This window comes from Carassius carassius, chromosome 49 (genome assembly GCF_963082965.1).
Source record: "Carassius carassius chromosome 49, fCarCar2.1, whole genome shotgun sequence".
Taxonomy (NCBI): domain Eukaryota; kingdom Metazoa; phylum Chordata; class Actinopteri; order Cypriniformes; family Cyprinidae; genus Carassius; species Carassius carassius.
Window position 1 is genome coordinate 15,676,437 of NC_081803.1, and position 127,805 is coordinate 15,804,241.

General features: G+C 37.3%; 11 protein-coding genes and 3 pseudogenes across 12 annotated transcripts; 9 read left to right on the forward strand and 5 right to left on the reverse strand.

Annotated features, from left to right (window-relative positions):
• Positions 1 to 2,612: 2,612 nt before the first annotated feature.
• Positions 2,613 to 3,761, reverse strand: LOC132132377 (olfactory receptor 1C1-like). The gene has a single exon (XM_059544747.1). It carries the CDS (start codon positions 3,759 to 3,761, stop codon positions 2,772 to 2,774), a length of 990 nt encoding a protein of 329 aa, XP_059400730.1. The 3' UTR covers positions 2,613 to 2,771.
• Positions 3,762 to 19,922: 16,161 nt separating this feature from the next.
• On the reverse strand, positions 19,923 to 20,864 carry LOC132132378 (olfactory receptor 13C2-like; annotated as a pseudogene).
• Positions 20,865 to 22,592: 1,728 nt separating this feature from the next.
• On the reverse strand, positions 22,593 to 23,589 carry LOC132132605 (olfactory receptor 13C2-like). The gene has a single exon (XM_059545045.1). The coding sequence runs from the start codon at positions 23,578 to 23,580 to the stop codon at positions 22,621 to 22,623; it is 960 nt and encodes a 319-aa protein (XP_059401028.1). The 5' UTR covers positions 23,581 to 23,589; the 3' UTR covers positions 22,593 to 22,620.
• Positions 23,590 to 32,210: 8,621 nt separating this feature from the next.
• On the reverse strand, positions 32,211 to 33,170 carry or42b2 (odorant receptor, family 42, subfamily B, member 2). Its single transcript, XM_059545380.1, has one exon. The coding sequence runs from the start codon at positions 33,168 to 33,170 to the stop codon at positions 32,211 to 32,213; it is 960 nt and encodes a 319-aa protein (XP_059401363.1).
• An 8,068-nt stretch (positions 33,171 to 41,238) lies between these two features.
• Positions 41,239 to 43,892, forward strand: LOC132132811 (olfactory receptor 10G4-like; annotated as a pseudogene).
• A 2,177-nt stretch (positions 43,893 to 46,069) lies between these two features.
• On the forward strand, positions 46,070 to 47,035 carry LOC132132856 (olfactory receptor 6N1-like). Its single transcript, XM_059545382.1, has one exon. The coding sequence runs from the start codon at positions 46,070 to 46,072 to the stop codon at positions 47,033 to 47,035; it is 966 nt and encodes a 321-aa protein (XP_059401365.1).
• An 8,427-nt stretch (positions 47,036 to 55,462) lies between these two features.
• Positions 55,463 to 57,514, forward strand: LOC132132379 (olfactory receptor 6N1-like; annotated as a pseudogene).
• Positions 57,515 to 62,110: 4,596 nt separating this feature from the next.
• or30bv1 (odorant receptor, family 30, subfamily BV, member 1) lies at positions 62,111 to 63,088 on the forward strand. Its single transcript, XM_059545281.1, has one exon. The coding sequence runs from the start codon at positions 62,111 to 62,113 to the stop codon at positions 63,086 to 63,088; it is 978 nt and encodes a 325-aa protein (XP_059401264.1).
• A 3,509-nt stretch (positions 63,089 to 66,597) lies between these two features.
• LOC132132872 (olfactory receptor 2AT4-like) lies at positions 66,598 to 67,581 on the forward strand. Its single transcript, XM_059545413.1, has one exon. It carries the CDS (start codon positions 66,598 to 66,600, stop codon positions 67,579 to 67,581), a length of 984 nt encoding a protein of 327 aa, XP_059401396.1.
• A 630-nt stretch (positions 67,582 to 68,211) lies between these two features.
• Positions 68,212 to 69,370, forward strand: LOC132132380 (olfactory receptor 2AT4-like). Its single transcript, XM_059544748.1, has 2 exons — positions 68,212 to 68,256; positions 68,606 to 69,370. Exons 1-2 carry the CDS (start codon positions 68,212 to 68,214, stop codon positions 69,368 to 69,370), a joined length of 810 nt encoding a protein of 269 aa, XP_059400731.1.
• A 3,361-nt stretch (positions 69,371 to 72,731) lies between these two features.
• Positions 72,732 to 73,715, forward strand: LOC132132991 (olfactory receptor 2AT4-like). The gene has a single exon (XM_059545648.1). The coding sequence runs from the start codon at positions 72,732 to 72,734 to the stop codon at positions 73,713 to 73,715; it is 984 nt and encodes a 327-aa protein (XP_059401631.1).
• Positions 73,716 to 74,345: 630 nt separating this feature from the next.
• LOC132132382 (olfactory receptor 2AT4-like) lies at positions 74,346 to 75,504 on the forward strand. Its single transcript, XM_059544749.1, has 2 exons — positions 74,346 to 74,390; positions 74,740 to 75,504. The coding sequence occupies exons 1-2, from the start codon at positions 74,346 to 74,348 to the stop codon at positions 75,502 to 75,504; spliced, it is 810 nt and encodes a 269-aa protein (XP_059400732.1).
• Positions 75,505 to 79,054: 3,550 nt separating this feature from the next.
• LOC132132960 (olfactory receptor 2AT4-like) lies at positions 79,055 to 80,084 on the forward strand. Its single transcript, XM_059545588.1, has one exon. It carries the CDS (start codon positions 79,055 to 79,057, stop codon positions 80,036 to 80,038), a length of 984 nt encoding a protein of 327 aa, XP_059401571.1. The 3' UTR covers positions 80,039 to 80,084.
• Positions 80,085 to 83,000: 2,916 nt separating this feature from the next.
• On the reverse strand, positions 83,001 to 110,587 carry LOC132132593 (ubiquitin-like protein 3). Of its 2 annotated transcripts, none has more exons than XM_059545027.1 (6): positions 110,317 to 110,587; positions 109,934 to 110,100; positions 90,179 to 90,287; positions 86,854 to 86,940; positions 84,533 to 84,610; positions 83,001 to 83,112 (listed from the first exon to the last, which is right to left on the reverse strand). In XM_059545027.1, exons 2-6 carry the CDS (start codon positions 109,958 to 109,960, stop codon positions 83,060 to 83,062), a joined length of 354 nt encoding a protein of 117 aa, XP_059401010.1. In that variant the 5' UTR covers positions 109,961 to 110,100; positions 110,317 to 110,587; the 3' UTR covers positions 83,001 to 83,059. The 2 variants fall into 2 exon arrangements, with proteins under 2 accessions (XP_059401010.1, XP_059401009.1); XM_059545026.1 differs by having other exon boundaries at positions 109,934 to 110,188.
• Between the last annotated feature and the right edge of the window lie 17,218 nt (positions 110,588 to 127,805).

Consider the following 127,805-nt stretch of genomic DNA (forward strand, 5'->3'; position numbering starts at 1 on the left):
AACTACTGATCACCATAATGGTGATGTCAAACCAAACTATTATTTTCAATGAACCTTCAACATCTAAACCTCTGTTAATCTCAATAAGGACATTTGTAAATGTATGAGAGAAATAAAGTCAATCTGGTTTATATGAAGTGAAGCTGGTACTGCTGTTTTTTTTTTTTTTGAGTTATTTATAATGGTGCTTGACATCAAACAAAGTTTGGGTTTTCACTTTCACTAACTTCTGAGCATGTTCTGAGCAGTAATGTAAGTCCATATCTATTGTGGTGGAAGTTTTATTAGAATGTTTTAACAATGTTATCAATACACATTTTTCAGAATAGGGAACTTCTCTCATTTTGCTGACCACTTAGACCACGTATATGAAACATCTATTTGAAGTAACGTACGATTACAATGACATCTGACATCCCTTTACTTTACTATGGTTTTCTTATAAAACTTACTACCCTCCAAAATAAAAAAAAGCATGCTAACTGTTACCCATAGTTTTCTAAGCATGTTAAATTCTCATAAAGGCAATCTTAGTTACATTAGGTACATACTTGATATGATACTGACCTGCGAAGAACCACCCTGTTCTGTAAATGTTAAGCAGAAGAGAATATAAGGAATACATCGTTTATTATGAGGGTATCAACTAATATGACATGGTTAGCAAAGTTAACAGTGCAGGACTGGACATCTAGCTTAACAGTTACCTTTCATGAAACAAGAAAGCCTAACCGAACTCAGAAACACTGATTACCAACGTAGCCGATCAGCACGTATATTTAAACTATAAACAATAGAAATGTATAAAGGTGAGTGATTTCAGAGAAGAAGAAAAATATAATAAGATGGAACTTACGTTCATTGCTGTTTGACACTGGCAGATCACAAAGATTGCAGTTAGTTTTTCCCCCTTCTAGTTACTTCGGGCGCCAAGCAACGACCCAAAGTAGCTCTTCTGATTGGCTGAAATTCTCTAATCTCTACACAGTCCCGCACACAACCTCTACAGATGCACAACTCACTTTTGAACCAAATATCTTGGTGCAAAAGGGAGAACACGATAAACTTGTCACTTGAAAGTGAAAAACAGTGTTTGAGATTCGTCACAGCAGATTCAAGCAGCTGTAGTTATATAAAAAAATATACAAGACATTTAAATATTCTACAAGTGTGCAACTCTCATTGGATGAATTCAGGTACTGATTTGCGGATGGGCAAAATTTCTCCACTACTTCAAATTTCTTGATGCAGGTGTGTAAATGCGTTTTGCACCATATTCACTGCAGCAATTGTATCAAAATGTGAGCATACAAGTTTCTTAATTTGTGATTTGTAGAATAGGATTTGTGCACCTGCAATGAAGAATTTGAGAAGGTGTAACTGTTGTGTTGTGTTTGTGGGAGAGAAAAAAAAGTCACAGGTTTCAACTCAACTTAAAACATTTCTCTCTGTGACTTCAAATTTACAGATAAACATGTGTGGCTTTTCCCTAAAACTACAAATCGCACTGTCACATGCGTTCAGTCGTTTTGACTCAAAAATACCTTCATACATGTACTTCTTGAGCAGTGCTATCACTAGCAGACTTTCTCCAGGCACATCGCATAGACCTGAGTAACTGATAATAACATTTATTGTATTAACATGACCATTTTTAAAGGTGTCATATCATATTATTTTAAAGTTCATTGTTTTGTGTATTTGGTGTAACAGAATATGTTGACATACTTATATAATATTCAAAAAAAAATTATTTTTCAAATACTGTACATGATTGTAGGTCCTCTATGCCCAGCCTCTCTCAAATGCTTCATTTTCCACAAAGCTCCCACACATGACATAGAAATGTGGGCATGTTTGAACGAGGCGTTTTAGCCGGTCTGGATCAGCCTTCTCTTTTAGATAGAATGAATGCTTTTGTGGGAGACTTTGAGCTTACACATGCACAAATAGTTACATAACACACTGAAGAAAAGGAAAAATTTTAAATCTAAAAAACTTTAGATCAGTTATGTGAATTAGTTGTTGCAGTACTAAAATACTGTCAACCCATCATGTGTTGTTTACTGTGTGAGTTCATAGATGCAGAATGCTATTATATGGACTTACACTGTCTGTGTGTGATGGGGTTGTGTAACTGCTTGTAGGTATTGATTGTTTTACTTCAGTTAAACACAGATTAATATAATGATTTAGTTCCCTGAAGCACATGCCTACATTACATGATCTGAGGTCTCAAGAAATGAAAAGCTGATTTAATTCACAAACTGTCTGAGGGCCACAATCAGCAGAACAAATGCCAGCTAATGATTCATTCAAGGTATCTATTCATAAGGATAAAAAACATGATACAGAATTTAAAACATTTGTTATATTGAAAGAATTGTAGGGCAAATGTACTTTCATTTGACTTGTTAAAATTAAATCACTGAATAAAATTGTAAATATTTTTAAAGCTTTAATTTTTTATAGACTCTTGACTTAAATTATTTGTACACTATTTTGAAAAAAAATTTACTTCATTTTTCAATATTTTATCAATTTATATCATCAGTACTGTTACAACATCTACTTACAATATTCAATGAATCAACTCTGTTAAATAAGATATTTGTTGAATGATCACAGCTGATGAAACAAATAACCAAATATCTGTAGTCAAAGAGTTTCTTTCAGAAATGTAATGAAAGTCAACACCAATATTGTGCAAGGAAAAATCCACCTCCTGCTGTTTCACACACTGATCAGAAGATATGAGATTAAACCTGTAATTATTTTAACTTTATCCTACTGCATTTAGTTTTTCTTTCTTTAGTTGTATTCACTTTGCTGCATTTATACAGTTCTTTTATGGACTGCATGACCTCTTCTGTCTTTAGAGTGTATATGATGGGATTCAGCATTGGTGGTATTGTCTGAGTCAGGGAATTGTTAATTATCTGGAGGTTTGGATGCAAAGGTGTTGTTACAGATGCAAGGACATTGCACAGAACTGGGAGATAAAAAATTGCCACCAATATGAGATGTGAGGTGCAGGTTTTTATGGCCTTTATTCGGTCAGCACAGTGAGCAATCTTAAGCAGAGCCACAGAAATGCAGAAATATGAAATAATGATCAGTATGAGTGGTGTGCAAATCAGGAGCCCATAGGAAATTTTACCCATCAAAATATTTATGGAAATATCATTACAAGCTAGTGCACAGATAGGGGCATAATCACAAAAATAACTATTAAGTACATTAGACCTACAAAAAGATATTCTATTCAGCAAACCTACAAGTACAGAAAAAAATATCACAGACACAATCCACATCACCCCTATGATCAGAAACATTGCTGGTTTGGTTACAATGGCATGATACCGTAGAGGAAAACAAATAGCAACCAGTTTATCATAAGCCAAAGCGAGTAGTGTCAAAGACTGCAGATTCATGAAATGATATACAAAAAACATATTTTTTAGACACGCTTCATACAAAATGTCTTGGTTATCAAATAAAAACATGTCTATGATTTTTGGAATCAAAGCTGAGCTTTCACACAGATCAGAAAGTGCCAGATGAAAAACAGCAATGTATTTGGCTGTGTGAAGTCTGCGGGCCAAATATATGATACACATGATAAATGAATTCCCCAAAACAGTTACAACATACACTAAAGACAAGAACACATAGTAATATTTTGCATGTGGAATATTAGAAAAATCTAGACTTGACTTGAACAGGCCCTGTGTCAAGGGGGGGCTGGCAGAATAGAACATAAAAACGTAATAAAATATTTATCGTGTGACCATCTTTATTGATTATTTTAACAAAAGCCTGAAAAGCCCAGAGGCTCACAAATGACCTTGGTCTGTCATCAACCATCCTCTGCCTCGAGACTCCACTCCTCTGGCTGCACCTCATCCCTTTGGCTCTGTCAGGCTCCTCCATCCCTTTGGTTCGTCCTCAGTCCTCTGTCTCTCTGGCTCCACCGCAGCCATCTGGAACCCGTCTCCACCTCGGTTGCTCCACCTTGGTCCACCGGATCCTCCCATCGCCCTGGCTCATCGGCTCTCTGTCTCCGCCTTGGGCTCCTCCACCACCCATCGGTCGGCCCCCTGGAGTCGGCAGCTATCCCTCCTCCATGGCTCCTTCCTCAGTCTGCACCACTCTGGGCCATCACTATGGTTCTCCTGTTCCAGCTCCAAATCCTTCCTGTTTCCTCACTGGCTCCACCCTCTGTCTGATCCGCCCTGGCTCCTTCTGTTTCCTCCCTGGCTTTTCTCTCTGTCTGAAACGCCCTGGCTCCTTTTGTTTCCTCCCTGTCTCCTCCACCTGAGCCTCCTCCCAAGTTCCCGAACCCTGCCCCCCCCCCTGCTGTTCTATGGTGCAAGGACATGCCTTCCCAGGTGGGGGGCAATATGTCAGGGTTTTGGACCTGGGGCCGGTTTTATGAAAATCTTCTTTAGAAATAAATTAAGAAATTTCTTAAGATAAATTCCATGAAGTTCGTAAGAATGTTCTTAAGTTAAATTCTTAATAAGTTCTCAAATATATTCTTAAGAACATCTTATTTTTCTTAAGAAAGAAAATAACTGCTGTTATCTGAATTAATACATGATGCACTGATAAACTCACACTATTGTCTTTTTGTGCTTCCTGCAGATTACCCTAATAATCATAATAGGCATGCACACTATTTTCGTCACAACTATGACTGGTGCTCAGATTCAAGTTTTTAATGTGGTGTGTTTTTGAACAGTTTATTTTAAAATAGCCTCTCTCAACCTGCAGCAATGTTTCATTAATTTTTGTGATGTTTTGTGCTTTCATCTGAGTGAACACTTCCGGTATGTGTGTCCATGCTTCTACAGCAAATGCGTCCTGTGCATTCATATGTGCTGAATACTGCCGTATTTATGCCATATTTATAAGCTTAAATTAAAAGCGTTCAATTAAAGCTCGCTATCTGACGCATTTTAAAGTTGCTACTGAGTTTTGAAGTCAGCAAAAAAGTAGCGTCACACACAGGCTAATCATGACCGATCGTGTTTACAATAACAGTCATCGCTGTCACTTCAAAAAACTCGTGCACATCCATAGTCCTACTATGTGTTATATGTAGGTGTTGTTGTTGTTGTAACGCTTTAATATAGCAATTAATTTGAAATAACCCAATAAATTAATTAAATAATTAATTAAATAAGTCTGGAGCTGTCCTAAATTTAAAAAGTAATTTACAATGATTTTTAAGAAGATTCTTTTCAAGAATTTGAATTCTTCTTAGGATTTGTCTTAAGAACAATCTTAAGAAAAAAGATAAGAATATTCTTAAAATGGATTTTTGGGAATACAAAATATTCTTAACTTTTTTCTAAAGTTAAAGGAGTAAATCTATACATATGAAAATGTAACAAAATCTTTGGACTCTGCAATTATAAAGTAGAAAAATTGTAAAGTGCATAAAGTTATTATTGCATAGGCTATTCATTGATCTAGACAAATAATTGCAGAATCTTATTTTGATGAGTGGGACTATGCGTATTCTTCAAGGTAATAATAGCATTAGTTCCCCTATACACAAAGCGCCAGTTTTACCAAGCGAGAATTGCATAATACTCCATTCATTCATTACACTCAATTCCATTCATAGGTGAAACCCATTCTCACTCCTGCAAGTCCAAGGAAAAAGGGTCACGCCAAAAGCACCCTTTAGCGTCTTTATTGCAATGTGGATTACTTATTGCTATTAAAGAGAAACCTTTGGCATCAACACACAGTAAAGGCTGTTGATCCAGGGCAAACAAGTGTGTGATGGTGGTGTATATAAACCTTCAGGGTGGTAGTTGAAATCATGTTCCTGTGTCTCTTTCGGTTAAACTCGTGATCCGGGGCGGGGGAAGCAGTATTCTGGCAGGGGCCCCATAGCTTGTCTGCTCCCTTCTGTCTCAGGGGCAGGGCACAATTTGACATTTGCTTGATGTCATGTTGGGTCAGTGCTCTGAAAAGACCCATCTCTTTAACCTGGCATACACATATTACACAATCAATTTTCTATAATTCAAATCCATGAAATGATTGTTAGTTCACATTAATTAGGTCAACCGGAACTGGGAACACTTCCCATAACACCCGATGTACTAGTTACATTGTGAGAAGAATGGCAACTATACTAATATTAGTCGGTTTTATTCTTATACCAATGTCACTGTAGCCACCCAGATTCAGTCTGTATCCAGTTAAGGTGGTCACTGAAATCCCTTGTATCCAGTCCGTATACAGTCCAGATAGTGGACCAGCACTTAGAGATGACCTCTACAGCCCTAAATGTCAGCAGAGACCATGTCAACTAGATGAACCCTGGAGACAGAGATTATGTGAAGACCTTGTCAACTACATGGCCATCGGGACAAGACCACAAGCACCAGATGAGTTCTCTGCTCAATCTGACCTGTGCTGCAGCCTGAATTTAAACCACACCATGTGGCTTTCATCTGGCCAAGGTTTTTTTCTCCATTTCTGTCACAAATGGAGTTTTGGTTCCTTGCCAATGTTGCCTTTGGCTTGCATAGTTGGGGACACAACAACAAACTGATATTAACTGATAAACCGACTGTTTTTTACTGTCCTCTTGCATTATTGTCACGGGCCGAGCCGGGGGTGTGGCGGCACTCCCTGTCCACCGACACCCCCACCACCACCCTCCTTGAGGTGCTACCCTGCAACAGAGAAAAAGCGGACCACAGGAATTCAGAGTTAACACGTTTATTTACTTAAAAGAAATGGCTCTAAAAGCGGTACGAGCTTCCTCCCTTGAGATCGAGTGACGGTGTGTGTGGCTCTAGTTCCCCTCCTCCACTCCCGACACAGTAAGGTGAATACAGCCCGAATGGCTATGGCACCAGATGGCGATGGCTTGGTGGTAACTCCGTTCAGTGGCTCAGTGGGGTTTCAACACCAGTTCAGTGTCTCTGCAGGACTTCAGCACAGATTAAATATGAATGGTTGAGTCAGTGGATACTCAATTCCATATGTCCCAGGCTCCTACAATGGTAGCAGATCGACAACGGCAGATAACTCACTTCAGTAACTCTGCAGACTTTTCACTAAACTCAGACAGAGAGAAAGGAGGTGCATATAGGTCACGGCTTTAACAAGCTCTTTACTGGGTTAAGACAGAAAGATGGTAATTATACTTCACCGCTTCAGCAGGTCCTTTACTGGATTCAGACAGAATGGACGGTACGTATACTTTACTGCTTCAGCAGGTTCTTCGCTGGATTCCGACAGAGAATAGAGAGCGATATGTACACTTCACAGCTTTAACAGGCTCGTCACTGGATTCAGACAGAGGATAGAGAGAGGCAAGTACACTTCACACCTTTCACAGTTTTAACAAGCTCTTCAACTTCACAGCTTTAACAGGCTCTTCACTGGATTCAGACAGAGAGAACAGAGGTAAATACACTTCACCGCTTTAGCGGATTCTTCATTCACAGCTTTAGCTGATGCTTCATTCAGGGCTAAGACAGAGAGTGGAGGGTACATACACTTCACCGCTTTAGCGGATACTTCATTCATAGCTTTAGTCAGGGATTATAGGTTGGTCGCCCGTACACTCTGCAACATCCCACACTCATGTATACACTACAACACACTCAATTCACACGTGATAATTGAAACTCAGCACAGCATGCACGAACCTCAAATCCTTAAGGTAGAGTGCGGGCCCATACGACAGTCTCAACCAATGAACTCTCCGTATGCTGATACTCTCACTACTGTGTCATTTCCAAACATCCATCTCCAGTTCCTTCCTCATTGTGTCACTACTGCATCTTCACCGTTTCTTCCTCTCTCCTTCCTCCATCTTCTCCAATCCTTCCTCCCCTCCTCCTGCGTCTTCCCCAATCCTTCCTCTCTTCCCCTTCTCTCAAACGCTAACTCTTTTTATTTCCCTCCCAATCCAATTACCTGCTTAAGCATTGTCCCCCGCACAGCTGTCAGCGCTTATCCTCGTTATCTTCTATTCCAGCGTATTTTTTTCTGCTTCCGTGTATCCCGGAACCGGCCTTGTGTTACTCTGGAAGTGCTCCCCGCCACAACAACAACCTCGGCCTATAGTTCCGGCCTTCGTCACCCCGTGACATTATCAGCACACAATTTTCCAATTTAAAACTGTAAAGCTGCTTTAAAACAATCTGTATTGTTTAAAGTACTATATAAATAAAGGGAACTTGAGTTGAACTGATTTTTCTTCCTTTAGGGATCAAGTGGTGAATTTGCAAGTGATGCCTCATGACAAGGGAAAACCAGCCCTGCACATACACTTGAACAGTACACAGAACTTTAGAAGATCTGGCCAGCTTTTTGTCTGCTTGGGAGGACAGCAGAAGGGGAAGGCTATCTCCAAACAGAGAATGACCTACTGAATTGTGGATGCCATTCTGTTGGCTTATCAAGCCCAAGGTATGCCATGTATCCTGGAAATAAGGGGTCACTCCACCGTGATTGTTGCAACCTCCTTGGATTTAGCAAATAATGTCTTGTTGGCAGTGAAAGATATGGCAGCTCGCAGTGGATGTCGAGCTGCCTTATCCTTCAGCAGACATCTGTGGAGCTGCTGGCTGGGCTACACCCAACAACTTTGTTAGATTCTACAATCTCAGGGTAGAGCTGATTTTGTCCCGAGTCTTGGTTAATAACAGGTAAAAATTGGGTAGCTAGCTGGTGATAGCACTTGCATTTAGCACCTTTCCTTCACTGAGACGCTCATCTAGGTGAGTTTCCCATATTGGCAAACCCTAGGACACACTTGTGACCTCAAAAATTCCCCTTTACAGGTGAGCCCATGTGTTTGGGTTATATGTGCTGTTTCCCTACTGTTAATACCATATGATGTGTTTGCCACTCTTCACCTTCCCTTTGGTGAAAACTGTGTCTTCAACAGTTATTTTTGCATAGGCTCTACACTGATATAGACAAATAATTGCAGAATCTTATTTTATTCCAGGTAATAATAGCAATAGTTCCCCTTTACACAAAGCACCAGTTTTACCAAGCGTAAATTGCATAATTATCCATTCATTCATTTCCATTCATAGGTGAAACCTGTTCTCACTCCTGCAAGTCCAAGGAAAATCTGTCATGCCAAAAGCACCCTTTAGCGTCTTTATTGCAATGTGGATTACTTATTGCTATTAAAGAGAAACCTTTGGCCTCAACACACAGAAACCCGTTCTCACTCCTACAAGTTCAAGGAAAATCTGTGTCATGCCAAAAGCACCCTTTAGCGTTTTTATTGCAATGTGGATTACTTATTGCTATTAAAGATAAACCTTTGGCATCAACACACAGTGGCTGTTGATCCAGGGTAAACAAGTGAGTAATGGTGGTGTACATAAACACTCAGGGTGGTAGTTGAAATCACATTCCTGTGTCTCTCTCTTTTATATGATGCGTTTCCCACTCTTCACTTTCCCTTTGGTGAAAACTTTGTCTTCCCCTGGACAGAGCCTCCACTTACAGATTGTAAGTGTATTTATTTCTTGTCTTATTAGTGTTTAGCGCAGTTGTCATTGCTAGGAAACACTTATTTGTTTACTGTGTTGAGACGTGGTGCATTTGGTCTCGTACTCTATCGCATACATTGTCAGTGTCGTGCACTTGCTTAGACCTTTGTTGTGATAAACAGTAAAGTGTGTTCAAGCGCTAGCAAAAGACAGTGTAAAGAAATACCCTTTGTGAGAAGCAGTTAAATCAGCAGGAGTTAAAAGCAGATAGTAAGTGTATTTATTTCTTGTCTCATTAGTATTTAGCGCAGTTGTCGTTGCCAGGAAACACTTATTTGTTTACTGTGTTGAGATGTGCTGCATTTGATCTTGTACTCTATCGCATATGTTGTCAGTGTCGTGCGCTTGCTTAGACCTTTGTTGTGATAAACAGCAAAGTATGTTCAGCTGAGTTAAATTTCCGTTTTGTCGGGTATACAAAATGTTAGTATACCGCGGCAGCCCTCCTCGTGTGAAGACCAAAAAGTGTAAAGACCATCGACTCTACCGTGCGACTCCACCGGGCAGGGACACCGGCAAGGGATATAAGTATTGTTTTGATTAATAATTTTTTCCTTCTACTTGTTTCGTTTCTGTTTCAGACACTGCTACACCTGCAGCACTCTCCAATAATTTCTCATTTTCCCACTCCCCCTGTTTGACTGGAAGAGGTGGAGGTACTGGTCTGCTCATCTCGAACGATTGGAAATTTTATCCTTGACCATCTTTGAGTATCAACAGCTCCTTTGAATCCCATTCAGTTACTGTTAAAATACATTTTGTAGTTGTCTATCGACCCCCAGGACCAGTAGGTAACTTTTTGGATGAATTAGATGTGCTGCTTTCAACCTTTCCTGAGGATGGTACTCCCCTAGTTATGCTTGAAGATTTCAACATCCACCTATATAAATCTCTGTATGCTGATTTCCACACTCTGCTTGCCTCTTTTGATCTCAACCGAGTGTCAACTATTGCTACTCACAAATCAGGCAACCAACTGGACCTTATTTATACACGACACTGCTCTGCTGATCATGTACTGGTTACTCCACTGCACACGTCGGATCACTTCCTCCTCACTCTTAACCTCAACATGGTCCCTGACACATCACTTACCCCTCCACATGTCATCTTTTGATGTAACCTACGCTCACTCTCACCCTCCCGGTTATCTGCAATGGTTTCATCTTCACTTCCTTCCCCTAAACTGTTAGCATCTTTTGATGCTAACAGTGCCACTGATACTTTCTGCTCCACTCTTACATCTTGTTTAGACACTGTTTGCCCCTTGTCTTGTCTACCAGCCCGTACCATCCCTTCAGCTCCTTGGTTATCTGAGGTTCTACACAAACACCGTTCTAAGCTTAGAGCTGCTGAAAGGGTGTGACGCAAATCCAAAAATACTACTGACCTTAATGTGTATCAGTCACTCCTATCTTCCTTCTCTGCTAATGTCTCCACTGCTAAATTGACATACTAAAATAACAGAATTAACAATTCATTTAACTCTCGCAAGCTTTTTAAAACATTTTCCTCACTTCTTTGTCCTCCTCCTCCCCCTCCTGCTTCATCTCTAATAGCTGATGACTTTGCCATGTTTTTCATTAATAAATTTAAAAACATCAGTGCACAATTTTCCACACCACAATCAGTCAAGCTCATATCACCAGCAAACACACACTCATTTACATCCTTCTCTTCACTGTCTGAGGCAGAAGTCTCCAAACTCATCCTTTATAATCATCCTACTACTTGTCCGCTTGATCCTATTCCATCTCATCTCCTTCAAGCCATTTCTCCTGCAGTTGTACCTGCACTCTCTCACATTATTAATACATCCCTCCACACTATTTTCCCTCATCATTTAGACAGGCTCGTACAACTCCACTACTTAAGAAACCCACCCTCAACCCATCTCTTTTAGAGAACTACAGACCAGTTTCCCTTCTTCCTTTCATTGCAAAAACACTTGAACGAGCTGTGTTCAACCAAGTCTCTGCATTTCTCACACAGAATAACCTCCTTGACAGCAACCAATCTGGCTTCAGAAGTGGACATTCAACTGAAACTGCCGTACTCTCTGTTGTTGAAGCCCTAAGACTAGCAAGAGAGGAATCCAAATCTTCAGTACTTATCCTGCTTGATCGGTCCGCTGCTTTTGACACAGTTAACCACCAGATCCTCCTATCAACCCTACTGGCAAAGGGCATCTCAGGAACCACACTTCAGTGGTTTGAGTCTTACCTATCAGATAGGTCCTTCAAAGTGTCATGGAGAGGTGAGGTGTCCAAGTCACAACATCTAACTACTGGGGTGCCTCAGGGCTCAGTTCTTGGACCACTTCTCTTCTCTGTCTACATGGCATCATTAGGTTCTCTCATTCAGAAACATGGCTTTTCATACCACTGCTATGCTGATGACACTCAACTTGGCGGTAACTACTCGCATCTCAGATTGTCTAACAGACATTTCTTGCTGGATGATGGACCATCACCTTCAACTCAACCTTACCAAGACAGAACTGCTTGTGGTCCCAGCAAACCCATCGTTTCATCACAATTTCACCATCATGTTAGGCACATCAACCATAACTCCTTCAATAACAGCCAGAACCCTTGGAGTTATGATTGATGATCAGCTGACTTTCTCAGACCACATTGCTAAAGCTGCCTGATCCTGCAGATTTGCTTTATTCAACATCAAGAAGATCAGGCCATTTCTTTCGGAACATGCTGCACAACTCCTTGTTCAAGCTCTTGTTCTGTCCAGGTTGGACTATTGCAATGCTCTCTTGGCAGGTCTTCCAGCCAGTTCCTGCTCGCATAAGATTCAAGGCATTGATGTTTGTTGCATTGAAGAAGCACAAAGTCACTATATATATATAACTATATAGATCTAACTATATCCAACACTAGCTTGCTCTATTCTTTTTCTATTCTATCTGTTTTCTTTTTATTTATTATATTATTTAAAAGCCCTAGCTACTTGTTGATTTTTACAAGGCTCGTCAGGTGTGCTCTGATTGAGGCCATTTTGAGTGAGCAGAGGCGGGCGAGCTTGAGAACGGTGCGGCCGGCGGATTCTACAATCGAGCCTCCATTGGGCTTGTGGCAACCACATGTGAAGACCCTGGGCTGGACTCAGCTTCATCCATGGTGAAAGCCAATCCGGCAATCTACAGTTCAAAGTTGATGTATTTCTTCAGCAACCAGCACAGATCAGCACCAGGCATGACGAAGCAGATATCGTCCTCTTTTGGAAGGCAAAACAAAGTAGTTTCATTCATAGTTTTATTTTACTTTTTTCGAACATCTTAATTGGCAACACTGACACCGTGGAACATTTTTGCTTGAGTTAACTGCTTATTTAAATTTTACTTTATTTTCTTTAAAATAAATTTAAGCTTCTGTAATGTTTATTTAATTTCAGTTACATTACTGCTTGCTTTTAATTCACCAAAAAGTGTCTAAATGTCTTCTGAAAAAGACCATGACTATAATCTAGCATTCATAAAATGAAATAATTAGGTTTAAGTATGTCATTTCCATGGTATGCACAAAATTGAAATGAAAGGTATGGGTATGCTAATTAGACTAAATAGCAAGATAGCTGGCTAAAATCTACAAATAAATTATAAACCGTTGCCTTTATTTTGTTGCCTTTGATTTCTTTTAGTCTATTTTAGGTATTTCATATTGTTCATATTTCTATTTGTTGTAATAAGTACTTGTCACTGTAGGCATAGTTGTAGGAGTAGCTCATGTCTGGTCTCTTCAATAGGCAGTTTTAACAGATTCACTCATAAAGACAGATTCACTCATAGTTGTAGGAGTAGCTCATGTCTGGTCTCTTCAATAGGCAATTTTAACAGATTCACTCATAAATTCTGTAATTCTGTTGAATTACCTACAAGACAATTCAACATCTCCATTTATTTATTATTTTAATTTATTTACTACTTATTTATGTTAATACTTATCAGTATTTATGTTATGTTATGTTATGTTATGTTATGTTATGTTATGTTATGTTATGTTATGTTATGTTATGTTATGTTATGTTATGTTATATGGCGGGGGCAGAAATCTAAAATCTTTCAAATAGTGTAACTAAAATTATCCTGAAAAACACTGCCCATCCTAGCTTTATGTGTCTGGAATACAGTGTTGGGAAGGTTACTTTGGAAATGTAATAGGTTACAGATTACAAGTTACCCTATTTAAAATGTAATAGTAGTGTAACTTTTTTAATTACTTTAATAAAGTAATGTAACTAATTACTTTTGAGTACATTTTGATTACTTTTATAAATTTCTAATGAATGTTAATTTGCAACTGTTAATCATCTTCAACCATTTTACACCATGCAGGTTTAACCTTAAAGTAGTGCTCAATACTGTCAGACTTTCACCATCCTTCATCACCTGAATTAAGATGATCACATTTGAACACATCCACCACACAATCAGACTTTAGTACTGCCTTTTACTTAGAGATTGATCTGAAGTTCAAAGCAGATTTAAAATCAAAAGAAATAGTTTATAGATACTGTTTTTGAAACCAAATCTTTGCATAACTACAGGCAACTAACTGCATCTAACAATGGTTTGGGGAAAAATAGTTAATAAAAAAATAAAAGCATATACATCAACTCAAATACGGTTATCTAATAAGCATGTGTCCTATTTTGTGTACTAAACTCCTGAAACATTGGTGTCTTTTTGAAACACTGCTGTCTCTTTGTATATGATATGATGATAGTTTCTCAAAATAAGTAAAAAATGCTCATGAAGTGACTGTTCTAGACATTAATTTCCATGAGGGGCGGACTGGGAAAAAAATAGGCTGGGAAATCTCACACTCATACACCCACAACCCATTCTGAAACATGGACAACCCTATTTTTTTTTGGACCTGACATGAAAAAGATTTGAATCCTTAGGTTGGGGGACTTGCAACGTAATTAAGAGTTCTCTCCTGAACTGCACCTTCACTTCCATTATCCACCCATCTCTCTCATGACTTTAATACTGAAGATTTTTATTTGACTTTTACCATGTTTTGTAAGTGCAATTTTGTTTTTTTTGGCAAATTAATTACCACTTGTATTTATTTTTACTACAAATTCCATAGTTAAACCACGGTTAGTGCCATACCATAGGCTACATTAATTTTCCTAAGGGTTGTGTTTTTGTATCCACTAGCTCCCCTAAACCTATGATAAAATATGATGATTTGTCTGCTAACTTACTACTGTAACATTACAATAGATAATAATGACGTCGTTTATACAGTATTTTGAGTGATTGTGAGCAATGTGCTGCTGCTGCTTGACTAAGTAAACAAAGACAAAACTACATTAGCATATTTACAGATGAAACTGACCTGCACCTGAAACCCTGAACAGAAGTGTCGCTTCTCTGCTCCAGCTGTGCGCTTACACAGTTCACTCCGGTCTCTCTCTCTCGCATTGATTACTCGGAGTCTGATCCAAACCATTCGGCCATTTCCACAGATACGCAGAACGTGTATGATTCATATTCAGTCTTTTTGCGGCTTAATATTCACAGACATCAGTCCATATCGGGTTTTGATTCAAGTGTACTGACCTACTTTTGATTTATTCGTCCAAAATGTGGCATATTGCGTCCGCGTTATAGGCTGAATTCCACTTTTATGACTGGATTCTACGAATGTGTTTTCCGCGTCTCTGAGATTATGGGCCATATGTCTTAGTGCAATTTGGGAAAGAAATAAGCTGTATGTGGATGTGTGTAAATATTCAAATGTAATCCTCTTTGTAATCGTTACAATTTTCATAAGTAACTGTAATTTAATTACTCATTTTTTCTTAGTAACTGTAACTGATTACTGTTACATATATTTTGTAATTAAATTACGTAACGCCGTTACATGTAACTAGTTACTCCCCAACACTGCTGGAATATAAAATCATTCAGCTGTGAAAAAGGAGTTCTGGGGGGCAAAAAAATTTACATAGACTATACAGTTTTAGAAAACAAAAGCCACATCTCCACTGTTTTTATGGGACCCATTAAATAATAATAATAACTCTAGCATTTTAAATCTTGTCCAGAGTCTTTATACAAATATGTTCTGCAACAAGAACCACACAAAATGTCAAACATCCACATTTTTTTAAAACTCACATGAAAAAGATATAAGATGTACTTTACTAACAAAATAACACACTTAAATATGGGATGTTGATGTTATAAAGCATAATAAAAGACTGACTTTAACCACACTTATTATGTTATGCATTTATATGACTTTTAACTTCTGTGTAGCAGAAATGACTCAGACAAATTAAAGAGTTGATCAGGGCTGTGGCTGAAACACGAGCTGAATTCCTCAGTAAGGCAACAGGAAGTCACAAAACATTATGTGCCACAAGTCCCAAGCAAGATAACCAACCAACCAACGCTTTCACAGAACAGCTTTCAACATTAACACTACTAGAACAATTATTGACAATTTCAATTCGGAGAAGAGATTTTTTCAAATTTGTTGTTCGTAATTGATAAGCAACGCCGGACATCATGTGTAAACCCATAAGAGTACTACACAAGATCTTTTGACTTCCCCCACCCAGCAGAACCAGACTGAAATTCCTAAGGGGGAAGGGGCTTTGAACCTCTGGTCTCCACCGAAATCTTTGTCAAGAGGATGACAAAGAAACTGTCTTTTGTACATATATATGGACCAAAATGAACTCCAAAATGACTTCTAAATGAATATCAGTCCATCGCTTAACTCCATATTCATTTGTATGTAACCCATACATTTGACTATCATGTTATAATCACTTATTGTGTATGTCTTTTAATAACTATGGGATAGCTTAAGGATACATATTCATGTCTAGTATCTATTTAATCGAATCTGCTTGCTTGAAATAGTCCTGACAATCAATTATTTGTCAAATATATCATATTCTTGTTTTAGGAATCATGTCCAAAATTAGACCCTGCAAGAGCGGGAAAATTCGGACCACATGCTTGGTAAGATAAACATATGATTTATGATACCCCCGAGCCAAGACAATATCTGATTGGTCAAGACAATATTTGAGGTGTGGCCAACAGGCCAGTTTAAATACTCAGGACACCATAAAATCCTGCTTTTAGTCTCTAGCTTTGCTTCTGCTATTAGTCATGTCGGCTTTTAGTTGTTAGCTTTGCTTCTGCTACTAGTCATGCCAGCCTTTAGTTTGCTTTTAGCTTTGCTTCTTAGCTTTAGCTTTTAGCCATGCTGTTTGTCATCACTGTTCTTTGAGCGCGGTTCCAGCGTGCTTCAGCCTGCACGCCTGCTGCTACTTAGCCATGATGAGAAGGAACACCACCTAGTCTCGTCAAACTTTATTTCTTTTCTTTTCCGTTTGAGAGTTTCGTGTTCTGAGTTAAGTTTTGTAACGTCGAGTTTCAACTTCAACCCGCACACAACTCCGTCTTCAGCCAACGCCCAACCAGGGCTTCCCAAGACGTCACTTCAGCGACTACTGAACTTCCAGCCAATCAGCAACATCGAAAATCCCCTTTCAACGACAACATAGGGGATTCCCTTTTCACAGGAGACGCAAGTAACCTCCAGACTGTGACCTTTACTGGTGTACCTAATATAATTTTAACCTCATTGAGGAACTCAATGCGAGGGCTAATTACGTGATTGATGGTTGTTCATGTCTATGCAATTTAACGTATTGCTGTAAACTTGGGATTCCACATTTCCATTCTCTTAAACTCATCTTTCCCTAACTTTCGATCTTCCTGCAACTTGTGTGAATGTGTGCGTGCGTGCGTTTGTGTGTTAGATTAGTTTATATGTCTTAGATTTATCTAATAAAGCCTTATTCATATTGAAAAGAGAAGTATCTTGTGTTTTGTGCTTACAAGTTAATGTCTTAAAATGCCGATCTTGTTACTGTGCTAATTGATAGTGTTTTCACTATACTTTGGATATTAATATCCAGCGCAGATTTGATGTTAAGCGGCTCGTTCAGTGAATCGCAGGGCATCTCAGTGATCAGCCGTGAAACAGTGATTCTGTTCAAATTCCCTTTAAAATCTTAAATGATTCCCTTTGAGCTAAATTGACCTGTTTCCCTTACATCTGTTTGCACTTTGCAAACATCTAACATAAAAAAAACTATTATTCTAAACATCATGAAGATATATGAACAAAACAACACTGAAACATCTCGGTTACGTATGTAACCATGGTTCCCTGAATAGGGGACGAGATGCTGCTGTGACGTCACCATATGGGAACACCTCTCGGTGTGACGAATGTCTGAAGCCCTATACCATCCCGCCAATCCTATTGGCCAAATAGCGCTTGGCACCCCCCACGCATGCATACGCATTGTATACCTGGATGCCGCGCGCTATTTCGCTCAGATTTCATGAACTGAAGAAAAATGCTATCAAGGTATGGAACGGCCGGGACCGCAGCATCTCGTTCCCTATTCAGGAAACCGTGGTTACATACGTAACCGAGATGTTCCCTTTCATAGGTCACTTCGATGCTTCAGTGACGTCACCGTATGGGAACCCTATACCATAACGCCTGACGTACCTGATAGCTGGGATCCAAGGAAGCATCTGCTCAAGCGGAGAGAACCCGGGAGCCAGGAGCCGTCCTCACATCCAGACTGTAAAACTTGATAAAAGTGCTCGTTGAGGACCATCCTGCCGCAGCACAGATATCATCCATAGAAGATCCACTGAGAAAAGCTTGTGAAGAAGCCACTGCTCTCGTGGAATGAGCTCTAACTCCTATGGGCGAAACGAGTCTGCACGCTTCATAGGCTAAAGATATTGCCTCCACCAGCCAATGGGACATGCGTTGTTTTGTGACAGCATGGCCTTTATTCTTGTGTCCGAGCAGGCAAACAGCTGGTCAGACTCACACCATGGGGCTGTTCAATCAACATAAGTCTTTAGCGCTCTGACAGGGCAAAGACTCATGATCTCCTGGCCCCGCCTTTGCAGGGGGTAAAGCCTCCAAGACCACTTGTTGAAAGCGAAAAGGGTTAGAAGCGACCTTAGGGACATATTTAGGCCTCGGTCGCAGCATACCTTCACAGAGCCTGGTGCAAATTCCATGCACGAGGGTGAAACAGAAAGAGCCTGTAAATCCCCAACTATCTTGAGGGAGATAAAGCCACAAGAAGAACTGTCTTTAGAGTCAGGATTTTATCTGGTATAGTTTCCAAGGGCTCGAACGGATGCCCTGATAAACCTTGCAACACAATGGATAAATCCCATGAAGGAACTCGCACAGGGCGGAAAGGCCTCAGCCGTATAAAACGAGAAACCAGCAGATGACGGCCCACAGAAGCACCATATATATACGTGGTTAGCTGAAATGGCTGCCACGTAAACTTTCAGAGTGGCTGGCGTTACTCCATCAGAGAAACGGTCCTGAAGGAACTCCATTACTGAAGCCACTGGGCAGTAAACTGGATCCATATTACGAATTCCACACCAGATCGTAAACAGTTTCCATTTGAAAGCATATAAGTGTCTCGTAGAAGCTGCTCTAGAATTCATTATAGTCTCAGTGGTTTCAACAGAAAGACCGGGACATACTAACTCACTCCACTCAGAGGCCACGCCCACAGCTTCCATAGATCTGGCCTTGGGTGCCAAATCATTCCCTGTGCTTGCGATAATAAATGACGTTTTTATTAACAAGATTCAGATATGACACAACTTCTATGTTGTCTGACCTGAGCAGTACATGGCGGCCGATCAGCAGATTGGAGCGACGTGGAGAAAACTCCAGCGCAGCGCTGTCCTCGTAATCCATGTCGCCCATGTCTCCCCAAGCCATCACCTCGTGCGGTGCCTCGGCAGCCGCAGAAGTGACATGGCAGGGGTTAAACGTGGAGGCAACCTTAGAAAACACTTCTACCCTTGAGCGCAGTACTCTAAGCCTCAGGCCATCACAGTGAGGGCAAGAAGAAAGGCCGCTAAGTGCTGCCTGTGCGTGATGTAAGCACACTACGCACCTTTCATGAGAGTCTCCCTTCATGATGAACCTGGTACACGGTTCCTTACACTTCCGAAAATTCATCGCGTCCGCGAAGAGGAGTTAACACTGCTCGGAGAAAACCGCTGAGAACGCGAGATGATTCCTGAAGGAAATGAAATCTGAGCAAAATAGCGCGTGGCACCCAGGTATACAACGCGAACGCATGCGTGGGGCGGTGCCCAGCGCTATTTGGCCAATAGGATTGGCGGGATGGTATAGGGCTTCAGACATTCGTCACACCGAGAGTTGTTCCCATACGGTGACGTCACCGCAGCATCGCAGTAACCTATGAAAGGGAAATAAAGTTATTTAACTTGGGGGTGGGGAGTTATTATTTAAATATGATTTGTCTTTTAAGAAGTCTTTTCACAGACACCATGAACTCCTCTGTCATGAATGTGTAGATTAAAGGGTTAAGCATTGGAGGAAGCACAGCGGTCAGAGAGAGATTAAAAATACTTGTGTTAGCATTTATAAATGATGATAGAGCATATGTAAAGGTGATGGGCACATAAAATATTGCCACTAATATTAAATGAGCAGTACATGTCTTTGTGGCTCTTTGATGGTCTTGTGGGGTTGTGATTTTGAACAATGTCACAGCTATGCATGTATATGAAAAGATAATAAAAAATACTGGAAACCCAAGGATGATCGCTGGGAACAAACTGGCTATCACAGAACTTGGGAAATTATTGTTACAAGCAGAACGATATATAGGCCCATGATCACAGTAGAAACTGTTAACGGTGACAATAACTTTGCAGAAAGAAAGTCTGCTCATAAAAATTGCTCCAATCATTGTTAGTAACAGTGCTAGTGTCCATGAAGCACCAATTATAACAAGCATTGATCCATGGGTCACAATCATATCCTCAGTGGTAATGAAATAGCAACTAATCTGCCAAAAGAAAGAACAGTGAGAGTAAGTGACTGCTCTGTAAAAAATAACATATTGGAGAACATATTGGACATGCACAATGCATATGGTATCAACTGATTCCCAAACAAAAATGTATCCAGTAGCTGAGGGATCAGAGCAGTACTCTCACAAATGTCTGTCAGTGATAAAATAAAGAAAGAGATATATTTAGGAGTGTGAAAATTTCGATCCATAATGATGGAGGAGGCAGGAGTTTCCAAGCAAAGAGATGAAATAGACAAAAAACTGAAAAATGTAATAGTATCTCATGTGCGGTATACCAGAAAAACCAGTGATGTAGAAGTTAGATGGAATAGAAATATTCCTGTTTTCAGTGAAATCAAGATTCATGGTTAGTTCATTCACTGATCCTCCATTCATCCTGTCTAGGCAGAAAATAAGTGTATTTATTTAATGTGGGAAGAAATCCCTTGAAATTACAACCAATTTGACAAGACAAGAAATATTTGTTGACATAGATAAAGAAAATGTTCTAATGAGTTTTATATAAAGCAATTATAATATATTTAAGTAATCATTAAGGTTATTGTGCATCTTTAAATACTTGTACTCACAGAAAAGTGAAGAGTAGATCTGATTTATAAAACAGACAGCACTGTAAAAAGACTTTCCCTGACCTGTTATATACTGAACTATATATCCCTCAGTTGATCAATTACTACAAACTCCAGGCCTCAATGGACTTGTCAGCTGACCAATCACAGAAAGGAGCAGGCACTGGTACTAATCCAAAGAGGGTAAAAACTGAAGCCTATTTGTTGCTACATAACGACTATGCTAAATCATCTAAAACTTCTTAAAAAAAAAACAACAGAAATATTATCCTTTACAGCTGATTTTTTTTAAAATAGCAGAGTTTTGAAACACTGCTAATACTAGCACTTGAAGAGTTTCCTTGATCTCTGCGTTCTTAACATCCCAAAAGCTTGTTTTGGCAATCAGAGCCAGCAGAAGAAATCACAGTGTCCTGGTTTGTTTGTGACCCCCTCTTCATATTATTTTATTGTTCCTAGAGATTTTATCTTTCATTGTTGTTTAATAGCTAACGCCATGAATCCAACACTAATAATCATTCACTTCATTATCCGATGGCTCTTGTAAATGAACAGTGATGTGAACAGACAAATGCACCAATAGTGAGGATGGAGGCCAAGGCCATGTGAAAGAACATACAAAAGAAAGCCCTTTTTGCGCACACAAAAACAAATCAGCTAAAGGACTTGCCTTTGCCATGTTTCCCGGAACAAGGATCGTAGATCTTAAGAACATGCTCTACAGGAAAAGTTACAAACATTTGTTAGGCCTACATTACATCACTATGTGTTTCCCAAAAACGTGAGTTGCAAAACAAGGTGTATAATTTTTTGTGTACTGTTAAAAATTTGGTATGCACCTGAGAATGAAAGGATTTCTTGAATATTCAATGTAATATATATATATTTAGGTCATTAATAGATATATATTTATTATTATTTTGTGTAGAGCTATTACTTTTAGACAGTCTTTGTTTTTATTGTTTTATATTCACAAATTTATTTCACAAATCAAAGTAGGCCACTACTTATTTGTTTACTTATCAATTCATTTTCATATATACTATGCATTTATTTTAAATTATTTGCAATTACTGCTTAAAGGTAAATAAGTAAATCAATTTAATAACTATGACTAGTTAAACAAAAGTAAACTGTAATTCGCTCTGGTTTTGGTCCTTTTTGATGGATGGCCCATCAGCGCCCCTTTTAATACTTCCCTATAGAGATCCGATGGAAAGGAGCAGTGATACATTTTAAGTAAGGAACAAAAGAATTACACACTAACACTATTACACACTATTATTTTAATAACAATGAAAATTATATTTTTAATTATTATTTAATAGATTACAGTAGTTTGTTAGTGTTAGAATTTTTTGTGGGTTTATGGAGTCATGGTACCTGTTGTCTGGCTTTTACAGAACTTGTAATGTTAAATCATGTTTAGAAATGCGTAACATTGAAGCATATATTATTTAACAAAAATAATAAATCAATACAGATAACAACAGTGTATGTCTAACCATGTTTTTAAAATTTGGAAAAAGTGTTCATTTTGGAGATGGGAATATGATTCTCCGTTTAAGAAGCCTTTTCAAAGAGACCATGAACTCCTCTGTCTTTAATGTGTAGATTATAGGGTTAAGCATTGGAGGAAGTGCAGAGGTCAAAGAGAGATTAATGATCCTTGTATTAGTGTTTATAACTGTGTTAAGAACATATGTAAAAGTGATGGGCACATAAAATGTGGTCACTACTATTAAATGAGCAATACATGTCTTTATGGCTTTTTGACGGTCTTGTGGGGTAGTGATTCTGAACAATGTCACAGCTATGCATGTATATGAAAAGATGATAAAAATTACTGGAAAGCCAAGAATTAGTACAGGGTACAAACCAGCTATCACATAGCTTGGGAAATTATTGCTACATGCAGAACGATATATAGGCCCATGATCACAGTAGAAACTATTTATGATGACAATCACTCTACAGAAAGAAAGTCTGCTGATGAAAATTGTAGAAGCAATTACCATAAGCAGTGCCACTGCCCAAGTAACTCCAAGTATAACAAGCATTGATCTGTGAGTTACAATCATATGATACCTCAGTGGCAAACAAATAGCCACTAATCTGTCAAAAGACAGAACAGCAAGAGTAAAGGACTGTGTTGAAGTAGACACAAAGACAGAGAACATGTTAATCAAGCACAAAACATACGGGATCAACTGATTCCCAAACAAAAACATATCCAGTAGTTGAGGGATCACAGCCGTACTCTCACAAATGTCGGTCAGTGATAAATTAAAGACAGCAATATATTTAGGAGTGTGAAGAGTTCGGTCTAAAATAATGACAAACATGAGGCAGGAGTTTCCAACCAAAGAAATAATGTAGACAAAAAACAAGAATACATAATAGTATCTCATGTGAGGTATACCAGAAAAACCACTGATGTAGAAATAAGATGGAATGGAAATATTGCTGTTTTTAGTGAAAGCAAGATTCATGGTGAGTTCACTCACTGATCCTGTGTTCATCCTCTCTGGGTAGAAAAGCAGTATATTATTAAACATGGTAAACATGGTTTCATTATATTTTCTTCTAAAACAAATATTACAACTACAGAGTTTCAGATAGATATTAAGACTACATTATAATGTCAAATAATTAAGCTCTGTTTTATACACACACACACACACACACACAAACATACACATAAATAAACACATTTCAAGCTCTAAAATCACTTTTATAGTTCAGCATGCACCTTAAAAACTTCCATTGTCATATTAAACAAAAAAAATATATATAATATGCAAGATTTTGTATAATAAATGCTACAAAAATTCAGTGGCTAAGGTTTACTCACTGAATGAAAGATACAACAATAGAAAGTTTTGCTCTAGCTAGTACAGAAACTGCACTGTAATAAGACTTCCCCAGACCTGAACTATATATCCTTCAGGTAAAGATGGCAGGCCTCTTCAGAGTCGTCGGTTGACCAATCATAGCACAGATCTAGCATAACTGCATGGGTACATCAGAATCAGACACTGACTAATCCACAAGGATGTGCAAAACTGCAGTTGTGGAGGGAGCCCTTAACCTACAAAAAGTATGGAGGCATCTGTTGTTTTAGTGGTGAGAGATCACATTTAAAAACAACAGCAGATTTGGCAACACTGGTTGGTCTTTACTACACAGAGCCATAGTTCACTGAAAATCCACACAAAATCGATTTCAGAATCGCAGGCGATTCTTTGTCGATTTTGAAAGCGATTTTGTGTAGCTTGTCGATGGACTATGGCTCTGTGTAGTAAATGCCGCTCCACCTGAATCAGTGTTGCCAAGTCCGCGGTTGTTTTTCATGTCCGCGGGTTGAAGTGACCCCAATACCAATAATGTGATGTTTAGCCCCTAAAATGCGAATTTTATCAAGGCAACCCTGCCAAAAAAAGTGTATTTTAACCTCGGGACGCAATTTTTATCGGGGAACCTCCTAGAAACGCGATTGGGCTAGTTTTGGACTAGTTTTGATAAGAAACTGGGCAGGATTTGTTTTGAAAACTTGGCAACCCTGATCTGAATGCAAGTGCTGGAAATATATTTATAATCACAGGAGCGCCTTTACTGACGAGATGTGCATGAAAATCGCATTCGATGGATCTGTCAAAGCACAATCTCCCTGCTGAACCAGCTGAACGCCACCACCATGCTACCACCATCATTCCAGTCCTGCTGTCTCCATCGTGCTACAATGAGTACCGTCCAGTTGCACTTACTCCTATTCTCATGAAGTGCTTTGAACGGCTAGTCATGCACCATATCATATCTACCCTCCCCCCCTCCCTGAACCCCTTCCAGTTTGCATATCAGTCCAATCGCTCGACCGATGATGGCATTGCAACTGCCATCCACTCAGAACTCACACATCTAGAGAAAAAAGACTCATACTCATATGCTGTTCATAGACTACTGTTCAGCATTCAACACAATCATCCATCAGCAGCTCATTCACAAGCTGCTCCAACTGGGAGAAGATGAAGGAGATTGTTGTTGACTTCAGGAGAGTGCACACTTAACATGTTCCTCTGACCATCAACGGTGCAACTGTGGAGAGAGTGAGCAGCACCAAGTTCCTGGGTGTGCACATCACAGAGGACCTCTCCTGGACCGACAACACCGCAGCACTGGCCAAGAAAACATAACAGCATCTCTACTTCCTCTGCAAACTGAGAAGGGCCAGAGCCCCGGCCCCCATCATATGCACCTTCTACAGAGGCACTATCGAGAGCATCCTGACTAGCTTCATCACTGTGTGGTATGGTGCCTGCAACGCATCCTGCTGCAAGTCATTTCAAAACTTAGTGAGAGCAGCTGAGAAGATCGTTGGTGTCTCTCTCCCCTCCCACCAGGACTTTTATGGAACCCGGCATTGGCCTGCTCAATACCTCATTCATTGACTTGATATCCAGTAATCCAGTAAAAAGCTGTCACTCATCTTAGTTCATCATGATCTCACAAAGTTACATTATAATCAGTGAAGCTCTCTATACTGCACAATTAATCTCTTTTTAATATTGCATCTACATTTTGTTATATGATCTGAAAGCATGCAGAAGTCAGCACTGGACAAAACTTCAGCTTTGTGAGCGATGAGTGGATTCTAACATAAATTTCATTTGAGCTCCCCCATAGGACAGGGCCTGTCTCCACAATTAACCAAATGATCTGCACACTCATCATTTAATTCTCTTTCTTTTACTATCCAAAGCTATTGCAGTAATATTGAAAAGCACCATGTCTCCATGTTTAGCATGAAAGCTCATTCGATCGCCACCAGATTGCAGTAAAGTACAGTCATTCTGTGTACCAACTACACTTGGCTTTAAGCCAAATAGCCCAACTGTTAACCAAGTCAGACTCTGGTTTTTGGAAACTGAGTGTATAATCCCGGGTTATTTTGCTCAGGCAGACTGGTAGGTAGGGTTGTGCCGATAGACGATAGTATCGTGTATCGACGATCGTCAGGGATATCGACATAAGCAGAATTCTCTGTCGATAATCAAGACGATATTAGGCTCATTTTCCTATTAATGTATTAGATTATAGTAATAATAACTATTATTTTCATTTTTATTAGGCTGCTTATTATAATTCGGCTTTTAAACTGCCCAGCTATTTCACTTAATTTCACTCCCCGCATTTCACACACACACCTCGCACGTGCAGGAGGATTAGAGCATGTAGTCGTGAAGTTGTAACGCTTTGACTCAGATAATTCGTTAAATCCATGAAATGAAAGAGATAGAAAACGTCGAGTTGGTGTCCCACACATTTAATGGCTGGTAAACGGCAACGCGCTCTTCTCATACATGAGAGATTAAATCTTTCTTGGTGTCACAAATAAAGTAAAGACAAAATAATTAACAAGGCGGCAAATACATAGTTTCGGCCGTTACAAAGTCTCCATCCACAAACAGACGTACATCGTCTGCAGATATAAGGTATTTCATTCCACTTTAACAAGTAATCTAAACTGCCTATATACTGTTTGTGCAATATATTAAACGAACCCTCACTAACTGAGTTTAATGCCACAGTTATGTTAGACTGCATCTCATTCTTGTTTCTGTGACGGTGCGTCGGACTTGTCATGAGGCGCGCGGTCCGGAGCGCTGTATGACTGATGCATCAGTTCAATTCAACTTTACTCCAAATATATGAACTTACCTGTTTTGAATACTTTATATTTAAATGTTCGTTTATGCCCAATATTAGTGTTAAACTGTTGGACTTTAAATTAAATCTACTATTGATTTTCACCATTGACTGATTTTACAGAACATTTAGACTGATAACTTCCCTGCACAGATGCGGAGGTGCGATATGACAGCTGCATCCGACTATGTATGAACTAGCTGTTTTAAATACAGTATTTTTATATTTATGTTAGTTAAATCAGTCAGTATGTTTGAAAGTATATATATTTTTTTATTATTGGTGACTCCATAGGCTCTTTCTCGCGCACCTGCGCGGTTTAAAACACCCAATAGTTATGCTATGACAAGAACAAAGAGTCTCTCTCTTGCTCCACCCATGCTCGATAATATTGTGTATCGTCGATCTCACGGGCTGACGATATGACGATTTGAAAAATGACCACTACTGGTAGGTGTATAAAGCTGGGTACATCAGTACTTGCACTGACAACATTGTGCCCACCATACAAGTCAGAAAGATTTCAAGCCAAAAGCACATTTAGATCATCTAGTAAAGAGAATATACAGCAGCAAAATACGAACTGAGGAAGGTCATAAAAGGCAGTGCAGGGAGAAGATTGAAAGCTTTTATTCTACAGCTGATGCAAGAACTGAAGGGAACAGGCCAACATATTATCCCAGTGTGGGCGCTCAGGGCATGTGCTTCAGAGCTGGATGGTGTTCTTACCTCTATTTTTAACCTGTCCCTTTAACCCTTTAATGCGTATGATCACAACGGTGTGATCAGTTATGGCTGGTCCCCGAAGCGTATGATCACACCGGTGTAATTAGAACTTTCAGTGCGTCACGACATCAACTTCTAAATTTAAATCTGCTTTTGCGCTTTGACTGGCGTAGAGCCAGATTGGACATGCTGAGCACTTGTCATATTATCACACATATTCAGTTTTTTCAACCATTTAATGCTCATTTACAGTCTCAGACATTTAAATACACATGAATACTAGCAAAAACATACATTTACAGTTTGTAAAATATATGCTGATGTCTGTGGAAACTGCAATAATGTTCCTTAAAAATATAATCTGACTACGGTACATGTTTTTATTGATATCATATACAGAATGTGTAGGTAACTAAAGTTTACTTTGCTCTTCTCCCAGTTTTCTGCAGACTTACTTTTAGGAGGAGAGGATGAATTTGCGTGTTGTAAGTCCCACAGCTCGGATTCAGCACGAACTAACATGGCGGCGCCCAGGTATAGATCAACTAACACGGTCGACATAAACATGTTTAAGCTACCAAATATATTTACTTGCACATATTTCAGAATCAGAATATCAGATATTTCATAATATAGTGAGCATGTTTTGTGAACATTTTTTAATAAAACAGGAAAAACTAAATAAAAGTGATCCACGTGTCATAGAGATCTATTGTAGCTGTGTTGTGTCAAATGACAAGCATGACGCGTCACCATGGAAACAATAAGGCGATACATTCTAAAATAATGGTCGCCTGAAAAAACCCAGGCTAGGGTCTCATTTAGAATATTTTAAACTCACATGCGAAAGGGTTAACAGGCCACTGTCCCTACTTGTTTCAAAATCCCAGTTTCCAAAAAGAACACAGTTACCTGTCTGAATGAGTACAGAACAATTGCACTCAATCCGATCATCCTAAAATGTATTGAGAGAGTTGTCTTGGAGCACATTAGGAGCAGAATGCTGGAAATGCTGAATCCCTCTGCAGCTCTTCACATAATCTTTTACATCTGTGAAACAAGGACACCTATACACCTATGGTCCATAAACTGGTCCATGTATTTTGTATTTCAGTAAAATTAACTGTTTCTTTTTTATTTAAAGGGGTCATATGATGCTTTTTTAAATATAATTTTTTTGTGTATTTGGAGTAACAGAATATGTGTACGTGCTTTAATGTTCGAAAAGACAGCTGACTCCACTGTGTGACCACCTCTCTCTCTCTCTCTCTCTCTCTCTCACCAGGGCCAAGGGAGTAACGAAATACATGTAACGGCATTATGTATTTAAAAGACAAAATATGAGTAACTGTATTTCATTATAATTAAATTTTAAATAAGAGGTGAACAGATTACATTTACATCTGAAAAGTGTTTTAGATTACCAAAGTGATTACTTTTAATGTAATTTCTTAATTTAATACTTAATTAAACTGTCTGGGGATTTTAACCAATACGGCAACTGATTCTCCGTTGAAACAAAACAAAAAAACTGCATGCAGCAGCCTGTTGATTTAGCAACTCCTCGTGAGCGTGCATACATGCTCAGCATCACGACACAAAAATACTCCTAGAACTCACACTTTGCATTCAGTTAACCGATCCATATGAATCATGCATGAAATAAAGGTTTATAAAGTCAAACGTTAGCTTTATGTGCTTTACAGATGAATTTAAAGTCTTTATTCATTTGAAATGTTCAAGAATAAATCATCTTTGGTGCGGTAGCGGGAGTTCATGATCTGAACTCGTGAACAGATGATTCTTTTGAGTCAATCTTTTAAAATTATCATTTATTTTGTTTAACAAAACCAGTGTGGAAACCAATGGTTCACAAACTGGATAGATCTGAGGTGTGTTTCCCAAAAGCTTCGTTAGCTAACTGTGGTTGTTAAATATTGAACTATAACGAAATTGTTTGTGACTGTGGGAAACAAGCCTGTGAACCCAGGAAACATTCTGTCAGGATGTTGTTATTTGAGCTCAGTCAGTGTTTTCATGTCAGGGTCAGCGTTCAATTTTGTTTTTAAAATATTGCTTATTACTTATAAAGCCCTGAATGGTTTAGCACCTCAGTATTTGAGTGAGCTCCTTTTACATTATAATCCTCTACATTCTCAAAACTCAGGCAATTTGATAATACCTAGAATTTCAAAATCAACTGCGGGCGGCAGATCCTTTTTCCTATTTGGCGCCTAAACTCTGGAATAACTACCTAACATTGTTCGGGAGGCAGACACACTCTTGCAGTTTAAATCTAGATTAAAGACCCATCTCTGGCCATCCCCTGGCTTACACATAACATACTAATATGCTTTTAATATCCAAATCCGTTAAAGGATTTTTAGGCTGCATTAATTAGGTAAATCGGAACCGGCAACTCTTCCCATAACACCCGATGTACTTGCTACATCATTAGAAGAATGGTATCTACGCTAATATTAGTCTTTTTCTCTCTTATTCCGTGGTCACCGTAGCCACCAGATCCAGTCTGTATCCAGATCAGAGGGTCACTGCAGTCACCCGGAGTCATCCAGTACGTATCCAGACCAAATGGTGGATCAGCAACTAGAGAGGACCTCTACAGCCCTGAAAGACAGCGGAGACCAGGAAAACTAGAGCCCCAGATACAGATCCCCTGTAAAGACCTTGTCTCAGATGACCACCAGGACAAAACCACAGGAAACAGATGATTATTCTGCACAATCTGACTTTGCTGCAGCCTGGAATTGAACTACTGGTTTCGTCTGGTCAGAGGAGAACTGACGCCCCAACTGAGCCTGGTTTCTCCCAAGGTTTTTTTCTCCATTCTGTCACCGATGGAGTTTCGGTTCCTTGCCACTGTCACCTCTGGTTTGCTTAGTTGGGGTCACTTCATCTACAGCGATATCGTTGACCCGATTGCAAATAAATGCACAGACACTATTTAAACTGAACAGAGATGACATAACTAGTTCAATGATGAACTGCCTTTAACTGTCATTTGCATTATTTACACACTGTTTTCCTAATGAATGTTGTTCAGTTGCTTTGACGCAATGTTTTTGTTTAAAGCGCTATATAAATAAAGGTGACTTGACTTGACTTTGGTGTGCAGTGTCTAAAGAATTTAATACCAGCTGTTGCCAGTCGTCCTCACAATAAGCCTATTTTATATATATATATATATATATATATATATATATATATATATATATATATATATATATATATATATAGGCCTATATACATTTTGTGACTGACGCCGGCGATTAACTGCACTGGTTTCCTTATTTGAAGACCAATTGATTTGAAGTGTCAATTATTAAATCTGGACAGGGAAAGCATTTTGTTAGGCTACCCATACTAGCTACAGCGTGATCAGTCACACGAAAGTCATCAAAATAAATATTGGCTCAGTGTGACCAAGGCAATATTTTAAAAAATTGAGCTGAGCATATACATACCATGAACAGAGAGACATTCTCTTACTGAGATGTGTATCCTATTTTTAAAAATCTGCATCGCTATCAGCAACTGGTAAATTGAGATTCCAGTAGCTTTACTGGCATGGTAAAAAAAAAAAGGCTTTACAAAGCATTGACAGCGTTTCGAACCAATGGTGTTGAGCATTACCGAATTCAGAGGCTACAATTCATGGTTTTCAGTCACTTGACTGGCTCAAAGACCTGTTGGGCAAAACATTCATAGAACTGCAGCAAAAGCTTGTCAATTTTCCATTTGTTTCCAATCCACAAATATTAAGATCTTTTAATTACTGGACTTACATCTTCAAATTAGGGATTTACATCAAATTTAGAAATTTAGGAATGCCCACAAATCTCTATAAGTATGGCAGTTTAATATGTCTTGGGATGCTACAGGAAAGATGCATTTGTGTAAAAAATGTCCTTGTTTAAAACCTTTCCTTGATTCGATCCTAAATGAATCAGCATTTTTGAATGAAATGGCTGAATGAATGGCCTACTAACTCACTCATAAGGATCGTCACTTGCCGACATCTACTGGCGTAACAATGTTACCCTGCACTGAAGTCACCGAAAAATACCCACCACTAACACACAGACCATTCCTTAATAACAGGTAAGCCATATTTAACTGAACAATAATATTCGATGAACAATATACAATCATAAGAAGTTTGCACAGTGAGAAACAGAAAAGCAAACAACGCAATATTTAAGTTAAATAAAAATAAAAATGTATGAAACTAAGCACTCAGACAAAATGATTTAATTAGTAACAAATGACAGATAAGACTGCCTATTAGAAATATCCCAAATTAATTATGTCTCATGCAGTGCTTGAAGTGAAAAAAATAAGAAGTCCAGGCACTTGTTTCATGATTAACCACTATGCAGTCATCACAGCAAATTTTCAAATAGGCACTATCATCATAAATAAACTGCAGATTTTAGTTACTTAATTACTTTCTAACCTGAAAATAAAATTACATTCTGTGACACAACAACAGTAGCATTTAAAAAATGTACAGTGTTTTTTTTTTTCTTCCACCATGACCACACACTGGGAGAAATGCTGGATGTCTAGAACACACAGAGACAAGCAGTGGCACAAACCATGAACAGTCCAAGTGCTGATACTTGATCAAATCACAAGTATCATTGTTAGTAAATTGGGAAAAAGAGGTCTATTTATGAGATGGGTGTATGAATCGTCGTTTAAGAAGTCTTTTCACAGACACCATGTACTCCTCTGTCATGAATGTGTAGATTATAGGGTTAAGCATTGGCGGAAGTGCAGTGGTTAGAGAAAGATTAATGATCCTTGTGTTAGTGTTAATAAAGGGCCAAAACGCATATGTAAGAGTGATGGGTACATAAAATATAGCCACTAATATTAAATGAGCAGAACATGTCTTTGTGGCTCTTTGACGGTCTTGTGGAGTTGTGATTTTGAACAATGTCACAGCTATGCATGTATATGAAAAGATAACAAAAAATACTGGAAACCCAAGGATGATCGCTGGGAACAAATTGGCTATCACAGAACTCGGGAAATTGTTGTTACAGGCAGAACGATATATAGGCCCATGATCACAGTAGAAACTGTTAACAGTGACAATAAATTTGCAGAAAGAAAGTCTGCTCATGAAATTTACTCCAATGATTGTTAGTAACAGTGCTAGTGTCCACGAAGCACCAATTATAACAAGCATTGATACGTGGGTCACAATCATATGATACCTCAGTGGTAATGAAATAGCAACTAATCTGTCAAAAGACAAAATAGTGAGAGTAAGTGACTGCATTGCAAGAAATAACAAAACAGAGAACATATTGGACATGCACAATCCATATGGTATCAACTGATTCCCAAACAAAAACGTGTCCAGTAGTTGAGGGATTGCAGCTGTACTCTCACTAATGTCGGTCAAAGATAAATTAAAGACAGCTAAATACTTAGGAGTGTGAAGATTTCGATCCATAATGATAACAAACATGAGGCAAGAATTTCCAAGTACAGTAATAATGTACACAAAAAACAGAAATATATAATAGTATCTCATGTGAGGAATGCCAGAAAAACCACTAATGTAGAAATAAGACGGGAGAGAAATATTCCTGTTTTCAGTTAATTCAAGATTCATGACCATTTCATTCACTGATCCTGTATTCATGTTGTCTGGGAAGAAAAGCACAAACTGAGTTATATTAAACATAGCAACAACTACTAGATTATTTTCAATTGGAACCTAACCAAAAAGCCCAAACTTACAAACATATTCGATTTCTAAAAACATATTTTAGCATGAATACAACGGTGTAATAAACTAAATCTCACATTGTTAAATTAAACTCAAATGTTATATATAATACACAAGATTTCAAGAGAATGCTAAAACGCAATTAATGTACAGTATGAAATACCCATAGAATTGTGAAGAGCTGCTCAATGGGGCTCTGGAAAGCTCAGGCTTATACAAGCACACAGCCCTGTAAAAAGACCCCTGACCTGTTACATACTGAACTATATTTGCATCTGATTATGATATGAATGCCAGGCCTCTCTGGAATTGTCAACTGGCCAATCATGATGATATGATTAGCTGTCTACATAACATTCATCAGCTAATCTATAGAGTGGAGAAACTGTTGTGCTGCTGCTTCATGATGGCCTATTTTCTAAATATTTTAGATGAAAAGGCATTCTTATTATCTGCAGGTTTCCCTCTAACCGTTTTTACCAAAAACACTTGTGAAGACACTGTGAAGGATGGCCTTCGCCATCAAAAAGTATGGAAATGATATATTATTTTACGCATAAGTCAGGTTACCTTTTAAGTTATATTGCAGTAAATTATATACAATGTTCTGTGGCTATATGTCAAATTCTGTACATTTCTATTACCAATGACAGTCATCAGCTGTTTATTATTAAACAGTTTGTTTATTCATAATATGTTGTGTCTGTTGTGTTATTTTAAGTTAAATTATTCTGTATGTAAGATGATTTCTTTAGCTAAAGAAAAGCCTGCCATTGAATGTGTGTGCATTGAGGATCTGTAGTAATCAACAAGTGTTGCATCACCTAATTATGAAGTGTCTGTTCCAAAGGATAATGAGAAATATGTTAATTACCCTGTAAATAGCACTGTTTGCACTCAGGTAAATCTGTGGAGAGGTTCATATTGAGCCTGGGAGATTTTAGTCTCGAAGCTCATTAGTGTAAACAAGGGGAATAAACAAGTGAACTGTGACATGCAATGTACCCACAAGAAAACAGACACAGAGGGGGCAGAGGTCACATAGAACATAATATAAAAAAAAGAAAGAAAAAAAAATATTCTCTGTCTAGGTCATTGTCCGAGAGAGGTCATTTAAAATTTCACTACTCTAAACTGTTTCCTCAAGATAAGAAGTACTTAACTCCATCTACTGGACCAGTTAAGAATCATAATGGGGACACTAAAACAGTTTAATTTTACAGAAACATTAAAATGTTTTGGGGAAATGTCTACAAAATGTAACATAAACATGACAACTTGACAGCTTGCCTCAATAAATATACAAAGAAATTGTTATTTCATAAAATTACAACATAAGATCTGGACGGCATCCTCCCTAACCAGACAATAAAAAAAGAAGATGATGACATTGCACCACAAATCATCATAGACTGTGGAAACTTAACACTAGACTTCAAACAACTTGGGCTAAGAGCTTGTCCACCCTTCCTCCAGACTCTAGGACCTTGGTTTCCAAATGAAATACAAAACTCGCTTTCATCTGAAAAGAGGACTTTGGACCACTGGACAACAGTCCAGTTTTTTCTTCTCCTTAGCCCAGGTAAGACGCCTCTGACGTTGTCTGTGGTTCAGGAGTGGCTTAACAAAAGAAATACGACAACTGTAGCCACATTCCTTGACAGGTCTGTGTGTGGTGGCTCTTGATGCCTTGACCCCAGCCTCAGTCTATTCCTTATGAAGTTCACTCAAATTCTTGAATCGATTTTGCTTGACAATCCTGCGGTTCTCTCGGTTGGTTGTGCATCTTTTTCTTCCACAGATTTTCCTTCCACTCAACGCTCTGTTAACATGCTTGGATACAGCACTCTGTGAACAGCCAGCTGTCAGATCAGCAGTCTTCCCCATGATTGTGTAGCCTAGTGAACTAAACCAGGAGACCATTTTGAAGGCTCAGGAAACCTTTGCAGGGGTTTTGAGTTGATTAGCTGATTGGCATGTCACCATATTCTAATTTGTTAAGAATTGGTGGTTTTTTTTGTTGAATGTGAGCCAAAACTATCACAATTAAAAGAAGCAAAGACTTAAATATCTTTAGTCTGTGTGCATTGAATTTATTTAACCCACGAGTTTCACAATTTGAGTTGAATTACTGAAATAAATGAACTTTTTCATGACATTCTAATTTATTAAGATGCACCTGTATATTCAAACTTTCAGAGTTTTCATAACCTTGCAGTTACAGATGCTGTCTGCATCTTTTTGCCATTTTCCTTCACAAAAGCTTTATTTCTATCCATATGTGAGTACATTAAGGCCCAGTCCCAAATCTATTTTATACCCCACACCCTACCCCTCCGCCTACCCCTTACCCATGTCCCTTGAAACAGAGTGTCAAGGGGTAGGGGTAAAAATATTCCCCTAAGAAATGGGACACCACTACTATGCCATCACACGTCATCATTCGTCGTCTAGCTCCTACAATACACACATATACTGGTGTGCTGTTGTACATTAGAGCCTTTAATTATTGTTCTGTATTAATGCGCTGCATACTGACACACGCACACACGAATATCGGAAATCCCGCAGCTCACACATCCAGGAGAAAAACTTGTCAACGCTGCCCCACAACTTTTATTAAATACAGTTTAAATACTCAATTGCTACATTATATTTTCCAGCAGCGAGAGGATAAAATCGCTGTTTTTAAGTAAACTCACTCTAAAAAGAGAAACGCAGAAACACGCATACACGCAACTTCCATCTCTCTCTCTCTCTCTCTCTCTCTCTCTCTCTCTCTCTCTCTCTTAATGTTTGAGAAAAGGGTTTAGTGATTTCTAATTATTGGGGGAACTGGACATGGAAACTGGCCTTAGGGATGTGGAATGTCACCTCACTGGCGGGGAAGGAGCCTGAGCTTGTGCGGGAGGATGAGAGGTACCGACTTGAGATAGTCGGGCTCAGCTCCACGCACAGCTTGGGTTCTGGAACCACCCCCCTTGAGAGAGGCTGGATTCTCTACTACTCTGGTATGGGGTTGCTCATAGCTCCCCAGCTAAGTCACCATGTGTTGGAGTTTACCCCGGTGAATGAAAGGGTCGCTTCCCTCCGCCTTCGGGTCAGGGATAGGTCTCTCACTGTCATTTGTGCTTACGGTCCAAATGGCAGTGTAGAGTACCCGGCCTTCCTGGGGTCTCTGGGAGGGGTGCTGGAAAGTGCTCCGACTGGGGACTATCACAAAGACTAAACAAGTCAGAGGCCATGGTTCTCAGCCGGAAAAGGGTGGCATGCACCTTTCAGGTTGGGGGAGAGCTCCTGCCTCAAGTGGAGGAGTTCAAGTATCTTGGGGTCTTGTTCACGAGTGAGGGAACGATGGAGCAGGAGATTGACAGGCGGATAGGTGCAGCATCTGCAGTGATGCAGTTGATGTACCTGTCTGTTATTGTGAAGAAGTAGCTGAGCTGCAAGGCAAAACTCTCGATTTACCAGTCAATCTACGTTCCTTCTCTCACCTATGGTCATGAGCTGTGGGTCATGACCGAAAGGACAAGATCCCAGATACAGGCGGCCGAAATGCGCTTTCTCCGCAGGGTGGCTGGGCGCTCCCTTAGAGATAGGGTGAGGAGCTCTGCCACTCAGGAGGAGCTCAGAGTAGAGCCGCTGCTCCTTCACATCGAGAGGAGCCAGCTGAGGTGGCTCGGGCATCTGTTCCGGATGCCTCCTCGACGCCTTCCTGGGAAGGTGTTTCGGGTACGTCCCACCGGGAGGAGGCCCAGGCAAGGCCGAAGACACGCTGGAGGGACTATGTCTCCCGGCTGGCCTGGGAACGCCTTGGTATCCCCCCAGAAGAGCTGGAGAAAGTTTCTAGGGAGAGGGAAGTCTGGGCATCTCTGCTTAGACTGCTGCCCCCGCGACCCGGCCCGGGATAAGCGGAAGATGATGGATGGATGGATGGATGGATGGATTAACCTACATGCTCATACTTCTTTGGAATGGCATTAATCTGTGTATTATCTCAACTAACCGGCATTTATACAAACCAATGTACATATTAATCTGTAATCTAGCTGTTGTTGATATAATGTTCTCTGCTACCTGCAGACCAACCATGATCTCAGTGCTGGTGGCTGAGATTAAAACCATTTCACATTACTCTTGCATCTCAAGAATGTACTTCTATCATCTTGGTGATTTCACAGAGTTCATGGGTCTGACATTAATGGCAATAGACCGACTTATTGCGATCAGGCTTCCATTGAGATACCACAGCAGAGTGAAATGCACTTTTGATTGTAGCCTCTCTAATTCCTCCCTTAATAAAACTAAAGAGATCAGAACAAGGCTAGCAGATGTATTTTCGTTTTATTTAATGTTAAACAGAAAATATTTGTAGATTCATTGTGTACACCGGCCACTTTATTAGGTACAGCTGTTCAATTGCTTGGTAACACAAATTGCTAATCAACCAATTACATGGCAGCAACTCAATGCATTTAGGCATCTAGATGTGGTGAGGATGACTTCACTCAGAAAGGGGAAGAAAGTGGATTTAATTGACTTTAAACTTGGAATGGTTGTTGGTGCCAGACGGGCTGGTCTGAGTATTTCAAAAACTGCTGATCTATTTGGATTTTCATGCACAGCCATCTCTAGGGTTTACAGAGAATGGTCCGAAAAAGAAAAAATATCCAGTGAGCGGCAGTTGTGTAGACAAAAATGCCTGGTTGATGTCAAAGGTCATAGGAGAATGGGCAGATAGTTAGAGATGATAGAACGGCAACAGTAACTAAAATAACCACTCATTACAACCAAGTTATGCTGAAAACCATCTCTGAACGCACAACATGTCAAACCCTGAAGCAGATGGGCTACAGCAGCAGAAGACCTCAGCTAAGAACAGGAAACAGAGGCTACAATTCGCATAGGCTCACCAAAATTGGACAATAGAAGATTGGAAAAAGGTTGCCTGGTCTCGATTTCTCAATCCATGTTCATCCCTTTATGACTACAGTGTACCCATCTTCAGATGGCTACTTCCTGCAGGATAATGCTCCATGTCACAAAGCTCAAAAAATGACAATAAGTTTACTTTCCTCAGATGGCCTCCACAGTCACTAGATCTCAATTCAATAGAGCAGCTTTGGGATGTGGTGGAATGGGAGATTCACATCATGGATGTGCAGCTGACAAATTTGCAGCAACTACATGATGCTATCATGTCAATATGGATCAAAATCTCTGAGGAATGTTTCCAGCGCCTTGTTGAATCTATGCCACGAAGAATTAAGGCATTTCTGAAGGCAAAATGGGGTCCAACCCGGTACTAGCAAGGTTTGCCTAATAAAGTGGCCAGTGAGTGTATATCTGCAGTGTATTAAATATAAAACTGGAAGTCATCATTAAATAACATGTGTTGTCCCTGAGTCCCGGCAGTCACTGATTCTTTTAAAACTTTTGTGTAATGGGATCTAATTGACTTTGAACTTGGAATGGTTGTTGGTGCCAGATGGGCTGGTCTGAGTATTTCAAAAACTGCTGATTTATTTGGATTTTCATGCACAACCATCTCTAGGGTTTACAGAGAATGGTCCGAAAAAGAAAAAATATCCAGTGAGCGGCAGTTTTGTGGACAAAAATGGACATGTGTGAACAATAATGGACATTAAGAAGGCCATTATGTATATTACTAAGTTGGCCTATACATTATGGTTCACAGTGACGTCTCTGTGATGAGTAATCTCACTCACTGGTTTTTGGTTCAATTATTACAAATTGGTTAACAGTGTTGGGGGTAACACATTACAGGTAATGCAAGTTACGTAGTCAGATTACTTTTTTCAAGTAACTAGTAAATGCATAGTGTAACGCATATTTTTTTAATTTACAAAAAAAAAAAAAAACTTTTTTAAATAAGTAACACCAGTTACTTTTTTTCCATTTATTGATTGAAAGCTCTTCTGTCCCAATCTGAGAAAAATCAGGAAAAAGATGATACTTTAGTTCTAGAATAATGATTTAATGATGATTTAATTCAACTCACTCCAAAAAAATCTGATTTATTTTTCCTCAAAATTAATAAAAACAGTTAAAAAGCAACTCAGATTATGATGACTCAAAGCTGCAATAATTAAATATGTTAAATAATACAAATATCCTTTATGTTTTTTATCCCATTTTATTAACCAATTTGCTGCTGACCTTTGATGATCCAATACAACCAAACTAATAAGCAAAGTTTACACAAGATAAACTTACATTTTATAGAGTGTTGAATTTTCTTCCACCGCATTCTACTGTACAGATGTAAATTTACATTTACTTCAGCCTGAGACTTTTGGTGTGAAAGGACTTTTACATTTGCCAAAAATATAACATGAACATGAGACATGAGCAATATAGCACCTTTAACCTTGTTTGACAAACTACCCCTATCTCCCAATCATGTCTAATTAAATAGTAGTTTAAAGGGGTCTTATGATGCGGTTTAAATTTTTCCTTTCTCTTTTGAGTGTAACAAGCTCTTGGTGCATGAAGAAGATCTGTAAAGTTGCAAAGACTGAAGTCTCAAAACCAAAGAGATATTCTTTAGCAAAGTTAAGATTATGCCATTCACCCCTAAAACGGCTCATTCAAACATGCCCCCACATGTCTACGTCACTATGTGGAAATATTTGCGTAATGCTGGCCAAATGTTCATGCAAAGAAAGAAGGCATGGTTTCAGTAACCACATGCATTTAGTGTTGAAGCAGCCATGTCAGGGAGATGCTGTGTGTATCTAAGTGAAAGCAAAAGCACTTTTTATTTCGCCTTCCAAAAGTAGATGCATTTAGGAATCTTTAAGATTACTTACAACAGAACAGCAATGCATTTTATGGATGACCGTTTCGTGAACCTAGGAGAGGAGGTTATTCTGACTTTGCTACGACAGTCTGGCTCTTCTGAATCAACTACTGGAAGTATGTTTTGTTGTTAGTTTAAGTATTTGCTATTGAATGTTTTTAAATGCAGAGTTTTGCGTGTGTGTGTGTGTGTGTGTGTGTGTGTGTGTGTGTGTGTGTGTGTGTGTGTGTGTGTGTGAGAGAAAGAGAGAGAGAAAGATGGTCACACAGTGGAGTCAGCTGTCTTAACTGTCCATGGCTTGTGTACTACAAACACATATGCGATTATGGAAAAGGGTATCATTTGCAACTAGTGCTTGCGGTGTTCGCCAACCACAATGCACAATGAGTCAGCTAGCCAATCAGAGCAGACTGCGCTTGTCGGAAGTAGGGATTTTGTAGAAAACAATGCGTTTGAGTGAGATGGGGCATAGATTACCTACAATAATGTACAGTATTGAAAAAAAATGTTTAACATTAAAGCATGTCAACATATTCTGTTACACCAAATACACAAAATAATGATCTTTAAAAAAGCATCATATGACCCCTTTAATACATTATAATTTGGCTGGATATATAATTTTTTTTTATATATGTGTGTTTTTTTAACCACAAAGTATACTTCAGAGAATTTCTATGTTATACAAGTATGTTTACTCATTCATGGTTCCTAGGAAACCATGACGTACAGTATCTGTCACATATTAAAATATAAAAGGCAGGATTTCAGTCATATATTTATCTGAATAGGAAGAACATCTCAGGCAGTTTTATGCTATTTGTTATGCTATTTTAGTACTCTGATTGGAATTAAGCAACTAAAGAAGAAAAGTACAATAATTATATTACGTTATATCTTTTTTTAATCTAAGAATGCATGAAACACTTTTTGTACTTCTGATAAAACTATATTTCAACTTTCAGAGTTTTCATCACCTTGCAGTTACAGACGCTTTCTGTATCATTTTCCTTCATAGGAGCTTTTTTTCTGTGCATATATGAGTACATTGAGACCCTAATTGACTTCTCATCACCTGTACTAACTATATTTTGAAATATTTGAATATTGGGAAATGGCTGATTGAAAATGACAGCTGAAAATTACTCTGTAAAAAATGTAGACAGCTTTATAATCACTGGATTTGATTTATTAACCTACATGCTCATACTTCTTGGGAATGGAATTAATCTGTGTATCATCTCAACTAACGGGCATTTACACAAACCAATGTACATATTAATCTGTAATCTAGCTGTTGTTGACATAATATTCTCCTCTACCTGCAGCACATCCATGATCTCAGTGCTGCTGGCTGAGATTTATATTACTCTTGTATCTCAAGAACATACTTTTATCTTCTTGGTGATTTTATAGAGTGCATGGCTCTGACATTAATGGCAATAGACAGACTTATTGCAATTAGACTTCCTTTAAGATACTACAGCATTGTAACAAATTCACGAACATTTCTGCTTATTTTACTAACTTGGCTCATTGGTTTTGCTATAATGGGTGTTGTGATATCAGTGATAGATAGCGTCCCATACTGTCAGCCTGTCATCAGATATGTGTTCTGTGATTATCCTTCTATGATCAGAGCTGCTTGTGTTAATCCTGAACCCTATTTCTTCTTGCCTGTGTAGTGTGTGGGTGACGTACAGATCACCCATTGGTTATCTTAAATTAGGAAGTGCATATTTAAATGGGTTGCGATAGTTGGGTGAGGCGATCGGTTGTAATACCCGCCCTATTGGTTTGTTATTTCTGGCTCGACGTGCTGCAGGAGAAAAGGCTGGTAGCATGCGAAGGAGTTGGACCACTTTGATGTGCCGATAGTTTGGTGTTCACGTGGGTTCAGGGTTCACGTATGTGCGCTTATAGTGTGTATCTTTGCAGCGTTCTGTGGCGTTGCCATTAGTGGTGGCTGTACACCAGCTGCAGTTCATCTACAAAAGGGAAATCGTCGTCTGTGGCTGGGCATTAGATCTGGCATTAGCGCGAACAGGGCCGGCTTTGCCGACAGGCGGCCGCCTGGGGCGCCATCTGCTGGATGGTGCGTAAAATTGCAGAATTAAAAAGAAAAAAAGTTAATTAAATGTATGTATCGTATTATGAAAGCTGCGCACACGCTGTACACTTTTACTGTGCACTGTCCACACACTGCTTGTATTTGTCCATTTCTTTTACTAGATTTACAATCCTAAAAAACGAATGAGTCACTCTGACAGCAACGGGGAGTGGCGCGAAAACATCTGACAGCTGGTTTTAGCGCTTTAAATGATGGGGTAAATGAAAACACGTAAGAAAATGAAAACACTATAACCTAGAGCCGGCCCTGAGCGCGAACAGCCTCGGTCGGCGCTGTTGTCTCGCCCGGATTTTAAGTGTTTCTTTTTTTTCTTTTTCCAGTCAACCTGGTTGGGGTTTGTTTGCCTAAAAATGCAATGGTGAATTTAATTGTCTAGTTCCTTATTTTGGTTTTCTGTTCTGTTATTTGTGTTTTTTTTTTTCATTTATCCGTTTTATTGAATAGTTTGATTTATTTTGATTATTATATTTATTATATTATTATATAATATATTTTATATATATATATATATATATATATATATATATATATATTATTATTATTATATGCTGGGTTTGGGGTGTGGAAGTCCAGCTGATTATTCCAGCTTGATTGAATTAATTCTTGTTTTGTATTATGTTGATCGTGACGTTGGTTATTGTATTGTTTGCTTGCTTTTGTATTTCTATGCAGGAGCTGAGGGTCACTGAGGCGGGTGCTCTAGGGCTGTGGTAGTTGGGTCTCCCGTTCACTTAAGAGTGGTGTATTTCACCGGTGTGGTGTGGTGTGAGTATTGAGTGGAGTTTATTTTTGCTTTCTTTGAAGGTCACTTGAAGCCAGAGGTGCCCGAAGTAGATGTCTTTCAGCCCTGTATGGTTTTGTTGATGAAGGTGTTTGGAGTGTATGTGTTATTTTGATTTGTTTTTTTGTTGTGATTTACCATTGCTGTCTCTTGACCTTTTTTTCTTTTTTTGTGCTTTCTTTCTTTCTTTTTTCCAATTCTTGTGGGTTCAGTTACAATTGAGTATTCCGTATACTGCTCCTCTGAGGGGTGACTTTTATAATGTACTTGCAGTAGGTTGAGTAAAGTGTTTTTTTCAGAACCCATGACTCTGTCCAGTTATTTGCTGATAACGAACCTGTGTGCTGTGAGTTCCTAAAAGCTGGTGGCTGGTAATATATTTTTAGGGTGCAAGTCCCTAGATGGCGTAGTCGACAACCAAAATTATATCAATAGCCTTTTTAATTATTTATATAGTTTAGGCCGATTCCTGTCTTGCTGGTACGCGCATCGTTCATACCTGCAATGATCAGTCTTTGGCTGCTGTGTGGGCAGTTTCCCTTTATTCTGTGTACCTATGCTGTCCTGGCTTACAGCGTTACTAGACTCTCCAACAACTCAAGCAAAAAGCAAATGATCAGCACCTGCTCCAGTCATCTCATTGTCTTGTTTAGTTATTATGCACCAAAGCTGGTCTCTATTTTACTAACTAAAATAGGAGTTGTGCGAAGCTTAACAGACAGAAACGCAGTAACAATCATAGCCTCTCTTGTTCCTTCATTAATTAACCCCACTGTTTATTGCACCAGGACTAAAGAGATCAGGAAACGATTAGCTGATGTATTTTTGCACAAAAGAATTGTACCAAATCACTTAAAGGCTGTATCATAATAATATTATGATAAAATTATATAATATTGTATTAAATATTGTGGGTGATTGTGAAGATGTTGTTGATGCAAGGTGATTGACATTCATATTTTATGCTATGCTTACAGCAGTGGTGACTGGTGGTAGGGCTGTGCTGTGTCACATCCATCAAGTTTAGCAAACATCCCAGTATGAAGTAATGCTAACAGTAACAGTCAAAGTTTAAGAAAAAAGTTAACAAAACGAAAATTATTCAGGTTTAAAACATTTTAAATAAAGATATGTTTTACCGAGTTCATATATGGTTAAGTTTGATTCTCATTATTTTTTGTAAGCTCTTTCTAAGAACAACTGATACTCATATGTACAAAAATCACCACTGACCCTTGCTAACTCCTGTGTACAACATTCGCCAGACATGCAACCATATCAGACTTGCATTGTACTTTACCTTGATTAAAATCATCATCGACCAAAACTTTATGATGAGATACTGATTAGCTTTATTAAGGCCTTACAGACAAGTCCTGACTCTATAGGTGCGATAGAGAAATAGCCCATTTTGTACAATATTTGTGGACAATGATTGGTTAAATTTTGACAGATCTTGAATATTTTCATAGTAGTTAGCTAAACTGCTAAATAAACCTTCCTTTGGTGGGCAATTTATTCTTCACCAATTGCATTGACACACATATGGGGAATGCGTCCAACAGCACCGTTCCACAACCAAGTGCAGAAATAAGACACAATGTGAACCAAGCCCCAAAGCAATCATACTGAGGGCCCCTGTTGTCAGGGTAGGGGACGAAGGGATGATGCGAAGACTCAATTCTGCAGAGAATGAGCTTTTATTGATAAAAAATAAACAAAAGAGCAACAAAAACTACCCCATGGGGGAAAAACAGGCTGGCAAAATGCATCACATCTTTCTGAACTTTTATTTCAGGAGTATAAATGTGTATGTACAGTGTATATTTAAAGTACCTTGAACCATGAAACTTTCACGTACCAAAACCCTGAACTTGCACATGAATATATTGTCAAATGTTCAACAAAATTAATGAAATAAAGTTACTTTGCAAACAGTTTTAGTCCTATTTAGTCATGTTTTCCCAGCAGTGTGGAAAATACAAAGTGTTTCCACACTTGGGATTCAAACCAGGAAAGTGCAGAAATAATTCTGGAAGAGGTTTGATCCTCTGCCTTTGCCATGGTGTTGCTTTCTCGAATTGCTTTCGCAGTACTTTGATGTCATATGCTGATCGTCTGCACGGTGCTGCTCCAAGTCGAAAACATCTATACATTTCGCCCACTGTTGGAATTAAAAAGCACTACGTTCTCCCCTCCACCTCTTAGGAAAAGTAAAATAATTTTTAAAAAATCGATTATGAGGTAAACCAATCGAATTGAAAATTGAAAAAGAATTGGGCTAGTTAGGTGAATTGATTTTTTTCTCCCACCCCTACATATCACCAATAGAAATCCTGCTGGACCAAGTCCAGCAGGAGGTCATTCCCTGCCTATGGCCTCCACGCCTATACTGCCCTACAAAGACAAAAGACCTCAACTCGCCTCTTGGGCAGCACTTGCCTGATTTTTTTAATTCTTCACAACATGTTTCATAAAATACGATATTAGCATTTTAATTTTCTTAAAATATTCTATACTTTTTGACCTTTAAACTGTGTGTTTAAGACCAACATGAAAAACCATTGCTAAAGAAAACATAATTGTATATTTAATTGATTAATCACTGATGCTGGAAAACTGTGACGCACAGTATGTGTCACACAATTAAAAAAATAAAAGGCACAACATCACACATACACATTTGTTGAAATAGATGAATGCAACATCTGAGAAGCTCTTGTATAAGAAATTCTAATATTTGTAAAGATCTAAAAATACATTTCTAAGGAAGAATAAGATTGGAAAATGTTTTGCATATTATTCATATTTAGAATTTAAAATGATCAAAACTCTTTTTATAATTCTGTTAAAACTATATTTCAACTTTCACAGTTTTCATCACCTGGCCGTTACAGACGCTGTCTGCATCCTTCTGCCATTTTCCTTAATAGGAGCTTTTTTTCTGTGTATATATGAGAACTTCATGGGTGTAATTGTTGTCATTTAATTTTATATCTGTATTTTGAAATAGTTGTGTCTGAATGTTAGGAAGTGAGTTACTGCAAATGGCAGCTGAAAATTACTCTGTGAACAATGTACAGAGCTTTATAATCACTGGATTTGATCACCTGCAGAATCAAAAGCTCCTCGGATTTCTCATCTTATTAACCTACATGCTCATACTTCTTGGGAATGGAATTAATCTGTGTGTCATCTCGATTAACAGACATTTACACAAACCAATGTACATATTAATCTGTAATCTAGCCATTGTTGACATAATATTCTCCTCTACCTGCAGCACAACCATGATCTCAGTGCTTCTGGCTGAGATTAAAACTGTTTCATATTACTCTTGTATCTCGAGGACATACTTTTTTCATCTCGGTGGTATCACAGCATGCATGGCTTTGACATTGATGGCAATAGACCGACTTATTGCGATCAGGCTTCCATTAAGGTACCACAGCATTGTAACAAATTCACGAACATTTCTGCTTATTTTACTAACTTGGCTCATTGGTTTTGCTATAATGGGTGTTGAGATATCAGTGGTAGACAGTGTCCCATACTGTCAGCCTGTCATCAGATATGTGTTCTGTGATTATCCTTCTATGATCAGAGCTGCTTGTGTTAATCCTGAACCCTATTTTTTCTTGCCTACATTGATCAATCTTTGGTTGCTGTGTGGGCAGTTTCCCTTTATTCTGTGTACCTATGCTGTCCTTGCTTACAGCGTTACTAGACTCTCCAACAACTCAAGCAAAAAGCAAATGATCAGCACCTGCTCCAGTCATCTCATTGTCTTGTTTAGTTATTATGCACCAAAGCTGGTTTCTAATTTACTAACTCGAATAGGAGTCGTCTTAAGCTTAACAGACAGAAACGCAGTAACAATCATAGCCTCTCTTGTTCCTTCATTAATAAACCCCACTGTTTATTGCACCAGGACTAAAGAGATCAGGAAACGATTAGCTGATGTATTTTTGCACAAAAGAATTGTACCAAATCACTTAAAGGCTGTCTCATAATAATATTATATGATAAAATTATATAATATTGTATTAAATATCATGGGTGATTGTGAAGATGTTGGTGATGCAAGGTGATTGACATTCATATTTTATGCTATGCTTACAGCAGTGGTGACTGGTGGTAGGGCTGTGCTGTGTCACATCAATCAATTTTAGCAAACATCCCAGTATGAAGTAATGCTAACAGTAAAAGACAAATTTTAAGAAAAATATTGAGGCTTAAAACATTTTAAATAAAGATATGTTTCAACAAGTTCATGGTTAAGTTTGATTCTCATTATTTTTTGCAAGCTCTAAGATAAACTGATACTCATATGTACAAAAATAACCACTGACCCTTGCTAACTCCTGTGTACAACATTCGCCAGACATGCTGCCATATCAGACTTTATCAAGGCCTTACAGACAAGTCCTGACTCTATAGGTGCGATAGAGAAATAGCCCAATTTGTACAATATTTGTTGACACTTATTGGTTAAATTTTGACATATCTTGAATATGTTCATAGCAGTTAGCTAAACTGCTACATAAACCTTCCTTTGGTGGGCGATTTTTTTCTTCACCAATTGCATTGACACACATATAGGGAATGCGTCCAACAGCACCGTTCCACAACCAAGTGCAGAATGAAGACACAATGTGAACCAAGACCCAAAGCAATCATACTGAGGGCCCCTGTTGACAGGGTAGGGGACGAAGGGATGATGCGAAGACTCAATGCTGCAGAGAATGGGCTTTTATTGATAAAATTAAACAAAAGAGCAACAAAAACTACCCCATATCGTTTTTTCACTTTTTCATACGGGATAAGACAACATGCAGCCAGGGAAAACCAAGCTGTGTGCTACACAGCACACAACAAAACAGGATATGAAAGCACGCAGCTGATAACATGATCTGCATGCAACAACAATACAGGACAACGTGGTCGAACACAAACCATGTGCTACACAAAACACAACACACGTGGACAGAAGAGCACATGGCCAAGCAACAATTAGATGTTTTAATAATCTAAATTGCCAACAGTAAAAAAAATTCAACTCAAACAACTCAAACTTGATATTTAGCCCTATTTTGAAGATAATGCCGTTGCATTGTCTGCGCAACGTGACAAGTCACACCAAGGCAAGAGGCAGTAACTTCCACATTATCAATTATTTGGTTGCTGATCACCATTTACAAAATCATTATAATATAACACCTGTATAAAATCTTGTGATCATTGGCTGTCTCATTTAGGCTATTGCATACAGATGCATCTTTAAAAAAAATTTAAAATCATTGAAAAGGTCTTTATTTTTTGTAATTTAATTAAATTGAACTTTCTTGTATTCTAGATTCATTGCACACAAACTGAAAACTGAAACGCGCAAGGATGTACCTTATCGTCCGAAGCAGCACGTTGGGACAACACTGCTCCTACCCCCACCTCTGACTCGTTGACCTCCACCACGAACTGCCGTGTGGGATCAGGGGCCACAAGGATGGGAGCCGAAACTAAGTGGTTCTTGAGGTTAGTGAACGCAGCCTCAGCTGCGTCCGACCACCTGAACGGAGTACTGGGAGAGGTCAAGGCTGTCAGAGGTGAGGCTAGTTGGCTGAAATTACATATAAAACGCTGATAGAAATTGGCAAACCCCAGAAACCCGCTGTAGGGCCTTACGGGAATCTGGAGATGGCCAATCTATCACAGCCTTAACCTTGTCAGGGTCCATACGTATTCCCTCGGACGAGACAATATACCCTAGGAAGGGAACAGACTGTGCATGGAATACGCATTTCTCCGCCTTGACAAAAAGCCCATTCTCAAGTAACCTCTGGAGCACTCGTCTGACGTGTTGAACGTGTTCCTGGAGAGATGAAGAAAAGATCAGTATGTCATCCAGGTAAACATATATAAACTGATCTACCATATCTCTCAACACGTCATTCATGAGGGAGGGAGAGAAGCAGCACGGGATTTACTGAACACTTCCTTCAGGTCCAGATACTCAACGGGCACGTTTGGCAGAACCATGTTCTCCTTCTAAAACAGAAACAGGGACAACAGAACAAGCAGAAACCAGACAAGACTCATGACATCTTTCACTCCACAATGTGACAGTGTTAGAACCCCATTCCACTCGTGGATTATGCTTGGATAACCAGGGGTGACCTAAAACAATGGGAGCAACAGGGGAGTCCATGAGAAAAAAGGATATGGTTTCTTGATGGTTTCCAGACGTGAGCAGTGTGATGGGTTCTGTATGGTGTGTGACGTGAGGCAGTTCCTGGCCGTTGAGTGCGATGACATGGATGGGGAGAGACACAGGGAGGACAGGAATGTTCAGGTGATGTGCAAGTGAAGAATCAATGAAATTACCTTCGGCTCCGGAGTCCAGAAGGGCGTGACACTCGTGATGTTGATTCTTCCACCGCAGTTTCACCGGAAGGAGGGTCAATGATGTAGGTGAGGACTTCTCAGCGGAGATCCCACCTGATAGTAGCCTCAAGTTTACTATCGGCTGGCTCTTTTACCGGGCATGAGTAGGCGTTATGAGCAGAGCCTCCACAGTACAAACACAGTCCTTGGGACCTCTGCCGCTCCCTCTCCCTCCGGGACAGCCGAGCTCTACCCATCTGCATGGGCTCGTGGTCGTTGACAGAACCGACCGTGTTCTCTAGACTCAAGCGCCCCCTAACAGGAGAGATGGTAGATCTTGAAGGACTGGGTTGGCGGCCCAAGCGATTAATCCGTGCGTCAACTCGTAGAGCCAGTTCAATGAGTCCGTTGAGAGTGGGGGGCAGCTCGAGGAGGTAGATCTCTTGCTGAATACAGTTGGATAACCCATGCAGGAATCTATCCCACTGCGCCCCCTCGTTCCACTGGCACGCGGCCACCAGGGTGCGGAACTCGATGGAGTAGTCGGTTACTGAGGAAGAGCCTTGACGGAGTTCCGAGAGTCGATGAGCGGCTTCCCTGCCGGTCGCGGCCCGGTCGAAGACTCTCCTCATTTCCTCAGAGAGGGCGTGGAACGAGGCACAACACGGGTGTTGGTTTTCCCACACCGCCGTTCCCCATAAGGCCGCCTTGCCAGACAATAATGTGAGCGTGAACGCTACTTTAGAATTTTCAGTAGCAAAGGTGCGGGGCTGTAGGGTGAAATGGATTGAACACTTAGTTAAGAAAGTTCTACAAAATGCTGGCTCACCCACATAGTTCTCCGGCGCCAGAAGTCGCGGCTCAGGCCGGAAGTGCTACTGGGGAATCTCCCGGGGGACGGACGGCGCAGGCGGTGCGATGGGCGCAGTGGGAGACGTTAGTTGATGGAACTGCTGGGTGAGCTCGGACACCTGTGCCACCAGCGCTTGGACAGCGCGTCCGGTGTTCGAGATTCTCTCCTGCTGCTGATCCATTCTTTTGACGCTGTGATGCATGAAATCCGTGAGTGTGTTGGTGCTCGCTGCTTCCATGTGGGTGAGATCATTATGTGACGGTGGATTAAGGAAAGTCTGGAAGCAGATGCAAGTTAACAGATTTAATGGGCTGAGAGGAATACAAATACACAAACAAACAAAGATGCTGAGGTGACGACACTTCGTGGTGGTGGGAAGGAGGTGAGGAATCCGGATGATGGCGGTGAGTAGGCAGCAGGAGAGGATGGCACAGGAACTGCGGGGAATAGAACCGAAGGTAAGTGTCCGTGGCTGAGTGAACGTGCGGAGAGTGGATGAGGTTCTAGGGAAAACACAGACATCCAACGCAGACAACACTAAAGCCAGACGAACAGGGTAACCACATCAAACAAGTAACAACGATCTCACAAACACAAGACGTGAGACAAGCCAATATATAGAGGATGAGTAATGAGTGGCAGCTGTTGCTGATGACAATTAACAGAGACGCCCACAAGCTAATCAGTGCAGACGCGAAACACACAGATTTCACCACAAAATGCAAACACCCCAAGATCACGGTTTACCAACCCGTGACAGTTATTATACTGACAAATGTCGAGAGCGCATTATTCTAGATTAAATCTAGATTAAAGACCCATCTCTTTAACCTGGCTTACACATAACATACTAATATGCTTTTAATATCCAAATCGGTTAAAGGATTTTTAGGCTGCATTAATTAGGTAAACCGGAACCGGGAACACTAAGCATAACACCCGATGTACTTGCTACATCATTAGAAGAATGGCATCTACGCTAATATTAGTCTGTTTCTCTCTTATTTCGAGGTCACCGTAGCCACCAGATCCAGTCTGTATCCAGATCAGAGGGTCACTGCAGTCACCCGGATCCAGTACGTATCCAGACCAGATGGTGGATCAGCACCTAGAAAGAACCTCTACATCCCTGAAAGACAGCGGAGACCAGGACAACTAGAGCCCCAGATACAGATCCCCTGTAAAGACCTTGTCTCAGATGACCACCAGGACAAGACCACAGGAAACAGATGATTCTTCTGCACAATCTGACTTTGCTGCAGCCTGGAATTGAACTACTGGTTTCGTCTGGTCAGAGGAGAACTGGCCCCCCAACTGAGCCTGGTTTCTCCCAAGGTTTTTTTCTCCATTCTGTCACCAATGGAGTTTCGGTTCCTTGCCGCCGTCGCCTCTGGCTTGCTTAGTTGGGGTCACTTCAACTACAGCAATATCATTGACTTGATTGCAAATAAATGCACAGACACTATTTAAAATGAACAGAGATGACATCACTGAATTTAATGATGAACTGCCTTTAATTGTCATTTTGCATTATTGGCACACTGTTTTCCTAAATAATGTTGTTCAGTTGCTTTGACGCAATGTATTTTGTTTAAAGCGCTATATAAATCAAGGTGACTTGACTTGACTTAATCACAGCTATCAATGTGAACGTTGTCTATATGAATAGAGTGTGATTATTGACTTTAATGCGCATTTGTATGATTACCATCTCTATAACTGGCCATCAGCACGTCAGCACGTGATAATTAACTATATGAGCAGAATTCGTTTTAAATGCTGTATTTCTAGCAATCTCAGGATGTACTGTAATTGGCATACTTAGTTAAATATTTTTTTTTTCTTATTTATTTTTAATAAGTCCTCCTCCCTGTAGGCAGTCTCATTGTTGTCTCTGATGTGGTCTATCACTGTGATGTCATCTGCAAACTTGATGATGGAGTTAGATCCATGCTTGCAGTCGTGGGTGTAGAGGGGATAGAGAAATGGGCTCAGTCTTGTGGTATGCTGGTGTTGATTGTGATGGTGGTGGAGCAGGTGTATCCTGACCTAACATGCTGAGGTCTGTTGGTCAGAAAGTGCATAATCCAGTTGCAGAGAGAGGTGTTAATGTCCAGGTCTCCAAGTTGTGTGGTCAGCTTGGTGGGAATGACAGTGTTAAATGCTGAGTTGAAGTCAACAAACAACATCCTTAAATATAATGTTGTGTGATGACTTGATCTTGTTATAGACGGCTCATTGTGTTTTTAAAGTGAAGAAAAAAAGAATGTAGGAAAATAATAAGAAATTAATTCTACAATGTACAAAGCCTATTTTATTACCAAACGCTGTTTCTCCAATGTTGTTCACAAGTCATATTACATGTTATATCCAAATGCTTAATAAGTGGTTTAGTTGTGTAAGTATTTATTTTGTATTTTGTATGGGTCTTTATTGATAGATATATAACTTATGGTAAAGGTTAAAGGTTACAGGCAGCTTGGTTTGATTGTGTTTGTGTGTCATTGTGAACATTAATCGATATTGTCACTTGTTTACATCACTCATTATTGATAATTCTCCCAGGTTAGGTTTCGCATCTGTACAATCTTCAGAATCTGTAAGTCTCCAGAGAGCAAATTAACAGCATATAGCAAATGTGTTGACATTCTTCGGGCAAAAACAAAACAGTCACATTGTTTGTAGCACTATGTTACATGAAAACTCTTGACATCAGATCTCTAATGTCTTCCTCACTGAGCACACCTTCTCTCCGAAGACATAATAATCAAACTAAATTATTATGAAAATAAGATGATGGATAAATTATGTAAGAATATAAACTACTATTTCCACAAATCTAATCAGCCATTTAGGGCTCAAATGCATCAGCTTTTGCTTATGATTTAACGATTTGCCAGGTTGTGGTCTTTAATGTACCACTTATTTGTGATGTTAAAAATAAACTAACTTGCAGTCTGTTTAAATTTCTGAATGATAAATAATTTGTAATACTGAAAATAAATAATTTGCTCCTGCTCAAGCAATTGCTTCACTATCTTAGTAAAATAGCAATGATGCTTCCACCCCATTAATATACACAGGGGCCCTCTTAATGATTGAGCCGACAATGTTCCCTGTAGTGTTTGAGATCCCATTACACAAATGTTTTAATAGAATCAGTAACTGATGTAATTTTTGGGACTGAGGGCCAGCAGACATTATTTTATGCTCAATTCACGAGTTCACACTTATATATAATAAACTATATATATAAAATAAGGGGAGTCGTGGCCTAATGGTTAGAGAATGTCACTTCACTTCACTAAACTGAGTAAAGGGTTATGCGTATTTGGTGTGCTGTCCAGGGAAAGGGCTCCGAGCTCGGTAATTACTCCCCTTGGTCGGGGAGAGGGGTCCGAGCTCAGCGTTTAGTCCGGACCCAAGTGCTCCCCCCAAGTGCTCTTCCCTGTGCTGGGTTAGGAACGGGCTGAAGGTGAGGAGTCGGGGTGGCGGAGGGATGTTGAAAGACTAGAAAAGTGAAAAAAAGTGAAAGTGACATGACATTCAGTCAAGTATGGTGACCCATACTCAGAATTCGTGCTCTGCATTTAACCCATCCGAAGTGCACACACACAGAGCAGTGGGCAGCCATATATGCTGCAGCGCCCGGGGAGCAGTCGGGGGTTCGATGCCTTGCTCAAGGGCACCTAAGTCGTGGTATTGAAGGTGGAGAGAGCACTGTACATGCACTCCCCCCACCCACAATTCCTGCCGGCCTGAGACTCGAACTCACAACCCTTCGATCGGGAGTCCGACTCTCTAACCATTAGCCCACAACTTCCCATAGAATAACGAAGGTAGGACTGCTTTGATTATTTATAGGGGTTCTCTCTTGCGCTGACTGGATAGATGGATGTTAACTGATTACTGATGATGAATTGGCCGCGTTAATTATCTGCACGAGCTCCTCCCGAAAATTGTTTATGAAACATCACTTCACAAGTTCACACTTATAATAAACTGAGTAAAGGGTTATGCATATTTGGCGTGCTGTCCAGGGAGAGGGCTCCGAGCTCGGTACTTATGCCCGCTCTGCGTTTAGTCCGGACCCAAGTGCTCCCCAAAAATGCAATTAGAATGGGAGAGCAGCCAGATACGTACATTTGCAGCCCCCCAAAAAGCAAGGCTTAATGTTAGAGGGGTGCTGGACGTCCTTTGGTAAACATTTGTTGCAGCGGTATCTAGGAAGAGAATTTGGCTTCTGTGGAAGCGTTCACTGCCAGAGCAGTGGGAAAAACATATAGAGGCTCTTATGGGAGTGGATGCTGCTGCGGCAGTGGAGAAATATGGATAGAGGCTCCTGCGGGAGCAGCTACTGCTGCGACTGTAGGGAAAGACAGAAAAGGCTCCTTAAATTATATTAAGCTTTAAAGTTCTGCATAATTAGGGGCGTGGCCACTGGAGTGACAGGTGTATTGCCGCTGCTGTCACCGCCGTCGCGCTAGGTGGGCGTGGTTTCAGCAACCAGCTCCCGCCTTTTTGCCTATTTTTGATTACCCCAGAGTGACATGCTGTGACGCGCTGCCAAGATGGCGACGGTCTGCTCCGCCCACTTTTGGTTTCAAATACTCTCGTCTGAAACCTATGGGTGAAGTCACGGACACTACGTCTACGTTTTTATACAGTCTATGGTATCATCTCAGTGAGGTTTGGACATGGACAGTTAGGCAAATGTAATGCCTTCAGACATTTCAGTGTGGATGACAACTCTGGAAAAAAATGCCTTGTTGGCTTCATGGTTAAAAAAAATGCCATCGACATTCAAAATAATTACGTCATAACATCATTATAAACTTTAGCCATGAAACCTGCATTTAGTATCTTCACCTGAAAAGTTATTAATTTATGGTCTGCACCGCTAGTGGAGGCAGCCTCAAACTGCGCTGCGACTGGAAAAGCCATGGTGAAAGGCTGAGCCATGGCAGGAAGCAAGTGAGGCTTTGCTGCGGTGAGATCAGGGGTGCGGCCCAGGCTCGTTGAATGTCTGCTGTGATCCAGCGCTCGAGGAGAGCCCGGGTCTTGATCAGGACAATGGTGGTGTCGACCGAGGCAAGCTCGGGGCTTTGCACGGTCTATTGGCCACAGCGTGTGGCTGGTCGAGTAGAGCAGCTGTCGCGATAACGCTTGGTGCTTGGCAGCCGTGTTTGGCGGGGAAGGAGTGATCATGGGGCCGGCAAATTGCGGAAGATCTTAAAAAATCCCCTGTATACATCTCTTTATTGGATGGAAAATTGGGTCTGTGATAAGATGGCAAACCGAATGCTGAAAGACTAGAATAACGAAGGTAGGACTGCTTTGATTATTTATAGGGGTTCTCTCTTGCGCTGATTGGATAGATGGATGTGATGAATGATGATGAATTGGCCGTGTTAATTATCTGCGCATGCTCCTCCCAAAACTTGTTTATGAAACATCACTAACATTAAGAATATTCATGCTTCAGATACAAAGGCAGAAACAGACTAACCTCTAACTAGACTTAACTTCTGACGCATAATGATTTTTTTTAACCATTCAGGATGTGGTGTTACATCAAAACCACAAACATTGTTATCAATCTACATTACAGAATACTATGTACGGTACACTGGTTAATGTAAACATCTGTTAGTCTAGATGATACTCAGATTGATGTCCATTACAGACAGCGTCTGCATCCTTCTGCCATTTTCCTTCATAGGAGCTTTTTTTCTGTGCATAAATGAGTACATCAAGGATATAATTAATTTTGACTAATCATGTGTTATATAGTGTATTTTGCTTGTGGCTGTTTTAGCAGTTGACTGAAAATGAAACTGTGAAAAATGTAGAGAGCTTTATAATCACTGGATTTGATCACCTGCAGAATCAAAAGTTCCTCAGATTCCTCATCTTATTAACCTACATGCTCATATTGGGTCATAAGACATGTTGGTCAACATCTTTTTTTTGTAATTTTACATTACATTACATTTAGCTGACACTTTTATCCAAAGCGGCTTACAATTATATATATGTCAGAGGTCGCACACCTCTGGAGCAACTAGGGGTTAAGTGTCTTGCTCAGGGACACATTGGTGTCTCACAGTGGATTCGAACCCGGGTCTCTCACAGCACAGGCATGTGTCTTATCCACTGCGCCAACACCACCCCTCTTTTCTTGGTCAACATCTTTTGATGATCCTGGATCAACAGTATTTTCCAAAAATATAGACTAAGCCCAATTCCTACCCCTAACACTAACCTTACTGGTAATTTATTCCTAAAATCAGTGGGAAATGATATCTGATATACAAGGGTGTAGAAGCTCCTAACCCTGATTTTAAGCCTAAAACAGATATTTCCTGAAAAGTTATCTCAATTCTGATTGGTTGATTGGAATGTTGTACCAGAATCAATAAGGATGTTGATCCAGAAACATGTTGTACTTGGTGAAATCATGCTGACTGCTCATATTGATTGGGAACGGGATTAATCTGTGTATCATCTCAACTAACAGGCATTTACACAAACCAATATATATATTAATCTGTTATCTAGCTGTTGTTGACAATGTTCTCCTCTACCTGCAGCACAACCATGATCTCAGTGCTGCTGGCTGATATTAAAACCATTTCATACTACTCTTGTATCTCAAGGATGTTCTTCTATCATCTTGGTGATTTCAAAGTATGCATGGCTCTGACATTAATGGCAATATACCTACTTATTGCGATCAGGCTTCCATTGACATACTACAGCATTGCAACAAATTCAAGAACATTTCTGTTCATTTCTGATTTGGCTCATTACTATCGCTTTAATGGGTGTTTTGACATCTGTGGTAGACAACTTCCCATACTGTCAGCCTGTTCTATGATCAGAGCTGCTTGTGTTAATCCTGAAACCTATTTTTTTCTTGCCTGCAATGATTAATCAGTGGTGGTTCTGTGGGCAGTTTCCCTTTATTATGTGCACGTATACTGTCCTGGCCTATAGTGTGACTAAACTCTCCAACAATGCAAGCACAAAACAAATGATCAACACTTGTTTGAGTCACCTCATTGTATTATTTAGTTATTATGCACCAAAAATGGTCTCCAGATTGTTTACTCAAATAGGAGTTGTGCTGACTTTAACAGAGAGAAATGCATTATTAATTGTTGCTTCTCTTATTCCTCCCTTAATAAACCCCACATTTAACTGCACCAGAACTAAAGAGATCAGAAAATTATTAGCAGAAGCATGTTGCACATAAAAGTTGCACCAAATAATTTGAAGGTTTTATCATAATAGTTTATTGTGTCAATTCTCATAGCTGATTTTAATGATGTGGTTGTTGCATTTATTAGTTGCATTTATTAATGTCATTTATGACACTCTTGCTCATGTTAGAAATTAAACTAATGCATAGATGTTTTTTATTGTGTTGTGTAATGGACAGTATTTATTAATGATGTTAATGTACAACAGTCTTTCTAGAGCTCTCTGTACCTGCCACAGAAAAAAACTGTCAGGCCAATGATAATTATAATAATTAATTCCCCTATGAAGGAAATTAATGAGGTTTTTAATTCTCGATAATGAAATGTGCTGTTTCTTTGTTTTTGAGAAGACGTTTCACTTTATTATACACTAGGGAAGAAAAGATTATTGCTGTATTAATAATAAACAATAAATTAACTATTTTCCTTCAGTCATTTCCCAACAGAGACATTAATGACAATCTATTATTCACTTAGATCATCAGTGTATTAAACCCTTGGCACCACTGTGACCCTGAGCATGCAATGTCACCCAAAAGGGATTTAAAGACTCCTTTTAACAATATTATACTGATAAAACGTATCTCTATCTAACTATATCTATCATTTAGTGCGGTCTCCATATGAGAAACCATTTGAAAACTCATTTCTAACAAAAAGGTACCAATATTGTGACCTAGTTTGGTCTAGAAACCTTGTTAAAAAAAGTTAATATCATGGTAGGACCAAAAGCTAATCACTAAAACATAAGCAAGAAGGGATGTTTTTGAGAATATTTCTAAATGCCTGATTAGTTTTATGAAAACTGCAGCTTATAGTCTAACATTATTTACACTGTCTACATGTTATTTTCTTACTTGACAGACATTGAGGTTTGCGTTTTGACAGAAGGGGTGCTTACAGAGAAACTCATTAAAGGTTTGATGTCAGGGTTTATCCCTGTCACTGTTGTTTGTCTGAAGAGTGTCAACATACTTGCTACATGCCCTTAATTTGCTCTCTGGAGACACTAGACACCCTGAACATTGTACAGATGGGAAACTAAACCTGAGAGAATTACCACTGAGTGATGTAGTAAATAAGTGACAACACTCATTTATGTAGATGATGACACTCAAGAAAAACAAAAGTCAAAACATAATAATGGCCTAAGTCTGGAATCAAAATGTAATTTAACACTGAAGTAGAATTAAGGTAAAAAGAATAGAATGAATATGGTACAGAGAATGGAACTTTTTGGTTGAAAATAAAATGGTTTTGCACCACCCAGGGGGCATTTCACAGGAAAACTGCAGTCACAAAAAAACGTATACATAGTAACATGTTATACATGTTTTTCAAATGCAATCAGACTTTTTATACAATATAAGTATTTTCAAATTAAAAAGTAGATGGCAATTTACAGTGACAAGGTCTAAAAACTATAAACTCCAAAAACAATAATAACTATAGACATTGCTTAAATATACAGTAGGTACATGTATAACAATTAATTAACTTCTGGCTTTTAATTTTCTACTTAATAAACATTATTATTATTACTATCATTATTGTTATCATTATTAAGAAATTCAAGGGATAATTCACCCAAAAAAGCACAATACAATGATAAATAAGACTATTTTTTTATATATATATATGTATGTTTTTGCCACAGGTCATGCATACCTTTATTCACACTGGATATTACAGGTGCAATTTCTCTTTGTTTATTTTTTTTTTTTTTACTTAAGCCAGTTTAGTACTAAAGTATCAGTCAGACAAATGAATTAAAATTAAAAATGGGCCTCGTATGTAGCATAGCAGAGCAAAACAATAAGAACTGATGCTGTAGAAATAACATCAATTTGATGCGTTGACTCGTGAGAATATATTAGGAGTGTTAATAAACAGGACATAAATATTTTTCTGTTTTCCCAACAGTAGCCAGTAATCTATTATTCAATTATATCATGTATTAGAGGCTTGGCACCACTAAGCATCTGAGGCTGAAGGGGGATTATGATTCAATAATATACTACGTATATGATGCTATGAACTACTGAGTTTAGCTTAAAGGGACAATAAGTAACTTTTTAGGTATTTTATTATCTAAAATCAATATTTTTATTCATAAATATGCCCTCAATGGTGTACAAATACCTATGCCAATGTTTAAACTAATCCTCGTAAATGAAGAATTTATTATCTTTATATACATGGGACGGGTAGGTCGACGGAGGCTTCCATGTAGTTCCGCCATCTTGCAAAACTATAATAGCAGAGAGGGACAAAAAGTACTAAGCCAACGGGTTTCCACAACGCGTTTTCGGTCAGAGCCAGAAACGCAGGTGCAGAGCAGTGAGAGGCGCTTGAAACTGCACCGGCAAGTTTAAAAGTCTGGATTGCATTCTTATTATGGACCATACATATGCCGCACCACAGGAGAAGAAAACATCGTCGCAAAAACGAAGTGCTATTAGAAGACTTCCTGTCAAAGCTTTTTGGTACATATCGCCTACCGTAGATGCAACGCGCATTTGAAAAGCGAGGCGCTGGAGAGCAAAATTAGTTTGAATGCAAAATACAATTTCACCACTAGATGGGAGTAATTCCTACTTACAGTCCCTTTAACAGAACACGCACTGGTAAATAGGGTAAATATTGTAAACCATCCCAGTAGATTGATAATAGTACATTAAGATAATTGTTTTGTATAACAAGTTTTTTTTTATGTTTTTTTTTAAATATGCAAATTGGGTATTGTCTTATTAAATATGCAGTCATTATACATTCATTTCCAGAAATCTGCGCAAGATAAAGCCAGGTTCCTACATTTCACTTTGTTGACATTTTGTATATCTTTTCATCACTCCATGAATCAGAAAATGTTTTCAAGATATATTTTTGGAATAAAATGATATAAATTAGGTGAATGATATATGAAAAAATCCCTCTCTAAAAACCTCCAGAATATATACTGCATATATAAAACTGTAAAGTCTGGCATATGTAAGTGTTGCTGAAGTGAAGATATCTCAGTGAATGTGAAAAAAAAACTCATTTTGAGATAACAGACAATAAAGAGACATATTTTATTTGAAATCTAAAGACGTTAAATAAATCACTCATCTGAAAGAATACGTTAAATAAATCACTCATCTGAAAGAATATGATTTCAACAATCTAATAATTTACCAGTGATTTGTCTATATAGTTTCTTAAATGTAAGACTACTTTATCCCATAACCATGAGCTGATATATTAAGGCCAACTTTAGTTTTACTGTTTACAAAATATAATACTATTAAATGCTTAATGTGCATAAATGTTAGTGGAGTCAGCAGATTATAGTCTAAAATAGTTAACAGGTATCTCTATTAATTATTTTCTTATTTGATACAGTTTGATGTTTGTATGTTTTTAAGAGAAGGGTTGCTCACTGAGGGAGACATCAGATGTGATGTCTAGGGTTTCCATGTAACATGCCGTAAACACTGACACTGTTGCTTGTCAGAAGAGTCAACATATTTGCAACATGCCCATAATTTGCTTTCAAGAGACACTAGACAGACCCTGAAGATTATGGACTGATGGGAAACTGAGATTATTTACACTGAGGAATCATAGTAAATCATGAGATAAGAGTCCAATTAATGTATATACTGACACTTATAAACAACAAAAACCCATGAGATCCGATGACAGGCAGAAAAAAACTTGCAATGACACCAACTGTAAGAGAAAAGATTTACTGACATTTAATAATTAACCATATCCTTCTTATTTCATAAGCAGCTTTATAAAACTTGTGATAAAACAATGACATTTTAGTTGGTTTAGTGTCTATTGATAATTCAGCACTCTCAGCACTGTTTAACTGCACTGCAAAGCTACGGTGATTAAAATAATCTAAAATAAAAATAAAATCAAATTCTGGCCAGCCTATATACAGTCCTAATGTCTGAGACAAGAATTGAAAATTATTCTCGTTTTATTTCTGTAATAGTAATATCTTGTCATTTTTACCATTTGGCATGTCATTGTTACGCTTATGGCAGCAGATGAGGCCTGATATGAGGCCTGTTTTTTCCACCTGTATGATTAAGGTGACTTCATGAGCTATGATTGACATCCAGTCCCTAAAGCCACCCTGACCTTGTCATCATCTCGAGAAAAAAATAAGTCCCAACCACACTGTACATAACAGCAAATGCTATATAAGTGATAAGTAATAATGTATTTTTCTTAATTTAGAGCACAGTCAACATAACAGGTGCAAATTCCCTGCCTTAATGTTGAATGTCTTGCTGTTTAATAATAATGAATTTAATTACATACTGTACATTTAATTTAATTTTATGGCGTTTTACTTTCTTTAAAGAGTCTTTAAAGCTCTCCATGTCTTTAGAAAATACGGAGTTATCTGTTTTTTGTAATACCACATTTTTACAATGAATTTTAAAATGTCATTTAATATTAAATTTGACATTTTAAGTGTAATATTATGATAATGTAATATTCATGTATTTGTAACATTTATTCAGATTATATAAATATTAATATTAGACCATTTCAATCACTTGTGTCCTCTCTGCAGATCTGGCAAAATGTTACCGAAGAACTGGACAACTATCACTGAGTTTATCATTGTGGGCTTCCCTGGACTCCATCCAGACTATTACGGCCTGGTCTCGGCCATTTTTTTTGTCGTCTACATGACCACAGTGGCTGGTAACACTGTTTTCCTGGTCCTGTTTATCACTTCGGAGAGACTCAGGAAGCCTATGTACATCATCCTTGCAAACCTGGCAATGTCTGACATGTGTTTTTCCACTGTTGCCTTACCTAAAATCATAGCCAGGTACTGGTTTAATGCTGGAGCAACCCCTTTCCATGCTTGCTTCTTCCAAATGGAGCTAATTCACTATTTTGGGACATTAAACTCTCTGATAATGATGATCATGGCCCTCGATCGCTATGTGGCTATTTGTTATTCTCTGAGATACCAGACTGTTATGACTAACCGCATCACGTACATCCTAAATGCAACAGTGTGGGTAACTGCCTTCATCGCTCCCACAATAGCCACCCTGCACACTCAACAGCTTCCTTACTGTGGCCCTAAACTGATTGTTCAATGCTACTGCGACCACATCTCTATTACCAGCCTGGCCTGTGCTGAAAACAGCAAGCAGATATTGGTGGCCTTGTGCGTGGCCCTGCTTGTGCTCCTTCTCCCTCTGGCCTTCATCATTTACTCTTACTGTCACATCATAGGGTCTGTAATGAGGCTGTCGAGCTCTCAGAGTCGCTGGAAAAGTTTCGCCACCTGCAGTACACAGTTGTGCATCATCGCTCTGTTTTATGTGCCTCGCTGTGCCGTGTATATAGCCAGTTTCCTGCAAATCCAAATCAGCAGAGATTTCAGGATACTTCTTATATTGCTTTACAGCCTCATTCCACCACTGATAAACCCCTTCATCTATTGTTTACGTACTCAGGAGATCAGGATAATTGTGAGCCAGTGGGTGAGCAGGCAAAAGACCTTTAGAGAGATGTCCAGAATTAATGTGATCACTCTATAAAAAAAAAATTTCACAGGAGTTTTAATAGGATCAACCATACAATGATTTACTGTACGTGAAGCAACTGAATAAATTCTTGTGATTTGTAACTGTTTTTTAATGTTTTCTTTAAATATGTATTGTGAAGTATTCCAGTGAAATCTGGTGGTTCCAATCAAAGTCCTTTATTCTATAGTCTTTGTTCCAAGAAAAGATGACCAAAACATCTGTTTTGTTATGAACAACAGCATCTATAATATTAGCTCCTTTTGTATGTACAGCATGTAAAACAAATCATGTTAACACAAGTTACTGTTAAAGTAAAAAAAAAAAATATATATATATATAGGCCTAAATTAAAAATGTATGTATCTGAAGTACATAGAAATATGTCCACCCATTTGAATTACAGGTTTTTAACATAATCTAATAGACTTAACGTGATGTATATTTTTCAGTCATACATAAATGAAACAGGTGAGAATCAGGTAAGATTCTCAACAACAACAAAAAAAATCATGGCATAATGTATTATTAATTATTTGAATCTATTTTATTGAAACAAAACTATTTTCAAAATGCATTTATTGCACAAATCCTTTAAAATCATCAGAAATTCATTAATTGTGAAAACAATTGAATTTATACTATTAAAATGTATGAACATGGTTAAAATATGGCTACTGTAGCTGTGAAACATAGATTAAATGACAGGAACAAACTGGATTTATTCATGATAAATGTATAAACCTGGTTTCTGTATATAAAGTCATATGCATTTTAATAATTTTATTAGTTTAAATTAAGACTGTGTAATCCATATGGATAGAAATTTCATGTGCCATTCAAATACATAATTAAATTTAGGCCTAAATGTTTTTGAGTGCAGAAGTGCCATAATATATTGCATTACAATGAAAACAGCTGCTGTCTGTGGATACTTGTCTGAGACTTAAAATGAATGACAATTAAACTAAATTAATAAACCTATGACTCTCTTGATTGCCCTGTAACTTTTTATTAGGGAAGACATGAGGGATATATATATATATATATATATATATATATATATATATATATATATATATATATATATATATATATATATATATATATATATTATACCCCCTGATCATTTTAATTAATATTTCAATAATTAAACAATAAATTATTAGCAAAGAAAATATTTAATATTTATATTTAAATATATTTATTTAATATTTGTATTAAAAATTTCATTAATCTGATTTTCCCTCTCTTTTTGCACCCCCTGCTGGTGACCTTTGCAGATGCTGATGAAATTAGTTAAATAATAAAGAAATAAATAAATACATTTTTAACAAATAAAATCTTTTTTTATTATTATTATTATACATTTTAGGGAAAAACAAATAATTATGTTCGCTTGTTTGTTTGTTTTTTTATTAATTTATGTTCGTTTCCCATTTTTCCCATGCAAACAAGCACACAGGGCACCTCAACCAACAACAACCAAAGGTCATCTCAGTTTCATGACACCAAATGATTCACAACATGACGCCCTATGACGTGTTGAGCCATACAGGATTTAACACTGATCCTACAGCTATACATTTAATGAAACTACAAGCAAAACATTGGCATCACCACTGATCACGAGTCAATATTTTGAGATATATATAATAGAGAGCTCAACGCGCTGCAACTTAAGAAAACACATGCAAATTGAAAAAAACACCAGCAAAAAAAAAAAAAACATAATTAGTTTGACAACACAAGTGTTGCATATCCTCACAACATAAGCAAATTAAGAAACTTCTGCAAATCTTCACAACACATGCAAATTAAGAAACGCGCTGCAAATCCTCACAACAAATGCAAATTAAGAAACAATGAAGCATTGCAAATTTATTTTCATTAACCTTAAATTATATTTAGTGGAGGATATTAAATTAAGTTAGCCGACCAATATAGTAACGTTTCAGAGTTAATCGTGTAATTATTCAGCTTATTTAGGCTAATAATATCCAAAAGACAAAGGAATCATGCATCAATGTTAGAAAAAAAAACTCACTTTCAGTTCACCAACAACTCCACTGACCAGTAGCCACTGCACAATAAGCAAATCCCAGCCAGGTCTGACACTTTTTTGGGTCCCCTTGAAACATTTCTGTTGTGGTCAGTGCTATTTGCAGCGCGTTAATTTGCATGTGTTGTGAGGATTTGCAATACTTATGTTGTCAATCTGATGAAGATGTTTTCTCCATTTGCTGGTGTTTTTTCAATTTGCATGTGATTTCTTAAGTTGCAGCGCATTGAGCTCTCTCGGCCACCATACTTGAAGCGTGTTTGGCTTCCCATAGAAACATTTGGCGGCAGCGGCTTTGTTTGAAGGCCTTGTTCGTCAGGTTCCCATGGTTTCCGTCAAAACAGTTTCTCACTACAGGACGCTTGGCGGCTCAAAAAGCTGAATCCTCGAGTCCTATTCATTTTTGTGAACGTTACGTGTGTAACGTTTTTTCAGACATATTTCAACAAATACAATACATAATAATAACAGCAGTCTATTGAATATATTATATATATATATATATATATATATATATATATATATATATATATATATATATATATATATGTATATATATATATATATATATATATATATATTTATTTATTTATAATGCAAGTTTATTCTTATGTTATTCTATTTGAGAGTGGAGAGATTCTAGTAAAAAAGAGATTTGACAGCATTTAGGATGTGTCATTTTACCCACGAGATGGCGCAAAAAGCTCACAATACGACTCATTGAGGCACATTCATGCATTAAAGGAGATAATTGCTGTCTGAATTTATTCTTTTAGAAATAAACAAAAAGAGAACACCAACCATTGATGATTCATAGTAAGCTCCTGACATGCAGTGACTTTTATAAATATATATATATATTAGATCTAAAATTACACAAGATGATTTGATTTAGAATTATGCTGGAGGGGGAAAAAGCTCATATGTTTCTGTGTTCTGCAAATACATTTTATACCTAACACTGAAGAGGAACCAAGCCAAACTTAATTCCACTTTTACGACAGCAAATGATTCAAAAGATGACCCCCTATGACGTGTCGAGCCACACAGGCATTAACACTGACTCCACAGCTATAAAATAATCAAACATTGACATCAGCACTGATCACTGAGAGCCGTGACACAGTAAGCCAGGAATATACTCTAAGCAGATGTCACATAATTTAACAGAGGAATAATTAAGGTATTCGCTGAAATACAAGTCACAATTTCATTAAAAAACACATTTTATTTCATTGGGTGATTGTTGTATAATTTATTCATGTTAATATTTTATGAAATGTATAGTTTTAATATTTTCTTTTATTATTTACATGATTTATATACAGCTTTTTAATGTATAATTTAATTTTCAATTCAAGTATATATTTCAATATCTTTGGGCAATTCAAATCTGTCAAAGCCCTTTTTATCATTGTGAGTAGTATTTCATGTTAGTGTAACATACAGATCCATTTTTAGTATGTTACAGGCAAATGAAACCACAGCTTCTGTTGTAACAGAGTTTTTCATCGTGGGTTTCCCTGGACTCCAGCCCAAATACTACAGCCTGATGGCAGCGTTTTTGCTCTGCATCTACATCGCTGTGATCACTGGAAACTCCCTCATTGTGCTCCTGTTTGTGATTGAGCGCAGCCTCCAAAAGCCCATGTATATTATCATGCTGAGCTTGTCTTTGTCTGATATTGGTTTTTGCACAGTCGCTCTGCCAAAAGTTATATCTCGCTATTGGTTTAATGACGGTTATATTGGCTTCTACGTTTGTCTGTTTCAAAGGCAGCTGATTCACTATTTTGGTACCCTGAACTCTCTAATTATGATGATCATGGCAATTGATCGGTACTTGGCGATCTGTTTCCCACTAAGATACCTTGCTTTAATGACTAACCGCACTATGAGGCTTCTAATAGGGTTTTCCTGGGTTACTGCAATGATTGCTCCAACCATTAGCTTAATGCAGACAGTGAAACTCCCATTCTGTGGGCCAAACATGATCACTCATTGTTTCTGTGATTCTCTATCTATGAACCAACTGGCCTGTGCTGATGCCACCCTCACAAATCTCATTTCATATGCTGTGGCAATGTTTGTGCTTCTCGTGCCATTGTCTTTCATCATCTTTTCTTATTTAAGTATCCTGGTGTCTGTACTTCGAATTGCAAACACACAGGGCCGAATGAAAGCCTTTTCTACCTGTGCAACACAGCTGACTATCATTGTCATCTATTATGTGCCCCGTTTTGTGGTTTACACCACTTCTAACATCCCAAACGCTCAGATGAACAGCAGTCAGAAGATCGCCCTGGTCATGTTCTACAGTCTGCTTCCACCTGTAGTGAACCCCTTCATCTACTTCATCAGGATCAAAGAAATCAGACAGTTCTTTATCAAATGGTGTGTCCACAGAAACAGGATTATCAGTATGTCGTTAACTATTTCTAAATGAGGTGATCTGACTTTTAGATGTTATTATCACGTGAAACTGGAAGGTTATTTTTATGCAGTTATGTGCTGTTGTTGTGAATTTACAATATTTGTTATTATAATAGTCATTTTTCTAATTTGCATTATAATAATATGTATTATAAAAAATATGGAAGGCCATTTATTACTCACTAAACGGATCAATAGGCAACATTTAAACATATAATTATACACACACATATATATATATATATATCAATCATGTCCAACATGTTTTCAAATGAAAGGAATTAATCAATATTGTTATTATTTTGGTGACATGGGCAGCGAGTGTAAATTTTCCCGTATGCACTAGGACTCCAGGACTTTATTATTATTATTATTATTATTATTATTATTAGTGTTTCAAATGTGACGAAAACTTGTTTTCGACTAGGTGTTGGTACTTGGCGGCTGAACAAGTCAAATCTTCATTATATTTTCCTATCTTATATCACTTTATGCTCAAAATTAAAATGAACAATATCATCATTAATAAAAACTAATAAATACATGTAAAACAATAAAACTTTTTAGTGATTAGGAGTTGTGTAAATATGATTTTAGCCACAAGGTGGCGCAAATAGATCACAATAAGAGATATTTAACGCTCATGACAAGTTTTTGGAAAGACCTTGTTGAAAAGAATCCAACATTGGTGACTAGTAGTAAAATACCTTTTGGTAAACAATTTAGGAATAAATACACTATTAAATTACTTTTTAAATAAGTCTCTTATGTTCATCTTTGCTGAATTTCTGTAAAAGTTTTTACATTTATACTGTGAAATATATGAAATATACATAATACACATTACTTAAGTGTGTTTTCTCAAGTATTATATAAAGCAAATAAAATACAATAATGCTAAAAAAATGTTTTTTAATTTAGATTACAACACTCAAACTCACTATAAACAATCTGAAGGTGAACACAGCAAGCAACAAGTATTTCACTTCAATATTCTGGATTCTTTATTCAGTTTGTAGATGTATTTCCATTTGTAGTTTAGAGAATGCGAAGCATTAGTTTATTTAATCATAGCCAGGTACTGGTTTAATGCTGGAGCAACCCCTTTCCATGCTTGCTTCTTCCAAATGGAGCTAATTCACTATTTTGGGACATTAAACTCTCTGATAATGATGATCATGGCCCTCGATCGCTATGTGGCTATTTGTTATTCTCTGAGATACCAGACTGTTATGACTAACCGCATCACGTACATCCTAAATGCAACAGTGTGGGTAACTGCCTTCATCGCTCCCACAATAGCCACCCTGCACACTCAACAGCTTCCTTACTGTGGCCCTAAACTGATTGTTCAATGCTACTGCGACCACATCTCTATTACCAGCCTGGCCTGTGCTGAAAACAGCAAGCAGATATTGGTGGCCTTGTGCGTGGCCCTGCTTGTGCTCCTTCTCCCTCTGGCCTTCATCATTTACTCTTACTGTCACATCATAGGGTCTGTAATGAGGCTGTCGAGCTCTCAGAGTCGCTGGAAAAGTTTCGCCACCTGCAGTACACAGTTGTGCATCATCGCTCTGTTTTATGTGCCTCGCTGTGCCGTGTATATAGCCAGTTTCCTGCAAATCCAAATCAGCAGAGATTTCAGGATACTTCTTATATTGCTTTACAGCCTCATTCCACCACTGATAAACCCCTTCATCTATTGTTTACGTACTCAGGAGATCAGGATAATTGTGAGCCAGTGGGTGAGCAGGCAAAAGACCTTTAGAGAGATGTCCAGAATTAATGTGATCACTCTATAAAAAAAAAATTTCACAGGAGTTTTAATAGGATCAACCATACAATGATTTACTGTACGTGAAGCAACTGAATAAATTCTTGTGATTTGTAACTGTTTTTTAATGTTTTCTTTAAATATGTATTGTGAAGTATTCCAGTGAAATCTGGTGGTTCCAATCAAAGTCCTTTATTCTATAGTCTTTGTTCCAAGAAAAGATGACCAAAACATCTGTTTTGTTATGAACAACAGCATCTATAATATTAGCTCCTTTTGTATGTACAGCATGTAAAACAAATCATGTTAACACAAGTTACTGTTAAAGTAAAAAAAAAAAATATATATATATATAGGCCTAAATTAAAAATGTATGTATCTGAAGTACATAGAAATATGTCCACCCATTTGAATTACAGGTTTTTAACATAATCTAATAGACTTAACGTGATGTATATTTTTCAGTCATACATAAATGAAACAGGTGAGAATCAGGTAAGATTCTCAACAACAACAAAAAAAATCATGGCATAATGTATTATTAATTATTTGAATCTATTTTATTGAAACAAAACTATTTTCAAAATGCATTTATTGCACAAATCCTTTAAAATCATCAGAAATTCATTAATTGTGAAAACAATTGAATTTATACTATTAAAATGTATGAACATGGTTAAAATATGGCTACTGTAGCTGTGAAACATAGATTAAATGACAGGAACAAACTGGATTTATTCATGATAAATGTATAAACCTGGTTTCTGTATATAAAGTCATATGCATTTTAATAATTTTATTAGTTTAAATTAAGACTGTGTAATCCATATGGATAGAAATTTCATGTGCCATTCAAATACATAATTAAATTTAGGCCTAAATGTTTTTGAGTGCAGAAGTGCCATAATATATTGCATTACAATGAAAACAGCTGCTGTCTGTGGATACTTGTCTGAGACTTAAAATGAATGACAATTAAACTAAATTAATAAACCTATGACTCTCTTGATTGCCCTGTAACTTTTTATTAGGGAAGACATGAGGGATATATATATATATATATATATATATATATATATATATATATATATATATATATATATATATATATATTATACCCCCTGATCATTTTAATTAATATTTCAATAATTAAACAATAAATTATTAGCAAAGAAAATATTTAATATTTATATTTAAATATATTTATTTAATATTTGTATTAAAAATTTCATTAATCTGATTTTCCCTCTCTTTTTGCACCCCCTGCTGGTGACCTTTGCAGATGCTGATGAAATTAGTTAAATAATAAAGAAATAAATAAATACATTTTTAACAAATAAAATCTTTTTTTATTATTATTATTATACATTTTAGGGAAAAACAAATAATTATGTTCGCTTGTTTGTTTGTTTTTTTATTAATTTATGTTCGTTTCCCATTTTTCCCATGCAAACAAGCACACAGGGCACCTCAACCAACAACAACCAAAGGTCATCTCAGTTTCATGACACCAAATGATTCACAACATGACGCCCTATGACGTGTTGAGCCATACAGGATTTAACACTGATCCTACAGCTATACATTTAATGAAACTACAAGCAAAACATTGGCATCACCACTGATCACGAGTCAATATTTTGAGATATATATAATAGAGAGCTCAACGCGCTGCAACTTAAGAAAACACATGCAAATTGAAAAAAACACCAGCAAAAAAAAAAAAAACATAATTAGTTTGACAACACAAGTGTTGCATATCCTCACAACATAAGCAAATTAAGAAACTTCTGCAAATCTTCACAACACATGCAAATTAAGAAACGCGCTGCAAATCCTCACAACAAATGCAAATTAAGAAACAATGAAGCATTGCAAATTTATTTTCATTAACCTTAAATTATATTTAGTGGAGGATATTAAATTAAGTTAGCCGACCAATATAGTAACGTTTCAGAGTTAATCGTGTAATTATTCAGCTTATTTAGGCTAATAATATCCAAAAGACAAAGGAATCATGCATCAATGTTAGAAAAAAAAACTCACTTTCAGTTCACCAACAACTCCACTGACCAGTAGCCACTGCACAATAAGCAAATCCCAGCCAGGTCTGACACTTTTTTGGGTCCCCTTGAAACATTTCTGTTGTGGTCAGTGCTATTTGCAGCGCGTTAATTTGCATGTGTTGTGAGGATTTGCAATACTTATGTTGTCAATCTGATGAAGATGTTTTCTCCATTTGCTGGTGTTTTTTCAATTTGCATGTGATTTCTTAAGTTGCAGCGCATTGAGCTCTCTCGGCCACCATACTTGAAGCGTGTTTGGCTTCCCATAGAAACATTTGGCGGCAGCGGCTTTGTTTGAAGGCCTTGTTCGTCAGGTTCCCATGGTTTCCGTCAAAACAGTTTCTCACTACAGGACGCTTGGCGGCTCAAAAAGCTGAATCCTCGAGTCCTATTCATTTTTGTGAACGTTACGTGTGTAACGTTTTTTCAGACATATTTCAACAAATACAATACATAATAATAACAGCAGTCTATTGAATATATTATATATATATATATATATAGTAAAAAAGAGATTTGACAGCATTTAGGATGTGTCATTTTACCCACGAGATGGCGCAAAAAGCTCACAATACGACTCATTGAGGCACATTCATGCATTAAAGGAGATAATTGCTGTCTGAATTTATTCTTTTAGAAATAAACAAAAAGAGAACACCAACCATTGATGATTCATAGTAAGCTCCTGACATGCAGTGACTTTTATAAATATATATATATATTAGATCTAAAATTACACAAGATGATTTGATTTAGAATTATGCTGGAGGGGGAAAAAGCTCATATGTTTCTGTGTTCTGCAAATACATTTTATACCTAACACTGAAGAGGAACCAAGCCAAACTTAATTCCACTTTTACGACAGCAAATGATTCAAAAGATGACCCCCTATGACGTGTCGAGCCACACAGGCATTAACACTGACTCCACAGCTATAAAATAATCAAACATTGACATCAGCACTGATCACTGAGAGCCGTGACACAGTAAGCCAGGAATATACTCTAAGCAGATGTCACATAATTTAACAGAGGAATAATTAAGGTATTCGCTGAAATACAAGTCACAATTTCATTAAAAAACACATTTTATTTCATTGGGTGATTGTTGTATAATTTATTCATGTTAATATTTTATGAAATGTATAGTTTTAATATTTTCTTTTATTATTTACATGATTTATATACAGCTTTTTAATGTATAATTTAATTTTCAATTCAAGTATATATTTCAATATCTTTGGGCAATTCAAATCTGTCAAAGCCCTTTTTATCATTGTGAGTAGTATTTCATGTTAGTGTAACATACAGATCCATTTTTAGTATGTTACAGGCAAATGAAACCACAGCTTCTGTTGTAACAGAGTTTTTCATCGTGGGTTTCCCTGGACTCCAGCCCAAATACTACAGCCTGATGGCAGCGTTTTTGCTCTGCATCTACATCGCTGTGATCACTGGAAACTCCCTCATTGTGCTCCTGTTTGTGATTGAGCGCAGCCTCCAAAAGCCCATGTATATTATCATGCTGAGCTTGTCTTTGTCTGATATTGGTTTTTGCACAGTCGCTCTGCCAAAAGTTATATCTCGCTATTGGTTTAATGACGGTTATATTGGCTTCTACGTTTGTCTGTTTCAAAGGCAGCTGATTCACTATTTTGGTACCCTGAACTCTCTAATTATGATGATCATGGCAATTGATCGGTACTTGGCGATCTGTTTCCCACTAAGATACCTTGCTTTAATGACTAACCGCACTATGAGGCTTCTAATAGGGTTTTCCTGGGTTACTGCAATGATTGCTCCAACCATTAGCTTAATGCAGACAGTGAAACTCCCATTCTGTGGGCCAAACATGATCACTCATTGTTTCTGTGATTCTCTATCTATGAACCAACTGGCCTGTGCTGATGCCACCCTCACAAATCTCATTTCATATGCTGTGGCAATGTTTGTGCTTCTCGTGCCATTGTCTTTCATCATCTTTTCTTATTTAAGTATCCTGGTGTCTGTACTTCGAATTGCAAACACACAGGGCCGAATGAAAGCCTTTTCTACCTGTGCAACACAGCTGACTATCATTGTCATCTATTATGTGCCCCGTTTTGTGGTTTACACCACTTCTAACATCCCAAACGCTCAGATGAACAGCAGTCAGAAGATCGCCCTGGTCATGTTCTACAGTCTGCTTCCACCTGTAGTGAACCCCTTCATCTACTTCATCAGGATCAAAGAAATCAGACAGTTCTTTATCAAATGGTGTGTCCACAGAAACAGGATTATCAGTATGTCGTTAACTATTTCTAAATGAGGTGATCTGACTTTTAGATGTTATTATCACGTGAAACTGGAAGGTTATTTTTATGCAGTTATGTGCTGTTGTTGTGAATTTACAATATTTGTTATTATAATAGTCATTTTTCTAATTTGCATTATAATAATATGTATTATAAAAAATATGGAAGGCCATTTATTACTCACTAAACGGATCAATAGGCAACATTTAAACATATAATTATACACACACATATATATATATATATATCAATCATGTCCAACATGTTTTCAAATGAAAGGAATTAATCAATATTGTTATTATTTTGGTGACATGGGCAGCGAGTGTAAATTTTCCCGTATGCACTAGGACTCCAGGACTTTATTATTATTATTATTATTATTATTATTATTAGTGTTTCAAATGTGACGAAAACTTGTTTTCGACTAGGTGTTGGTACTTGGCGGCTGAACAAGTCAAATCTTCATTATATTTTCCTATCTTATATCACTTTATGCTCAAAATTAAAATGAACAATATCATCATTAATAAAAACTAATAAATACATGTAAAACAATAAAACTTTTTAGTGATTAGGAGTTGTGTAAATATGATTTTAGCCACAAGGTGGCGCAAATAGATCACAATAAGAGATATTTAACGCTCATGACAAGTTTTTGGAAAGACCTTGTTGAAAAGAATCCAACATTGGTGACTAGTAGTAAAATACCTTTTGGTAAACAATTTAGGAATAAATACACTATTAAATTACTTTTTAAATAAGTCTCTTATGTTCATCTTTGCTGAATTTCTGTAAAAGTTTTTACATTTATACTGTGAAATATATGAAATATACATAATACACATTACTTAAGTGTGTTTTCTCAAGTATTATATAAAGCAAATAAAATACAATAATGCTAAAAAAATGTTTTTTAATTTAGATTACAACACTCAAACTCACTATAAACAATCTGAAGGTGAACACAGCAAGCAACAAGTATTTCACTTCAATATTCTGGATTCTTTATTCAGTTTGTAGATGTATTTCCATTTGTAGTTTAGAGAATGCGAAGCATTAGTTTATTTAATCATAGCCAGGTACTGGTTTAATGCTGGAGCAACCCCTTTCCATGCTTGCTTCTTCCAAATGGAGCTAATTCACTATTTTGGGACATTAAACTCTCTGATAATGATGATCATGGCCCTCGATCGCTATGTGGCTATTTGTTATTCTCTGAGATACCAGACTGTTATGACTAACCGCATCACGTACATCCTAAATGCAACAGTGTGGGTAACTGCCTTCATCGCTCCCACAATAGCCACCCTGCACACTCAACAGCTTCCTTACTGTGGCCCTAAACTGATTGTTCAATGCTACTGCGACCACATCTCTATTACCAGCCTGGCCTGTGCTGAAAACAGCAAGCAGATATTGGTGGCCTTGTGCGTGGCCCTGCTTGTGCTCCTTCTCCCTCTGGCCTTCATCATTTACTCTTACTGTCACATCATAGGGTCTGTAATGAGGCTGTCGAGCTCTCAGAGTCGCTGGAAAAGTTTCGCCACCTGCAGTACACAGTTGTGCATCATCGCTCTGTTTTATGTGCCTCGCTGTGCCGTGTATATAGCCAGTTTCCTGCAAATCCAAATCAGCAGAGATTTCAGGATACTTCTTATATTGCTTTACAGCCTCATTCCACCACTGATAAACCCCTTCATCTATTGTTTACGTACTCAGGAGATCAGGATAATTGTGAGCCAGTGGGTGAGCAGGCAAAAGACCTTTAGAGAGATGTCCAGAATTAATGTGATCACTCTATAAAAAAAAAATTTCACAGGAGTTTTAATAGGATCAACCATACAATGATTTACTGTACGTGAAGCAACTGAATAAATTCTTGTGATTTGTAACTGTTTTTTAATGTTTTCTTTAAATATGTATTGTGAAGTATTCCAGTGAAATCTGGTGGTTCCAATCAAAGTCCTTTATTCTATAGTCTTTGTTCCAAGAAAAGATGACCAAAACATCTGTTTTGTTATGAACAACAGCATCTATAATATTAGCTCCTTTTGTATGTACAGCATGTAAAACAAATCATGTTAACACAAGTTACTGTTAAAGTAAAAAAAAAAAATATATATATATATAGGCCTAAATTAAAAATGTATGTATCTGAAGTACATAGAAATATGTCCACCCATTTGAATTACAGGTTTTTAACATAATCTAATAGACTTAACGTGATGTATATTTTTCAGTCATACATAAATGAAACAGGTGAGAATCAGGTAAGATTCTCAACAACAACAAAAAAAATCATGGCATAATGTATTATTAATTATTTGAATCTATTTTATTGAAACAAAACTATTTTCAAAATGCATTTATTGCACAAATCCTTTAAAATCATCAGAAATTCATTAATTGTGAAAACAATTGAATTTATACTATTAAAATGTATGAACATGGTTAAAATATGGCTACTGTAGCTGTGAAACATAGATTAAATGACAGGAACAAACTGGATTTATTCATGATAAATGTATAAACCTGGTTTCTGTATATAAAGTCATATGCATTTTAATAATTTTATTAGTTTAAATTAAGACTGTGTAATCCATATGGATAGAAATTTCATGTGCCATTCAAATACATAATTAAATTTAGGCCTAAATGTTTTTGAGTGCAGAAGTGCCATAATATATTGCATTACAATGAAAACAGCTGCTGTCTGTGGATACTTGTCTGAGACTTAAAATGAATGACAATTAAACTAAATTAATAAACCTATGACTCTCTTGATTGCCCTGTAACTTTTTATTAGGGAAGACATGAGGGATATATATATATATATATATATATATATATATATATATATATATATATATATATATATATATTATACCCCCTGATCATTTTAATTAATATTTCAATAATTAAACAATAAATTATTAGCAAAGAAAATATTTAATATTTATATTTAAATATATTTATTTAATATTTGTATTAAAAATTTCATTAATCTGATTTTCCCTCTCTTTTTGCACCCCCTGCTGGTGACCTTTGCAGATGCTGATGAAATTAGTTAAATAATAAAGAAATAAATAAATACATTTTTAACAAATAAAATCTTTTTTTATTATTATTATTATACATTTTAGGGAAAAACAAATAATTATGTTCGCTTGTTTGTTTGTTTTTTTATTAATTTATGTTCGTTTCCCATTTTTCCCATGCAAACAAGCACACAGGGCACCTCAACCAACAACAACCAAAGGTCATCTCAGTTTCATGACACCAAATGATTCACAACATGACGCCCTATGACGTGTTGAGCCATACAGGATTTAACACTGATCCTACAGCTATACATTTAATGAAACTACAAGCAAAACATTGGCATCACCACTGATCACGAGTCAATATTTTGAGATATATATAATAGAGAGCTCAACGCGCTGCAACTTAAGAAAACACATGCAAATTGAAAAAAACACCAGCAAAAAAAAAAAAACATAATTAGTTTGACAACACAAGTGTTGCATATCCTCACAACATAAGCAAATTAAGAAACTTCTGCAAATCTTCACAACACATGCAAATTAAGAAACGCGCTGCAAATCCTCACAACAAATGCAAATTAAGAAACAATGAAGCATTGCAAATTTATTTTCATTAACCTTAAATTATATTTAGTGGAGGATATTAAATTAAGTTAGCCGACCAATATAGTAACGTTTCAGAGTTAATCGTGTAATTATTCAGCTTATTTAGGCTAATAATATCCAAAAGACAAAGGAATCATGCATCAATGTTAGAAAAAAAAACTCACTTTCAGTTCACCAACAACTCCACTGACCAGTAGCCACTGCACAATAAGCAAATCCCAGCCAGGTCTGACACTTTTTTGGGTCCCCTTGAAACATTTCTGTTGTGGTCAGTGCTATTTGCAGCGCGTTAATTTGCATGTGTTGTGAGGATTTGCAATACTTATGTTGTCAATCTGATGAAGATGTTTTCTCCATTTGCTGGTGTTTTTTCAATTTGCATGTGATTTCTTAAGTTGCAGCGCATTGAGCTCTCTCGGCCACCATACTTGAAGCGTGTTTGGCTTCCCATAGAAACATTTGGCGGCAGCGGCTTTGTTTGAAGGCCTTGTTCGTCAGGTTCCCATGGTTTCCGTCAAAACAGTTTCTCACTACAGGACGCTTGGCGGCTCAAAAAGCTGAATCCTCGAGTCCTATTCATTTTTGTGAACGTTACGTGTGTAACGTTTTTTCAGACATATTTCAACAAATACAATACATAATAATAACAGCAGTCTATTGAATATATTATATATATATATATATATATATATATATATATATATATATATATATATATATATATATATATATATATATATATATATATATATATATATATATATATATATATATATGTATATATATATATATATATATATATATATATATATATATATATATTTATTTATTTATAATGCAAGTTTATTCTTATGTTATTCTATTTGAGAGTGGAGAGATTCTAGTAAAAAAGAGATTTGACAGCATTTAGGATGTGTCATTTTACCCACGAGATGGCGCAAAAAGCTCACAATACGACTCATTGAGGCACATTCATGCATTAAAGGAGATAATTGCTGTCTGAATTTATTCTTTTAGAAATAAACAAAAAGAGAACACCAACCATTGATGATTCATAGTAAGCTCCTGACATGCAGTGACTTTTATAAATATATATATATATTAGATCTAAAATTACACAAGATGATTTGATTTAGAATTATGCTGGAGGGGGAAAAAGCTCATATGTTTCTGTGTTCTGCAAATACATTTTATACCTAACACTGAAGAGGAACCAAGCCAAACTTAATTCCACTTTTACGACAGCAAATGATTCAAAAGATGACCCCCTATGACGTGTCGAGCCACACAGGCATTAACACTGACTCCACAGCTATAAAATAATCAAACATTGACATCAGCACTGATCACTGAGAGCCGTGACACAGTAAGCCAGGAATATACTCTAAGCAGATGTCACATAATTTAACAGAGGAATAATTAAGGTATTCGCTGAAATACAAGTCACAATTTCATTAAAAAACACATTTTATTTCATTGGGTGATTGTTGTATAATTTATTCATGTTAATATTTTATGAAATGTATAGTTTTAATATTTTCTTTTATTATTTACATGATTTATATACAGCTTTTTAATGTATAATTTAATTTTCAATTCAAGTATATATTTCAATATCTTTGGGCAATTCAAATCTGTCAAAGCCCTTTTTATCATTGTGAGTAGTATTTCATGTTAGTGTAACATACAGATCCATTTTTAGTATGTTACAGGCAAATGAAACCACAGCTTCTGTTGTAACAGAGTTTTTCATCGTGGGTTTCCCTGGACTCCAGCCCAAATACTACAGCCTGATGGCAGCGTTTTTGCTCTGCATCTACATCGCTGTGATCACTGGAAACTCCCTCATTGTGCTCCTGTTTGTGATTGAGCGCAGCCTCCAAAAGCCCATGTATATTATCATGCTGAGCTTGTCTTTGTCTGATATTGGTTTTTGCACAGTCGCTCTGCCAAAAGTTATATCTCGCTATTGGTTTAATGACGGTTATATTGGCTTCTACGTTTGTCTGTTTCAAAGGCAGCTGATTCACTATTTTGGTACCCTGAACTCTCTAATTATGATGATCATGGCAATTGATCGGTACTTGGCGATCTGTTTCCCACTAAGATACCTTGCTTTAATGACTAACCGCACTATGAGGCTTCTAATAGGGTTTTCCTGGGTTACTGCAATGATTGCTCCAACCATTAGCTTAATGCAGACAGTGAAACTCCCATTCTGTGGGCCAAACATGATCACTCATTGTTTCTGTGATTCTCTATCTATGAACCAACTGGCCTGTGCTGATGCCACCCTCACAAATCTCATTTCATATGCTGTGGCAATGTTTGTGCTTCTCGTGCCATTGTCTTTCATCATCTTTTCTTATTTAAGTATCCTGGTGTCTGTACTTCGAATTGCAAACACACAGGGCCGAATGAAAGCCTTTTCTACCTGTGCAACACAGCTGACTATCATTGTCATCTATTATGTGCCCCGTTTTGTGGTTTACACCACTTCTAACATCCCAAACGCTCAGATGAACAGCAGTCAGAAGATCGCCCTGGTCATGTTCTACAGTCTGCTTCCACCTGTAGTGAACCCCTTCATCTACTTCATCAGGATCAAAGAAATCAGACAGTTCTTTATCAAATGGTGTGTCCACAGAAACAGGATTATCAGTATGTCGTTAACTATTTCTAAATGAGGTGATCTGACTTTTAGATGTTATTATCACGTGAAACTGGAAGGTTATTTTTATGCAGTTATGTGCTGTTGTTGTGAATTTACAATATTTGTTATTATAATAGTCATTTTTCTAATTTGCATTATAATAATATGTATTATAAAAAATATGGAAGGCCATTTATTACTCACTAAACGGATCAATAGGCAACATTTAAACATATAATTATACACACACATATATATATATATATATATATATATCAATCATGTCCAACATGTTTTCAAATGAAAGGAATTAATCAATATTGTTATTATTTTGGTGACATGGGCAGCGAGTGTAAATTTTCCCGTATGCACTAGGACTCCAGGACTTTATTATTATTATTATTATTATTATTATTAGTGTTTCAAATGTGACGAAAACTTGTTTTCGACTAGGTGTTGGTACTTGGCGGCTGAACAAGTCAAATCTTCATTATATTTTCCTATCTTATATCACTTTATGCTCAAAATTAAAATGAACAATATCATCATTAATAAAAACTAATAAATACATGTAAAACAATAAAACTTTTTAGTGATTAGGAGTTGTGTAAATATGATTTTAGCCACAAGGTGGCGCAAATAGATCACAATAAGAGATATTTAACGCTCATGACAAGTTTTTGGAAAGACCTTGTTGAAAAGAATCCAACATTGGTGACTAGTAGTAAAATACCTTTTGGTAAACAATTTAGGAATAAATACACTATTAAATTACTTTTTAAATAAGTCTCTTATGTTCATCTTTGCTGAATTTCTGTAAAAGTTTTTACATTTATACTGTGAAATATATGAAATATACATAATACACATTACTTAAGTGTGTTTTCTCAAGTATTATATAAAGCAAATAAAATACAATAATGCTAAAAAAATGTTTTTTAATTTAGATTACAACACTCAAACTCACTATAAACAATCTGAAGGTGAACACAGCAAGCAACAAGTATTTCACTTCAATATTCTGGATTCTTTATTCAGTTTGTAGATGTATTTCCATTTGTAGTTTAGAGAATGCGAAGCATTAGTTTATTTACAATTATCTTTTTAAAAACTTCAGCTCTGTACAGTATGTATTTGAACCCTGATAAGGACCAATATTTTTCAGACCTAGTGCGGTGTTAAAAAGCAAAAAGCAAATACCACATAAAAAGAAAAAGGAAGAAAAAAAACATCAAATTATGAACATTTGAAAAAAAAAAAAGAGAACAGTAATTTCTTCAGCCATTAGAGACGGATTTGCTGCTGTTAAAGTACATGAAACTGTCAGCGCCTCACTGCTCCAAATGCTAATGTGCTAACTGTTTTGAGACTATCATACACTAAACACCAATATATATATCAACAATCTATAGTTATGTTCTCTATACGATTCATATTAAATATACTCTACACATATGTAACCTTTGAATACAATTCCCATTTGGAAAAATATTAAAAGGGAGGAGGGGAAAGAAATATTACACAGATTTAGAAACGAAACAGCTCATGTTTCTGTGTTGTGCAAACAATTTTTAAATCTAACAAGGAAGGGGAAATACAAACTGAGCCAAACTTCATTTCATAGTTATCTTCTGGCTCCAAAAGCAAGCATTAATTTACACCACTACAAAGAAAATAAAGGGATAAATCTCATTACCCTTCCCGAAAGAGAACAGCTTAGATCTAAAGAGGGCAGAAGCAACACTGATTGACTGTCAAAACACAGTCGCAAGTGTTACCGTTACTCATTACGCATATTATAGACTTTCCACGAGTGAATCAAACCAACTACTGGAGATCTACCTGCAAAGTCCCGACTGTGCTCAAACACCACTGAACAGGCTAAAATTGAGCATTTCTGGGGTACAGGAACTTGTTAAAGCAGGTCACTAGATCTCCAAGACCATAATGGGGCATTTCAAATGCACGGAAATGTATAATAAACAATTCTAGAACATTGATCAGGCACATCAATACTTGTTCTCCAGCACTGAAATCAACAGATTATGTGTGGCAATTAGCATTTAATGAAAACAGTCCAGGAGTGTGGCTGTAGCGGCAGTTAATCCATCAGTGAATGGCATGCCTTTTCACCTCTGGGTGAGTGCATGGCAAGTCCATAAATGTGAGAAGTTTGTCAGACCCTGTTTAAATTAATTTCCCCCCTCACACATCTCCCTCCTGAGAGGGAGAATCAAGTGCCTCGGCTGAGGCGAACAAGTCTTTATTTCCTCTCCGAATCACTCATGTTACTTTGTGCAATAAAAAAAACAGGGAAACCAGGGCCTCCTCTGTGTGCAAACTGGTAGAAGGGGGGGAGTGTGTGTGTGTGTGTGTGTGTGTGTGCTCTTGTTTTTGTGACATATCAGGACACAACTCTGTATAATGACATGGGTATGACACAGGTATTACAAGGAGAGGGTGACTTCTGAGGACATTACCCATCTCCCCATTTTTCAAAACGCTTATAAATCATACAGAATGAGTTTTTTTGAGAAAGTAAAAATGCACAGTTTCCTGTGAGGGTTAGGGTTAGGTGTAGGTTTGGTGTAGGGCCACAAAATATACAGTTTGTACAGTATAAAAACCATTACACCTATGGGATGTCCCCACTTTTCAAAAAAAAAACAAAAAAAAACAAATATGTGTGTGTGTGTGTGTGTGTGTGTGTGTGTGTGTGTGTGTGTGTGTGTGTGTGTGTGTGTGTGTGAATGAGTTAAAGGTCTGCTGAGTTCATGGATGTGTGTGAAGGTGTTAGAAAAGGTGGAAATGTGTGTGTGAAGGTGTTAGAAAAGGTGGAAATGTGTGTGTGAAGGTTGGATGTATTTTATTTTGCCTCAAATATAGTCTATGCAAAGCCGAAATGTTCTCTGATCCATGTCTCGCCCTCTCTCTCAGGTGATTTTTTCCTTTCCAGGTGAAGTGAATCTCTTGCTCGTGGGAGTCTGGTGTGATTAGATGTGTTTAAGCAGCATGGGCGAAGGATGACAGGACACACTCGTTAAGGGGGATGTATTTACAGGATCACACAACAGTTGCTCTCTCCAGTCTTTTCCCGGTTCCTCTGACCTGAAACAAAAACACAGAAGCTTAATACTTTTGCAGAAAAAAATGGTTCTGTTCCGAAACCTACTGCCTATCTAGACAGCATTTTAGAGCATCATAGAAATTCTGTTCTTAAAGTTCTTTATTATGTTTCTTTCTAAGATGCATATGTCATTCTGTATATATTCTCTACTCAGAATTAAACCTTGACAAGCATGTTAATCTTATTTGATATAAAACGGTATTGTTTATACTAAAAATAATAATTAATAATAATATTGTTAATTACTATTTTAGCAAATAATTATCTGCCATGTACTGTATTTTTATGCTTATTAGAGTACTAAAGGAATTGGCTAAAAAATAAAAAATGTTCTGTGCATTTTTGTGTAAAGGAGCATTTAAAGACTCTAAATCAATCACATACGAGGCTCTATTTCAGAGACAGCTACCCATGTAGACAGCAAACAGCATGGAAGCTCACTAGGGTTTAGAACAGAGCCATGGACTTCAGTACTGATAAATAAGATAAATAAATCAAAGTGCTTCAGCATACATAAATTATAAAAAACATTTTATTTAAAATAGAAACTCCAAAAGAACTGAGAATTAAATTTAAAATTTAAATTTATGCATTTAGCAGATGCTATTATCCAAAGCAACTTACAGTGCATTCAGGCTATCAATTTTTACCTATCTAATATTTTACCTAATATTACCTCATACAAAAAAAGAATGAAAAATGGAACAAATATATATTATGAGCACCTCATAAGTAAGAATTCCATACTTTGTATTTTAATTGTATTGTAATTATTTTAATATTAATTTTATTTTATGTGTGGTTTCTGTTATTTTATTTTATTTTACACTAAAAATTGTATTATTATTTTAACTAGGGACTGTGTAAATGTAAGGTTTATATAGGGTAACCCTTAAATAAAATCTCTATTTCTATTCCTCTATTTAATTAATGCTCAATATTACCAACACAAAATTAACCAGAAACTCTCTGTCAGTAACCAGTGTCCCTCATACTCAAATGAATAACTACAAATACATATTCTACATACATCATTTTTTTCTATGCTGAAACCATAAATCAATTGTGCATCATCTGTCTCAATTATCATGAAAATATGCCTTCAGTGCAGTATTTGCATAAAAACATTTTAAACTTACAAAACGTTAACACCTTTAATTTCTGCTAATATTGTAGAATAAGCTCAACAAGCATTACATTTATCTTCCTATTTTCACTCAGAACTGTCATGTGACTGGGTCTTTTATATTTTGGTTAAACAAAACTGAAATATTGCTGGAGGGTGAGAACTGTTCCTCATGTAAACTGGTCATTTTTTAACAAAGTGAAGGCTGCAGTGAGGCAGGGAGCGTGTGAAAAAGTGAAGGAGTGGACAGAAAAGACAGAGGGCAGGATGGTTACCTTGGGAATTTGGCTCAGGCAGCGTCTCTCTGGCAACTAAATGCATCACTGTGGTTTTTCCGAAAGGCAGTTTTAAAGCTGCAAGACATAAGAAAAAAAAGAGTGTTGGACTGAAAGGACACTAGAGACAAATGCAGCTGTACATCTAAGACACCAAAGTCACTTTTCAAGGGGATGAAGTCATAGGACTGAGGACCAGGATGACATGTAAACCCCTGGATGAGAGTGCAGTATTTAAGCCTGTGCCTTATTGAGAGCCGTCACGGACTCTGAGAGCAGCGCTGCTGCCTTCTGCCCCACAAACACACTCGGTCTCCATGCCTTGGATCTCTTGAATTAAGAAGGAGGCAGCTTCAGGAATATCAGTTGCACGCATTTGGGTGCATTCCTCATTTTCACGTACTTGCATGATTTTATAAGTGGTTAAAGAGATTGCTGGTGTTTCCACCTTTGGCTACAACAACACAGTGACACAACTTCCACAGTACTTTTTGTTGGTCGATGGCAGAGATTTGAACCCAAACCAGTTCCATACGTTGGCTCCCAAACTCTGGTATAGCCTTCCTGATAATGTTCAGGGTTCAGACACACTCCGTTTAAATCTAGATTAAAGACACATCTCTTTGGCCAAGTATTCAAATAATGTATCTCATAATTTGTGACTGCAGTTGTATCTGATCAAATGCGCATTATTATTCTTTAGCTTTGGTTAAACAAATTAATTTTACTTGGTTGGAACAGCAGCTAGGCTAATTATGTCTCTATTTGTTTCTCTGTTTTTCTGCCATATGTACATAAACTGAGTCACCATTGATAAGCTACTACTAAATATTATAGAAACATTAATTTTCTGTACAGTTGCTTTGCAACGATTTGTTTCAGAAAAAGTGCTATACAAATAAAATTGAATTGAACTGCATTGAACTGAATATGACAGAGAAGCCTCCCTTCTTTTATCTCTTCGACATGACTTTCTGGGTGTTCGCTCATCTCTTGAGCTCTTTTGCAGTTCCTACTGTTAAATCTCATGCATTCACAAACTTTAGTTGCCCATACCGTCTGTTGTTTTGTTGCCGTTGTGTGTTTGAGCAGGCGATTTACGCTCTATTAATTTGGTCTGTTCCGATGCTCTATGTGTTTAATTACTAATGCTTGTGTATTACAGAGAGGACAAAAATGTTCAGCCACGACCAATTACAATTTGCAAAGCATACCAAATTGAAAAAAAAAAACAATATAAATGCAGAATTTTAATTCATGAATATATAACGGTATCCATGGTATAGCAAAATCCATATCATGGAACAACATAAGTCATATTCAAACCCCTAGTTTTCACTTACTCCGTTATTCACCCATGGGTAAACATAATGACAAATCCCCTGGTTATGAGTGAAAAATATCAGTTTAGCTTTCACAGGTCACATATATTTAAAAGGCTTCATCAAATTTAAAGCGAATCTAGGACTTAACTAGGATTTATTTGTGTAATATGAGGAAATACGTATTTCTACAGTCTTAACTAATCACAATTTAGGGTATATTGCATGTCTGTCCTAGCCAAAAACAAACAAACAAACAGACAGATAGACGGTCAGACAGATATTCATATACTTTATTATACAGACATTGACAAGCCCACTCAATCTTTTATTGTTGCTTGAGGAATGTCCAAACAAATAAAAAAGTGCTTCCTGTTCACACCCAAAGAATTTCCTCTCCTCCCTGTTCTCTCTTCCTGATGACAGGTCTGCTGGCCAGTGTTTTCCTACATTCATAATCTGCTCCTATCCTTCCAAGCTTCATGAAAAACTTGCTTCCGCATTCTGGGAATATTTTTAAGTCAGTAAACTCTATTCAGGACTTGAGAATAGTAACATTTAGGTGTATAGAGACTGGAGCTGAATTTTTTGGGTACGTCCTTACAATCAGCTGAACTATGATGGAATCGAACAACACTGCACCCTGGCCCCAAAATAAAGTAAACCAAGACAAAGTCAAAATAAATATATGTGCTATCTTAACAATCCACAGGGACAACTCAGATTTAACTCACAGAGAAAATCCAAGCAACTTCTTATCTGTCAGACCCATGATTCTGGACTGTGAGGAATAGGGCTGGGTATCAAATTCAATACTTTTTAGGAACCAACCGAACTGCCTCCATACCATCGAGTATCAAAAAATGTCTTCAAAAAATTGTCATTCGACATCGGATGTCCATTTTCTACAAGTTGGTAAGATTCTTTAGGGTCTTCATGGAATGTCTGTAACATCCTTAAGAAACCTAACTAAATGCAAAAAAAAAAAAGGGGGCTCACCTCCTAACGTCACATTGCCATGTAGGAATCGGCCCTGGTAGATGAGGCGCAGGATGTTAGGACTGCTCACTTGCTCCTCTTCCCAGTCTGTTAAAGACAGAACAACTTAGAGGAATTGTACACAAAATATACAAACTGTGATTGGTTACAGTGTCATTTTCAGCAGTGCAATTCATGAGAAACATAAAAGGAGAATTTCCAAAAAAAGCACAAGAAAAAGACCCAAATTTCAGTCATACACAGAAGACAGATAGTCATCCAGGTTTGTAATAACATGAGGGTGAGGAAATGAAGACAGAATTGTACTTTTTGGGTGAACTGTCCCCTAGAAACACACTAGTCTGCACACCTCCACGATACTGATCCTTAGTTTTTCACTATATTCTTTCTTAGGGCTGGGCGATATATCTAACGATATGATCATGTGCATCTAGTCAGTAAATCTGGTTCCGTGATTACCGCTAAATCGCCATCACCTGCTTATAATTGGAGCGGCATTTAATAGACAGAGCCGTAGATCACTGACAAGCTACGCAATATCGCGTTCATTATCCCAGATGAATCGCCTTCGATAATGAACGCGATATTGCGTAGCTTGTCAGCTGCTAGATTTACTGACTAGATGCGCATGATCATATCGTTAGATATATCGCCCAGCCCTATTCTTTCTCTTCGTTAATTTATTCATATGACCCACCCATCCCTTTCTCACTCTAGACTCAATCAGTCATAAGACTCGAATGAGGGTCATTCTGTGTCCTCATAAGGTCAAGCTCCGCTGTGCTTGTATGCTATGAATAAAACTCAGATTTAATCCCGGACCACCCCAATGGAGTTTACGGACTATAAAACAAAGAAGGCTTTTCTTTTCCCTTGCTTTTAATCAATTCTTTTTGACATAATTAAAGGCTTATGGGAAAAAAAAGGCTTAGCTAAAATTTATATACATTTTATATATAATATAAATTAAATATTTATTTATTAAATATCACCTTATATTGCTTAAGAGGAAAAATTATGGGGCAAGAAACAATAATAAAAAAAATAATTCCTGCAGAAATAAGACTGGTTTAAGATGGTTTAGGTGGTCAGTCACTCAGAAAACCCTTCTAATGCTTGCAAAACAGATTCACCTAACCAGTTTGACTAGGCTTGGGGAGTCCAGTTTTTTTTCTCAGCGATGATGATATTACCATGTTTTTTTAACAAGGAACCATGGTAATATATATATATATATATATATATATATATATATACATCAAATAAATGCTGTTCTTTTAACTTTCAATTCATCAAAGAACCCTGAAAACATTTACGTCAAGTTTTCCAACATTGATCATTCTTGAGCCCCAAATCAGCATATTAGAATGATTTCTGAGGGATCATGAAACACTAAAGAGTAGAGTAAAATGCTGCATTTTAAAATAGAAAACAGTTATTTTATATAGTAGTAATAATAATTTACAGTTTTACTGTTTACTGTATTTTTGATTAAATAAAAGCAGCTCTGGTGAGCATAAGAGACTTTCCAAAACATTTAAATAATCCTACAAGCCCCAAACTTTTAACCAATAGTGTAAATATCAAAATACTATGGTCTCATACTGTCTCAGCACCATGGTACCACCACAGTATTTTTTAGACATGAATCAAATGGAAAAATGCTAAACTTGAGCTTGTGGCCACATCCCTGAAAGCACTTGTCATTTTTGATGGGCTGCCAAGGCACAGTATAGAAACAGATGAAAGAGGAGTCTGGACGCCATCTGCTCTTCCCTAAAAAGCAGTATGTGTGTATAATAACCTACAAATTCAGCTAGAACAGTATCTGTGGAATATTTTAATGAAACCCCATTTCACATGTGTCGGGACGGCCAGACAGATGTATAAACACACAAACTCAGACGCTCTGTTTTTACCCTTAAAGGTCCCATGACATGGATTATTTCCTTTTCTTTAAATGCTTTTTAATGTTTCCTTAGGTATACCTATATTGTTAGTATGATTTTTACATTTAAAATGTAGAAATAAAAAGCATTTTTATATCCTGATATTAGCCCTCTGGCTTGAATGCTCTGTTTGAAGGGGCGTGTCTGCTGTGAGACTCCGAGTAAACAACAACTGTTGTGATTGGCTGACATCTTTGCATTTGAAATGCGTATTACATGTGGAACCCCTCTCAAATATATATATAAATATATATTTTTTTTACTATTACAGCTGTCGAGATTAATGAATCGTGGAAGTGTTGATTATATAATTATTTTTTCGATCTTTTCCCATCACATGAAAGGCTGCAGTGATGAGCATTGAGTAGACAGAGTCTGTTTATCGCGTGAATGCAGTCATCTCGTCATTATTGCAACACGTTTTCTCTCACAAAATGCTTTCACCGCAACTAACTGCAAACACATGAATACAGTAAGAGCTTTGTTGTGCAGCATAACAGCGTCATTCATTGTAACGGCAGTTTAGGCAAGAGTGTAGATATACTCGCGATGTGTGACAGCTCCGAAAAAAAAAGGGAGCGTTCTTTGATCGCTCTTTGTAGTTAAATCACAATTTAAATAACAGATTTCTTTCATGCTGCTAAGAGAAACAACGTGAAGTTGATCGTTTAGTCACTGGCTTGATTCACTGATGCATAAACAGTATTAAACGATTTAGAAAGAAAGTCTGTGTGAACTTGAACACATCAGAAATCACTGATCACAGATCAGGCATTAATGAACATGGTTACTCACTGTTTGTGGTGGTGCTGTCGAATCCATATCATAAAAGTCTGTTTGTAACGCCTGTGCTGACATTGCGACTGAATTATATGTAAATATTTGGGCGGGCAAAGCAGAGAAAGGGGAGGTAACATTTCTCCTTATAACGTCACCAGGAGGAGATTCAAGATCAGCCCGTTTGAGCTTCCATTTTCTCAAAGGCAGAGAAAGATAGCAAAATCTCGATTTACTGTACACCGATTAAAATTTCTAGAAACTTGGGGACCATATACAGGCTAGGGGAACTCATTATAATGTTAAAAAACCTCAGAAAGTGAAATTTTCATGTCATAGGACCTTTAAATACTGTCACTGACTTTAGATCAGCATACAGTGAGTGGAATCTAGCTCTGCGCAGGATTACCACTCGATCAGACTCAGATTTGTCTGCGGCACAGATTATCTGAACACAGAAAAAGGATGTAAAGAGGAATCTACTCAATGCTGGGAAACAATAGCCTGAAAATCCTTCACATGAGTCAACCGTTTCAGTCTACTTATAAGACACATTAAAAAAAGAAAATGTGTGTTTTAAGATGTGAACCACCACGAACCCATTGGCCAGTTTTCGTACACATGCTTGGCGATGTCGGCCGCGGAGTCATTTGGTGAGAACAGGAACTCTTTTGTCTTTCCACTCACCAAGATGAGTCTCAAGTTGATCTGAAACACACACAAACAACAGAGCCATTAGAAGCTTGGTCAGAGTCCACAACACACTACTTCAGCATCAACACGAAAACGGCATTCACAGCCCATTTTAACTCTAGGGTGACGTATTCCCGAGTTTCATACCAGAATAGAGCAAGAACCACCAATAAAGAGTTCTCAGCTCCACTTACCATGTTTTAATATATTCTGGAAATCAAAATAAATGCGCATGAAACAAGTTGTTTACATTGAGTGGAAATTAAGAATGAGATTAAATAAAATTAAATTGTTAAAAATAATGAAAATAAACATAAATAATGTGAAACAATGCGAAATAATTGAAGGAAGTAGGGTTAACTTTAATTTCATATTGGCTTTAAGATCCAGTTGAAAAAAATCTCTAGAAGAGAAGAATACTAAATTATGTAACAGCACAAACATGACAAGAAATAATTTTTTGAGCATCACTACTGTGATTTTTTTGACACTAACATTACAATGGCAAGTTTTAAATCGAATTTTCACCCATAACATAATTATATAATTAAATTATATTTAGCCTAATAACTTAACTGTAGAACTTCCAGCAGTTATTTTAAATTAAAACCATATGTTATTTAAAAAAAAATCTGTCTCTATTTTTGTAAAATAAATAAACAAATACATAATGTTATATAATAAAAATGCTAATGATAATAATAAAGTATTTTGGTTAAAATAAACTTAATGTGAAAAAACAGGCCGGAAAAATCTGAAATAATCTGTCCTATTACCATGGTATATTAACAGACTAAAACAAAAAAGGTTAAGTTTTGTTGATGGAATTTTGATTGATTTGATGTCAATATCACTCTGTTTTCTCTGAATCTTGGCATAGTTGGCATAGCTTTATATAAAGTTTCAGTATGGGGCGATTTATTGGACGGTTGAGAAATTCCGTCATGAATTTTCCACATGTCCTTCATTGTGTCCTTTCTTTGATTGCAAACCACCAGTTTTACAGTCAGCACAATTATGCTGTTTGTAAAAGTACTCAAGCAATACAAATGACAAAACATCCTTTATCATATTCATTCACTTTCCATAGTGTCACCCATTTAAAAACAAAAGAGCAGGAGGCATCAAACAGAGAGACAGGCCTCGGGGCAGTGCATGTCCAATGCACGTGTGTTACTATGCAAGTCTCTGACATCAGAGAATCCAGTATTAAGCTCCTCCCACTATACACACGCGCGTGCGCGCACACACACACAAACTGCCAGCTGCAGTGATGTAACAGAGTGAAAACCGCCAGATGGAAACAAAGATCCTCCTAAGCACTTTATAGACCAAATTAGAGCCAGAAGCAAGCCTGCTCTTCCAACCACTCATTCAGAAATCACAACACACACACAATCTTAAGTCTCTTTCTAAGCAAAGAGTATAAGTCAACAAACACCCACACACATGCATGCACTTGCACAAGTAATGGTTGGATGAACACGCAGACATACACATGCAAATCTAATTTAGGCTCGGATCCGTATGTGGCTATTTGATGAAGGCACCATAAATGAAGGAAATACCAGAGGTAATCGAGTTATCAGTATTTCTGTACACATTTTAAATGTGGCAATTCACGTCTTTTAACAGACGTATGTGGATTTATATACGTCAGAAAACAGGAAATTAATGCAAAGTGCAACAGAATGCCCCCATCCTCAAATTAGTATTCATATCCTTCAAATGTAAAGAATAGACAATAAATGTGCTACATAAGAGCTTTTGTAAATATGTTAAATATTCACTACTTTTGAAAAGTTTGCAGTCAGTAAGATTTTTTAAAAAGAAATTAATACTGTAATTCGAATATGGACACATTAAATTCAAGAATGACAGTAAAAACACATTTATAATGATGATACAAAAGAATTCCATAGAATTATTCTTCAGCAGAACTGTTCTCAAAATCAATAATGAGAAGTTACTAGAGCACCAAATCATCATATTCAAATGATTTCTGAAGGATCATGATAGTATTAAGTCTTTATATAACATTATATTAATTTGAAAAAATATATATATATTAAATTGTAACTACATTTCACATTATTACCGATTTAACTGAATTTTTAATCAAATAAATGATGCCTTGGTGGGGACAAGGGAATTTTAAATTACAATGTATGAACTTATTTTTATTTATCTTTATATTGTATAATTTTAATATTTAAGCATTAATTGGCTTATATATGGCTATGTTTGACATTACTGTCATTGATGAACAGACCAAAATGTATTAATGCATTAATGAAACAGACTATATAAAAAAAAAAAAAAAGCTTTGGCAATTAATCAATGTATATTTTCTATTTTTAAATATTTTTGATATATTCCAAAGAAATACTGTATTAAATAAGTGGTCATTTAATTGCAGCAATTTAATTATATGAAATACATTATATTTTATTTAATTATATTATATCACTACCAATAGCTCACCCTTTTCTTTACACTGGCATCGACATTGGTGATTAAAATAAAAATTAAACAACATTGTGACAAAAAAAATGTCTGACATTGTATATTTATTAATTTTTTAAAAATCCACCTTTGAATCAACTGCCCTTTTCAGATGACATCATCAAGCCTTTACCAAACAATTCTCAATGGGCAAAATCTAATAAAACCCTGCATTTTTTCTGTCGTGAATATCTTGTTAACTTAAAATACATCACATTAGGAAGTAAAAATAATTGTCGTTTCATATTTTTCCATTTATGAAGACGGAACTGAAAAAGGCATGTCCTTCTCCTGCATGGACTCAATCAGTGAGCTGGCATTCACCAGCTAGTGGTTCATCAGGATGGCAGTTCAATTGAAATGGAACACCTCCTAGTTTCCATAGAGATGGTAACCGTGGCAGCGGCTCATCTGTGAGAGCGCTGACCTGAATCACCTGCAGGCAGAGTCTTTCTTCATCTGTCTCCTCCTCTCTCGCCGCAGCTCATCTTACATTAAGTCACTCCATCTTTCCCACACCTTTGTGTAACGATGACATATCATCTTCACCTAGTGAATGCCAAGCAGACGTTGATTTATTCAATGTTTCCAGATATACGCAGGAAGGAGGAAAAGCTCTAATAGCAGAAATATGTATTATGCTGGGATACGTCTGCTCGAATCTCCTTGGTGAGCAGACAAAATTTCACTATATGACGTAATACGACATGCAGCGATGCCTCTGAGGAACTTCAACAACAACAATCTCAGCAGAAAACATCCGCTGGGGAATGATTTCATAGGCGAGGATGACGCTGGCACTGGTTATACCCCCTGGCAGGTGGTTCCCTCTCTGTGAAGACAGTAGTTGCTATGTCAAACATTATTACACTACTCAATAGCCATCTCTACTACTGCATCCCTACAAAATATTTTCACCAATCCCAGCCCAACAAGCCCAGACCCCTGAAACCAATCCTTCAGGGAGAATGTTTGATGTAATCACACACAAACACACTTTCCTAGGAGCATGAACAACACGCACCTCACTCGTGAGGCCACAGGAGAGCGATGGGATCTCCTGTGTTATGGAAAGATTTGCTTATGTGGAAACAGGATTCATACCAGAGAAACACATAATGCACAACAAAGGCTCTGCCAATAAAGTCATTCCATGTAAAAATTGGATTTAAGATATCAAATTCATATTTCAGCATTATTTTTAGTTTTTAAAGCATGATTAAGAAAAAAAAAATTTAATTAACTGAACTGAAATGCCATGACTTTACAGAGTAATAATAATAAAAAAGATTTTACATAGGTTGCACACAAGAAATCTCTGACCAAATAAATATAAAGCTTTACAAGATAGTATTGTTATATATGCATGATACATATACACAAAAAAATACATGGAAAAACAAACAATTTTTTTATTATATATTTTATATACATCTATTCATTTTATACAATGTTGCAATAGTCGACCGAAATTCACAAATAAAATATAAAATGAAACAGGATATTTCTAGGGTAGGTAACACTTGTTAAGTAGGTGTTGGCCAATGGTGATAATCTTAAAAAAAAGGCAAAATATTGCAGATTTATTGGTTTTTTAGTATGTTGATATTACGCTCAGGGTTTTATGCACTTTTATAGATAATAAAAGGTCACTGCAAAATTGCAATGGATAATATTGCATAGTGACACCTGTATTGTGATACTGTGCTGCAAGCTGCTTGTCGATGCTAAATAACACCCGCAGAAGTCTTTCCATACCTGACTGTTTGAAAACAGATATGTCATCCAGAGCAGGTGATTCAGGTTAGCTACAGTTAAAAACAGAGCATGAAATACTAGAGATTTTTCTGGTGTTTGCAGTTTTGCTCACAAGTTGAACAGGAGATTCTCTGCTTGAGACGGATAAAAAACCCAGTGAAACATAGAGAGAGTGAGAGAGAGAGAGAGCAATGCTGAGTCTATCAGACAGGACTTCTGAACTAAAAGTGAACTAAAAGCCACAACAAATGCTGACCACAGTGGATGTGACGCGTCGACCGGCTTTGTCCATCTCAAAAATAGAGGTCTGCCAGATTGTTCTGGGAATGACATTTACGCAATAGGGAACAGACACACACACTCAGACCACTTATGCAACCGCACATCAATGAAAACAAAATTACATACGATCCCTCCAGCTGGGATTTGTCCGTTTTGGACGGAGTGGAAATTAGGGAGTTATTAAAGTGAAGTGACATTCAGCCAAGTATGGTGACCCATACTCAGAATTTGTGCTCTGCATTTAACCCATCCGAAGTGCACACACACAGAGCAGTGAACACACACACACTGTGAGCACACACCCAGAGCAGTGGGCAGCCATTTTTATGCTGCGGCGCCCGGGGAGCAGTTGGGGGTTCGATGCCTTGCTCAAGGGCACCTAAGTCGTGGTATTGAAGGTGGAGAGAGAACTGTACATGCACTCCCCCCACCCACAATTCCTGCCGGCCCGGGACTCGAACTCACAACCTTTCGATTGGCAGTCCGACTCTCTAACCATTAGGCCACGACTCCCCTACATATGGTGAGATTGGCTAGGTCTGTGTAAACTGGTTAAAGAACAATGACACGACGTTCAAAACCAACAAAAGTCACCTGAAATATGTCTGATTCACAGGAAAGCCACCAGGGACTGAGAGCACAGTCTTATCAAACAAGTTAAGTTGTCTCATCAACAAAATAAGGACTTACTTTAGTTCACACTACAAAATTCTTCCAGGATCAACATGTTATTTATAGCTGCGGTTAGTGCCATCCACTTGTGATCAAGAATAATGATGGATGGGGAGAAGCCACAATAGGAAAGAGATAAAAGACAAAGGTTTAGACACGACAAAGAAAACTCTAGAAGGAAAACCCATGTACCCCAGGAATAATATTATAGTTCCGTTCATTAGCAAATATACAACTGAAGTTCCATGCTGGCTTAAAATATCATTATGGCCTTATTATACTGTAAAATTAGCATTTATTAAGACAAAAAAACTGTACAGTATTCTGATAGTACATTTGACAAATCAGCTAGAATATAAATAAGCATAGAATTGTTGTTAAAACTATTTTAATGTTATTTTATAACAATTATTAAGTTTTTCATAAAACTTAAAAACATTTTACAAAAGGATATGGAAAATAATTTATTTCTAAGGTGCAAGTTATTAAACTGAAAGAAATTGTCCAGCTGTAATGTTACTTCATTATAGAAATTCTTAGTACTTTTTCTAGAAAACATTCTTTCATCAATTTTGGTTAACAAACCAGTGTTTATGTTTGCAAGTCTAAAACACATGTGAATTAATGCACAATGTCAGAACGTCCTTATTGTCAAAGCCTGCTAATGTGACTGATAAAAATACTTCAGTTTATCCAAAGCATCACTCAGACAAACTAACTAATCGTATAAATAAAATGACATTACGAAAAGGGCTCTCGAAACAAAGGCTATAATCTTAAGAGATCTTCAAAAAATGCTTTAAGCATGACATAATCAGTCAGAACAAAGGATAAATAAAAAATCCACACAGAATTGAGAAAACATGCCCACACTGCTCAAAAGATGTTTTCTCTTTCTGTGCCCTGAAAATCCATTTCAGTCAGGCACAAAACTCATTCATTCTACTCGATGGATTCAGAGTCTGCTTCTGTGTGCAATTTCAACCTGTCATAAACTGAGGAGACAGAAAAAAGAAGCCATCCATCTTCCTCCTGACAGCATAGCGTTGGTTCAAACAGTGTCATCTCTGTCTCTGATGTAGATGAGACTGAGGTGGTTTTGAAGACTGTGATCACACTCACTCATCTCTCCTTCATCAGTCAGGGCGTTAGCGGGATTTCTCCTGCATTATATTGAATACATCATAAAAAAACATTTGAGCCACGAATCAGCACATGTAAATGATTTCTGGATCATGTGAGACAAAAGACTGCTGAGACTTTATTTTTGAATAGTTACTTTTGAATAGAACGTGCCTTGTTCCACCTCTGAAACATTTTTTTTTTAAGATTAAATCAGTAAAACTTATATATATATATATATATATATTCTACGAGGACAAATACAGGAAGACACACCTTTGATTTCAGGTTCTGTCAGCCTGAACAACCCAGTTTTTTTTATTTCTCAACATGAGACAGAACAGGTTGGTCCACTTTGCAAGAGATCTGATTTTCTCTGGTGAGAAAGGTAAAACCGCTGAATACTGTAAACACCCATTGTTTGCGTGGGGGATTTGCATAGATATTCAACATTACAGGTCACCTTCACCTCTTTCTGAACAGATGAAATGGCCTGTTTGGATTAGCAGGGGTTAAAGCCAGAAACATGTCCAAAATGATTGGGAATGGAAGGATGAATGTCTAATTTCAGCCAGAGCCAAAAGCACAATCACAATCAGCATGTTTAATAATAGCAAATCTCAGTCAGCAACTAGTCTCTAGAGAGCAAATGATTTCCTTCATGATATTGGGCAGAATGTTTCGGGAGTAGAAATTTGAGACCCGGCCATTCATTTTCCTGTGATGTCTTTCAGATGTGTGTCAGATTCTTAAATTCTCATTATGAAGTGCGCAGCACAGGAAAAAGCGATAATAGCATCAAATGACATGAGATCTGAGAATTAGATGGCACATTTAGACATGGCAAATTAAACTGAGAGAGGGCCTTTAGAGTAATTGTAAAGCTTCCTGTCTATCTCCAAGACCTCTGCGGATGGTACAATTTTATGCAGGAATTTGAGAAATGATTTGCAGTCATGGGTGTGCGCACACACATGGGGACATCTGCCATGTACAAGCAACACAAAAAGTGGCTGGGTGTTCTCTGCATGAGTTGATGTGTGGTAGGTTGAACATAAAGTGACTGATTTTGCTCTCAGCTGCGTTTGCATCATCATGCTCATAACAAAGAAAGGAATGGAGGAAAAGAGCGTGGGAAGTATTACCAGAACATGTGAAATGGACTGACAGACAGATATAACTGCATGGACAGATACAGACATAACTGGATGGATGGAATCATTGTATCATTTAGAAAAATGTATTTTAACTTTATCCATCAGAAACAGTAAGTTCATCAGCAGAAAAGGAAAGTTGAGGTGGAGCAGGTGATTACATTTTGCTAAAAATATTGGACAAACCTTTACTTTGCATTGGAAGGTAAACAATAATGTCATGTTTACTTTAAAATCTAAAATTAGATATTTTTAATGAGGCTTCCCTTTGGTCTCTCTGCTAAAGGCTCAAAAGGCGTGATTTTCTCTTAAAGGGATACTCCACCGTGTTTTCATATTAAACTATGTTTTTCCCTTAACTAAGACGAGTTGATACATACCTCTCTCATCTCAGTGCGTGCACTCAATCGCTTTGGCGCGCGGTGACACTTTGAAAGCACTTAGCTTAGCCCATTCATTCAATATGGGCCAAGCAGAGAAGCTACCAAACACCTTCACGTTTTCCCTATTTAAATACAGTTACTCGCGTAGTGTAACTCGACCTAGGACGGTAACACAAAAAAAAACGTTGCGCTTTTCTAAGCGTGTAAAATGGATAACTATATTGTGTGGCGGAATACCATGGCAAGTGCTTGTAAGCACTTGTCCTGGCGCAGTAATATCTTCACTAGAGGGAGCGGGGGCCGGTGAGAGGATTTTTCACGAGTGAAGATATTACTGCGCCAAGACGAAGTGCTTACAAGCACTTGCCATGGTATTCCGCCATACAATATAGTTATACCGTCCTAGGTCGAGTTACACTACTCGAGTAACTGTATTTAAATAGGGAAAACGTGAAGGTGTTTGGTAGCTTCTCTGCTTGGCCCATATTGAATGAATGGGCTCAGCTAAGTGCTTTCAAAGTCACCGCGCGCCAAAGCGATTGAGTGCACGCACTGAGACGAGAGAGGTATGTATCAACTCGTCTTAGTTAAGGGAAAAACATAGTTTAATATGGAAACACGGTGGAGTATCCCTTTAATTTTTATAATGCTTTAATGAACATAATGTCCCTTAATAATCATCGGCATATATCTAAGCAGACAAGCAAGAAAGCTCTGGTCTCAGCTGTCGTTATTCAAAACTTCCATACAACACACAAAAACAGGGTCTAAAACTTTATTTCCATGATAGATCAGTCTCAATAGCTACGGTAAGAGTGATCATTTAGCAAGCTTTTTCTCAAGATGTCTAGAACGTCTTTAACTTCCATTATCTTGCTTTTGGTCTTCTCCCCGACTCACTTGAGCAAATCGCATGGTGGCCATTAGCACCACAAAAGCTAGTTTCAGCTTCCGTGCTTAATCACGACCACAGAACACCAGCAGCTGCAGTCTCAGCCTGTCTGGATGCCCTATCAGCAGTCCTGAAGGTCAATCACTCACACAGACACACTCACATGCACTCATCCAGCCCAAACGATACATCTCACCGGATGGGAAAACAAGGGCTTGGGTGACAATATCACTGAAATCAATACAAACCCCGCCTGATGACGTGCAAATTACAATCACATAAGTAAACATGGTTTCACACTGGTGGTAATAAATTCTGATTCATCTTTGTACAATCTGAGCCTAATTACACACCTTCAATAAACACATAAGCAATGTGTGTATAGTGGGGTTAAATAAACATATGTAGTACTGAAACATGATTCCCTTCAGGTGCTCTAAGGAAAATGTGACACATCATTAAAGTCACAATGTTAAATGATCTCTTTTTACTGTTAGACACATGCAACAATTTCTGATTATGAGAATGAATAAGCAATTATGGCTTGGACTATTCTACATACTCTACTACATATAGAAAAACCTATTAATGTTTAATCAAGTCGATTTCTGCATATTCAAAAATTCACACCCCTTACAATCACACACACGCACACGCGCACACACACACACACACACACACACACACACACACATATATTAAACTTTCGAAAATATTAATTATGAAATATACAATATTTGTTTTGACATACAATTATATTTAATTTTCTGATGGAAAATCAGGATAAACACAGATGATAAAAAGAAGAAAGTCAATATCTAATCTCCTGTAGACAGATGAAGACAGGCAGCCTCCTTCCCTGCAAGGCCCTGCCCACATGCCTACCGCTGAAAAAGGGCAGACATCTGCACAAGGAGAGAGTAGGGGTGAGGGGACACATTCACTTACCTCCCCATCAATGAGACGTCCTGCTGATAGAAATGTCCTTTTGATAGTAGCCTACCGTATAACAGCCATGTATTACAAACCTGCAAAACACCCTTCTCATTCCTTATCATACACATTCTCAAACAGAATTAATACAGCACCGACAAAGCTCCCTGCGCCAACTTCCTGACTGAAAATTATTTTTTCATTTTATCTTTCAAGCAATCCCATAGAAGGTTTTTCCTTATAAGTCATGACTCTGGTCTGTCCTACAGCTTTTCCTTGTTATTTCTGTCAAACAAAGTGCATAATAGTATTTAAAAAACACCAGTTCTAAGCAGTGGCACAAAAACGGGGTATGCAGTATATTCAGTGCATAGGGGTGCCACACATAGAGGGACGCCATTTTGCCAAAATCATTTTGTGAAAATCTTCTTTAATAAAATGTTATAAATAATCAAAAGCTTAGTTATTAAAAATAATTAATGCAAACAAATAAATAAAAAACATATGCATGGATAATTCATTCACAATAATAGTAGGACTGTCACGATTCCTCAATTAAATTTGAGTAATCAATTATTAAAAAAATCCTCTACTGCATTTTGTCCATGTCAATTAACCGGCAAAATACCAGAAGTGGCAAGTTCCACAGACAAGATTCCACAAAAGACATTAATAAAACATAGTGCTATTGTGAATTCATAAAGGCTGTGATGCTGTGATTCAATTAAATAAATTGGCTTATATGCACTTTATTTATATTCGTGTAGGTTACATACTTCTCAGAGTGGCTTCATTCACAGTCAATGCTGCTCCACACAAACAGTTATCATTTACATGCACGGACCGTCACAAACTCCAACTTTGCATATGCTGTTTGCATAGTCACAACTTTGCAAATTCTGAGTTGCTTATAGCATTCATCTGGGAACAACATGCACCATTCTATTAGATATACAAAGTAAATAATTTATAAACCCACACCAACACAGGAGAATACGTCATCATTTTTCATTTCAGTTATTTTTCCTAACTGACAACCGACGCTCATTAATTAAACTTTAAATTAATTTAAACGTTTAAATTAACGATTCATTAATTAACATTGGTTTCCCGGGGATTAATTCCACATGAGCAAAAAGCAGCAAACACAAGAACATGAGGATTCACATGGACATCATATCACATAATGCACCTGCTGTGCTATATGATTAACGCATAAAGCACCTATGATTGCTTGCTTTTGATGTTTTATTTGAACCAATTATTATTCCCTCATTACTATTAAATATGCATTTTAAGTAATTTCAAAGACTATTGATCGCTTAGGCCTATTTTTATTTCCAAAAACAATGATCCAATTACTCGATTAAACATCAGAAGAATCGACCGATTGCTCAATTACCAAAATAATTCTTAGTGACAGCCCTAAATAATAGCATTTAGAAGATGCTGACTTTAAAAATAAACAAAACAAGCTGACATGTTTCATTACTGTGACTTAGTTCAAACTAGAAAAAGAGAGAGGTATGAAGAGGCCTCTAGGAGAAGGAAATCTGGCCTGAAATTTCACTAAATTACAAGAGAATGCTTGTGCAGTGATGTCATAAAGGCAAGCAGGAACCACTGTTTACAGTGGAACAACCCTCTACAGTCAGTCTCTACCCAACTCACATAAAGCTCGCACAGAACCACCTCTGGAAACATGTAAAAACAGATATATGTTGATTCAAGTCCAGTAATGAATATGTAGAAACACCGCAGAGAAGTTAAAACAACTTATAATAAGGCACTGAGAACTATTTACACAAACTGACGTTGAATCACTCTTACTTTCCATGACAGTGTGTGAGTGAGTGAGTGAGTGAGTGAGTGAGTGAGTGAGTGAGTGAGTGAGTGAGTGAGTGATTGAGTGATTTAGGGCTGGGCGATATGGAGCAAAAAATATATCTCGATATATTTTGCTATATCTCGATATACGATATATATCTCGATATCTTTACAGGAAAAATAACCCCCCAAAAACTACTGCAAAAACAAATATGCCAAATATTACATGTTTAGGGCCCTATGAAACTTTTTATTTTTTCTTCACCATATGTTTTATTGTTACCTAATTCTGTGTTTTAGCATGTGTAATTATTTAAATGCATAAAAACAACTTCATTAGTTCTTAAAAAATTCTACACTAATTCTTACAATAGCCTTATGTGAAATGTTTTTTCCCTTCAGAAATTCTGTGTATTTACATTTTTCTGGTTATCAAATGAAGGCATAAAACATTAATTTAATTTATCTTTTAATTATTTAAAATTAAGCAAACTTTATTTTTTGGTAAACAAAGGGGATTTACTATTAAAAATAAAACATGGAAGAAATGTTGTGTGATTATTCCTTTAAAAATTATGTTCGTTTCTTTTTAATAGTAATAGTAGTGGGCTATGTACATTCTGCTGAACAATAGTACTAGACTTCTGGCAAATACTTTTATTTTGACGAACCGTTACAGTTCTGTGTATGTGATACTACAGTCTATGATGTGATATATGACGCTAGTTTTACTCAAATCAAACGGTCAGATGCTCATGAAGTGACTGTCAGAGCAGTTCTGGATGTGTTTACGTCCTGATTTAGTGAGATGACAGAAGCTGAAATCACCGCGAGCGTCACGCACGCTTCTGTGTGTTTAATGAATGAAGACGCGCTTCTGCGCCAACACAGACATGCAGGATTCATATTTAAATCGACCTTTACAGCTTAATATTTGCATATATTAGTCCATATCGTGATATGATATAAGTGCAATGACCTACTTTTGATTAATTAATTCAAAATTTGACAAATGCCGTGCCATTCCGCGTTAAACTGTAAATTCTGTTTTTATGACTGGATTCTGCGATTCCCTTCGCGTTTTCTGCATCGTGGAAATCATTGGGCCATACAGTAGACATCTGCCTGCTGTTCGCCCGATTCCGAAAACCGAAGTATCTCCATATAATGGAGCCAGTTGTCCTTTTTTTTGAGACTAGTTCTATACACGCGAGGGGAGGGGGGACAAAAGCAAGGAGGCGGGGGGCGAGCGAGCGGGGGCGAGCACAGCACAGAGAAGGCAAACAAGGAAAGTGGCGGAATCAGAATTAAATATAAACAATATATCGATATTTACGATATGTCAAAATCCATATCGTGTTTAAAAAATATCTCGATATATTTTAAATATCGAGATATCGCCCACCCCTAGAGTGATTGAGTGTGTGTGTGTGTGTATGTGTGTACGTGAGCGAGTGAGCACCTCTCTCGCAGAGCTGTTGTAATTGTTCCTCACTCTACTGAAAGGATCCTTTATTGAGTGAGTCTGAGCTACTTCCTCCCCCTTCCTTCTCTCTCGCTCCCTCTTTAGCCTTTAACCCTTACTGACCCATAACACCTTTTGGAGTTATTCATTTTATGCAAATCGTACTCCCCATGTTATACTTGATGCATTTATTTAAACAAACACATATAGATACAACAAATACCAAACAGTTTTTGCTTCATCTCTGTATGTTTATGCTGTTTTTCATCATAGGGCTTTGCTAAAATAATCAATATAGCATCATTCTTTTTATCAAAAAATAAATTTCATCAATTTCATATAATTTTCATTGATAACCTTTTCTACAATTTTGCAATTTTCAAGCAGTTCTCCAAACGAAGCTTTAACTCTTAAAATGATGTTTGTAAGCATGTGAGAGACTTAAACTGATACCTTGCCAACATGCTGAGTATTTTTTACACGCTGTTGATGCAGGTTTATTAGCGATGTTTTGCATTGTGGCACATACAATGTGGTGTTTCATAACATTTTCTACAACTTTTCCATCTGTTATACACAATCCTGACATACCCCGTACCTTTCTCCTGATGTTTTCTCTCGCTTTGGCCACCACTCACAGTGTTCAAATAGTGGCTGTTCATTGCAGGTAGACTGACTGGGGTCAGAAGTGGTGGGTCTGTCTGTCTGTCATGACTTTATAATTACCTAAATTACCTATAATGAATAAACACTCAAAGGAAATGATTTGCATTGCGTACCCAAGTCCTTTCTATTGTCTGGTTCCCTAATGAGTTCTATTGATTTGAGCTTGATTACATAATTTTTTAATTTTGAAAAGTCTCAATGACAAAGCTGGTTTGATTCTGCAATTCAGAAACCATGCTACTTTTGCAATGTGTGTCTAAATTACAATGTAAAAAAATATTTTTTTGAAGTCTATCCACTTCATTGTGTATGATTTTCCTAGTAGTTCTCTGCCACTAGGTGGGGCTTTTGAAATAAAATAGTGGTTTCCCCGATTACGGCTTTACACAAAGCAGAACTGCACTAATAAACACTGCTTTAAAGTAAAAAAAAGTGACAGTAAAAGCATTTTGGGAAAGATCAGGCATTATAGGAAAGATGAAATGAAAATGCCATCAAAACATTTCTGAAGACAGTCAGTCCCCTTTAGAGATACAGTCATATAAAACCACCCACCACTAATTGTCTTTGGAAATGTGTATCTCATATTTGTTCAGTGAAATCATAAAAGTCATATTAAGCCATATCAGGATTCTTGTCTTTCTGTCCCCAAATATAAGACCTCTTGAAATTATAATTAAGACTTTACTTATAACATTAAGGTATTTAAGTCTTTTTATGGTCTTAAATTTGCAACTACTAAATTGAAGATTTTTTAAGGACCCTGTATTTAAGATCTAAACCTAAAGCTGCACGATTAATTGAATCCAATTGTCATGCGTATCTTGTCAGTAAAGCCAGTTCTGTAATCAGCAGTAAATCTCCATCACGTGCTTTCAGAAGGAGCAGCATTTACTACACAGAGACGTAGTTCACTGATAAGCTATGCACAATCGAGTTCATAATCACAGATATATTCACGCAATAATGAAATTGAAGAAATCATTCTGCGATTACAAAAGCTGTTAGCTTAGTTTTTCTGTGAACTACGCTCTGTGTAGTAAAGGCTATATGTTATACAGTACAGACCAAAGGTTTGGAAACATTACTATTTTTAATGTTTTTGAAAGAAGTTTCTTCTGCTCATCAAGCCTGCATTTATTTAATCAAAAATACAGAAAAAACAGTAATATTGTGAAATATTATTACAACTTAAAATAATAGTTTTCTATTTGAATATACTTTAAAAAAAATAATTTATTCCTGTGATGCAAAGCTGAATTTTCAGCATCATTACTCCAGCCTTCAGTGTCACATGTAACATCCAGTCTATCACATGATCATTTAGAAATCATTCTAATATTCTGATTTATTATGAGTGTTGGAAACAGTTCTGCTGTCTAATATATTTGATGAATAAAAGGTTAAAAAGAACTGCATTTATTCAAAATAAAAAAAAATTATAATAATATATATTCTAATAATATATTTTCTTTACTATCACTTTTTTATCAATTTAACACATCCTTGCTGAATAAAAGTATTGATTTTATTAAAAAAGAAGAAAGAAAAAAAAATTACTGACCCCAAATTACTGACCAGTAGTCTACTGTATATTGTTATTATAAAATATTTATATTTTAAAGACATAGCTTCTTTTTTTTACTTTTTATTCATCGAAGTATCCTAAAAAAGTATCACATGTTCTGAAAAAATATTAAGCAGCAGAACTGTTTCCAACTTTGATAATGAATCATCATATTAGAATAATTTCTAAAGGATCATGTGATAATGATCATAAAAATTAAGCTTTGCATCACAGAAATAAATGATAATTTAAAGTATAATACATTTAAAAACAATTATTTTAAATTGTAATAATATATCACAATATTACATTTTTTTCTGTATTTTTGATCAAATAAATGCAGGCTTGATGAGCAGAAGAAACTTCTTTCAAAAACATTAAAAATAGTAATGTTTCCAAACTTTTGGTCTGTACTTTATACTTTATTATAATAAAACGAACTCAGATAAACCATATATTGTCATAGTCTTGTGTTTATTAGTCTCGTTGAATCAATGAAAGCAGTTAAATCTTCTGTTTATTTAGCAACCGCTATAGGGATCTCCTGGGTTTCTTCTGCGATGCGTATTTAGAGTTTCAGTACGGGAGCGACCTCTGGCCTTCAGATGGAGATTTACTTCTGATCACAGAACCGTGCTTCACTGAAAGATACTCATGACAATCGCAGCTTCTGCCTAATAACAATTTATCACCTTTGTGATTTAATTTCGATTAATCGTGCCCTAAGTGCAGTGATACATTTAGGTAACCCAACTGGAAGATACGATTCCGATCCGAGCCCCAGGATGTCGATAACATTCCCAATAGACTTAATATATATTTATATATACATATACACACACACACATATATATATATATATATATATATATATATATATATATATATATATATAAATAAAATCAAATATCCTGTTTTACTCAAAAATTTCACATTACAAAAGTAAAATGGGTCACAAATGCCATTTTATGTCTACAGGACATATCAAAACAATATAACTACCACTCATAACAAGAACAACCTCAATTCTTCTTTACATAAATTAAACTTCTGAAAGTGCTGAGCAATGATACTCATGTGTGTGGATAACAGCCATTTAGGAGGTCTCTCCGTGACATTCCTCCTGTACTAATTCCACCCATAAGCATAGAGGACACAATACCACATGACACCACACAAATGGCGCTTTTCCACTGCACGGTACGGCTCAGTGATGTTCACTTTTGGGGGGTTTTCCACTGGGTACAGTACTTGGTTCTTTTTTTCAGTACCACCTTGGTTGAGATTCAAATGGCGCTTTTCCACTGCGTGGTATAACTCGGCTTGGTACGGCTCAGCACGGTACAGCTTTGCTCAACTCGAAAGTTTAGTACTTTATAGTGGGCAGGATTATTCACATGTCATTATTGTTGAAAAACTTTTTAATTCTGCATCACCCCATCAAGCTCTCGCTGGATCGGCTCCTCCGTTATCAACGAGGAACGTCTGTACTTCATCAACAAGACAACGAAACAACCATTTTTGGGTTGTTTAAAAAGGTGCGCTCATTCAAAACAGTTGAGTTCGCTCCTTTGCTGGCTGTGCTGATTTAAATCTAGCAGTTCTTTTGTGTTTGTGTTGCAAGTTCAGTGACGCAGGTATTGATGATCCTCTCCTGCCAATCCTTGATCAGCAGAGTTTACATGTCACGTTTTGGTAACGTTACGGTTCAGTTGGAACCTCAACTGAAGTGGTACTTAATAGGGCTGCACGATATTGGGAAAAAATGACATTGCGATATTTAATTTTTCTGCGATATATTGCAATATGAAATCTAATCTAATTTTTTCTTACAAACAAAAATTGGGTGAGCAGATTTATATTCTCATTTTAAATGATTTAAACATCGACACCATTGTGTCAATTGATTAATATGCGCGAGGGAGAGAGAGCAAGACAGTGCTCATGTTGTTTGAAGCGCGCTCTCTCTCTCTCCCTCTCCCTCTGTCATGCTCTCTCTTTCTCTCACGCTCTCTCTCTCTTGCGCTCTCTCTCATTCGTCAAGGGCCGGGGAGCAGCTGGCCCGTACAGTTAATGAATAACGGATCAATTACCACAGCCTACATCCTGCGATGTGACTATCGTGGATTCGTACATCGCGATATCGATGCTTAAACGACACATCGTGCAGCCCTAGTACTTAAAAAAATAAATAAATAAATAAATTGTCTGTTTCGTTGTCAGTTGAAGAAGTACAGACATTCCTTATAGCGGTTCCTTTATAGCAGTGGAGCAGATCCAGCGAGAGCTTGATGGGGCGACGCGGAATGAAAAAGTTTTTCCGGAGTCATGGCAGTAGAGGCGTGCAACTATAACGACATGTGAATAATCCTGCCCACTCTAGCGATACTAAACTGCAGTGGAAACGCAAACCGAGCCGTGCCAAAAGTTACGCGTCATACCACACAGTGGAAATGTGTGAAAAATTCTCCTTCACACTTCAGTCTCACAACTGATCAAAGCAAACTCTTTTAAAAGAGTATATCTGATGTAGCACTTATAGGCGAAAGGCTTCCACAACATTTCGTTGCTTTGAAACACTGAGAGCTCTCCACAAAAAAAGCCCATTCATTAAACTGCCCACCCACAAGATGTGTATGCACACACACTCCCATTGTTTGACAATGCTACCCCCAACTGAATGCCCCTCAGTTGGAGACCACACAATGATTCAAAGTTTTATTTTGTGAACATTTCATCCTAAAACTGAACAAGCTGTTCCGGGAGACCAAAAAACTGCACCTAGTCTAAACCCAAAGGTCTGGTTATTTAAAGTTTTCAAAGATGACTTTAAAAACCTTCTAAAGCTAGCTTAGATAATAAATACCTGACTTTGGGCTATAACAAAAAAAAAAACCTTTCTATCTGTAGAAATCTCAAGAGATGCATCGTCATCAACAGGGACGACTCGCGTTTCTGGCCTTAATAATCAACAATATGTGGACCTGCTCTTTTAATGCCCAAAGTTGCCAAGGGAGCCTTTCTGATGGCCAGATTTACATTTTTAGTGCTACTCAATGGCAGAAACAGAAGAAAGACTGAATGTTTACTGTAAGGGCTGATCACATCAGCCCTCAGTGTACATTACATAAAAAGGAGTCCCTGAAATGTCAGAACGTTGGCATCTCTTGAGTTTGACAGCCAGATCAGCTGTTTGGCCAAAGCATGATTGACTAACACGCTGGGACACAATGTTACAGTTTGGAGCCAATAGAAGGAGTTCTTATTTTTTGCTTTGATATTAGTTTCAATATCTTACACAATGAGGGCTGTAATTTATTGTTTTTAAGCTGATGTCCCACATCCTCAGATTCAAACCACCGACCTTCTGGATACTCGTGAGCACTAGCAGCACTACCACTACCCAGGGGGTTTGTTAATATCAATCTATTAGACCTTACATCATAGTGCAAAGCTTGAAATGTCATTGTAAAAGCATGCAATGAATATTATAGAGAATCTATGACAACATCCCTCTGGACAGAAAGATTCTAATGTTGGAGTTTCGGTTTGAGCATTCGTTCTGAGACATTTTCAGTTGTGCAAACAGGTAAATAACTGTTTTCGAGTCTCCCTGATCACACTTCCTCATTATCAATCTGAACAGCACTGTGGCACATCAGATAAGATATCTTTACACTACTGCCCTTCCTGACTGAAGTGGAATTTTGATAGGGTTATTGCCGGATAGGCAAAAAGCGATCCAAGACATTTAATAGCACTGTCCATCTGGATTTCCTTGGGTCAATCTATTTGCCAAAGCAACAATGAGATCAACTGACCTTCTTTAATCTTTGACAAACACTTGTTATAACATATTTATGCCTTTAAACTAATTAGTATATATTTGTATGTTACAAGTAGGCCTGCTTGTCTTTTAAAAACTTTACTATTAAGAAAAAAAAGACTACTATTTCACTATTCATTAGATTCCAGTACTCAGGCGGCATTCCTTTGCTACTAGTCAGAATCTCAAAAGTGATATGTAACTATTTAATTGATACTAGTAACAAATGGCAATTTGTTTAACTGAATTCTATCGGGGTCTGTGGTTCATACATTACCTATTCACTTCAGACTAGTATGTATTTCAATTGTTGCTTGTGGCTATTCTAGTTCACTACCAAAGAAACATTAGGTACTAGTAAGTATTCTTTTGTTTTAACTGTAGCTAACCTGTTAGTATAGTGGAACAATATAACAAAGGAATAAGTACTTAAGTATCAATATCTAATGTAAAGAATAAACATCTCAGTAATAGTTGCCAGTCATTTCTTTGACCACAACATTTTTTTCATTACGTTTTAGTACTTAAACATAAAAATAGATACTAGTTAGTTTCAAAGAACATTTTACCAACACCACTAAACCATTTGAAGGATGAGTACAATCTTACCATGTCAACTGGGATGTTTCCCGTCATCTTTAAAACGTTCTGTCGTATCCTCACTTTAGATTAAAAGTTGTTTTTCTTCTTTCAACTTGCTTAAGTAACAGCAGGTGGCTTGTGTTAAAGCAGCTGCTCATGCAGAGATCACTCGTCTGGTTATTCCTGTAGGTTCGCTGGTAGAGAGAGGTAGTTAAGCGCAGGCAGGAATATGTTGTTCTTCCTCAGTCAGGCTTCCGACTTCTTGCTTTTTCATGGCATAAACTTCAAAACGGAGAAAAAACGGATTTCTGGATTTTATATTTCTGTGGGAGGACACCCTCCCATCCAGAAATAAAAAAGATATATATTAGGAAAAATGTTCCTACGCCATAGGAAAACAAAACACTTACAATTCAGCCATTGGTATTTGCAAATATACCGAGAAATGAGTTCCTCGCGAGTCCGCAATAAAAAATAGACAGTCGCCTGTTAGAAAAAATGCTGTAATTCGACGGATTTTTTCAGTCTTATATCCGTCTTCGTCTGCGCTCGCTCTGCTGTCATCCTGCCTCAAAAAAACATGGCGGCAGTTGACGGGGGTAAGGCTGAACGTGGGGAAACCAGAGCTGGTGAGGCAGATAAAAACTGCGCGATGTCGATCGCTATGTGTGTGCGCGCGGATGAATACGCACGCCCCCCAGCAGTTAATATAAGAGGCGGAAGAGAGAGAGAGAGAGAGAGAGAGAGGCGAGCCCACAAATCCATGCGCACCCCGATACGTGTCGGTATGACTACTGGAAAGTATTTGGGAACTTTTAACAAAATGATTTATGCCTATAATTTTTTTCAGAGTATATAATGCTAAACATTTATAAAAAAACAACAACAAAAAAAAAAAACACACGCAATCAGCATAATATTGTTTTGATGTCAGGTTTATTGTTATTCAGTTATTTAGCCTACCACATAGACTAGTTCCCACCAGTAGTTTACCTGTGGGTTTTGTACTAAGCCCATAGTGACCACAGGTAAAATCGCGTGTGACTCTTCATTTGTTAGATCTGTGTAACTGTGTTTTTATACCCTGCTGGAAAAAAAGACTAACATGGTTTGCTGTTTTAAGCTGGTCTAAGCTTGTCTCACAAGCCATGCAAGCTGTTAGGCCTACTGTGTTTTTCAGCAATTTGTTAGGAATAGCCAGAGGTCTCTTACAAATTTAAACATGTTTATTTTGAAATAATGACTGTCCTACTGTGCACTGTTCCTAATTAACATATGTTGTATTCACTTATCATCATCATATCATCATTACGGTTATAATTATTTATTTATTTTTAATAAATTTATGGCTCGACTAATGCAGTTGCCCTGCTTGAAAGTAACTTTGTTCTGATTCTTTTGTGGCAAAATCAAATTTCTCTTTAGATATTTTGTTTCTTTCATTGACATTTTCATAACGAGCAATTACATTTTCATCTTTGGTCTCATTTTTGCAACATTCTCATGTAATTTGACAGGCACTTTTGCACGTGCTTATAGCTATTTCATGAATAAATCTACATAGACAGAGTTTTGTGTGTATGGCCGTCTTGAAAGCATGAGGTCTATATCTGTGCTGTTGACTCTACCTCTATTGTCTTGCGCAGTGTTGAGAGGAATTCATCCTGACGTGGGGTGTCAGAGCCACAGATATTCAAGAGGATTAACTCTTTAATCTGTCACTGATTCTTCTGTGCTGCCTCCAAAAATGCTTTTGTTCTCATGTTTGCCATTTAATCTCCTGTCAGAACAAAATAAAGCCACAAATGTCATCAAAACCACACAACTTCAAATAAATGTGGGTTTTTTTTAAACGTGTATTTGTGTGTGTGTGTGTGTGTGTGTGTGTGTGTGTGTGGGTGGGTGGGTGGGTGCCGGGTAGACCAAAATCGTAATCTGTGACTGTTTTGCTGTTCAGACAAACATGTAACCACTTCCTTTGTTTGATTGGGCAACATTAATCTGTGTAATAGTGTGTTTATAGGGAAACCATTGAGTACAAACTCAAGACGGGGCTGACACACACACACACAAACACAAAAGGAAAACAATTACTGTGGATTATATGTGTCAAGGTCCTGGAGTTGAATGACATAGGAAGCCCTATACATTGCAGACATAAGAACATATAGGTAGAGCTAAAGTGAGATTATGCCCAGAATAAACACAGAGTTGCATCTTAGTGCTGTGGAACCAGACCAGAGGGTTTTACATGACTGCCTTTAATAAACAAAGACTTTCAAAACTACTGTTAGGGTTACATGCATTCCTCAAAGTACAAAAATAGCTCTCTGAATGCATTATTGACAGGCTGCTTGGTCCTTCTGTTATTTTTTTGTTTTGTATATTTGCAATTTATACAACATTTTCACAGATTTGAGAAACTGAGGGTAGTGCGATATGCATCTCAGACAGAGACGTAACCCAGAGGCTCTGGGGTGCGAGTGTTAAAGCTCGGGAGATCTCAGTTATGCTTTAAATAGATGTTTGGTCTCTGATGTTTCTCCTAATTAATTGTATACATTAAGAGAGTATAGAGGTATATGTTTAATGTAGAGAGTAACTCACATAAACTGATCTTTGGAAGATTTTGAAAGAGAAATATTCAGGTTCATATTGAAATGTTTGAATTTTTATCACATACATTCGTTACCTTTCCTAAACTTATCAGAATTTGAGATGTTGAGATGTTCTGAAAGAAAAAGCTTATTTGTTATTTTTATTTCTTACAGATAGGCATATTGTTGATATATATATATATATATATATATATATATATATATATATATATATATATATATATATATATCAAAAGTATGAGGTCTCTAAGATGTTTTATTGTAAAATATTGTATGCTCATCAAAGCTGCATTTCTTCAATCAAAAATACAATAAAATTGGTATTTAACTTAAACTTAACTTAAAATAGTTATTTTCTACTTAAAAATATTTTAAGATGTGATTTATTCCATTTATTCTAGCAAAGCTAGATTTTGGGGGGGGGTTTTCAGATTTTTTTTCTGATCTGGTTCCACAATCCTTCAGAAATCAATTTGATTTGCTGCTCAAGAAACATTTCTTCTTATTATGGATATTGAAAACAGTTCAAGTTAATATACAGCATTTATTTAAAACAGAAATCTAAGGTAACATTATAAATGTCTTTACTGTCATTGTTCATCAATTTAATGCATCTATATATTTTAAAAAGTAATGTCAAGAGTTGCACAGGAAAAATTCCTAAACATTGTTGTAACGAATTAAACCTTGATAATCATCGGGAAGAAGGAGGCAGGAACCGGCGGACGATCAAATAAGATTTAATAATGACAAAAGAAATACAAAACAGCGCGTCAGCCCCTCACAGACGACTGACGCGCACAAATAAAAAGCAAAACACAAACTAAAACCCAGGCCTGGTCCTCTCTCGTCCTTCACTGTCATCGCTCCTGTTTTATATCCTTCCATCTCCTCCGTGGGACTCGGGACCGGTGGGTCGAGCAGGTGTCGCTCATTTCCAATCACTTCACCGGCCTCGCTCGTTCCCACGTCTCTCGGCCCTGCCCCACTCGTCACAATTGTATTTGCACTGGTGTTAATAACTGGTAATAATTAACATTGTAAAAGTTGGCTTTTAAACTGCCTTGAACATTGATCCTTGCCTCAATATTTATAATGATGAAAACACGATTATCACGTAAACAGTTTCTTCTTCTTTCTGAGATTTATAGTAAGTAGTGAATATTACTAATAATAAATTCTAATTATAAAGCACTTTACATTTTAAAGAAAATCTCAAAGTGCTAGTGAGAAAATAATTTAGATTTAATTCATGTATTTAGAGAGGTGTTCAATTATATGTGTGTGTGTGTGTGTGTGTGTGTGTGTGTGTGTGTGTGTGTGTGTGTGTGTGTGTGTGTGTGTGTGTGTGAAACTGTGGTTAGTCTCCCATTACATTATTTCTAAACATAAACCTGTTTATGCCTCACTCATCACATGTCTGAACCTTTCCATGAAGCTTTTGACTGTGCCAGTTTAGTCTGTGTCTGAATGATCATTTGAAGAACAGGTACCACAGCTTTACTGTGTGTGACTATTGCCCAAATTGCCATGGCAGCCACCATTTTCTGTTTTTCTTTCCAACTCAGAGCAAAACCTTCCCTAAACATTTCCACTGTTTCAGCTGCAGCTTTGAAACTGGCCATTCATAATGTTCCTTAAAGGAATAATTCATCTGAAAATGCAAGTTCTGTCATCATTTACTCACCCTCACTTCGTTCCAAACCCATATGACTTACTTTTTTCTATGAAACATGAAAGGAGAAGTTTAGAAAAATGTTCATGCTGTTAATTTCCATAATTTAAAGTAAATTTGGATGTAATCTGTCAACTTACAAAAATAATAGCATAAAAGAGCATTGGAATACAGAGTATAAATCATATAAGCAACCTTTATAGTACTTTTATAGTGTTAATTTATTTTTTTTGTATTTTAGAGAACCCATTCACAACCAATTATCCTGAGAAGAACAGTAGCTCAGAAATTCTGCTAACTTTTGTGTTCCACGGAAGAAAAAAACATTATAGGATGGACATGAGGGTGACTAAATGATGACAAATACACAAAAAGACTAATAATACGTTTCATTTTGCACTATTTTGGCATTTCGTTCATTAGCTTATACTACATTGCCTTTTAAAAGAGTCTTTGAGTCTGGAAAAAAAAAACAAAGATTAATAATGATAAAAAAAATATTATAGACTGAATTAACTGTAAGTCACTATGGATAAAAGTGTCTGCTAAATGCATAAATGTAGATGTAAGGAGCTTTTCTACTTTAATGAATCTTGGTTTTTAACCATTCCTGAATTCATTTTGGGCGCCATAACATGTCTTTTACTGTAAGGCCCATGTAAAGTCCAGCGAGACACATGATTAGTGCATACCAGGCCGGGTGTGGCTGTAATGACAGTATTACCTTAACACCACAACAGCGATAAATAGTACACCGTATTATAAAGGGTGGAGACACACAGTGTATGTTTCATCTGTTTGAAACGGAGCCTTACTTGAGGGCTCATGTTTACATTTTCCCATGGAATCTTCAATGGCTTTAATGCCTTGAAAACAATCTCCTCTCACAAGCGATCAACCTTTTACCTTTATCCAGAAATATTCCTCAACTCAACAGATGTTACATTTTCCATCAGCTGTGACATCATCTGCTGACATCACGTGGGCAGCCCTGTCTAATACCACTTAAACCCACCTCATTTGTGGGGGGAGAAAACACATCATCCTGTACAGCTATAAGGGGTGGTGTGACGGAACACCTTGACATCCCATTTTTTGTTCCTTCAACATTAGTGATGGTGACAGGAAGCTGCAAATAACCAGACCACCTCGCAGGACCTGTGAGGTGAGGAGGAGAAGTGAGGAGGAGATTTCAACAAGGGGTCGAAGTTCTTCTTGTAAATTGACCTGAGACAAGCAAGTCAGGATTGGGATGCAGGTTAGGAAGCAGGTCCTATTGAAAGAATAACACAAACTCAAATAGCAGTTATTATTTGGAACATTAATAGGGCAGATTGCACATGGACATCATGGCCTAGAGGCTTTGGAGTATTTTACTGCTTCGGGGTTATTATAGGGCTAGAACAAACATTTTAAACATGAAAAAATTTGATTTAAAATAAAATGTGAAAAATTATTTTATTTCCGCTAGTTACCAAAACAACATTTCCCCTTTTCATTTAGTTTAACATAGATGTACTACGACTTAAACTGAAACTGAAAAATAAATAAATAAAAAACTATATAGATGTATCTTTAAAACCTAATAAAAATGACAAAATGTTAGTAGTTTAGTTGTGTTTTTGTCCATTTTATTATTATTTTTATTTATGTTTATCTTGAAAGAAGACAAATAAAACGAATTAAAAATGTAAAAACTCTAATAGTATCTCACTGATACTAAAATAACACTGATGTCCATGATACTGATATAAACAAGGCCTCTGACTGCCGTTAAATAATATGATCATATTACTTGTATGACACTTGTGTACTTTTATTCCATTAGTAGTTACAGGATTGAAGGTTTGACTCTGAACTTGGCAGTTCAGTACGTTTACTGGAAGTGTTTAATATTACTATTTGCTATTCCAGCTTATGTTCGGAGTACTCTACATCCATATTTAGGGGTGGAAATGTTGACAAGAGCTCACGATGTACTGTTGTCTGTTGGGCGTGGGGCGCTATAATCGAGAAGAATGTCTGGCTTACTGTTTGTTAACAAACATTGTTGATTAGGTCTGATATTGTTTAGCTGTCTCTCCCCTTCAGGGATATCCTGTATCTCGCTAACAATGTCAGAGCACAGCAGTCTAGCATAGCTGAACATGCTGGGTTGGTCTGATGAGAGGGAGACCCTAGAGATTCAATTTTTGGCTCTGTCACTGATTATGGCCAGCAACCCAAGAACGACAGTTCCATCCGGTGATGTGGGAAAAGAACAGCAAGAAAGTATATATATAGACACACAAATAGGAAAATATTTACATTACAGATTAGTTCTACTGTATGTCAGATGGTATGATCACCATCCAAGATAAGTAATTGTCCACAGTTTCAATAAAATTCAACAAAGATTGAATGTTATTACCTATGCAGGCCTTTCTGAGACCGTCCCACAGAGTTTCAAACAGGTCATATTGCAGTGTGTATTAATTTCAGGAAACTCTGTTCTCTCTAAGGCACTGGGGCTCACATGTGTAAAACAGGAAATTTGGTGATTAAGAGCAACAACCAACAAAAGCATTATCTCGTGGGACATATTAGAAACTGCAACACAGCTGAGGTCTGAAACCGAGAGCAGAAGCACACAATGCAAAGAAGTATCAAGTGCAGCACAGAAGCCTTCTTGAAACTCTCCTTGGTCTCAAAACCACCAGATTAACTTTCAGAGCATAAAATCATCTGAGTTTCTCAGAATGGAGTACATAAAACTGTGAATTCTCAAACGCCCATTATAGAAACCACAAATATTCACACAAAAGGCATTTATCAATTCAGTACAGAGTTTTGCATGTGTCTATCCTACAGCAAATGTCTTCAAATGCTTTGATGCGGATATGCTGCCATTAACAAATACAAATTTATGTATAGTTATTTAATAAACACATCTAAATGCAACAGATGTAATGACTCTGCATGTGTATATATATATATATATATATATATAAAATTCATTAAAGCATCTACATCTGTCTGGGGCCAGTTGCTGTGGAGGAGTAATGGATCAGTCAGTAACACTCAATCTTAAACTTACACACTATAGAATCAACACCACTAAACTAAAGATATATTCCCAGAATGCATTTGGTGATAATGAAGAGGCAATTATGGATGGGTAAGAATAGACACAGTCTGGAACATCAACCTTTAATCAATGCAATGACTGTAACTTTCATCAGAGCCATCATGTATTATATGTTCATAGGGGTTATAATGTGTGTATATATATATATATATATATATATATATATAGACACACACACACATACACTTTTAAAATATCTACATGTGTGTGTATTTATATATACATAATCTATATACATATAAATATATACAAACACTTATTTTGGATGTGATTAATTAATCGTGATTAATCATTTGACAGCCTCATATATATATATATATATATATATATATATATATATATTAGGAGTGTAACGGTTCACAAAATTCACGGTTCGGTTCGATACGATACACTGGTGTCACGGTTCGGTTCGGTACGGTTGATACAGCAAAAAGAAAAAATTGGCAGATAAATTTCCTTGATTTTTAAAAAATGTTTTATTTATTAAAACTAACAAAGTATGTTTTTTTTGTTTACATTGAACAATGATGGAGCTATTCTTTACCCATCTTCTATAGTGTTTTCTTAGCAGCATACTGTATAAAACAAAAACAGCTCCTTATAAAAAAATGAAAATGTTATATTATTGTAGTAGCTAGTTATGAACAAATACAAAGATGTAACTTTTTATATGGAACTCTATAACTCTTTATATTGAGTGTGTTTTTACTCAATTGGTTCTCTATAGGGCTTATGTTTTTTGGAACAAAGCAGGAATTACGGTCTGTCTGAAATGGGCTCGTGAAGGAATATTGTAACTGGGCTCAATTACATTAAGCATGTTCTTAAAACCTACCTATGTGGGAAGTTCCGGGAGTCTCCCGCATATTGAAAGCGGCTCCCTGAGACCCGCAAATTAGTTAAAATCTCCCGGAATCTAGACCGAGCGAGCAAAAGCGCGCATGCGAAACAGAACAGATACTGTGTTTCAAACCGTGTAGTGCACGCACGGCAGAGAGGGAGAGGGAGCGAGAGTCCTTGCGTGTGTGTGCCAGAGCCGTTAAATATGAGAGTTGCGACACTCTTTGATCTCGCCGCCACGCTGTCACATGGTTCATGTAGCTCTCAATAGTTCCAAACAACTCCGCGCTGTCAACCAGTTTGAATGGTTTTAAGCGGGACAGACAAGCTTCAACTATATTTGCAGCAATTATAGGTAAATATTGACGCATAATATGTATTGATTATTACGTTGACACTTGCATTACATACATATAATAGCATTTTTTTCTGTGGAGTGGCGGAACACGGCATTAATCAGTTTTTGTGTTTAATTTTGGAGGGAAGATCGGGCGGCAACGACTATATTACAGAATTTTCCGGGCAAATATTAACGCGTATGAACTGATTACTATGTTTACTACACTTAAAGTGTGTTCTCTTTTCCTAAATACGATCCATAACATTACCGTTAACGGGATTCATTTCAGTATGGTTAACTCTTTCATCCTTCCCTAAACATAGGCTAAACCTTCCCGAAACATAAGTGTACTGTTAATATTAACCTACAGTATGTCTGTATACTAAAAATATATACACATACAAAAAAAAAAGTTATCCTAAGAACTAATTTGTCCTAATAAGAAGGTTTTAAGGTTTTATATATATATAATGTATATAATTATAATATATATAATTTATATGTAATGTGTTTATTATACACACACAGACATATATATATATATATATATATATATATATATATATATATATATATATATATATATATATATAATTAAATAAATGTATATATAATATAGAGTAGTCAAAATTAGAAATGGATCAAAAAAGTGAATCAAAGTTAAAACCTTAAAAAGTCTTAAAACCTGCTTCTTAGGAATTGGCCAGCCACTTCGGACCAGACTTCTCCAGACGATAGATGGATGTACTAGGGTCCAACAGTTTTCTGCAGCTCGGAGCTGATGGTACTGCTGGACATCTTCTAATTGCAGGGCAGGTAAGCATGATGTGCCTTTCATCTGCTGCAGTAAGTTTCTTTGGGTGACACTGCTGACCAGTCCTTAATTTCTTTGTGCTTCTTCAACAGAGCTTGGGCAGCACATCTGAAGCAGCGCATCCGTCTTGTGTCTTGTTGCTGCGTCTTGCTGTGGTATATGTTTTTTTTTTTTTAGCTTTTTATTGTTTGGCTGTTCCTCACCCAGTTCTGTTAATGTTAATATTACTGTATATATTTTGTGTATTTAAAATTTAATTTTGATGCTTTGGAAATGTTCTTATAACGTTTATGCCAATAAAATTGAATTAATTTTTGTGTGTGTTTAATTTTGAAGGGAAAAGGGGACTGCTCCGATAAGGTATAATAATTTACAGTATGTGCTGTATATATTTTTCTTGTGCTTCTATGGTCATAATTACTAATATCCTAAAGTTATGTTAAGACACATTCACATAAATATATTCACATGCACAACAAGTGAATATCAATGAATGCCAGAAGCTGCTCAGTTTAAGTCAAGAAAAAATGTCAACAGTGAAAAATATACAAGGCAACCAATTGCATTTAACAAAACATTTAATTAAACATTACATCCTGTGAGAGGGTAGATACATTTTCCTTGAATGTTCGGTCTTCAAAGAGACTCGCTTGACTTCCAACAAGGAAGCTGTAAGTAATGCAATAGTTACTTGAATTTATATTTACAAAGATGTATTCTGCTTTCATGTGTATACATTCCATTACACAAACGGGACTGTTAGATTAAAGTTCAATGTGTTACCAGAGCAGCAGTGTACATGTGCTTCTTTCATCAAAAATTTTAAGAGCAATGAACATGAGTTATGCAGCTGAAATTCTTCACTGTATTCTAAATAACTATTAAAATCATGACTTCAGTTTTTTGGTCAAAAGTCAGTCTCAAATGGTTTCACATGTCAGCCTCTTCAATTTAAAAATAGATTAATAATCTTTCTTTTTGCAATTATACTTTTTATTTTCTGGGCTCATCCACATTTATGCTTCTTATCCTATCACAGGGTGTCCGCGGGGTTTTAAAAAGTATTAAAAAGTGATAAATAAAAATTGTCAAATTTAAGGCCATTAAAAGTGTTAAATGTGGTCTCAGAGGTATTTTTTTTTCCAAATTAGGTATTATTTTTTCAGACTATCAGGTGTCCTATTCTGATTGAAATTCTATCTGCGTTCGCGTTAGTTCGTTTAAATATGGGCTTTAGCATATCTGGGCACATAATCAAAGATCCGTCTCAACGTATGTTTGATGCTGACGTCATATTCAGTGGTCGTTCGGCATCATCTCAGAACACTGCACGCTCAACAGAAGTGGCTGGCTTAAGTTTTATTTTAGACTTGCTTCAAGGCATATCTTCAACGACTGGACAACCATCATCGTCTTCATGGGCAAATGCAAGTTTTCTAATAGCTGGGTTAACGACCCAGCGTTTAAGGACTGGCTCAGGCCTGTAGTAGGGAATAACAGGCAGGCTTATTGTTTGGTGTGTAAAAAAAACATCAATGTCAACTGGATGGGAGCTAACGCACTTCGGTCGCATATGCAATCCACTAAACATAAAAATGCAATGTGTGCCAATCTCAGCTGTCTGCGCGGCTGCACCTCCACCACCACCGCCGCAAATTAGTGCCACTGTAGGCCTACTGGCCAACGCTATGGCTCCAGCAACGTCTGACCTCCGGGTGGTCATGGGCACCACACCAACTCTGCGCGCGGAGGCTCTGTGGTGTCTGAACACTGCAGTTAATCACCACTCATTAAACTCCAATAAAGGAATTTCGGAGCTGTTTAAAGAAATGTTTCCCGACTCTGACATCGTGCAGTCATTCACGTGTGGTAAAGACAAAACCGGGTACATCATCAGATTTGGATTAGCATCGTTCTTCAAAAAACAGCTTGTGGATGGCATCAACAAGGCTGGGCCATTCGTGTTGATGTTTGATGAGAGCCTCAATCAGGCGTCAAAGAAAAAACAACTTGACATCCATGTTCGATACTGGGAGGATGACCGTGTCCAATCCAGATAGTTTGGATCTCAGTTTTTGGGACATGGAAGGGCCGAAGATTTGTTGCATCACATAAAGGTAAGTTCCTATTTAATATAACCCTCATTTGAAGAGTTATTTATTCACAAAGATTTTGTATATTATAGGATGATGTTGGCTAATTTACTGTTGGTTACACAAAATAATAAAATTGGCCAAAGTCCTGCAGTTACTTGAATGAAACCTGTAGGCCCATCTGCATTTATTGACCTGTGGGGTATATCTCCAAGGTACAAGAAAATTGTTTTTAGTAGTGCTGTCAACGTTAACGCGTTAACGCATGCGATTAATTATTGTCTGGTTTAACGTGTCAAAATATTTAACGCAATTAACGCAGCATCCGTATTTTCTGCCATCCGTTGGCTAGCTTTACATTATATGATCACGCTCTTATTCATTTAAATGCTTTTAAACATTTCAAGCGCGGCAAGACAAAAGAGAATGCGCTGTCTGTGAATGCCCTTATGTGACACATACACACGTACACACACACACACACACACACACTTAAGCTCTTGAACTAACAGTAAACATCCCAAAGTGCCAGTTTTGTCGATTATCCTCATAAGAGTAATCTTAAATGATTTATATAAAGTCTAAAATGAATAAAAAGAGTTGTGAGAGAATGAGGCGAGATCCACAGACAGTGTATAAACGGTGAGATCCGCGTGTCTAAGAAGATATTGTATAGGGACAGTCAAAGTGCATAGGTTATTCAGATTGATTAAAGCCTTGTGTGAGAAGTGTGTGTTAGCAAGATGGTTTTCTGCATTCTCTCAACAGTCAGGAAGTGTCAATGCTTTATCAAATTAATAAGTTCAGAAGAAGCCTTACACATTCCTAGCTCTACTTAGATGTTATAACATGATGTGATGTATGTATTGCCAAATGGTCTGATAGGCCAACTGGGACTAATACATTTAAATGACCTACTGTATTAATTAACTTAGTTTCTTTGTCTATGTTGTAGGTGATGTAATCATTCAGCAGTTTACATCATTGCTGTCTCTTGAGGGCAGAGGTGAACATCCGCTCTTTCCAGCCTTTCAAGCAACGTGTGGATGTGTTTCTACACTTGACCCTCAGCCCATCCTACATGGACCTGTTGAGATTCTGCCAGAGCGTTTTACTTCTTTCACATGGACAAGCCACCGTGGAGAGGGGCTTCTCCATTAACAAGAAGGTGGAAACCTGTAACCTTCTTGGTGAATCCTTGGAGGCACTGAGGTTAATCTGTGACAATGTCAGTAGCTGTGGTGGTGTCCTCAAGGTGCCTTTAACCAAGGACCTGCTGGCTTCTGTGGCCTCAGCAAGGTCCCAGTACAGGCTCTACCTGGAGCAAGAGCGTAAAAAGACGGAGAGTGATGCTCAAACACAGAAAAGGAAGGCCGCAGAGGCCGAACTACAGGAGCTCAAGAAGCAATGCAGAGTCCTGGACGAAGTCTGTGCCATCCTTGAAAATGATGCCAAAATTGGCCGAGGAGGCAGAGGGGAAAGCTGGGTCAAAAATGGCCCAGCTAATCACCAAATCAAACACACTTAGAAGGAGACACAAAGAGAAAAAAGAGGAACTGGTCAAAATGGACAAAACTATTGAGGAAAAGGCCATGAAATTAAGGCACTTGCCATAGGATTTTATGCCCACAAGTTCATATTAGGCCTATAGCCCAAGTGCAAACAATAGTTCACCAGTTCATAGAAGATGCCCGTTTGTGAATCCGCAACAGTTCATAGAAGATGCCCGTTTGTAATGCATCAACTTGCAGTGAATGCCAGCCAGTGTGCTAGAACTATCCATTCTCTCCATTGCACATTTATGTAGTTTGTTTTATTTTTATTTACTAAGTGAAATAAATGTGCAATATGTTGTCAACATCAGTCTCTAAATCTATTCTTTTTTGTATGTTATATATGTCAAAATCTGTGTAAATAATAGAAAGGTCATGATTAACACTTGCAATTCAGTGTCGTGATGGTTTTAAAAAATATTCTGAAGGTAGTAAAAAAGGTATTAAAAAGTAGTAAATTTAACTTAAGGATTGCTGTATATACCCTGTCTCACAAACGGTCTGTGTAACTTTAATGACTAAATAAACCAAAGAACAACCTTGCAATATACAAGTTAGCTATGTTATCTAGTTGAGCTAGTAAAAAGAAATAAAAAACAAAAATTCTAGTTAAACTAGCTAAAGTTAATTGTAATCAGTTGTACTAATACGGTTGCAAACAAGTGTTAATCACTTTAACAACAAATCTAATACCCGACGATAAACGTTGTACGCCAACGAACTTGAAGAAAATTTGAGGTAAATGTAGCCCATCATCAGATTATGGTAGCTAATATTAGTTAAGTGTTTGTTACTTAAGCAGCGATTAAGAGTCTACCTACCTCAGGCTCCAATAAACATTAATAAAGCTGGCAACATGAAATACAACTATTATATAGATTCATGAGAGGTCGGCTAATGCGTTCAAATGTCGAAAATACAGTGATTTCATCAATTTACCAGCGAGCGTACTTCAGAAACATTGAAAATGTGTGGAGTTCAGCGCTGGAACTATCAGTGTTTGGAACTATTGGCTGCTCCACGACACGCTTTACTTCCGCATTCCAAATATGGCAGTCTATGGGAGTGTCGCAACTCTGTTTTTCAACGGCTCTGGTGTGTGCTAATGTGCGTGTGTGCGAAGCGCATGTAAGACAGAGAGCATCCTGATTGGACTGTTTCTGCAAATCAACCAATCAATTGTCAGTGTGGGCGGGCTTTTATCTCTTGCCCTGAACAAAATTAATCAGTTATGTCTATCTAGAAACAGGAGCACCATTGCAGAGAGAGAGTGCCACAAAACAAAAAAAGTATAAGACACATTTTACGGCAGACTACACGAAAGTGTACTACTGTCTTATAGGTGTCAAACATAATGACAGTCTTGCTCAAGCATTGCCCATGGAGGGTTATATGATTCCAAAAGGCATGTTGAGATGAGTTGACGAGTTTAATTTCATCTGCATATTAGGTTAGTTGCCAAGGCTACATGAAAACAACCAACTCCTTAGACCTGTTTAAAGTTGCAATGGAAAATAAATAAAAGCAGTTTACATAAATTGTATAAGCAGATTATATAAATAGTTAAAGTAACATATTTAACATAATTAAAGAATAATTACATAGGCCTATAGCTTATAGAAATAATATTTTATGCTTTTATATCTGTTAGGGACCACAACATGTTAGGGAGGCTAAGCGCAGGGAAGGCTGCTCCAATATATCTCAGTTCTCCCATTCAAATAGGCAAAGTCTCACTAAGAAGGTGACTACAGCTGAGATGTATTTCCCTGAAATGACTTTTTGCAGGTTGGGATGTCTGCTATACTACCTCAAACTTGTATCGTACAGCTCAGGAAATTCTGACACACACAGTACTGTACTAGCCGTTCATTCATTTTGGTTTCCGTGCTTGTTTTGGATCCTATTGGTCGCCCTGGTAATCGTCACAGCGCGAAGCGGCAAAAGTTGAACTATTTTGAACTTTGACCGCGGCGTGCGCGCAAGCACGCAAATGATGCGCACCGCTGCGCTTGCGCTTTTGGTCGACGCAGCAACAAAACGTCCTTGCGCGGAGCAAGCCATTGAGATGAATGGGTTTTATATATAGCGCAGCGCCGCGCATACCGCGTCCTGTGTGAAAGGCCCATAAAGGCGCTCGCTCACTTACAGGGAATCCAAAGTGCACCCAAACACCAGACCTGTTGGTTATTGGAGGATCTTCTATTTCTGGTCTGTTAAACGCATTGGCCATTTTGCAACGAGCCTTCAGCGCGTACTGAGTGAGTGAGCGCCTGACTGAGTAGCCTAACATAAACATATAAGTTGGTGTTTTTTTCTTCTTCGGGGGTGTCAGGGGCGTTGCCTGTTACGTCGTTTGGGTTATTGGGCTACCTTGTTGAACGCATATCATTATATTTCACTTTTTTTTATTCAAAATATAATTAATTAGTCCAACGAACCGTTCGGTCCATAATGCGTACCGCGTACCGAACCGAAAGCCTCGTACCGAACGGTTCAATACGAATACGCGTATCGTTACACCCCTAATATATATATATACATACATACATACACACACACACACACACAAATATATATATATATATATATATATATATATATATACACACACACACACACACACACACATTCCGATATAGAACACACACACACAAACAAATAAATGATAAATAATAAATTATTATAATTTAACCCTTAACTGTTGTTTGTAATATAAATATATGTTCTTATATATATCACTTTATTAGGTACACCTGTTCAATTGCTTGATAACACAAATTGCTAATCAGCCAATCACATGGCAGCAACTCAATGCATTTAGTTTAGAGAATCAGAATGTGGAAGAAAGGGGATTTAAGTGACTTTGAACGTGGAGTGGTTGTTGGTGCCAGATGGGCTGGTCTGAGTATTTCAAAAACAGCTGATCAATTAGGATTTTTATGCACCACCATCTCTAGGAAGATATCCATTTAGCGGCAGTTGTGTGGACGAAAATGCTTTGTTGATGTCAGAGGTCAGTGGAGCATGGGCAGAATGGTTCGAGATGATAGAAAGGCAAAAGTAACTAAAATAACCACTCATTACAACCAAGTTCTGCAGAATACCATCTCTGAACGCACAACATGTCAAACCCTGAAGCAGATGGGCTACAGCAGCAGAAGACCACATCGGGTGCCGCTCTTGTCAGTTAAGAACAGGAGGCTACAATTCGCACAGGCACAGACCAAAATGACAATAGAACATTGGAAAAAAAAGTTGCCTGGTCTGATGAGTCTCGATTTCTGCTGTGACATTCAGATGGTAGGGTCAGAATTTGGCATAAAGAACATGAAAGCATGGATCCATCCTGCCTTGTCTGGCCAGTAAGTGTATATAACTAGGGGGGATATTTATTGGAAGCATTTTCAGTATAGATCATTTTTACATTATAGTTTAATTTTTAATTATATTAGATTAACCATATATAAATATGCTATTGACACAGATAAAAGCACACGTATGAAATAATGTGTACAGCTTTTTACTAAATTTGTTTTTTTTCCTGAACGACATGCTCCGTGAAGATAAATCACCAGAGAACATCACAGCAGCATGTCTGTATCGTAGCCATGTGTAGTGGCCTTTAAAGAGCTATGCTTCAGAACAAGTATTAACTTTTATTCTTTCTATTTCTACCACACAAATGCCACGTCATGCCATCACCGGGCCTCTCGTCAGCCGGTCGTACTGTTGTCCATACTTATGATTCATTCACACTCTCTTTGGATATACACTAGCTGCTACGTCCATCTGGATCCACACAAACTCAAAACCTGCTGATCAATTTAACTGGATGCTATCGGTGATGGTATGATGCTGTGCCATGCTAGTTTAGTATTGTCAGTTTGTGACTTGATTTCTAATGCTGGCCAAAACTGGGTGACGGAGAAAAAAAAAAAAAGGTACAATAGACAATTTCATAACAATCAGGAAACTTCGCTTCGGGCAGACAACACATCATGACGGTCAGCGCATTAACTCTGAAGTTGTCAGAAAACAATAAACTCCACACACAGCCCACGCTCACACAGCACGGTCCACAACAACAGAGTCATCCTCTTCCCCCACTTTCCTCCCTCCAGACGACTGAGTCACACCCTTCTGCTGCTGTAGGACACAAGAACAAATTCACAAACTCATCTCCCATCATGGATCCAGATCTGGTTACTACTAAGCTGTCATAAAAACTGTAAATGCTTGAACATCAGATGTGTTGATCGCAGAGTTCCAGTTGTGAAATTTTATTTCTGATACTAATCTCATACAATAAATAATGAGTAATAATCAAGGATTTTTTATTTGTGACATTTTGAACAATGATTCCAATTTGTAACTTGTAAATGTGCGTTAACATTTATGATTGTTTGGCAAATTTTTGCAGGTGAATTCCAGTCATTTCAATAGAAATCCATGCAATTGGAAAGTTCTTGTGAGGGCAGAGGATTTCACTACACAAATTTCACAATGGTTTCACCCAGATTCGCCAGCAGAATCCTGCTTGGTAGAAAAGAGACTTGCAAGCTATGCTTCACTATTGACAATAGACAACAGTCCTTTTTGGTCTGTGAAATTATACAGAAATTTTGCTAATGTAAAAAGAAAAAACACTGAAAGACCAAAACATTTTACTTTGGTAATTTAACATATATTTCTGAGTTAACCAGAAAATTCAAATAGAAGAACAAGTAACTAAGAATTACTTGGTTAACGAAAAGTGGGTGGAGTTTGAATTAATCAGTTGATATTATCCCCAAAGCCTGCAGTCTTGATGACATCATCCGAAACAAAATTTGTTTC

Excerpts from the sequence above, each read along its gene's own strand:
- or42b2 (XM_059545380.1), bottom strand. The coding sequence starts at position 33,170 with ATGAATCTTGAATTAACTGAAAACAGGAATATTTCTCTCCCGTCTTAT.
- LOC132132380 (XM_059544748.1), top strand. The coding sequence starts at position 68,212 with ATGACAAGTTTTTGGAAAGACCTTGTTGAAAAGAATCCAACATTG. Across the intron at positions 68,257-68,605 it reads TTGAAAAGAATCCAACATTG|TTTAGAGAATGCGAAGCATT; the intron begins GTGACTAGTAGT and ends TTCCATTTGTAG.
- LOC132132991 (XM_059545648.1), top strand. The coding sequence starts at position 72,732 with ATGTTACAGGCAAATGAAACCACAGCTTCTGTTGTAACAGAGTTTTTC.
- LOC132132377 (XM_059544747.1), bottom strand. The coding sequence starts at position 3,761 with ATGTTCTATTCTGCCAGCCCCCCCTTGACACAGGGCCTGTTCAAGTCA.
- or30bv1 (XM_059545281.1), top strand. The coding sequence starts at position 62,111 with ATGTTACCGAAGAACTGGACAACTATCACTGAGTTTATCATTGTGGGC.
- LOC132132382 (XM_059544749.1), top strand. The coding sequence starts at position 74,346 with ATGACAAGTTTTTGGAAAGACCTTGTTGAAAAGAATCCAACATTG. Across the intron at positions 74,391-74,739 it reads TTGAAAAGAATCCAACATTG|TTTAGAGAATGCGAAGCATT; the intron begins GTGACTAGTAGT and ends TTCCATTTGTAG.
- LOC132132593 (XM_059545027.1), bottom strand. The coding sequence starts at position 109,960 with ATGACGGGAAACATCCCAGTTGACATG. Across the intron at positions 86,941-90,178 it reads GTACGAAAACTGGCCAATGG|ACTGGGAAGAGGAGCAAGTG; the intron begins GTTCGTGGTGGT and ends TGTCTTTAACAG. Across the intron at positions 84,611-86,853 it reads TGGCAATGTGACGTTAGGAG|CTTTAAAACTGCCTTTCGGA; the intron begins GTGAGCCCCCTT and ends TATGTCTTGCAG.
- LOC132132960 (XM_059545588.1), top strand. The coding sequence starts at position 79,055 with ATGTTACAGGCAAATGAAACCACAGCTTCTGTTGTAACAGAGTTTTTC.
- LOC132132605 (XM_059545045.1), bottom strand. The coding sequence starts at position 23,580 with ATGAATCTTGCTTTCACTAAAAACAGCAATATTTCCATTCCATCTTAT.
- LOC132132856 (XM_059545382.1), top strand. The coding sequence starts at position 46,070 with ATGGCAGCTGAAAATTACTCTGTGAACAATGTACAGAGCTTTATAATC.
- LOC132132872 (XM_059545413.1), top strand. The coding sequence starts at position 66,598 with ATGTTACAGGCAAATGAAACCACAGCTTCTGTTGTAACAGAGTTTTTC.